The sequence below is a fragment of the Anas platyrhynchos genome, chromosome 2, assembly GCF_047663525.1.
Source record: "Anas platyrhynchos isolate ZD024472 breed Pekin duck chromosome 2, IASCAAS_PekinDuck_T2T, whole genome shotgun sequence".
NCBI classification, from domain to species: Eukaryota; Metazoa; Chordata; class Aves; order Anseriformes; family Anatidae; genus Anas; species Anas platyrhynchos.
Window position 1 is genome coordinate 60,121,739 of NC_092588.1, and position 144,179 is coordinate 60,265,917.

Below are 144,179 nucleotides of genomic sequence, written 5' to 3' on the forward strand. Positions count from 1 at the left end.
ATGAATCATTCTCCACACACTTCTTCACACTTGCCTTTGGATGGAATGATCCACTCTTCAGGGAAGCATATGGCTTTCCACTGACTGCAGGGGTAACTCAGCTAAACAAGATATACATAAACGATAGAAAAGACCAACAGCTCATTCCAGAACAATTCTGAAGGTAGAGGAAAAAAAATAAATCCCACTGCTCACAGATGTATCAAGCCTCCAGCCTTTGCCATGTGAATTGGCAGCTGTAGGACTACTGTCTCCAATTATACAATAATAATGTGCCTCAGCAAAATACAGATTTCTTTTAAAGCTGCAGGTGCTGGAAAATCTAGCAGCTGATTTTCCCAATCTAGTGTATGATTCATGCTCATTCACTCATGATAACAATCCTATCCTGAATGCAATCATATCTGGCTAAATCCAACATACCACCCCCACTACCCCCCCCCAAAAAAAAAAAAAAAAAAAAAAAAAGTAGAAAAAGCTTTTGCTTTTACTTCAGTCTATGTTGAGTTTACTTCAGTCTATGTTGAGTATAAATACCAGAGGTGAAATCCGGTGTGGTTGAGTTCAGTGAGCCTTGTAATATCGACATCAATATTACAGAGGTTTTGCTTCAGAAAAGCCCCTCTTTCTGTGGGCTAAAACCTTAAGCTACTAAAAGTACTTAGTTTAAAAATACCTCACATGAAAACAATTACCTGCAGATCTTAGAATTCTTTTATCAGTATAGGTTTTAGTACAGATTCAGGACAGTGACCATGCGTTTTGCTGACATTGCTATTGTTCAACAGCAACAATATGTAAATCTGCTATAGCAATATAAATATATATATGGAGTAATCAGTGAAACAGAAATTGAAAAGAGCTCGCAGAAGTAAATTCATGCCATTAGCTGATATGATGGAACAATCAGGAGTTGGTGTTTTTCTCATCTTTATGACTTATTATTATAAGCATAAATACTTTTTAAAATCTTATGGTACATTTGCAAACAAATGAAACTTCTGTATATAGAAAAATAATGTAGACTTCCTTTTAATATATACAATGAAGACAGAATCACATTCATTTAATGGACACCCTGCCAACTTCATTTTCAAAAATCAGAAAAAATTATCTCTGAATTTGTAGTCTTAGATTAGTCAAATTCAGAAGCATGTTTGAAATAATATTAATGCGATTTCTGTGTGTCAGTGACCACTAATGTACAAGTCTGTACAATGGTTGCTTAAACTTTAAAATATCCATATTTTTATATTATACATGTTCTCCAGACAATTTTTTTTTGTCAACAGAGAATTTGCAAGCAACACAGTGAAGTTGTTACCTTTGAAGCAAAGTTCAGTTTTGTATAATCTATTCTATAGATTAAAAGTTAACCTATTTCAAAGATAAATCATTTTTGAACCAAAGTTCAGTCAGTTTGCACATGAAATGCAATAATCAATCTGTATTGGTAATGCTATGATGAAAGCGTTACATAAACAAATGTTCTTTTTTTACCTCTGCTTTAATGTAAGAGGAAGACTTTTTTCAGCACAGTACTCTGTAGTACTTGGAAATCATTCACTTAGTTAGGGAAAACCATATTAGCCCTGAGAAAGTTAAAATGAAAGGTGTAAGAGATTGTCAGAAGAATGTTTGGTGTTAAGATAAAGGTTTGCTTATTGGACTGGGAAGCTGTTCCGAAGAATAAAGGAGCAGGTAACCACTCATCACATTAGAGCCACAGACCTCAATCAGAAGTGTTCACTTTTTAGACAAGCTACATGTGGTAGCAATGTAGTACACTGAAATGTGTACCTACTGTATAGAACTGAAGTGTAGAATTACGTCCCTACTGACACCGTATTGTGAAGCTATTAGTCACATCTGAGAGACATTTAAATGCAAATGGATGTGAGTTGTTTGTCAGTGACTAAAAACTCTCTTTCAGGCAACTGCCTCAGTAATTAGAAACCATCTGGTATCATGAAAGAATACAATATTTTCAATATATCCACAGGCTTAAAGGATCTATGCTTTTATGTTAGAGCTGTGACAATTAATATGCAAAATCTGATCCATTTTGGTATTTTTTCTCTGGGTCACTCCTGGAAAAAAAGATATAAATGAGAAGTGTGAAAGAAAGAGTGACATAAACTAAACATTTGGAATTTAAGATGAACACACGCACACTGACAGATGAGACCCTGACAAAATGAAGGAGCCTTGTTGAAACCTTTACCTCCTCATTACCTGGCAAGATTTTGAGAGACTTAAAGCAAAAGATAAGTTTGAATGCTCACCTCTCAAGACTTACAAAAGTATGTCCTGTTTTTTAATGGTATATAGAAGATTCACAGAATATAGAAGTCTATTTTAAGTAAAGTAATTTATCAAAAACATATCTCTTCCCTGTCCAATTTTAAGATTTTAATGATTGCAGAGACTAAAACAAAAATATTCTAGTCTGTTAGTCTAAACCTGAACTACACTTCATCATCTTTGTTTCCAAACTAATATACCCTAACAAATAGATAGGCAGATAATTCTTTATGAAAATAATAATTAAATAAAAAAAATGCAACTTCAGTGCTAGTCAGGGACATTAAGTGGTACTGATATCAAATAATGATATAAATTTAAATTAATAATTGCAGTAGTTGTCTACTTCACAACATATCATCTTCAACACCTTATTTGTATCACATTAATAATTTTCAGCTTCATCTGGCAGTTTGTGACAGTTAGGAACAATATATATATACATCAGTTCCAGAATTTACTAGTGATAATAATTTATTAAGTATGTGGAAAAAATAACATTAAAATATTTATTTTTGATAGTTTCTATGATTAAGAATAATTCAATAATCCAATAATTAAGAATAATAAGGAATATTAGAAAGAAGTTCTTTACTGTGAGGGTGGTGAGGCACTGGAACAGGTTGCCTAGACATGTTACGGATGCTCCATGCCTGGAAGTGTTCAAGGCCAGGTTAGAAGGGGCTGGTCTAACCTGGTCTAGTGGAAGATGCCCATGACAGAGGGGTCGGAACTGTTGGAACTAACTTTAAGGTCCCTTCCAACCCAAACCATACTATGATACTAAGATAATTACAGGAGTAATATGACAGGCCCACTGTAGTGACTTAAATAATACAGTTCTTATGCACAATGAAACCTTTGAAAGATCCAGGTTTCTGTTTTTGTGCATCAAAATAAAGAGGTGATGGTAGATCCACAATTGACCAGGCTGCATGATGTCCTCTCCAGGACAGGGGTTTAACAGAGCCAACAATGCAGGTTACCAGGCTAGGTATATATCTGCTAGGTTATATATATCATGTTGTATCCTGTACCATCATGCAAGTATTTCTAGGGCTATATACTACAGAAACTGTAGTTTAGCTGTTCCTAAATTTATTCTTACATGTACCAAAATCAAATCTCTATCTGCTGTCTGTGTAATTCATGGAAGATCTCCCTTCAAAAAAGTACATCCTCCCTTCTCAAAAAGTACATCAGAAGTACGGAATCTGAATCATCAAAACAGTGAATAGTAAAAGTATCATCCATGTGTGTGGGCAGGGACTGTGTGCCTGTGTTTCTGTGTGTATCACATTTCCACAGCTCAATTAAGAATAACATTTTTTCCCTGCATATTTAAGTGAGCATGGTAACTGAGATTTTCTTTCAGGCTCTCAATATGCAGGATTCTCTACACAGTAGTACCTTGGGATATACCAGCTAGGAGCAATGAAACTAATTTACAATTACATAAATATATTTGAGACTCAACTTTGAATCATAATAATTATTCTGCTCATGTGATGTATGCTCTTAGGTTAAGAGGTCTTGATTTGGTTTCTCTTCTAACTTTTGTTACAAAACAACTTGTACAAAAAGTACACAACATTGTGTACAAAAACAATTTTGACTCTCTAGCACTCATAAAAGACGTCTCTTCACATTAATGGTTTGTTTTATAGTCTTATTTAAATCATTAAATGGCAATATAGAGAAATCAATCATGTTTGCCAAAAACTATGCTTCATTCAATACCCCTGTGTGTAATGGTTATTTAGACAATTAATTTCCATATCAGCACACATTCATTCTCCTTTTATATATAAGAGGTTGAGTTATATTTCTGCATGTATTTGGGTTATTTTCCTAAGTGAACTTTAATCAATGAGATAACAAACCTTTATAGCCATTCAGTTCCTCATAATTTTCAGTTAATTTTCTTTGCCAACTTACCCTTCAGAATGGTTTTCTAATGTTCAGCCATTGCATCTGTATTCTCTGCTAATGAACAAACATTATTTTGATGTGAGAAACTAGCAGGATGGTGTATCCTGTCATCAGTATCCTGATGTATCCAAAACATTGATGGTTTTAAAGATAGCTACATAGTTAACAATTCTTAAAAGATTCTTAAAGACAAGACTGTGACAAGTTTGAGGTGATCTACAAGTAGATATTTTAAAGTTCTAGAGATAACATGTAAAATTTCTGCAGAGCATCCTATCTGAGTAGAAACAATATGTAATACATGTATACCACATAATCAACATCATACTTGAATGAATTCTAGCATTTCATATTTGTATGTCATATTTGTATGTCATATTTGTTTCACAAAGAAGAAAAATGGGGAATAGGAAGGGGAAATAGGAAGAAAAATGGAAGAGGAAAGGGAAAGTGTTTTATTTTAGGTAGACATCAAAAAGGGAGGTTTACTTATAATTCCTTATAATTTTTAAATTATCACATTTTGTAGAAAAATATGTAAACTTTTTCAAGCTGAAGATGTGTCATTATCCATAATATTAAATGTGGTTCTTCTTTTATAACATCACTCACACAGATAGTCCTTCAAATCCCTATTCTTACTTGTACAAGTGGTTTCTCTGAGTAACTTTTCTTGCCAATATTGATGAAAGGTTTCTAGCCTGTAGCTTTCATATTTTAACTCAGCTTTACTGAACTAAAATTCAATAATATAGATGACAAAAGTAACTTACATAACATAAAAGAATAATATTCCAAAACTTTTCAGCAATGTGATCCTAGGTTGTGGGGTTTTTGTCATTGTTATTTTATTTTGTTTTGTTTTGTTGTTGTTTTAAGAATATAGCTTGGCATACCACCAACATTGCAAGATAGGAAAAGAGATTTCTTATGTCAGGCATAATAATAATAGACATAATTTGTGTTCTTGCTTGAAGTCTAAGAACTAGCCATAAGAAAATGATAAACCAAAGTGTTTAACAAAGTCTGTTTAACAAAGAGACTATATAAAATAAAAGAACAAGTGCAATTTTTATTAGAAAACTATAATATAAGAGCAACTTTCAAATATCTAGTAACCCAATGTGAACCTCAGGAATATATTTACAATTTATATATACAGATTTGCAGTTTGGTTGTGTCATAATCTACAGTAACGCCAGTCTGCCCACACAGGATATAACTTTGCAAAACACAATGGTGCAATTTTCCAGTGTTCAGAGAGTCTTGTTGACCTATAAAACACTGTTAACAGCACAAACGGGGTCAATTAGGCTCACATCAATCAAGAGAAATAGGAACTATCACAAGAGTCACCTCGTATGAAACACTTTTTATAAGAGAACACATTAGCAGGCAAAATATCAGTGATGCTAATTAAGATGCATTATTTGACTATAAAGTTTCTGTGAAATTTCTGTGAATTAATGATAAAATTAATGCCTTCCATTTCTAATGGGAAAAGACAAGAATTATTTAGGAATCCCACTGTATTATTCTCTTTCTAAAACAGATTTTTCAAACAGCTCCATTTCCTGTAAAGTCCCATTGTAGTCAGCCAGAGGATTCATGGTTTATGGAAGTATCGTAGAGAACCACCTCAGATGTGCCAAGAATCCACCTTTTACTATTTGTTCACCAGAAATGATTAGTTTTTTTGAAGATTGTGCTAGCTAAAAATTACAGGTTACTCTCTTCAGAGGTGCCAGAAGGAACAAGAGTTTCAGAGTCATTTTATTTCACTCTGTGCATATCTGTATGCCTAGGAGAGGGAGATGAAACACTGATAAAAAGAGACAAATTTTGTTTGACTTTTCTCCAAAGTACCAGAAAGTGATTACTTCAAGTTTTTGGGCAGAAATGGAAGGACATGAGCACCATTATGCAGAAGGAGAAAAAGGAGAAAGTATCAGAAGTGTCTGGACACATCTGGCAGAAATCTTTCAAGCTCCCTCTTCTTGCCTTTGAAAATTACTTGCTTTATAGAGCTATGAGCTCTATAGCTCATAGAGCTATGGAAATTATGATTGGCAGTGTCCAAGCCTTCTCACTGTTACAATAATGACTCCTGGAAGTCCAGAGGCCAAAACCAGAAGTCCAACTACACATCTTTTGAGTACTCTAGCCTTGAGTACAAGAATTTTGTTGGTCCTTGTCACGAGGTTTAAGGATCTCCTTTTATATCAACTGGAGAAGGCAGAAGCAAATCATGTGCTCAAATGCAGACGTATTTTTAAATTGTCATATGTATGCTTTTCATAATCAGTGGAGAGGGGATGTGGTTTAGGGACTTAGTTCATCAGATCTACTTTAAATAACTTCATGAGCATGATAAGATTTCTGCTACAAAAGTGCCCACACAATCTACAAGAGAGATCTTGAGCAACTAGATCAGATGTTGAGACAGTCCTGCAGATGTCTTAATCAGACATGTCAAGAATAAGAAGCTAAAAGCCCTGAATTCATTAGCTCAGTCTGTGCTCCCAGGCATTCAGGATTTCACACATTTACATGACTTGATACATATTTTTTTTGTTCTTTGTTTGTTTGTTTTTCCATTTGAATATAAATGGGTTCAAGAGGTAGGGGAGAATTTAGTTTTACTACTTGCTCTTCACTTTAGCAAAAATTTTTGAAGTTATTCAGAGGAAAAAAAAAAAAAAAAAAAAAAAGGATCTTTTTATCTCCCTAAGATATTTTTTTAAAGAAATCTTTCCTTTAAAAAGTTTTTTCCTTCAATTTGTAACATCTAAATTCCTTTCATATATATAGACATTTTGAAAATGGTCACTTCTCATAAAATATACAACTCTTGGTTGTGCTAGTAGTTTTTATTAAAATGCTTGTGACAGAAAGTCAAGTGTCTAGTGATATTACTAATAGTTTTATATCTGTATGTCAAGTATTCACATACTAATGTGTTGGAAATTTAAAACTTAAATTCTCCCCTGTCCTGTGGGAACTAAGAAATACTTAGATATGTATCTGCATTGTTTCTCATAATTTACAAGTTTATTATATGAACATAAATTTCTGCTTTCTAGATCAAGTATTCTGAATGCGATTCTGATTCATATTCTGAATACGAGCAGTGAGCCATACATATAACCATTTTGCCAATCACATCACAACTATTATATATCTTCAAGATCTTCTAAGGTCTGAGGAAAGGATGCCACTTGCTTAGAGCAGACTTTTGCTAGATGTCTATTCATTTTAGGAAGTAAAGGCCTGATCCAAACCCCGCTGAAGTCAATGGAAAAAGAATCCCATTGACTACAATGGGCTCTGGATCATGCCCTAAGTCCAGTCTCTTCATTAATAATAAGATGACTGTCCAGTAGCCTGGAGTACCTAAGGTCCCATCAATTTCACTTTAGACTGCAGTCCACTGAAATTTGAAAGATGAAGCTGAGGCCTTTTTTTGGTGATAAGAAAACTTAAACTGTGGGCATTTTCATTTCCTAATTATAGACAAACCCACCAGTTCAGTAGAAATCTTTAGGCATCCTAATGAGAAAACACCAAGTGAAGCTAAAGAAATCTATGTTGTCCTGAACATATATGCTTCAGAAACATAGTGTAGGCTCTAATTTGATCAATGAACAAATGCAACACAATTGTTTTGGAGAGGTCAGCATAATGGCTGGCTATACAGGAGAAGCTAAAATGTTATATATAATGCAGTTAAATATTTAAGGGTTTTAGTTTTATTTCTTTTTAAGCTAACAGACAAAGCATGGTACAAAGATTCTCAAAGTGTTTTCTCAGTTTTCACGACAAAGCACAATAAGTTCATAATGAAAATGGCAGAAAGTTATTAACATTACAAACAGTAATAACACCTCTAAGTTTTTTGAACTTGCAGATATAAATTTTGAAATAATGTTATATTAGTATAAGCTTTGATAGTAAATGAATGGAATTATTACAGTGTCAATAAATCAGATACAAATATATATATGTGATCAGTTTTATATAAAATAAAAATCTGAAACAAATATATGTTGTGCTTTTCTTATTTAAAATTTTATTTCTAATAAATCATTGGGCAAATCAGACATTCCAAATGAACTCAAGAACCCCATGTTATCTATTGTTAGTCTTTCATTAAATTGCCATTAGCAATACTTATTATTTTACCTTGTTTATTCATATTGACAACAATAGTTCAAATATATATCTATATCATCCAGGCTGTTGTGCACTATATAATAAAGATCTTTCTAAAGATATATTTTATCTCTTAAAAAAAAAAAAAAAAAAAAAAAAAAAGTAAACTTATTGTAGATTCAACAGGCTTTACTATTAACAGATCAACATATTCAGTGATCAATGAATGGAAAAATAAAACAAGTGACATAATGGTCCTCCCACTAAGCTAGTGGGATAGAAAAATTTAAAGTAAGTTTTGAGCTGAAAAATTTTTTTTGCCTTTGCATTAATATAGATAAACATTTTTACGTCAGGTATCAGATCCATTTCTGTAACACTGTGACACCACTTAGGTTTAACTTTAAGCAACTCAATAACCTCTTGATAATATTTATACTAATTAATTTCAGATATAAAAAAATGAGGTCTTAAATCTCTTCATCAAAATATACCACCTTTCCAGATAAGTATATTAATTTTGCTTAACTGTAATCACAAACTTGCTAATCCAAGAACTCTTATGAAGTATGGGAAAAAAATTATATTTGGATCCATAGTATGAATCATGTCAGACAACAAAACACCTGAATATTATAATTATGAATGTTATTGGATGTTCTGGATTTCTCTCTTTCTTTTTGAATTAAAAAACTTTGCTGATTTTGCTGTAAAATAAAGGTATGTAAAACTTACAAATATTGCAATTTTTTTTGGCAAAGTAAAATTTGCCTTTCTCTAGAGCTCCCAGTAATAGAACACTGGCACAGGTTGCCCAGAGAAGTTATGGAGTCTCCCTCCTTGGTGATCTTCTAAAGCTACTTGGACATGGTCCTGGGCAACCTGCCATGGGTGATGACCTCCAGAGGTCCTTTCTTACTTCAGGCATTCTGTGAGAATGATGAGATTCACTACTTCAGCTTAGAATCTAATACTTACTAACACAAAACAAACCCAAATTGAAAGTTCACTGAACAAATGAAGTACAAGCTCCCTTTTTTTTTTTTTTCCTCCTTTCATTCTTGTGTAATGTCTAGTCAATCCTATTTCATTCAAATCATAGTCTAAAATTTAATGGAAAAAGTGAAAGCCTCCAACCACCTGGATCAGCTGAAAAAAAAAAACAAAACAAACAAAAACAAAACAAAACAAAACAAAAAAAAAAAAACAGCAATTTACATGCTGTTGTAGCCAAAGTAGATCAAAGATTTTTTTCACATCTATTTAAAAAAAAAAAAAAAGCCGTTAATTTGCCTTGATGTATCTTTCAAATTATCTGAGAATATCCATTTATGACTTTTCAGATTATAACTGTGGCTATCATCAGTAAGATTATCAGATATCAAGGCTTTTCAAACAAGTTTTAGCAACTGCTTGCCTGAGGCATGTTGGCTACTACCTAAATAGCTTGGATTATTAGATTATAAATAATATGTTGATTTATAGCCCCCATTTTATTTAACTATATAAATATTAAATTCCTTCACTTAGAATCTTGTAGTGACACTACCCAAAATTCAAATTGTAGAAATTGCCCAAGATGTACAATGTATAGAAAACTTCCCCCATTGGTTTTCAGATAGACAAAGTATTTGTCCAGCACTGCTAGAGAGGATTTCACAGCACAATTCTGCTTTGAAAAAAATTCTTCCTTGTCTGCTTCTTACAGCAAGGAACTTAAAGCACACAGGATGCTTAAACTACCTCATCAGAGGAAAAGTTCAAGTCATGAAGACATCCATTGTATTGTTTAAGCTTGTTTTAAAATCAAAAAATTAGGCAGAGACATTTGTATATTAAATATATATATATATTAGCAGTTCCGTCTTTCAGTGTACATTGGAAATATAAATTTCTGGTAAGTTTGTAACATTCCTTAGATACCTAAAGAAATCAATAAACAAGGCTGGAATTAATTCACAGGCAGTTTTTTCATTGAAAAACCTTGTAAATAATGAACAGTTTCATTCTTATGAGGAGTAGGGCTTGCTATAACACATCTAAAACCTTAGACTTTATAAATCAGGTTTTTAAAGCAGAAGAAGCTACATTTTATGCCATTAGAAGTCCCTCGTTACTTTTGCAAAAAAGTAGATTGGCTTTTGTTTCTCCTTCTTCTCTTCTCTCCCTCTTCAGTTATTAAATGAAAGTAAAAATGCAATTTTTCATTATTTTCAAGAGGCCTACCAAAGTCTTCAACTGTCATCTTCATGTACCAATATGTTGTATGCACTTACACAGAAGAGAGACAAATACTGATCTTTTTGGCCTTGAACAAAACCCAAGTCAGTAATTGTAGTGTAAAATCTTTGCATAGATCAAAGTTATGATTTTCATGTATGTACCTGAAATGAGGGCAATGCACATGAATTAATGTATAAGCCATGCAATAGTACTGATACATACACAGCAACCCAATAAGTTGCTAATACAAACTGGTCACAGTTTAGTCACTAAAACAAATCAAAGTGAACAACATACTTCCTTTTTTTTTTTTTTTTTTTTTTTTTCTCCCCTCTCCACTACTCAGGTAAATATCTGTCTTTTTCATTCCAGATCATACCAGCATAAGAATATGTTTTCAGAAACATTGCTTGGTCCACATTTCCTCCTTCACTCTCTTATCTGAATCCGTAGTCCCTGTTATCACATACTTTTCACTTGTACTGTCAGCCACAGCAAACACTGCCACAAATTGCATAAAAAGGCAATATTTTTAGTTGACAATGATGTAAACTCATAAGAATTGATCTCACAGGTTTACAAAGAAGAATGAATGAATAAGAATGCAACTTCAGAAATAAAGTTGAGTATCAGTAATATTTTGTTTCCATGATAGAAAATAGAATAGGCTTCTATTTCCTCTAGAAAGGCTTGATGATAAACATGATTTTTATTAACCAAATGCATATTTTTTTTTTTAATTAGAGTAAGAGAGAGAAGGCATGCTTGCTTTCAGATCCCCGTTATTTTCCCCATTCATCCTCAGGCAAACACATTTGATAGATTAGGTCTCCACTAGAAAAGTCATGTTCATTATTGTGTTTTTCTGTCTTTAGAAAACCATCAAAACTGAAACATATTCTGAAAAGTTTAAAAATAAAATAACTCTTCTTTACCTACAAACAAAGGAACTCTTAATTAAAATTTAATGAAGAACAGAAAAAGCAATAGCACAATATCAAGGGAGAGGTAGAAGAGAAAGAAGCATTCACTTTGAGATACTCGATATTTTAATTGGTTATCTGCAACAAATAAGAAACTGTGTGTTATGATTCTGATTCTAACCTTAATAATGTCCATGGCAAAAAGCCCAGTGAGTTCAGTGGGGCCAAGATGAAGTTCTAATTGAATGAATAAATGACTTCAGATAAAATAAGTTTCTTTCCTTCACATGTCTATTCTAGCAGAAAGAAACAACAAAGATTTATTGAAATCTGTCAAAGAGACAAGTAATTGAGTTTATTTTGACCTGGATCAAAGGAAATAAGTACTTATGAGGAGAGTAATTTTGAGTATGAATTCATTGAATTAATGGAGTTAGACATTCAGTTTTCCATTTGAAATGTATGTGTCTAAAACCTGCCCTGAACTGAAACCTGAACTGTCTAAACACCTTCCTGAGAAGGAAATTCTATTTTAACACAACAACTGTTGAACCATTCTCAGAAAAATATGCAGAATTAGTTGACAAAAAGGGGTTCATCCTTCTGTGCTTACAGTCCTCTCTACCAGTCTCACTTTAAATTCACAAAAGAAGGAGCTATTTAAAAATCTTCACTCCTCTTTCCTGAATGCAAAAGGACTTAGCTGTTAGTGATGAAAGACATAATAATAGATGAGAGAAAGACCTCCTTTGCCCTCTCCCAACACCACCTCAGGGTCTCCTTCCTCCAGTTGCCACTAGTTGCTGCCACCTCTTTGTCCCAGGTCATCTGTGAGAGAGACTGATCTGGCAGAAGGCTATCTAAGGCCATCTAATTATGTTGGGGAATTTTCTGTAGGGATTTTCTTCCAGGGCTCAGAAGCAGGAGATTTAAATTCAATGCACTAGCAGAACTGAAACATGGAAAGATGGATGCAATATCAGAGTTCCCCTTTAACTGGAAGGTTTCAGATTTGTTACCCAAATCTGTCAATTCAAGCAATTCAAGAAACAGGTGTAATGAATTATCCTAAAACTAATTGCCTGCAAATGCAGCTCTAGCTGTTCTTCCATAGTTCTTTGTCAGATTACTGTTATGAGAGTTATTCTTCTTTCTGTTTAAAAACAACCATTCATTAGAACAAGAGGGAAAATTAAGGTAGAGGAGTAGGGAAGAGCATAAATCCTTAGCCCAGTGGTTATAGACCATTTTATTTCATGTGGGAGACTAAGGTTCAAACCTCATGGATCAGTTTAAGGAGAGACCAATTCTACTTGTGAAAACTAATGCAGACAACAACTTGCTAACAAAACAGAAGACTAACAGAGAGAGAGATTGAATCTGCATCTCATATTCCCTTAGATGTCAGCAAGAGCATCTTTTACAGATGAGGGTCTTTCTTTACAGTGCTTTGGTTTCAAACATACATTGAGATTAAAGATTACAGCAGACATGTAGAATTTTTTGCAGAGAAAACCATTTGTACCCATAATTCCCTCTGGTTCTCCTCATCTCATCCTGGTGGGTATTCCACCCATTGAAGTTCTTCTTGAAGTAAGATTCAGTTTCAAGATATTACATATCCTTGACTAGCAGCTTATAACATTCGTTAAGAGTAATTGAAAGGTATAACAAATTATAGCAAAATACAAATAAAATATTTTAGTCATGATCTGGTAGAGCAGATGTTTTCTAAGCATCATGACATTTTAACTACATATTCTTCTCTCCTTCATCTCCCCCCCCACCTCCCCAAATAAAACATTACAAGCAACTTCAGCAAGTGAACTAATAAATCTTTTAAATTTATGTTCATTATCATAGGAAATGAAATACATTTTGGAATGCCAAGCATGAAATGTTCTGGAAATGGATGAGAGGTTTTCTTTGTATTTCTCAGTCTAACTTCTATGTGTAATATCAGTCCAAATACTTACAGCATTAACTTGGGAACATTTGCCATTTTCAGCAATCTGATGACTGCTTACTGCTGTCTGGGGACACATAAACCCTTGTGTTCATTCTGAAGTATCCACGTACCTGTGAAGTATGCATACTAAATGATGGAAAGCATGCTATATTACAAAACTGATTGCATATGTCTGCGTATGCACCACATTTTACAAATTAGTCTGTGTTAAACTCCTCTTCATGCATGATTTAAGGGGAGATTCATGACCTTTGTTCAAACTCAAGCTTCTTTCAAATTTTTTATCTGGAGTTTCTTTTCTGTTGAAAACAGCAAAGACAAAATGCTGTAATATTCTGATAAAATGTTTATTGGACTTATGAATTTTAAAAACCTTCAATAACAAGGTTAGGGGAGGCTTGTATAAGCATTAGCATTATATGTAACTATCAAAAGCCTGTATCAGCACAGAATTTTCTCCTAACAGCACATCACCCAAGCAGCAGATATAGAGATAAGCAATACTATTATCATGAAAGAAAAAATCTGGATTATGTTTTTGTTCTCCCTTTATCCTTCACAATGCCTCTAATCATTTGAGACATCCGCATATGAAAAAGGACAAACTCAAGCTCTTCAAAAATAACTCTGCACTGACTTTTCACTTAAACATTTCAAGGTTGTATAGATCTTGTAAGTGACTTTGTTTTAGATCATTGTATTTTTCTCCATCAGACAATGTATTATGACTACAGTACTGGCTAGATGCCATATCTATGCAATGTTTTGCAAGGCACAACAATAATTCCATAGCATAGATCCTGTTTCTTTTATAAAGATTTATAAAATATGTAGAGCAGAAAGTGTCTGAGTTTTCTGACTACTTCGGAATGTAGAGATTTCATAATTCTTAGAACTATATGAAATAAACATAATTAAAAAGTTGTCAGCCAATGTCTTGTCCAAGTGTAAAACCAAAACCAATAAACCTAGATGATTTGCAAATTCTCCAGCAGAAACAGAAGTGGTCCCATTTCACAGCATGTTGTACATTATTTGTATGTATAAGTGTACAATAATTGATTTACTTACCACTGCTGTATTTTTCAGTGTTTTTTCTTAGCAGCCACTTGACTTTCCGCTTTCTCCTGTTTCTATTTTGCAAATGAAGATAACTAGGATAACTAGTTTTAATGTGGAAGAAATGAAACTATAGCATAAACCTAGGGGTCTGGAACTTTAGTTTCTTTTTTCCCCTAATATTGGGAAGATCCACATGGAGGATCCAAGTATTCAGGTCATTCTTCACATTGAGAAAATAATTTAGCAATCTTCATAAGCAAAGTTTATTCTTCTCTCTTTTGACCCAGCTGATACTCATCATTAACAAGTCAGCCCCAAACAGTATAGCAGTTCCTGATTGGCTTGGAGGGCCTTAAAATCTCAGGAAAAAAAAATAATAATAATAAATAATAAAAATATGTTAAGAGTTTTGTGCTCAAACAAAGTGTCCTTTGAATCATGGTATTCAACAAGAAATACTTCAGATGTGAATATGTCTCAAAAATGCTGAAGAAGACCCAGACAGGATGATAGAATGTATTTAAAATTTATTTTTAAATATTTAATAATAATTAACTAAAATAAATAATAAATAGTATATGAATAAACAATAATTTGTTTTAAATTTAATTAGTTATTTCTACTTTGACTGCTAAAATATAGAGGCAGATACAGTTGATATGGATGGGTGTATGGTTAAGGCTTAACTGAAACAAGTTCTCCATTACCCACTAACTTCTGTTGTTATCATCATAGCTGGAGTTAGAATTGAAAGTGCCACCAAAGTCAGCAATAAAGTCTGTCACAAAGACAAAGAACATCACATCTGTATCATTAGCCAATTTAGTGTCATCAGCAACAAAGGGCGGTGAGCCCACTGTCACAGACTGGGTGACAAGATTTGATTCAGGAGCTGACCAAGAGCCTCAGTAATCAAAGAGTTTTGTTAGTGGGTTCATTGTATACTACATTCTTAGTGTGTAGCAGCTTTAAACTATAAGGCTTACAGTAAAACTAAAAACAAAGGGAGGTGTCAAGTTTTACAGTATTTTAGGGTAGTATTTAATAGGTTTGAAGTCACACACCATACTTCTCAACAGTCTTTTTTACCATGTTTTTCTTCTCTTGCTTCCTAAATATTGATTTTATACTTATTTAGATATTTTGTTAACCATGGTGTACCAACTATGCAGACAAGAACCTATGCAAATTCTGTTTGACTAGTTCTGAGAGTCAGAAGAACCACACAGTTTCTCAAACCATTAAAAAAGTTCCTGAATGTTTTCTTTCTTTTCTCCATATACTCAAAACAGATGTGTGTTTAAAACATTATGCTATATGAAGTTTATGTCCCTGTAGAGATTTCTATAAAAGTTTATGCTTGTTGAGCTTTCTGTCTTTTGATCAAAGCCAGTTGAATAATAAAACTGAGAGAAGTAAAATCATGCAGAGCTTCCAGAGTAGTTTTCTAATTCTGTTTTTATGCATCTTGGATATAATAATTTTCCAGCAGTACATTAAGTGATTCAGCTAAACTCTAATGACATCTTATAGCACTTAAAAAAAAAAAAAAACAAAAAAAAAAAAACAGCTGTGCATTGTACCACAGTGTAGTTTTATGTTTTTGTTTTGTTTTGTTGATTTTTAATTTTTATTTTGAGTCACCAAATTGACATAAACATGTCTATATTAGGAAAGGGAGAGGAGGACTAAAACTAAGAATCCTAGCTGAATTTAAGGAGAAAAATCACACATATTAAAACACTTATGATGTCACATCATTTTTGCTCCCTTCTGATAAGAACTGAAAGTTCTTGAAATTAATGTCACTCCTCTTTTTCAGTCATCAAAGTGATGATGACACTACCAGTGGAGATCCTATACTTGCATTATTTCTAAAAGTATTTATTATTAATAGCTATCTCAAAATATTCAGTATTTGCCTAGGTTGGTGAAGATTTTCCACCAACACACTAAAAGTTAACAAGATCCATTATGGCACTAAAGTTACTCTCAAATGATGGCACAAGTCTCTGGGCCTCAGTCATGAAAGTAAAGAAATATTACACTTTTGTCTGCAGGAGGAATTTCTTCAACCTTGGTCTAAGTAGGTGCCAGATGCATTTAGAGTATCGAACAAAACCACCCCAAATGCATTTTCTATACCAAAATATCCAGTAAAATGTGGGAGTGAAAAAGTTAGAAAGGCATTTACTTTTCTACCTTAAAGGGGTTAGTTAAGCATAAAACATTACATTTTCTTTGAATCACTGATCTGTTAAACAAAGAGAAAGAGCAGCTCACCTATATCTTCACTGATTTTGAACTCCTTTAACACTAAGGAAAAAATCATGGAATGAAGCTCTCCTTCCCCAATGTAAATTGCATTCTGTTCTTCACTAAAGGCAGTGAAAGCTATTCACTTCCAACAAACTGCTTTTTCCTAATTAAAATTTTCACTGAAGAGAGAAAAGTAAGATCAAGAGGGATGATGTGAATAGGTCATGAATCAGAGCCTGCAGTACTATTAGAAAAATCTCAGATGCAAGGCGTCTTCCTTTACTGATGCAGTTGTTGCAGCTGAATGGTTCATTTAGCCTGTATTGAGGATCTGTGCAAAAACTCCAAATATTTTTGTTTTACAATAGCTTCAGCACACATTGTTGTTGTCTTTCATATATAAATACTGTTAAATGCCAAATGACCACCTTCCAGTGAAGCCACCATTTCAAAAAAAAAGTTGATTTTGTTTACTGTCTCTCACTGAAGCTGAGGAGGATGGATTGAAGAAAGGTAAGCTTAAAAAGATTAAACAAGTAGATATTGCAGAGCTATGTGCTGCATGTGGCATCACAGGAATGCTCCTATACTCCCATTAAATCCTTGTCTGCCTACACTTGTATAAGAAGCTGCTAAGTCCTTTCCAGAGCACTGCACAGAGTCGGTACTCACAGTTGTGGTGTCCTGCTGCCTGGGATAAAGCAGAATTTCACAGCAGTCTTCCATTATCTGAGAATGAAGAGACGCAATGTTTATGCATGGTGTTGGTCAGGCCTGTTACTTTGATAATGAAATCTGAGCAATGTTGTTGCTTCCATCTTTTATCATGAGCATTTGGATAATCTGTACTCTCAGTTGCAGTTTGTATAGGGTTTCCCTTTCTCCTATGGTGACACAGAGCTTGCAGATCAGCATGATTCTCTCCTGGGAAGGAAAATGAAAGGGAAGCAGCAGCTCCCAGTAAATGATGTTCTTACCTTGCTGCTGCTATGTCTGCCATACCACTGGCTGATGTTTGTAAGGCTTTGCAGCAAAAATGTGTTTTATTAGACAAGTAAAAGAAACTAGGATGGTGATTTATGTTGTGTTGAGGGAAATAGGATAAAACATAGAAGTGCCTGAAGCAAAATTTGGTTTAACAGTAGTGCAGGTATCACTGGGAGAAGGGAATAGGTGGAGGTGAGTTCCTCTTTGCAGCACATTGAGGTACGGCTATAGCAGGAGCAAGCATGCCAGTCCAGAGGTGGGCAGCCCAGACAACACTGAGGCCCAGTCATTAAGATACAAACCCAGTATCCTTAATAAACCTTTACTCAAGACCTTCCCAATACATCTTTATGGCTTTTGTTGTGCTATATAAATTAAAGGTAACTATTATAAGGTTAAGATGGCTCTGAAGTGATAGATGGGACAGAGCCAGGTGAATGAAAGGGTACAATAAGGTCAAGGAGCTAATAGGATTTCAGCATTTTCAATTAATTTGATGGAAAGAGTGGAACAAAACTAAATTCACTGTGGACAAAAAAGAAATGTAAAAGTGAGAATGACATAAAATCATCATCAAAGAGTAAAGAGAGATGATGTTGAAGTAATGATAAGGAAGAGGAGCAGAGCCATGAGTCCAGGATTTCATATCAAATGTTGAGTCAAGAGTGAGGAGATAAGAGACTCCAAGTTCAGATACAAACTTCCATGTTTAACAGTTCTGAATGATGCACTTTTCCTTCTTTGTATCAAAAGAGTCTTCATCTATATTCCCTTAACTAGAATATCTCTGTGTGATAGCAGGGAGAGTCCACATAAAGCAGAAGACAAGAAAATATAAAAGACCAACTTGTCTGCAGTATAATGTTTCCATAAAGCAGAGGTAATGCGGTTATCTTGGAGCTGGACATGGATATTTTTTACATGGTAGCTAAATGTGTCCACAAATTTGTGAATGGATGTGAGAAAAAGTCCTTCTTACTATTCTAATTATATTCCTTTCTCTGCTACTTTTCTTTGCTTTTGCCTTATTTTGGTGCTAGCAGGAAACCTTTCCCATTGGTTACAACCTTGCTAGGTTTGAGAGAATATATCAAGTAGAAAAATGGAGAAAAATAGAAGAATATGGTACTAACATTTCTCAGATCCATGTAGGTTTTTTTTTTTTCTTTCTTTTCTTACTTTTTTTTTTTCTTCAATCTGTAAAAAATGAAAAGGTATAATTACAGGAAAAGGAATTCCTGTGATTTTGTAATGACGTTGAAAAGAAGACTTCACAAATGGAAAGACCTTACTCCCTGTATAGGAGAAAAATGGGTGAGGCTGGTTGTTCAGACTATCATCTAAAAATAAAAGTAAATGCATAAAAATATGGCTCTAGGGAAGAAAAAAAAAAAAAAAAAGCAAAACTGTGAGCAATATGGCAATGCATCATGGTGGAAAAACTCATCTTTAAAAAAATATGTAAGGAATAAACATACTGTGAACATGGCTATACATCACACACATTGCACCTACTAATCAAACCAAAGCAGTCTAATAACTACTAGTGTTACTTTTATCTTAAAACAGACCTAAGGTAAAATGCATTAAGCTAACAAGCCCAACTCATCTGATTCAGTTATTTACTAAATTAATATACAAAATACATGTAACTGTGTTAATTCAATAAGCTAAACCTTTTTTTTTTTTTTTTTGCCATTTTTTCCCAATTAATGGAAAAGGTATAATAGAACAAGTAAAAATTTCCTTGTAGAGTGTTCAAATTGCAATTGTGAGCATCCCCTTTATTTGAAACTGAAAAACTTGCTTGAGTTGCTTTCTGTTTTTTAAAAAAGTGGCTTCATGATAATAAAAAATACTCATAGGAAAGGCGAACTTTTTACTTTTAATGACAATCCCTTTTATTTTAATATTATGCGTTTTATAGATTACATTAAGATATCTTACTGTTGCATGATACTGAGAAAAATTTTTCTTTATTTTGTTATAGAATAGACTAGATTATTATTTACACTGACTATATGCAGAATATAATTTCTCAAAATTAAATCTTTCTATTTTATAATTTTAATTTGGCTTGAATTTATAATTGTTTATTTCTTTAAAAATTAATTGTATAATTTGACCCTCTTTCCCTAGTATAAACCTATTTTGTCATTAATAATGACAATTTTGTGTAAGGGTACCTAGCTCTTATTTATTGAGGAGTTTCCAAGAGCAAGTAAGCAAGTAAACGTTCCATCTTAGTTTGAATTGCTATATTTTAGGTTTTAATGTTTTTCTCTTATTTTCCCTGATATAATTATTTTTTCTTTAAGAAAGCAAGGATGTGCGTATTACATAAGTACTAATACCCATGCCGTCTCCAGTTCTCTCAGCCAACACTGTACTAAAAAACAAAAAGCAAACAAACAAACAAACAGCAAAAAAAAAAAATAAAAAATAAAATAAAATGGATTTTCTTGTCTACATGATTAGTAAAGACCAGGCTAGCTGTACATTTCAGTGAGATTTAGGCACTTAAATATCTAGCAGCTTTAAAATTTAGCAGCTTTAGCATTTTTCTAGGTGACCAATGTAATTAGTTCAAAGCTAAATTCACATATTTAGATTTCTCCTTATATATTTATTTATACACTATCTTATCAGCAAATATTTATAAATTACATAAATGTGTGCGAATGTATATACATTTGTTGTCAGCAAGTCTTTCCTACTTCCTTGTTTTTTTAATGGATGCATGGTTGTATCCATTTTAAACATGAATGTGAGAAAAAAAAATCTTAACATAATATATTTAAGAAATGATGATGAAATAGACGTTGGAAAGTTTAGGAAAAAAAATATAAATTACATGAAGTTGGAAATGGATCCATACATCTGGATATAGTACTGGAAATTCATCTGGAATTCTGGAGTACATCTGGAAATATATTATCACATGCAAAAAAATATCCATGTAATTGAGAGATGGCTCTCAATGACTGTAAAGGAGGGAGGATTGTTTTTCAGATTATGCGTTATAACAAATGAATCAAGGTAAAATCCTGTTATGTAAAACTTATTGTATCCTGTACAAAAAAGGAGACAAAATACCTGAACTCCTCCTTCCTTTTATGGAATTCCTAAATTGCTTTTGTAGAAAATGTTTTGTAGAAATTAGCTTTTCTGTATTTGTAATTATGTAAAGGATGTACTCTCTATATATATAAAAACTGATATAGATAACTTTTTGATATATATATATATATATATATATATATATATATATTTATGCTGGCATTCTAAGGCTTCTCTTCTCCCATCTTTTTATATTTTTGGGATATCCATGATATTATTTCTACTTTTTCAGTAAAACTAGCAACACCTATCAGCAATACCAGGGGGAAAAAAAAAAAAAAAAAAAAAAAGCTAAAATGAACAGAAATGACACAATATGTTTAAGAAAGGATTGGGATTTGTTCTGAGACAGAATTTGCAAGGTAACAGTTTAAATAGATAATCGTCCTATGACTTCATGCATGGTTATTGAGTTATCAAACAAAATGATTTTGTTTATTTGTTTGTTTTTCAAATTTATATAACTGTGGCTTTTCAGCCTACACTATTTTCATACTAAATTAACCTTTTGTATTTGATTTCAGTGTTGGTTACTGATGTTTATGGCTTGAATTATGAATGGCATTTTATCTTGCAGGAGGAACTGATGTTTATATGCATCTCTAAAACTGAAGTCCTTCCATAATATTTGCATAACTGGTAAAAAAACAGCTTTTAGGCTGCATTGAAACAAACTTCCTGATAACATATTAATGTAAAAAATACAGTGTGCAGAATTGAAACCAAATGTTTTCACAAAACTTTTCATTGAAATTAAGCAATCATCTTTATGTAATATGAATTCAATTAGATCTCAATAAATTAATGTCTCAATAAGTAAGGGGTGCGAGGCAGCTGATTCTCCAATGTGTCTGACTTTCCAGTTAAACTTATTAATTCTACAAAATTTGTAATATTAGTAAAAGAAAATATTGACATTAAACTCAAGGTAAGAAATTATTATACATTGTTTTATGTATCTTTATATAAAAAGTTACAAGTAGCAAGCATATGACACAGAAATGGAACAGTAACAGCAACAATTGTGAATGCATGCTTTTTTACAATGTGTCTAATAAGGGGATTTTTGCCAACTCAAATATTCAGTAACATACATGCAAATTATTTTCTCAGTGTCAAACTCAGTCATATTGCTAGATGCTTATCCAATAAACATTTCTATTGAAGTGATTATGAATGGCTAAATACCTGATTTCAATAAATTGTTCCTGAAATTGGGAATTTAAATTGCAATGACAAGAAAAGAGAAATAGAAAAAGAGAAATGACTGGTAAGTATAATAATGAAAGTCTTATTGCCTTCTAGTAATTTTACTCAACATTGCTGAATTTTGTCATGATATGAGAATAGCTGGTCAGAGAGTCCATAAAACCTCTAGCTGGTGTTTCCAAGGTCGATAGTTTCACATTTCATTGTAGCATGTTCAAAATCACCCAGGAGCGCACTATTCTCAAGCAGTCTATATAATGAAAACAATGTACATACAACAAAAGTTCAATGTAATCTTCTTCCACATATCACACAACAAACAAGTAGATAACAAACTTAAAACATATCAACTAAAATAAAATGAAGAAAATAAAAAAAAAGAAGAAGAAAAAAAAGTAGGGACAGTCTCAGTCATCTCAGTCAGGAGTTAATTTCTTCAAGTTTGCAGTAAACCTTATAATGTTTTTAAAAACTAAGGAACACTTGGTGGCCAGCAAGCGAATTACAAAATAAACATATTATTGTGCAGTGGGAATCCCTTTCAAAAGAAGTAAGAAATGTCTGTAATTTTTAAGTTTGGATAAAGGCAGTGAAATGAAATTTGAAACATGTCCACTCTGTCTTCCTGATAGCTGAAATAGTTCACTATAGATTTTTCCATTCACAGTTCCCTTGATTGTATAAATAGTGTTTCTCTGAAAGCAAAACAAAGTTAAAATATGTTCTCCCTGTGAAGAGAAATACAGACAAATATTTACCTAAACTATCTGGAAGCAACAGAAACATTAATGGAATCTCTCCCATTAAAAAATTGCTATATACATATGCATGTGTAAACATGTATATACATATATATGCTTAGATATGTATATAAGGAAATTGACAGACTAGCAGCTATTTATAACTTCAATAAAATATGAGATTATGTTTATTAAGTGTTGATAACAAATTATACAAAATGAAAAGTCTAGGAAAAGACTCAAAAAAAAAAAATCAAACATTAACATTAGTGCTACAGAATCTCTAAATTTATCTGTTCTCTTATGTACTCTTCCTATACTCCTATATACTTCACAAGGTTGAATGAGTAAAACAAACTGAATACAAGTTGTTCTATATCTTCATGGCTTGGGCTAGGTTGCCAAATTTTACAGTTTCTCATGCTGGAACTCTAAATTTTATTTTCATAAATTAAAACTCTAGAGCCATGCAAAGCATCTATCTTTATGATATGTTGAGAATACAGATAATATTTGGCTGGGGAATTATATTTAACTGATTCTACAGTCAATAGTAATAATTTAATTAGGATAGGAATTTAATTTTGCATAGTTTACAGTGCTGAAGTGGTCATCTGTCTGATTTTCAATCTTCTCATTATTAAAACATGGCTCTCTCCATGCAAGGACAAGGTGGTATATAGCTTGAGGACTAACAGACATTTTAACAACATAACAAATAAAATGGAATGGAACAGATGGTTCATTTTTTTGTATAGGTATGTTTACTTACCTCAAGTTTGTCTCCTAGACCCTAGTTGTGTTGTACTCAGACTCATGTTTGCTTAGAGACCCAATGAGGCAGAACCTGGAATGTTATGGCTATTTCATTCAAAATAATAATGTTTGCATAGAAAAAAAAGAAATATATGCATATAGATACTTAATAAAATGCACAAATTGATAATCTGATCAATATTCATGAAGAAATTTACATTGGCATGCAGTTAGGTTAAAATAGTCAAATAACTTGTTTTTAAAAGATAGAAGTGCCTTAATGTGCAAAGAAAATATGGAGAGCATGTAAACAGTCACAAGAAGTGCATAAATTATGCATGCAACAGAAAACACAAATATATATAAAAAGTTTCTTTTTGCTTTTCCAAATAAATGTTTCATATCTCTTTCTTCTTTTCTTTTTCTTTTACTTTTAATCATTCATATTTACAGTCATTCAGAATGTAATATACAGTAGAAATATCTCTTTTATTAAAAATATCATGCTCAACTATTTCATTGATTAGAAAGATTCCTTTTAACTACATTCTTCTATGTAAATATAAGATCATTCTCTATTTACTATTCTGTCTCACACTGTAATTAATATATATTTATATGTATAAACATACTGTGATCAATAATGGAACAGGTACATTAACTTTTTGCAAATATTTTCATTTGTTGTATAAAAGATAATGTTTTATGGGAAAAGGGGTTTCCTTACCCCAGGTTAGTGATTCTCATTATTGTGTCATACATCAAAATGATTTTGAAATGTTAGACTAACAGTGGATGATATTCAAGGCCACCTCAGTTTCAAGGAAACCACATGCATGTGGCTCTATCAAAAACTAGACTTGCACAAAATCTTCTTTGGTTTTTTAAAAAACGTACTTGTTCTCTGTTGACCAGTGCATGAATGCATGTGGGCAAGTATAAAAAATAGTAAAAGAAAAAGAAAGATATCACGTAGAAGGGTAAAACAGATACAGAAGCTTCCAGGAAACTGGAGCAGAGGATGAGAGAGAGACAAAGAAAGATAATATAATGGTATATGCTATCAAGAAACAGAAATTTAAATAATAAACAGATAGGAAAGCAAATATGTCTTTACTGAATAAAGAGTGAATATGTTTGGGCAATCAAGTCCTTACACAATAGTCTTCATCAAAAATCTATTGATACTGACCGCTGAACAGCTTTATCATGTCTGGACAGCCTGTGGCTTGTGGTTGGTACCTCTTCAATTTCATCTATCTCACACGCATCTGCAGCATCTTGTGAGTAGCTATGCTTCATGACAAGGATATTTCTCCTGTTCATGGGCTGAATGAGTGGTTTTACAGGTTGGGGTTGTATTTCTGTCAAGACAGAAGCATCTCTTGTGCTGAGGTTACTACGGCTGCCCTTAATGCTAGACACTTGTGATCCACAGTGATGGTCATGAATGCATTTTGAAGATGATCTCCGCAGTTTATGATAATTTTCAAAGTCATCTGCAACATCAGCAAGGTCAGCTGTAGGCCCTGTCCCTCTGAGGGTGCATAATTCATAATGAGGAGGCTCAAACACCTCCTGGAACACCGTTTGATCAAAGTCTGTTTTCCTTTGGACAAATTTTTTACGAGGCTGCTTGATCTGTACTATCACAGAGATAACAATGAGGATGATAACAATACAAGACGTCACCCCAATTATGGTCCCACTGGTATTGGTAAGTTGGTCCAATAGGTTAGCTTTTCTTTTTTCTGTGTTAAAATAAATAAATAAGAAAAAAAAGCACAGAATTAGTTGCAGTTCAAAAATAACCATGGCAATGAAGGGTTCACAGATTACTGTAAAGCCATGCCTAGTCTATGTCTGAGTTCAATTCATCAGTCTTAGTGGGGAAAGAAAAAATAAATCAAGTATTCATGAAAACCAAATGAACAATACATGACTCCACTAAGTGGCTTGGTTAGTGCTTTTTTCAAGCTCTTTTAACTAGATGAAAAATTTATTTATGTATTTTTTGTTGTTGTTATTTTATAAAAAGCAACCACCGTAATAAACGGACGGATTTCATGTCACAGTCTATTCACCTGTTAAAGCCCCTAAGATTTCTGCAGGAGCTTCTTCCATTATTTACTGTCTTCTCTAGTAAATATATGTTGCTAGAATATTAGGATAAATGAAATATCAAGCCTTTACAAGTTTTAAAAATAAATTGGGAACTTTTTTGAACTCCTACAATTTATGAGCTGAATGGGACTGTTGACTGTACTCGGTGAAAAACTAAAACTAAATTGAATAAAATAGAAATGTTATTCAGAAAGGAAAGGAGTTTTCAGAAAGAACAACAACAACAACAAAAAGTGTGCAAGTTATTTATTTTTTTCACAACCTATTAATTACCAGAACATTTTAAAACATACTCAGTAATCCAACAGCTGATTAGACCTACTATCCTTTACTCAGAGGCTGCTAGAAAGTTGGCCAGCAAAATCAGTATTGAGAATGAAGGAAAATAAAAGGTATGCAGTAAAATAATACAGAGACAAAATTTCACTTTCCTGTTCTGCATATTTCTCTGTGATTTGCTTTCAGATGGCTTCAGAGAGATAAAACAGTGACTGAGCCAAGCTGAAAGCATTCACGTCAATCTCTTACAGGCATCTCAAGACTTGACAAGTCTGACTAAGTTTTAACACTCAGTTTAGTGTAATTTTTCTTGGCAACCTAAAACATACCAAAGGACTTGAGGAAAAAAAAATAACATTCACCTCTTTATAATCTTCTAGGTACCAACAATGAACTTTTCAGCACTCCCTATTGCCTACTCTTGTAGACTCATTTGGGGTTTCTCTGACTGACACAGACTCTGCAGAAGGAGCTGGTTTAGAAAAAACAACACAGCAACAAATAGCTTTTTTTTTTTTTTTCTCATGTAATTATCAAACCTCATTTTTCTATTTTTCTAGTCTGAAATACAAGACAGGGTGATTCTATTGGCACATGAGCCAATAAAAAGACACTCAGCAAATAAAATATGAAAATAATTTTGGAAATTACAGAGGGGAAGGTTTTCTGTTTTCTTCTGTGTTAAAGAAACAGAGAACCTATAGTTCTTTACCATGTTCAGTTCATTTGAAGAATATTATTTCACATCACAGTTTTGTTATGTTCATTTGAAATATGATTTCATTTATGTTTTACCCTACTGCATTGCTTGTCAAGATTTGACAGGCTTCAGCAGACTAATGGGATGACTTCTAATCTTCATTCTGAATATTTTCTTGATTAGTTTCTAAATTCATCATTACCCATGTTTTCAGGAACAAATCTGTTGTAATAGAGGAGGAAAAAAAAAACAAAAACAAAAACAAAAACAAAAACAAAAAAAAACTGTGTCCCTGTCTCTCTAGCCTGTAATGAAAGTTAGTTAAGCTTTTTTTCTCTGAAGACAACAAAGATACTGATGATTTTTAATTTCATTTTATTTTTTAAATACAGAGAAATATTTAGAATATTGTCAACATCTGGTAGGGAACATCAGTCCCTACCTATGAAATAGACATTATGTCTAATTTTGTGTGTTGTCTTTGCACTTCATTTTCACTGGAGGATTATATACGGATTTGGCTGCCTTTTTACAATGTTAGTTCTACTTCATCTGGGATTTTTAGCCCACCTGAGCTATTATGGACATGGCATGCAGCTAAAATACACCTGTTATGCATATGCTACTTCACTACAAAAGTAACTACGACAAAGGAACTAAAGTATTACTTTTAATTGCATTGTAGCTTGTACAGAAACAAAGTGATCAGAAAGCCTGCCAGAAAGCTATAACCACCACAAATCAACACTAAGCAAAACGATTGAAAACACTGAAAGAAAAATCCATCTGTATTTTACCCTCTCCATTTTCTCTCTTGCTTCATGCATGCTGACCCTGAATTACTCCTCCTGAGCCCTCTCACAGATATTAACAAGAAACTAAGAATAATATGATGTATCTCATGAAGTCTAATGAGTTGACAGTTTCAGTCCTACACATTACCTTTGCAGTGGTTTTCATCCCAAGGATACACACAATTCTGGAGTCCATTGCAGACCAATGTATTATTAATGCACATATTACTGTGGCAAAAGAATGTGTTGGCTTCACAAGGGGCTAAAAACAAAGAGAAAAAGCTGATATTAAATAGTAAGTCATTCAATTTTCCACAACAGACATATCAAGGAGGAATCGTGTAATCTGTACCAGGGGAAAACTCTACAGCAGAGGATCCTTGTTTATTTCAATATCTGACATATTTAATATCTGACATTCACCATCAAAGGCACTTAAGTCACACACTTATTATTCTTTGAATATATATTTTCACTTTTGTCTAAGTGCATTGACTATGGACTTCTTTCCCATAGTTTGCTTCTAATGGCTGCAGTATGTTGACACCTCACATTTCTGGGAGGTCATTGGTGCGTTATCAACACAGTTTTAGCCACAGATCCCAAACACACCACTGTATGGGCTGCTGTGGAGAATTTTAACTATATCATAGCCAGTACATGGCAAATAATTAGTTTCAAAGTTCCTGAAAGTCCTGTTTTAGAGAAAGCACTGTGTGACTGAATGAAAATATACACTTTACTGCTAATATCAATGGTATCTGAGCATTTATTCCCAGAGAAAATAAAACCATCAAAACAAAACAAACAAAACACCACTCCAGTCATACAAAAGGCTACAGTAAAGTATTCTTTTGGTTACATGAGGAGATTAAAAACAGAAATAGTCATCAATGTCCAAGGAGCCTATGATCTAGAAGAATCATGCAGGATTAAAGATACCAGATGAAGTCTTTACTGAAGGACATTTACCATGATGGCAGTTTGGAGGTCATCAGCAGGAGGTGTACCTGTTGCTAAACTCAAGTGCTAGCGATCCTTAAGTGGATCCTTAAAGTTTGGGTTGTACTCCAAAATTCTGTGCAGTAAAGATAATTTACTCCTCATATTTTATTCATTAAAAATAAACCAGAAGCTCTTCCTCAATATAAGAAAAAATATATACATTTTATCATTAATATACATTTTATCAGTGTGAAATCAACAAAAAATGAACTTATTTTTCCTTTTTTTAAGCTCAACTGAAAAACGATATTATAACTATTTCCTAAGGGAAAGTTAAAGAATAACCTAAGACCCTTACTAATCAGAAAGGAGTTACGATGCTCACATTATTAAATTTTGGTATTTAGAATTTGATGCTTCATGGCAATATTTCTCTTCTACAATTTTAAAAGCAGTTCCTATGACAACATATATCCTTAGCTCAGAGCAGAAGACTGCTTTAGTGGTTTGTTAACTAAGGACAGTACAAAGGATTTAGATTGTAGAATGTAATGACTTCATATATCACATCAAGAAATCCACTTTTAAATAACTGCTTAAGTTCAGATATCCATAACTGACTATAATGGCTTCTTCAGACCAGTTATAGTCTGTTAAAGAAATGATAAACGCCATCAAAACTTGTCCCTAAAAACACTGCCATCCAATCAGATATAACAGTATACACATATACTAAAATAGCATGCACAGAAGTTTACAATTTCAAATAGCATATATTTTCAAATTTACTCACCCATCACTTTTACTCACTTCACCAGAAGCCTAATGTTGTCAGGAGTTTAAACAGTTATTGGTCTAATATATAAATAACACATTTTTAAAGTGCAGATGCTTATGGAGAAAAAAAAAAAAAAAAAGTACATATTTTATTTGTAGGAGGGTTCTCTACTGGCTTTACGTGTTTGTGAACTGTGAGACATAACAGCTCTTTTGTCTCCATCATTTACACTGCTTTCTAAAAGTAGCAGCTAACGTGAAAATTTATATAGTACATTAAAATACCCCTTAGTCACAATAGCTACTCCCACAATAGAAGATCTAATGTAATGCTAAGAGCTTTGTATGTTCTTTCTGCTTGAGTTTCAGCATGAGTTTTGTGGTTATCTGGCCTCAAGGCTCCAGCTGCTGGAAGAGCTGGGGGGAGATTTGGGTGCAATGCTGTGCTACTGCATTTACGTGGCAAGATTTTCATATCAGCGGGCTGCAGGGGTGGTCTCTGTGAGAAGAGCCCAGCAGCTACCCATGTCAGATCAGATCCAGTTTCAGCCAGTTCCAAAGGGACCCACCGCTGCCAAGAGCTGAGCCAATAAGCAATGTTGTTTGCACCTCTGTGAGAGCTAATTTAAGAAAGGGAAAAAACTACTGCACCACAGCAACTGGGGAAGTACACCAATAAGCAGTACAAGGAGGGTTGGGGTGGTGGGGTAAAGTGCAGCATTAGGAAAGAAATAAAGACATAAAGAAAACAAACAAATAAAACAGAGACTGTCATGAATAAAATAAACAAAACAGAGACTGTCATTCTCATTACAAGTTAAGTGGTGAGGAAAAAGTCCTGTCTCAGTGGGCAGAACCTTTTAGATGCATATGACTTTCCCTTCCCACTTTAAATCCAAGCTGATCTTATCCTGAATGTGACAGCAAAGACAGGAATAATTGTGGGAAAACAGCCTCCCCGAAGAACAGAGAACAACTTACGGGAAAGAAGGACAGTTGTGTGGGCAGAAATGTGGGCATTTAGAAGCATAAACTTGTTAAATAGAAAAGGAAGATCTGGATGGAGGAAGTAAGGGAAGAGAAAGAAAAAGGAAGAATGAGAGAACTATGCAAGACAGCAAAATAAATGAAATATTAGGCATTCTGCACTGAAATAAATGACAAGATACTGTATCAAGTGAGAATATTGGGAAATGTTTCAGGAACAAGAGAGAAAAAATACGAGCAATTAATATTTTTTTTTTCTTTTGGATTTTAGAAGACAGAATATTTATGCAAAGCGATGTCAGGGAGATCTGAAGACAGCAGATGAGGAAACAAGGAAGAAAAAAAGCTTCTGCTTCCCTAAATCATGCTGTTGAACTACAGAGGAAAGAAATGCTACGTGAATAGTCATGACTAGATGGACAGACAGCGGAGAAATTTCAAAACAAGTACAGAAGTCTTAGCGTTGGAGAAACCCAAGTGCAGCAGATTTCTAAATCTAAAGATAAACTGTACACTTCTGTTTATGTTTTTAAAATTAAAATAGTCAAATCCTCTCTGTGATCCCTTGAGCCTAGAGTGATTAAGCTGGACAAGAAATCAATATTTTTTCCCCACTCTAATGAGGCTTTTTTGTTAGAGTGAATGAAAGCATAAAGGGAAGCTGAAAACTTGTCAGTCCCAATTTTCATTGAAGGAATTAGCTCTTTGTATTTTATTTTATTCCTCTTGAAGAGGCACAGTAATAGGATCTTAGGACGCAGTACCAAGGATATTCTAGTAATAGCAGAAAGATACATGAACTGGTAGTGAACAGGATTCTTCTGCAGCAAGGTGGAACTGGTCCTAACACTTTCCTGAGGCTGTTACAGAACCCTGCATGGTAGTGGAATCAAGCAGACAAAGTATGTGGCTCCAACACTGGAGAGCTTAACCTAACCTTTGAACATCTGTGGTGTTGCCTCAATACGTGAAAAATAAATAAATAAATAAATAAATAAAAGAAGAAAGGGTATGAATGTTTTCACAAAAGGAATTTACTTCTATCACTACCTTCAATTAGATAAAATAAGACAAACTTCTCCACGAAGCTGTCTCCACTGATCTATCAGTATGCAATCTTCACTATGACTAAGTGTCCTGATATGAGAGAGCAGTGGAAATGAACATATAGGGGCATAGACCAAGCATACAGGGAAACAGCTAAGAAAGCTGAAGTCCATCTGATGTTGAATCTGGCAAGGACTGTGAAAGGCAACAAAAATGATTTTTACAGGTATATTTGCTGCTGAAGGAAGGTGAGGGAAAATGTGTGTGTGATGCTGAATGGGGCATGGTACCTGTTGATAAGAGATATGGAAAAGGATAAGGTACTAAATGTCTTCTTCTACTCCATCTTTTTTGGTGGATTTGCCCTTTGGAGTTCCAGGCACTTGAGATGAAGGAGACAGTCTGGAACAAGCAGGACTTACCCCCAGTGGAGGAGGACCAGGTCAGAGAACATCAAACAAACTGTACAGGCATGAATCCACGGACCCTGGACTTGTGGGATGCCCACAGAAGTTGGCTGACGTTGTTTTCTTGATTATCTCAGAAAGTTCATGGCCATAGAGAGAAATTCCCAGAAACTTGCAGAAAGCAGATGTCTCCATTGTCTTTGAGAAAGGCAAGAAGGAGAATCCTGAGAGCTACAGGTTGTTCAGCTTCAGCTTAATCCCTGGAAACAGGATGGACCTAATTATCCTGGAAACCAATGAAGGTTTCCAAACAAATGAAGAACAAGAAGGGAGTAGTCTGCATAGACTCATGACATAAGTCAACAGTGACATGAGTCGGCAGTGTGTACTTGTAGCCCAGAAGGCCAACTGCATCCTGGGCTGTATCAAAAGATGAGTGGCCAGCAGGTCAAGGAAGATGATTGTCCCCCTCTATTCAGCCCTTGTGAGGCCCCACTTGCATCCAGGTCTGGGTCCCCAGCACAAAAAGGATGTTAACCTGTTAGAGCGGGTCCAGAGAAGGGACACAAAGATTATCAAAGGGCTCGAGAGGGCTCTTCTCCCTTCAGAAGAGAAGGCTCTGGGGTGATCTCATCACAGCCTTTCAATACTTAATGGGGTCTTATAAAAAGGATGGAAAAGGACTCCTTAGTAGCGTAGATAATGATAGGACAAGGGGGAATGATTTTAAGCTAAAAGATGAGAGATTTTTATTAGATATTAGGAGGAAATTCTTCACTCAGAGGGTGGTGAGGCAGTGGAACAAGTTGCCCAAGTTGGATGAGGCCCTGGACACACTGGTCTGGTGGAAGGTGTCCTTGCCTATGGAAGGGGGATTGGAACTAGGTGGTTTTTGAGGTCCCTTCCAACCCAGGCCACTCTGTGATTTTATGATTCTATGACCAAAACTGGGTGAGCAGACAGGCTCAAAAAAGTGATCAACAGAATGAAGTCCAGCTGGAGGCCAACCATTAATGTTTTAGCACAGGGTTCACTTCTACAGCCAGTATTGTTTAACTCCCTTTATTTATATCCTGGATGATGGGGCAGAGTGTACCCTCAGCAGGTTTGCAGACAATGCAAATTATCAATATGAGGACTGGTTAATAGAACAGTTGGTTGGACAGCTGTAGAAATGGACCTTATCAGGCTGGAGAAATATGTCTATAGTAAGCACATGCATTTCAACAGTGAAATACAAAGTTCTGCAACTGGGGAGGAATAACCCCATGAACCACTAAGTCCTGGGGAATGACAGGCTGGAAAGCAAGTTTGCAGAAAAGGTGCTTCTGTACAGTAACATGACCATGAGCCAGCACTGTGCCCCTGTGACAAAGAAAGACACAGTATTGTAGAAAAAAAGAAAGATCGTTGCCAACAGGTGAAGAGAGGTGATCCTTTCCCTCTGCCCAGTACTGGTGAATCACTGTTTGGTCCAGTTCTGGGCTACCCAGCACCAGAAAGACATGGACATACTTTTGTCAGTCTAACAAAAGGCCACGAAGATGATCAAAGATTTGGATAATCTGACATATGAGGAAAGCCTAGGAGAGCTGGGACTGATCAGACTGGAGAAAAGAAGGCTCAGGGGAGATCTTGTCAATTTGTACAAATACCTGACAGGGCAGAGTAAAGACAGAGCTAGGATCTTCTCAGTGCAGCCTAGTGACAAGACAAAAAAAAAAAAATGTAATGAGCACTAAATAAAATGCAGGAAATTTCACTTACATGTCAGAACAAATTTTTTACTTTGTGGCTTGTGATTCACAGGGCAAGATTTGGTTTCTCTGAGAGGCTGTGAAGACTGTGTTGGGGATATTTAAAACCCAACAGAATGCAGACCCACAGCCCTCAACAAAGAAAGTCCAAACCCCAAAGTCTCTTCCAACCTCAGCCATTCTGTCTCTCTCTGAAAAGATGGTTATTTAGTTAGATCAAGAGTTACATATTTCATACATTATAATTTAATTAAAGTGCCAATAAATATATATATAATATCAAAATTGAACTTGAAAATTTAAATATATATTGATATATATATTATATAAAATTGGTATATATAATATAAAATTGAACCATATTTTATTGTATATATAAAGTTATATATAGACATATATATACATATAAACTTTCAAAACCTTTCCCATTATTTTAAATTTCCATATGTTTTTTTTTTTTTTAATATATATATCTGTGTGTAAGGATAACTGGTATCTTAACACACAAGCCAATATTTTAGTTACGGAAAAAAAAAAATGTAGTGTCTTCCGCTTTTCAACAAGTATTTATACTGAACACAAGATGGAGCACTTATCCTAGAACATATATAATCAAATGCGTTAACAGGAATGCAGATGGTAACCCAGTGAATTTTTCAGATTTAGAAAATCTATACTTAAAAAAAATCGTAGACTAATTATATTATTTATGTTTGCTGACTTGTAAATATATTTTTGTTTCTAATGGGGACAAACTAGGAGGTTAGAGGATTGTTACAATAATCATATTTCCAGAAAGTTACTATCCCAGTATTCAAAAAAGCCTGTATCCAGCATTTGAAACTTACTGCTTTTAAAAGTTAAAAAAAAAAAAAAAATGAGTCAATGGAGTTGTCTTATTACTTATATCTGATTACTATTAGAAGGTTCTGGGAATGCATATGGAGACAATAATCCATACTTTTTCATTTACTAATGAAAAATGATCACAATTTCTTTTAATCCTGAATAACCCTAAGGCAAAGGAACATAAAGAGCATTAACAGTTCCTCCATATGCCATGCTTACAAAGTAATATGAAATAAAAATTCATATTTTATATTTTTTCCAATAAAATACTGCTTTCACTGGGGCAGTAAAATAAATAATTGCAAGTAGTATATGGCCATTTATAAAATAAAATAGCAATATTTATATAGCACTATAGCAAACATTATTTGTGCTATTAATAGTTATTATATCATGATGTAGTGGCATTAATAATAAAATACAATGTCTCTGTGTGTGTGCTGTGCATAATTTTGGGGATTGAGGATATTTTGGATATAAAATACAGACATGGTGGTGTAAAAATATTTTTACATGATGAAGTCAAAAGCCGACTTGCTGTGGACCTTTTGTGAAGTTTAGCTGTTCTACTTCAGCCTTCCCCAGTGTATTTACTCTGTTTTTAAGCACCATGTAGAGTTAGCATTAACTCCATACCTTCTGTGTGAGGTGTGCACTAGATCTGAGCAAGCTAGCTTGGGAATCTATGTCTCACTTCACTGAACTTTGTGGGCTTGCCCTTTGAGTCCATTTCAGGGTAGGGATTTCAATCTGGGACTCCTTAATCTTAGATGAATGCCCTATTCTGCTTACTATTTTCAGGCTTCTCTATCTCCACCCCTTCCATTCTTGTCATAACATTTTCTGAGACGTTTTGATTTCTCCTGAGGGTGAATGGGAAAATTCTGAAGTCTGAAAAATGGTTAGATGTGAAAAATAATTTCTGCTGAACTCATTACACATCTCACACCTACTCCTCATGTTCTCAAGATAGCTTATTGCATCATGCTCTGCACATTAATTCTTTAGGCATAGATCATTTGGAATTTCCCGCTGTTCCTTACTGAAAAATAGAGATTTCTTTTCTTCACAAGAGAAAGAAAAATTAAATTCTTCAGACGTTCCTCAAATCATCCTTGAAACAGAAGAAGTTTTCTCTCAGCATCCCCAAAGAAAAGTCCATCAGTCATGCTGACAGACAGTTTCACTTACTTTCTTAAAATAATAAAATTATTAAAATGATTTTAGTAATGCACACTAAATTGTGTTATCTGAAGTAAAATTACTTATCTTTTCATTTGCCACTAATGAAAAAATCTTATTAAAATATAGCTATTAGATACTTGAAAATGGAATGTGTTTAATTCTTAATTTTCCTCCTCAGCCACCTTCAGACAACTCTGTTCAAAATAAATACAGTGTTTTCTGAGTGTTAATACCAGACACATGAGATCAGCAGAAACTGTCAGCTCAGAAGTGTGTGCTCAGAGCTCCATTCAATGTCCAATTTATACACTCTAGGCACCACAGACACCTATTTTGTTCAGGAACAGAGAGGCATAGGGTTGGTTAGCCAGTGAAGGTTTTTGACTACAGATAGCTGTAGATATAACAGAGAGGCAGAAAATCACAGATGAGTATTCACCATTAAGGAGGCAATCACAATAATTTCTTTTATATATATGTGTGTGGAAGCAGGGAACAAAAACAAAAAGGCTGTAATCTATTTACACTCTTAAGTCTTTCCAAGAGGAAACTATCTCTTTGCATGTATTGCACTTATAGCATTGCTGTTCCTTTTCTCATTTGTTCCTTTTGCATTATCACAATAAACACAGCCATTAATATTGAATACCTGCAGAGCCTTTTCCCCATTAGAAAATTGCCCATGCTGGGATGATCATCTTCAGGGATTCTGGCTGTAAATAAGGACTTGGCTGCTGTTACTCTATAAAGCTGTGCACTACTCTTCTAAACACAGCATTAAATTTCTATCTAAATATGGGTTTTGTTAATAAAAAGAAAGCAACTATAATAGAATTTGTGCTCCTTTAAGAAAACACCATGAGATAGGGCTTTAAAAACACCCTTAAAAATCAAAGTGGCAACAAAATAAGAGAATGAATAATATTTTTCTTCTTGATTTTTTTTTTTTTTAAAAAAAAGGAGTTTTGGATATAGAGGCAAGCAGTGCTACCAAACAGCTGTCAGAGCTGAGAGAATAAGCATCTTGTGTGCTCTGCATATAGAGGGATTTTCTCTTATCCCCTATGCCCTGGTTTTATGAAACTGCTTTTTAAAGTGTAGGTGTGCCTGCTCAGGAAAAGCTTTTGAAGAAGCTGTAAGTGTAGCATGTCCATCATTAATCAGGCTGGAGATCACTGTCACAACCATGGAAAGTGAAATTAATAGTTAGTAGGTGAGAAAACAAGGATTCATTTTTCAAGTCTTCTTAACAGATGAACATATGCTTTTTGATGATACCAGATTTCTTTTTTTTTTTCCGTTTTTCAGATTCTAAAATTAATGTATTTGCTATTTGAAATCTATTATAGAAAGTGACTACCATACTACCATACAGAAAAGTATGAAGTAAATGTATATGATTACAGGTTGTATAAAAGATTGAAAAGATAAGGGCATGAACAGAAAAAAATAAATATTTGGAATAGCTGATAATACTGATCATAAAATATCTATCATCGTTGTACCTTATCAGCTATTAAGAATTGTTTGTTTGCTAAATGTTGATTAGAGCTATACTGCTATTTTCATGATTTAAGAATCATTACTGATTTTCTGGAATAGTAAATTTAATGATTTCTTGCATTGTATTCCTGTTCTTTCTTGAGATATACTAACAGCACTTCTGCTTGGCAGATCATCACCACTAGAGGTTTGGAAACTTGTAAGACCACATTTTAGAAGAAAACAAAACAAAACAAAAAAACAACATATATCTACATATATTTCAGATGAAATTGGAGAGCGCTGATCAAACCATATGAAAATAATCATATAAGAAATCTCTTTAAGATTTCTCTGTTCTACATAAATGTCAAGTCCCCAGGAAACAGCTCTGTAACAAGAATTAACACTGAACAGACTTAGACAGAAAGAAAAGATTCCTCAGGTTAAGTAGCCTGTTTCTGTTTCCACAAAACAAACAAACAAACAAACAAACAAACAAACACCTTCCAAACCTTCCAATTCACAGAGCTTTGTGTAACAGAGGACTATAGTCTCACTTAACTCTACAGACAGTACCTCACACTAAGGAGAGGAACTTGAGGAGCTACACATAACCTTCTGGTCCTCCTGGTCATGTGGTCAATGACCTTCTGGCCATTACCACAGCAACAATAAAAAATAACTTTTACTTTGTCACTCTTTCACAGCAAATATATATATATATATATATATATATTTTTTATTATTATTATTATTTTCCTCCACAACTCTAAGTGAACAAACTAGCTTTTTTTCCCTCTTTCTTTGTCCCTGCATTTTTGCAGGGACACAGATGTCTGTTGCTTGATGCTTATCTCCCTGAATTAAGTCTGACATTCCTACTTTTCCACACAGATGATCTAATTATTCCCACACATTACTGAAAGACCTCACAGTTTGCATGCTATATGCTGTGTCTCACTGTGCTCAGACTGGACATCTGCTCTACCTTACTTCATACATTCAACACCAGTTTGCAGTATAGGACAGCTGACTTAGCATAGAAAGTACAGTTGTCATCACCTTTAAACCTTTAACATCAATTTACAGCATTAAAAACACAGATGCAGTTTCCCCTAATATTTATGATCAGGCTGTGTAGATATCTCAAAGTACAATTTCACCCTTTGTAAATTTACAGCTTTTAGTTTGCAACAACTTTGTACAGTAGAATTACAGAAGACACATCATGTTAATATTTTTAAACTCCCAGTCACAGTACATTATAAAACATTAGCTGTTTACAAGAAAAGAGTAGCTCATAAGCTGTAGGATGTCAAATAACCATATTAGGAATGCTATAAGGAAAAACAAACAAACAAACAAAACCATTATCTGTCCTTCTTTTCTTTTAAAATATGAAGCCTTGCAAACATACAATTATGCAAACCCTCATCTCAAGTTAGTCATCATAGTGTTTCACTCTCCAATTCTTTTAATGCTGTGAACCTCCAGTGTCTATGCAGTTGTTTCTAAGGTAACAGATCAGGATGCTTTGTGAAGAAAATTTAAAAAAATAATAAAATATCTTGAATATTCAAGACATCCCCAGTTGCAGAAATGAAAGAAAGACAGTGTCATCTCAATTGAGGGTTCTCAGTATCATTTAGACCCTGGCCTGATTTGCAGACAAGAAAAACATAACCCACCCTAATGCTACAGTGTGAGACTACACTGTAGTGTAGTCTGCATATGCAGTTTTACTGCATATGCAGTTTCAAGCATGCAAAGTGTCAGAATTTTTTTAATCAGAGCCATAATTAAGAAATTATGGAGGCTGTTCTCAACAGAGTCTTATTGCCTCATTGCAGGGTACACACACACAGAATACAGATGAAGACTATGCTTGGTAGGAGTGTGCATTCATTTCAGTAACTCACAGTCACACAGAAATCTTCTTGTGAAACTTGTGACGCACAAGTCAAAAACAAAAACAAAACAAACAAAAAAACACCATGAAACAGCATGTGAAAATAAATGCTTATACTCCTTCCCTAAGGGACCATCTATGCATTGTTTCCATTAAAGAACATAAACCAATAGCTTTCACAGGTGATTAACTGAATTAATAATTTTCAGTGAATGAGATTATTGGGTTTGATGGGGTTTTGTTTGTTTTTCAAATTGGCAATAAGTAGCCTTTTTTTTTTTCCCCAAAGGCTACTTTTCCTATTACCTGAGCTCAAAAATCATATAAATGAATATAAATATTAATGAATACAATCTGCATAGGGAGAATATTAAGTTTGTAAACAGAGATATCATTTAAGCTTTTAGATAGCTTCTGTTACTATATATATGCATATACATATATCAACAACAACAACAAAACCACCACTAAATTATTTGCTTAAAACTGTCTGATATGTTTTTATTGATATATGCATTCCAGCATATGAACAAACATATTAATCATCTATGATAAAATAATCATAAGGTGTTTTTGAAGTGCCCATCATTGTAAGATCTAAAAAAATCAAATTCATAGAAAAAGACTAGGCTTGATAAAATCCTTCAGAGCTGTATTATTTTCCAATTGTGTAAAGGAAAACTGAGACAGGGTGGACTGGTATCTTGGGGATCCGGTAAGTTGTGGTCATTGTTCAGCTATACCCATCTTTCTGTCTCTGAATCCTGTGCTCTACTTACTGTGTTACAAATTATTGCACACTATGCATGGATTAAAACTATTCTAGTGATTTACATAGCTTGTTCAGGAACATCCTTTGATGTTACTTATTTATCCTTACTCTGCATGAAGAAAACATTAGCAGTTTGTGGGATTAGTTTCATTTAACAAACTGAAAGGTGGGCATATTAAGGTCTTACGTTCTTGGAAAGATGTGAAGAGCATCTGGAATCGGCTGCTTCGACTGCCTTCATCTGCCCACATGCGGATCACACCGAGACCCGTCCGCAGCATTACATCATTAGCAACAGTGCTGCAAAACTTTGCTTTTAAATCCTCCACAGAGCTGCTTCCATCATAAACAGCAACAAAATTCCTTTTGCATTCATTGGAATTCTGCATCTCATAGTCCAAGAATCGCAAGTATATCTATGATGCAAACAAACAAAAAAGGCAACATGTAGACACATTTGAAAATGGCTAAACAAATATTAAAAAACATTGCTCAGTGTTGTGAGAGAAAGACCACACAACAACATCAAAATAATTTTTCTGGTGCTGGAGATCCAGAATTTTCATTTCTTGGTCATTTTTCTGGATGGGCATTAATTGAGGAAGTGAGCCCAGTTTATTCTTCCTTGTATTTTGCCTTACTCAAAGTAGAATCTAGTGGAAGATCCAGATTTTTCTTTTCTTTCTCCATGAGAAGTGTGTACAACAGTCCTTCAAGCTGAAGGACAGACAAGCTAGAAATTTCTTCTTTCACTGGCACAATATTGCTCTATTACTTTCCTGACATGGAAAATAATAAGGCAAATAATTGTTGCTCTCTCCTCAGAGTCAATATGTGTCATCTTTGTGATATGTCTCAGCTACACTGCTTCAGGAAGTGAGAAGCTGGGAGCAAGGCAGAACTCAATAATCAATCTTTTTATGTTTCTTCAAGCAATTTGGCTATCATTTCAGCTTTTCTAAACAAAGCCTGTATGGTCTATTTCTTCGTAACTTAACAGGGACAAAATCAAGAATATTTGATGGAAACTGCTAGAAACCTAGAAAGTTTCCTAAGGAAATGTCTCTTGCATACCAGTTAACTTATCTTATAAATGTAGTAGATGTCTTGTCCTTTACAAAGAACTCTTTAAACCTACCTAAAAGGAAGCATGGGTGAGGAGAAAAAGATATTATTTGATACTCAACTATATATGGACTTTAATAGTCCACACTCATTTTAGTCCACACACTCATTTTAAAAACAATTGCTAAGATGAGCAACATCAAATATTCCAGTAACAGAGAAACTAGTACCATTTTCAGTAGACACACAGTACATATTCAAACTGCTAAGAGCACCCAGGAGACCTCATGAGAATGATACAGAAAAGTGGAGGAGGGCAGAAATAGCATGAAAAGTAAATATACTCAGCATCCAGTTGTATGCATCTTGAAACAATGACCAAAAAAAGGACCCAACTGTATTAGAGATCAGATCTACTTCTTTACAAATGGTCTTGTTAACTTCATGTAGCTCTTTACATACACAGAACAGTTGCTGAAAAATCTTCTCTGGATTTGCATAAAGTACACAAACAGCATACCCTAGCAGCATACAGGGCTCAACACTCCATGTTGTTGATATATTAAAACTCACATGTTTTCAGAATTATGTACTATCCAGAAGTCTGATGCTGCTTAAAAACAGCTCAGATTTTTAAATGAATTTTTAAATTTAATATACTAAATTTCATTTTTCCTGCCTGACCTTTCTCTAGCATGTTATTTCTTACAGCAGATCTTAATTTAGTTCCAACATATTCTCGTCTTCCAAAAGAACTGTAAGAAACATATATTAATTAAATTGTAGTTAAGTAAATCCTACTTTCATACTTCTTCCATCCCCATCCTCCCCCCCTTTTTTTTTAAAATACTATAAATTAAGAAAGCTGCTTCTATTGATCACTACAAAATGGAACATTTAACAGCAATACATAAAAAAATAATCTTCAGATAGAAAAAAACATAGGTGAAGAAATACTTTTTATAGTGTTTATTATCATTATTATTTTATTTACCACTTGTTACAACTCTGCAGTGGAATGAAAAATTATGAGTTCTCTCATCCAGCATTGCTGAAATTTTCTCACAGTATCCACCAATTTTATAAATGTATTGTCTTGAAATGTCTTGCCATTTCCTCTCCTACTGGGGGGCATACAGTTCCATTCCTGTTAATACAAGTCACCTTCTGCCTTGGCAAAGTCATACTTAAGAGCTTGTTTTGAATTCTTAAATCTGTTGAGTACATGTATTGTAGTTCTGAAGTTTCTCTGCACTGGCTGTATCCCTTTGAAAATCTCTCCTTCATCCTCTGCTGTCTCCCTCCCTTCAATAGGTGCTCAGGAATTTGAGACTTTCTCCTTCTTGTGCTCCAAATTCTTGTTCTCGCTGTTCTCTAGCTATTTAGAGAATTATGTCCTACTGATGTCTGATGACTTTAACCCCTCAGGTCATCAAAGTCTTCAGCATGTCTGCTGCTCTTTTCCATTTATACAACATCAGCCACTTCCACAGCCAGCAGGCAGATTGCTGAACTTCACTTCCAGCAGAAAAAGTCCGGTGGGAAATGTTCAGACAAGAATTCTGGACCAGTGAGAGATTCAAATGAAGTCATGCAGAACTGGGATGGGCACTATAAGTGCTTTTATTCTTCACTCCAGTGGTTTGACAGGGCCCTCTTGTTTTAGTGGCTCCTAGTATCCAGCTGGTACAGGCACATCACTGTCCTGCAGGGCAAGATTTTGCAAGAGGGAAGGATATATTCCCATACAGGGAAAGCAGCACCATGCATACTGGCCATCAACTGGCCATAACTGGGGCACTCTGGAGAACAGCTTCCTGTGTCATAGAGAGCAGTCAGTCCTGCTCAAACAAGAGCCTAACAGGCACTGTGAAAACCTGGCTTCTAGCCTCTCCTTTAAAGCAGGTGAAATAGTCCAACTCTGAATAATGTTTCACTTAGAATGCAGAGTTAAGTGTGCATCTTAGTTTTCTTTCTTCCACTTCCTGGTTCTGACAGTGGCAATTCAGTGCTTACCAGCTTTGTCACCAATAATGCAATCACAGAATCATAGGGGTTAGAAGGGAACTCTGGAGATCATTGAGTCCAACCCCTCTACTAAAAGCAGGTTCCCTACAGTAGGTTGAACAGAAAAGCATCCAGGCTGGTCTTGAGTATCTCCAGAGAAAGGAGATGCTTCTCCACAACCTCTCTGGGCAGCCTGTTCCAGTGCTCTGTGACCCTTACTGTAAAGTATTTACGCATGCTTGTGTGGAACTTCCTGTGTTCCAGTTTTTGGCCGTTGCCCCTTGTCCTATCACTGCACACCACTGAAAGCAGCCTGTCCTATCCATTGGCCTCTTGCACTTTAGATATTTATAAACATTGATCAGATCACCTCCTTATCTTCTCTTCACCAGGCTGAACAGACATAGATCTGTCAGTCTTTCTTCATACAGGAGATGCTCCAGGCCATTAATCATCTTTGTGGCCCTCCTCTGGACTCTCTCTACAAGATCCATATCTTTTTGGAACTGGGAGGCCCAGAACTGGATACAGTATTCTAGATTTAGCCTCACCAGGGCAGAGTAGAAAGGGAAGATGATCTCCTTGAACCTGCTGGTGACATTTGTTTAATGCACCCCATTGGGCTTCTTGGCCACAGTGGCACAATTCTGTCTCATGGCCAACCCGTTGTCCACCAGGACCGCTAGGTTCTTCTCTGCAAAGCTGGTCTCCAGCAGGTCAGTCCCTAACTTGTACTGATGCATGCAATTATTCCTCCCCAGGTGCAAGACTCTACACTTGTTCTTGTTGAACCTCATCAGGTTCTTCTCTGTCCTGCTCTCCAGCCTGTCCAGGTCTCACTGGATGGCAGGGCAGCACAGCCTTCTGGTGTGTCAGCCACTCTTCCCAGTTTTGCATCATAAGCAAACTTTCTGAGGGTAGACTATCCCTTTGTCTAAGTCATTGAATAAAATTCAATTGAATAAAAACCTTCAGCAGCTGATTATGTGCAATATTGCATACACGACTGTTTTCCGAGTAATGAAGTACACCTGTGTATGTACTCTCAGATGAACGTGTCTTATAGGAAAGGACAGAAGGCTTCTGATACATTATTGTCATGAAAATTTGTTTTTATGCCTTATATGCCTATCATGCATACCATATGTATTATAGACAATATGCATGTTTAATAGACCATACCGGTATAATATAATGTACATAGATCATACTTTATCTTATTCCACTATTCAGGAAAACTCTTAACCTACTCAAGGAAAAAAAAAAAAATAAATGGGGCAAGGATCTCTCACTTTTGTTTGCTTGTTCCCTTTTTTTTTTTTATCCTGCAGTCTTATAAATATACACTAATATGTATTTGTGCATATATACATTTAAGCACATATATATGTCTGTACGTTGTGTACCATTTCAGTATTGAGATGCAATTTATAACAGCTTTCATTCTTACAAGAAATGTGAACAAATCCTCACTATTATTATAAAATACCAGCTCTCACAACAATTTCCAGCATTCATCAATTACTCCTGATCTGTTTCAATAGATTGTTCTTATAACAGTACAGCCAAAGTCTTACTTTGGGCTCATCCTTTGACATTCTTTAGTTTCTGGTGGCATGCTAGCCTTTTAAAATAATAAAGTATTTCTGAGAGTAGGCAGTTATAAATGTTGAGAAGGAATAAAGAGAATGATAGCTTAGCATTTCATTTGATTCTTTCAGTGAAGAAGCCAACATTTTAAGCTCTTCTCAAGACTGAATTCTGTTTTTGGTGACACCAGTTAATTTCTGTGTGTGATAAATTCAGATAAGTTCATTATATATAGATAGATTTGATAGGTACTGGAAATGAATAGTTGGCTTAATAATCTACATCCATTCTTCAGAAGAAAGATGACACCTTCTACAATGGCATGAAGTTTCATAAATTAGAGAAAATAAACTTGTGATATTCTGAGTTGAGCTGGAATTTAATTTCCATATTAACTATGTCCAGAACTTTATAGAAAACAAAGAAGAGTTGATCCAAGGCTACCTGAAATACATTTACTTAAGATTATTTAGATTAGATCTATGAATTAAGGCTGGAGTACATTTTTTAAAACTGGGAACTGATAATACAAACTGACACCATAATATTGAATCAGATTTTGTTTTTAAGAACTCTAAGTAATTTAATTGCATCTGCAAACTTCTGCCAATTTTCATGGTCTTATTACAATATATTTTCCATTGTTGCTGTCACTGGGTATAAGACCCACACTGGCAGAGAAAATTGCTAATAAATTAGGATTCACAAGGAAAGAATAAAACTGATTATATAACAAAATGTTATCAAATACAAAATATTCCTGATGCATGGTTTTCTGAAATCAATGGCAAGATTCTCATTACTTTCACTGGCATGTGGATCTCACTAAAAGGAATTAAATATAAAGTGAGAGAAAATAGTATCCATATGGATATGGATAACCATTATGGTTATTTCATCTTCTATGGACTTAGCCATTACTTCTACCAGCAGTAGATAATCAACTTTGTCCACAAAAAAAGCAAAGAAATGAACAAAAAAGGAGATCACAAATTCAAATATCATCCACTGTCTTCATTAAATCTTCTTCCACTGATGCTAATGAGAGCTTTTGGAATGTTAATATTTCTGTAGGTACTGACACATAAGATTAGCATTACAAGTACTTTCTTGTTGAAGAAAACATCTTATTTGAAAGAAGTATAGGCAGTATCTTCTTTCACATTTTACTTGTAAAGTTTTAATAAGACGCTTTCCTCAAATCATCAAATCCACATTATTTAGAAGAACAGACTGCTAGTGCACAAGTATTAACTTTTACAGAGCTTTGAGATGTCACTACAAATGCCAATGCCACTCACAACAAAGCTTCACTGTACTGTGGCATATATAATTTACACTCAGTCACATTCTATTTTAAATAGTTGTCTTGTCACCTTAACATTTGCATTGTCATCATAATAAAGAAAAAGGAAATGCTGGATAAGTTTTACTATTTTATTTAAATTTGAAAATGACAGAAAACTCTGCATATATTAGAAAAAAAAAAAAAAAGTTTGTAAACTATGAATAATATATCACTTCAGTAAAATAGTCAGATTATAATCTCTTCATAGTGAATCACTTTCCATGAGGTCTGCTTTTTAATCAGTCTCTGAAGGTTAGTGCTGACAACATGATTGATCAGACCAGTCAGGAAAAGCTTCAAACCATATCCTAGCAGATCAGACTTAATATATGTGTACAGACATCCAGTCCCTTATATTACATCAAAACAAAGCAAACAAACAAAAACAAATTAACCAAAAAACATTGTTCAATTGCCAGAAGTATTTAAGATGTGAGACAAAAACCTTTGACAGAGCCTAACTTCTAGATTTTTCATATTAAGCTTCTAGGTTCAGTCAATTCTTTTGCAAGCACAAGACTGGGAAAAATGGGTTTATGTCCTTCCCTACTGCTCAGTGACCAGTTACAGTATTTGCTTTATTTTACATCTTGTTCAGCTCTATATGATTTGCAGATCACAAAATCACAGAATTTCTAGGTTGGAAGAAACTTCAAGATCATCGAGTCCTCCAGTGTGTTGGCCTAGAGAGAAAAAAAAAGAAAAAAAAAGGGGAAAAAAAAAAAAAAGACAACTTTTCTCTTGAAGATCAGCTTTATTTTAGCTGAAAAGTGTTAATGGTACCATGTTCTGGGGGTGGGTTTTTGGTCTTTTGTTTTTTGTTTGTTTATTTTGTTTTGTATTGTATTTTGACTTTTTGGGGTGGCTATTTTTTACCCATCTGGAACCATGTTGTGAAAAGACTCTATGCTTCATATTTTCCTCTCTGCTGAGACTTGGAGAATGCTACCTGTCAGATGACAACTTTATACGGCACTTCTAACACCCTGTGATTCACAGCCAACCTTAGACATCAGAATATTGTCTTCCATTATAAGTGAATCTCTTTAGATTTCTTTATTTTGTTCTATTTGTTTTTTCAGACTTCTCCAAGTTCCCATTAACTGACATTTATTCTAGCCATCAAGATTTCTTCATTTTGTTCTCTTGTTCAGTGGAAAAATGCTGGTAAGTGACAGCTTTTAAGTTCCTTGGTACTCTTCTGCTTTCTAATTCTCAAAACTGTAGATCAGATTCTGATTCTGCTGCTCTCTTTGGTAGTTGTTTTATTACTTTCATTGGTAGCCTTTTTATTGTATTTGCTAACAATTATTTGGATTGAGAGTGCTGAGGTTGGTTATATTTTTATACCTGAACAGGGTAGATTCATGTTAACTTAAGTGTTTTTTTTTGCCAGTTCCACTTGGGCATGCATACTATCACATCTGCTAGATAAGACTCTACACACATGCTGGTCTTCCTATGTCATCTGAAAAAAAAAATGTTTCTGATAAGTAATTTTAATATTTTAACATAGGCAAACAATATTTTATATTTGTTTAAACATAATTTGTCCACCATGTTTCAGGAAGAAAACTTAATATGCTATCAAAATTTACAGGGTTTCTCATTATTTGCAAATATTATTCACATTATCTATATGTTAATAATCTCCAGAGCTTCTTTAGGGATGGATCCCATCTGAAGCTAGTAAACATGACTTTGTCTCTTAAACTTTTCAATCTCTAAATTCCATTTTTTTTTCTGTAACATTTGAGGAATCACCATCCAAATGTCTCCTATTGAATTTTAGTGTCCCGTTTCAAGCTTCTTTTCTACATCTGATAAAGAAGAGTCCAAAAAATAGGTTTATGTTAATTCATTAGAGCTGACAGTTTAAACAGTTTAAACTGGGTCTCATCCCAGAGCATAAATTTCCACTTTGCTTATGAGAACAGAAAATGTTTTGTCAGGCTGGTTTATACAAAATTGTAGCTCTGGAATTTGCTTCTCATCCTGTTTCTTCCTGCTGGTCCAGAAAACACATGGGCAACAACCAAGTCTCTCTCAAAATTTTGCTTAATCTGAAAGTTGTACTCCTGGAATCAAAAGCATATTTGTGTTTGGTCAGGTAAGAGGATACAAGGTCAATTGTGAAAATAGCAATAAATTATTTAGAACCTCTGCCAGGTCAGTAGTAAGAAGTACTTATCCTTTGTAAATAAGTCATTGTCCTGAAACTTCCTTCCTGACTTGAATACAGCAACACTTTACGGGCATGCCTACATGATCAAGCAGTGGTCTCCCACTCTTAATTCCCCTGCCAGTGTCCTGGGTGCAAGTGCAGGCTCCACTTGGCTTGGGTTCCCCCATACACACAATTGGCTGAATATGGTACAGCGGTGTGTCATTCTGTGTGGTGGGTAGCTCAACCCAAGCATGGGCCCTCAGAAGCCTGGATGGGAATTTTTACCCCATGCTTAGCTTCACTGCCCACATCCTTATCTCACCAAGCGGCCACTTTGGCTCAATCTGGGGCCAACTCTGTCAACACCAGCCATAGAATCATACCATAGAATGGCTTGGGTTGGAAGGGACCTTAAAGATCATCCAGTTCCAAACCCCCTGTCTGTGCTTTGGACACTTGTCTTCCTTCCTATGCTGCCCAGAGTTTTTGATTATGAACACTTCTTATAGTTTTGTGTCAGAACCGGAACATCGTATTTGTAAATATTTTATTACTTTTACCATCAAAATCTACTATTTATTGTTTCTTGTTTGGTTGGTTTGTTGGTTGGTTAGGTTTTTCCCCTACAAAACCACTCAAGGACTAAGCACAATATGATGGTAGTTTGCTGGGGAAGTTACCACCAAAAGGAGCACCACATCATCACAAACATACATTTTCTATCTATTTGGGCTTTGTCAAACTCTGCTGATGTATCCAAAATAGAAAAATGTTTCCTGACAATCTTTTCCTCTACCTTTTCACCCCAAACAGAAAGTAAGAAATTCATAGAGTCATAAAGTCATAGAATGGCTTGGGTTAGAAGGGCCCTTGAAGATCATCTAGTTCCAACCTCTCTGCCATGGACAAGAATGCCACCCACTAGATCAGGTTGCCCAGGGCCTCACCCAACCTGGTCTTGAACACTTCCAGGGGTGGGGAATCCACAACCTCTCTGGGAAACCTGTTCCACTGCCTCACCACCCTCTGAGTGAAGAATTTCCTCCTAACATCTAAGAAAAATCTCTCATCTTTTAGCTTAAAACCATTCCCTCTTGTCCTGTCATTATCTGATTGAGCAAAAAGTTGCTCTTCATCTTTTTTATGACCCCTTTAAGAACTGAAAAGTTGAAATAAGGTCACATCAGAGCCTTCTCTTCTTTAGGCTGAAAAGCACCATCTCTCTCAGATGTTCTTTGTAGGAGAGGTGCTCGAGCCCTTTGAGAGCCTTTGTGGTCCTCCTCTGGACCCGCGCTAACAGGTTAACATCCTTCTTGTGCTGGGGGCCTCAGACTTGGATGCAGTACTCCAAGTGGGGCCTCACAAGGGCTGAGTAGAGGGGGACAATCACCTTCCTTGACCTGCTAGCCACTTGCCTTTTGATGCAGCCCAGGATGCGGTTGGCCTTCTGGGCTTCAAGTGCGCACTGCTGGCTCATGTCAAGCTTTTCCAGAACCCCGAAGTCCTTCTCTGCAGAGCTGACATGAGCTCAATGAGTTCTTCTCCCAGTCTGTACTCATGCACCTGATCCAGGTGCAGAACCTTGCACTTAGACTTATTGAACCTCATTAGGTTCATGGGTGCCCACTTCTCAAGCTTCTCTAGTTCCCTTTGGATGGCATCCCTTCCTTCTGTTGTATCAACTGCACCACTCAGTTTGGTGTCATCTGCAAACTTGCTGAGGATGCACTCAATCCCACTGCCTATGTCATTGATAAAGATTTTAAACTGTACCAGTCCCAGGAGAGATGCCTGAAGGACACCACTCATCACCAGCCTCCACGTGGACATAGAGCCATTGACCCCCACTCTCTGGGTGCAATCTTCATGCCAACTCTTTATCCACCCGTCAATCCATGTCTCTTCAATTTGGAGATCAGGATGTCATGTAGGACCATGACAAGGCCTTACAGAAGTCCAGGTAGATGATGTTGGTCGGTCTTCCCTTGTCAACTGATACAGTCACTCCGTCATAGAAGGTCACCAAATCGGTCAGGCACAATCTGCCCTTGGTGAAGCCATTCTGGCTGTCTCAGATCAACTCTTTGTCTTGCATATGCCTTGACATTGCTTCCCATCATTATTTTTTATTTCTAATTTTCTATTCACAAATAAAGGATTCTTTGTTTATCCACAGCTGTAGCCAAAGATGATTCCAAAGTTTTTGAAATCCCAGTGCAATAAACTTACCTAATTTCTCTTTTGGCATTTGTTTTGCAGTGAAGGGCCAAGTATCTTGGAATGGAGAGGTTCTTTTACCTCTTTATTGTTCTGAGTAGGTTGCCACATTCAATCAGCATCTCTCTTCTTTATTTGCCAGTCTTGTTCTTTATTGATTGAAATCTACTTCTACATGTAATACAGAACCCCCAGTATTTCTGAACTCCAGGTTCACAGTTATCTTACTCAGCAGGAATTGACTTCAAATGAATGCATTAATCACACATTTTGCAACCCATCTCTATCAAACATAAGGCTGCAAGTCTGCATAAAAATTGAAGTTCTGTTTAAGCTGCCTTCTGCTTTCTTCTACACTTAGAGAAAGTTTCCATTCTGCATGCATTTTCAGCATTTTAATTTTTGTGCTACAAGGTGATCTGTGATGACTCAGTATTTTAAGCATGTGCAAGAAATGTACCATTCTCTGTCCCATTCTAGCTTGCTAAGAGTAGCAGCAATGTTACACCCAGACCGTCAGGCTGAAGTTCAGGCTTAGAGCTCTCAAATTCCTACACCCAGACTGATCTCATTGCATACATGTTGAGCTCAGACTTGGCTTGAATCTGAAACTGTAAACCATGGAAGGGACTTATATCTTCCTTCTGCAGACAGTTTAGATTGGATGAGCTTAAGCCAAATGAAATTGCAAACAGCTCACACTCTGGCACAGTTTAAGAAACTAAAATGTAAGGATCCAACCCAAATTCTGTCTGAGAAACACTGACCTTTTAGGCATAGTTCCCAGTAACAAACAGTACAGCTCAGAGTACAGGAGCATGTAGATATAAAGACAGTTGATGAGTTCTTACTGTTCTTAGCTGGAAAGCCTGTTTTCATAGGTGGATACTGCTATAAATTAGAATGAAGTCACTGACATTGTACTGAATATGTCATTAATTCAAGGGTAGATAACCACAGAGGAAGCAGACTGTAAAATATGGACAACAGAATTCAGACCTATAAACAATATTAACATAGATCTTACTTCTTACATGATTTTTTCAAAAATTATCCATTCATTTGTTCCCTAATACTTGAATATTTTTCAAACATTCCCAGTGTGGAAATACCATGGACATACATGTGTTTGTGTATATAAACATATATATATATATATATATATATATGTATATGAAAAACAGACTAATAAAGTTCAAATGCTAAATTAGTTGTCCTTCAAATTGAATCAAGGCTTCAAAATTGGCTTTTCCTACCTTACCAAAAAAGCTTTCATTTACATGTTCGGAAAAGCTGATTTATGTGCTGTTATATTGTTTAATGTCTTTACCCAGAGAATTCTGTAAGACGGGAACAAGAAGATTCTTCAGGAGATGACCCAGACCACCCCTCTTTCTAAAGGTAAGATTAGTAATGTTTGTCTACTATTTAGTTATTTATTTATCTTTATTTATTCACTTTATCTCCCCTTTAACAATGTTAGCCATGCTGGCTGAACAAACCTCCTTAACCAATCATTTATAATCCACTCCATAATTTTTTTCCCTAACATTTAACCAGAATCAATCTTTTTCCAATGCAGAACCATGACTTGTCTGAGCCATGGACATCGGAGCAGCCCTTCCTTGTTATTAAAACTTTTTAGATACTGTCTCATAACACTCTCCTTCACTAGAATCTTAATGCGATATTTAAAAACTTTTGATCTCTCCTCATGCCTTTTAGAATTTTCTCATTGCTTTCCCTTCCATATACTCTTTTGCTAGTCTATGCTTTTTGAGATGAAGTACAGCTAAATCCAAGTATAAAAATTCACAGACTAACCTATTCACAAAGAACTAACCCTCTATTGACAGTGGTAGTGTGGCATACTTCTGTTACACACTATGGTTACAGTTACATGGCTACATATATTGTTTTTTTATATCAGGACTAAATTGTGGATAAATCCTACAGATAAATAAATATGACATTTCTAGGAAGACTTTAAATCATGTGGCACTTTAAAGTTAGATCAAATAAGAATGTCATGATGACATTATCTGACCAACTAAGAATACAGTAGAATTAAAACTGTAGGGCAATTTTATTAGCTTATTTAATTGTGCTGAATCTATATTTTAATAGTGTGTTTATCAGTTTTCTTACCAACTAATATCTAAGTATATAATGTGTAATAATGATAAATTAGTCCAGTCATTTCACATGTATATTCTGGAAACTTCATCTACTTAATTGGAAACATTTATGAATATTCAATTTTCCAAAAAGTAAAAAATATGAGACTAAAACATATTCTGGAAATAATTTATCTGTAGTCTTATGAGCCAACTGTTCAACACCTAAACTTTCACAATAGAAAAAATTTTGATACTAATGCATTTTTCTCTACTGGAAACCCTTCATCTTGCTTATTCAATATTCAGTGCTGGAACAGTGTAATGTATTCCATACAGTCTGCTCTAGGATTACACACAAAAACCATACCTGTTTAAAGATCCAGAGATTATTGGATATAAAAATTATACCTTGTAAACCTTTTCTAGTACAATAAAAAACAGATAGTAAAAATATACTGGGGAGTTCTCTTTCGCAGTCTAAATGAAAGTAGGTGGGAGCACAGAGATGTTCCAATTGCAGAGAGGAGAAACAGTAGTATAGCCAGCAACAATTAATCCAAATAATAACTGATAAGAGACGAACTCAAGCAAAATTAAAAATAAAAAATAAAAAATCATTAAATTCATTGCAGCACTGTCCTGTGTGTTACAAAGACCTGTTTTGCTGATTATGGTGAGAGAGAAATGAGAACACTATCTCTTTTTGTCAGTGGTTCTAAAACAAAGGAACTAAAGACCTTGTACATAGTAACTTTAATTTACCTTGACTCCATTTTCACCATTCCAAGATGAGAAACAGTAATGATCTTAGGGACCCAGCAGTTTTCTATTAATAGTCTCTGTGTTAGATAAGATCACCTCCCACTTAACTAAACACACCAATTCTTTAAACATATGAGCAAAATTAAAGATGAATTTAAGAAAATTACTTACGGCACAAAAAGCACATTAATGCTGCCCACATCATTATTTATAGAGAAAGAAGGTTGTTTTGATTGAGGTGAAAAATTACCTTTCAACAGCAGAAGGAAAAAACAGTTTGTAAGTTCAAGCTGTAAAGTTATTAAACAAGAGCTGTCTGTACTAAGAAATGCACAGCATATTAGAAAAGTCAATTTCTTAAATTAAGTGGAAAATCAGCAAGTGGACAAAGGACTGACCTTGGATCTGGGTGGTGCTCTGATGTACCATTTACAGTCTACTGCTTCAGTTTCAGAAGCTTTTCCTTCTTTGACAATTTGTATAGATTCCACAATTCCTTCAGGTCCTCCCATCTCAAACTCACAAACTAAATAACAAAATACCAGAAGAATGAATCCTGAACAGCAAACAAAAATATTTTCTACAGCAGAATGCAAAGGCTTCCAAGTCTTAGGAAGAACCAATATACCAACCTGGCAATGGTTTCAAAACTCCAAGGTCCTTAAAATCGGGATCTTGAAAATTGAGAAAGAGAAAATTAGTTTTGTTCAATATCTTGTGTATAATGTCAATGCATTAAAACTGGACACTTCAGTGATATAATTATACATTTATTTCTTTGGAATGTGACTTGTTTCTTGCAACAGACTTAAAAAGCTATGACAACACACTAATTATTAATGCAGAAAGTGGTGGTAATATCATGCAAAGTTATTATATTTTTCTATTATGGAATCCTGCTTTAAAAATGTTGTCACAATTTTCCCTGTCTCACTCTCTTTCAGAAGAATGAATTAAAAAACAAAATCTGTACACACTAGAAAGCAAGAACATCACACAGCTACCCATGATATTTTAACATCAGTTAAATTAGAAATATCAGTCTAATGAAAAAGATATATTTACAAATCCATTCAGAAACCCTTATTTAACAGCATTATTGGAACACAATTTCATTCTGTGGTTATGAATATCATATCTACCAAAAATAAGGAGTTTCTTTCTTTCTCAGAGGAATCAATTTGGTATTCCAGGAATACATATCATAAGAATTTACCATGGAATTTATTGTGTTAACAAGGTAATAAGTCTAATACATGTGTTATTTTTAATAAGATAAACATGATAATATTTATTGTCTGAGATCCTTTGTATTTTGCTTTTATAGCCAGATATAACACTTATATGAAATGAGTTTGGTCATGGATCTATGGTTCAATAAACAGCTATCCATAGACAAACCAACATTTTGTAAAATTTTGCTGCAGTTTGACTATATTGCCAGAAATGTGAAAGGGGCTAAATTATTTCAATTATCTCCTCAAAATAGACTAGTCTTGTCTGTTTTGTCTGTTTGTTTTTTTGTTTGTTTGTTTGTTTTAATCTCTTGCACTATTATGCTATTTAACATGAAAATTCTGTGTTATTTTTCCCATCTTCATGGGAAAGAGAACAAAAAGGAAACCCACTGTCGTCTGTCTTTTTTTCTTTCTTTCTTTCTTTCTTTCTTTCTTTCTTGAAATTTGGCAGGATCTGGTCTTCTGAAAACAATGTTACACATCTACAAGTAAACACTCTGCATCAAGCTTCTCCTGGGCCACATTCCACCCAGGCCTCAAAAGGACTGCACAAAAAGAAAATCAAGGTTGAATTTGAGCTATACAATATAATCATGGAACTCATCTTATTGTTTCAGGATTGACTCAATGTATCCAAAGGTATAAAAACAATGAGTCTGACAGTTGGAAATCAACTGGAGTAAAACCAAACCAATACAGCAAAACCGGCTGTTCCCCTTTAACCATTGTTTAGTTTGTACAGTAACAATTATAAGCAAATAATATCATGAAAAACAAAGTCTAGTGTCTTATGAGCAAGAACAGCAATTTTAGCCTGAGCAATGAGGATATGCTGTCAAAAGCAGAGTTTTAAAATCACATTTTAAAACTGTCTTGTTATAACCAGGCTGCTGCTTTTTTTTTTTATTTCCCAGTTTTCCTCTTACAGTGGCACAATATAAGTCTTGACTAAATACTCATTAACTTAAGGGACTGCAAATATAATTGAATAGGCAATTAGTATTAATTGTTATTCAGTTTATTCAGTTTTATAGATCAGCAGATAGATACGATAATAAATGTAATTAGATATTTCTGTTAACATACTCATATGTTGTTATCTACTGCTGAAAGCAAGGTGTTTAAACGATGTACACTTTACTGGTTCAAATCATGTCTAGTGTATCCATCACATTTCTTCTAGTCTGAGTTTACAGAGATCTGTCTGATCTACCCAAAACACTCCAGCAAATTTACAAAGTAGAGAGGAGAAAAGAGGTAGAAAAAAGTTCCGACAGGATTTCTCCTATATGAAAGGTTTTTCATAGATAGGAGTGTTGATAGCAAGATTCCTTGCTGATTTACTGGCCTTACTTAACATATTAGAAATAAGGATTGGGGGTGGGGTGATAGGGATGTGGAGGATGTTGAAGGCAGACTGCATGTCAGAAAGAAAACATGAATGACTTTTTGCTCTGAGGTTTCGAAGTCTGAGCATACCTTACAATTAGTGTACAGCTCATTCTTGTTGCTGCTTTAATATTTACAATTAATTTGCAAAATCTCTTTCTTCAAGAAACTTAATGTCTGAAGTGCAATCATGTACTTTGACCCACAAAACATATCTGAATATATGTTCCCATTTTTTTTAACAATACAGTTATAATAAAATCACACAAAAATGTAAAAATCTGTTAACATTCTAGAAATATGGTAGATCTAGAAGTGGACATGCAAGTACTCAGCTGTGTTTACAACCATTCAATATTTGCAGAGGGTTCTGGACAGGCTGGATTAATGGGCAGAGGCCAATGGGATGAGGTTCAACATGGCTAAGTGCCAGGTCTTGCATTTTGGCCACAACAACCCCATACAATGCTACAGACTTGGGGCAGAGTGGCTATGCAGAGGAAAGGGATCTGGAGGTGTTGCTTGATGCTCACCTGAACGTGAGCTGGCAGTGTAACCAGGTGGCCAAGAAGGCCAACGGCATCCTGGCTTGTGTCAGGCATAATGTGGCCAGCAGGACCAGGACCCCCTGTAGTCAGCTCTGGTACCTCAAGTACTGTGTTCAGCTTTGGGCCCCTTGGTACAAGAAAGACATTGAGGCCATGGAGTGTGTCCAGAGAAGGGCTACGAAGCCAGTGAAGGGCCTGGAACAAAAGTCCTATGAGGAGTGGCTGAGGAAACTGGTGTTGTTTAGTCTGGAGAAGAGGAGGCTCAGGGGAAACCTTATTACTCACTACTACTGCCTCAAAGGAAGATGTGGGGAGCTGGGAGTTGGCCTCTTCTCACAGAAAACTAGCGATAGGACTAGAGGAAATAGCCTCAACTTGTGCCAGGGGGGATCCAGTTGGAAATTAGGAGAAATTTCTTCTCAGAAAGAATAGGTAGACATTGGAACAGGTTGCCCAGGAAGGTGGTGGAGTCGCTGTCCCTGTTGGTGTTTAAGGAAAGGTTGTATGTTGTACTTAGGGACATGGTTTAGTGTGTAATATTGGTGGTAGGGGGGCAGTTGAACCATATTATCTCTGAGGTCTTTTTCAACCTTTATGATTCTATGATTACATGATTTTGAGAGTGATAATGTAATAAAGTATATAACATGCTTTATTACACATTAATAACCAGTATTATTATAATAAAAGCAATGATTTGTAAGTAAGGTATTATGAGAAATACTGAGATTTCTACCATGTTTAAGCATATTGCCAAAACAAATGTCTGGTTTTGAAATAATCTACTATTAAATAGATTATACTTTAGCAGCTCTTCTGTATGTAATTCAATCAAATTGTTATTATCAGCTTGGCTGAGTCAGAAACCTTTTAATGATATCTAAATACTGACTGGCTAGATCTTCTGATAGCCAGATACTCTTTTCTTTTGCACCTAATGAAAACTATGTTTCATTAGGGAAGAATCCAAAGTCAGAAAAATTTTGTTGTGAAAAATAAGATTGATCACCTATAATGAGAGAGAAAAATATGAGGTAATAAGTCTTGAGAGGACTGTAGTACATGGATTTATTTATTTATTTTTAATGGGGATCTCTCTCATAAAACAAAATCTGTAAAACAGGGGTTTTATATAAAAAATGTGTAAATGTGTAAAAGTTATGTAAATGGAAGATCTTGAAGCCACAATAAATTCTGGTATTCTTTGCTGCAGCATTGAACATCTCTCTTGAAACAAATAAACAAACAAGAGTATCCAAAAATTTCCTTTGGTGATATATTATAACCCATTCTACAAATAATAGATTCCTGTAATGTTTAGTTAACACAGGTTTTCCTGTAAGGTCTCTGTGAAGCACAGAATTACATTTGAAAAATATTATGAGATGTAAAAATATGTGCCAAATTATTCAGAGTTACTGACAAGCAAGCAGAAAAAGAAAATTCAGAGTGGCCCAAGGCAAAAATTATGAAAATCTATAGATTTCCTTTATTTTTAAAAAATGGGCTGGATGAGGAAACAGAGGTGGATGAACAGCCAGGCCCAGAGGATGGTGATCTGTGTCACAAAGTCTAGTTAGAGAGTAGTAACTATATTATAACACAGGGCACAATATTGGCTGCAATTCTGGTCTGGAAGATGGTGGAGAGCATATACTCAGCAGGTTTGCAGAGGACACAAACCTGGGAGTAGTGGATACACCAGAGGGTCAATGGTGCCATCTAGAGGAACCTTGACAGGCCGGAGAAATGGTCTAGCAGGAATCTCGAAGTTCAACAAGGTGTTCATAGACCTGAGGTAGAACAGCCCCAGGCACTAGTACATACTGGTCCCGGTGGACAAGTGAATATGAGTTAGAAAGGTGCTCTTGCTACCAAGAAAGCTTTACTCAGCATTGGTGAGGCCACGCCTGTGTCCAATATTGAATTTCCCAATACAAACTGCAACAGAGATGCTGAAGAGAGTCCAAAGAAAGGACATAAAGATGGTGAAGGGACTGGAACATCTCTCTTATGAGGAAAGGCAGAGATAATTGTGACTGTTCAGCCTGGAGAAGAAAAGGCTCAGGTAATATCTTCTTCATGTATATAAATAGCTGGAGGGAGTTTGCAAAGAAGAGGGAGCCAGGCTTTTATCAGTGGTAACCAATAGCAGGACAAGAGGAAACAGGCACAACCTGAAATACAGTATGTTCCCTCTGAACATGATCCTGGGAAGTCTGCCCCAGATTGCCCTGGTAAACCGGAGGTTGGACCAAGTGATCCAGAGGTCCTGTTCAAACTCCATCATTCTGTGATACGGTAATAACTAAACACCAAAAGTGGCTGACAGTGATATTCCTAGTCAAAATATAAATCTAAAGTAAAAGCATATGTTAGACAAATCCCAGGCAGACTCAGTCTGGTGGAATTTGTTTTTGTTTCAAGTAATGTGATTATTAACTTGGTATTTCTTAGAATATTTTAGGTCTAGGATCTACTTAATTTCATGGGATTGTTTATATCTGAATAAAGTATACATATTGAAGAATAGGAACAATTAATGTATGGTCAGAAGTCAAGATGAAGGAAATGTGTGCCACAAAATCTTGCTGCAGATATGAACGCTGTTTTGAAATTAAATTGTGAGACGTTTTGATAGAGTTTTTTTTTTGTTGTTGTTGTTTTTTGTTGTTGTTTTTTCAATAAATTAGAGAAGAAGGAATTAATTGATCAAACTATATGGTATAGAGAGTTGATGTCTGAAACATAAGCAAGTTGATGTTATTTTTGAATACAAAACCTACTTTTTTAATGGATATATACCAAGAATATTCAAAGTATGTAGAAACCTTATTTGCTGAATAAGGAAAACGTTCAACTTAATTTATTGAACAGACAGCTATAGATATATCTTTTCATTTTCTTGTATTTGACTAACTAGAAATAGTCATTCAAGCTTCATTCTATTAATATTTAAGGAATTCTAGTGCATACACATTGTTGCCTATCATAGTATTTATCAAAGACCTAATTTTACATTCAAATGCTTGTGAAAGAGTAAGCAGAACTGCAATATTTAGCAAGCCACTAGTTATTTATTTTCAAGTTTATGAAACCAGGTAATTTTTACAATTATTTATGGGAGTTTATGTCAGTCCTGCATTCTTGAGTGGTAATTTTCTGTAAAATCAGAGTTTGCAGAACTCAGAAAAAAAGGCAGGATTGTTCTAAGTTATTGTATGTGGTTGTCTTATAGTATTTGATGATGCAATGCAAAGACTGGATGATGACCAAAAGATTTTAAAAGTATTGAAATAAGCTAAAGAATCACAAAAATAATTATAAAATAGGAAAAAAAAATCTATAAGCAAACATTTTGTGGTGTACAAGCAAGGGGACTTAAATGTTCTGCTGAGAGAGTGAGGGAAAAGTGTTAAGTAGTACAGAAGTATTAAGTGGAGTAGATACATAAAAATAAATAAAAACTGTTGTATTGTTAGCTGAAAATAATATTTGTTCCAATTTTCAGTTCTGTAGTCTTATTGAAACTTCAATTAATATGTCTATATCTGTATTAAAGATACAACAAGATCCTAAAAGAAAACATATAGTTTCCTAGACACCCTGAAAAAACAGTTCTATAAAAATTCTATCTGGCAAGAGTATGTGCTACACTTTCTATTTGTTTTCTATGTATTTTTATGTACTTTTTTTTTTTTTAATATACATATAATCTAAAACAGTGCTTTGTATATTGTTCACTCCTCAGCACAGTTACGAAAGAATTTAAAGGCAATGTAGAAGTGACTATGACTCTTAATATTTCACCTTAAAGTCTTACATCGGCAGGAAGTCATGTGAAACCAAGTAAGTTGAAAGAATACTCTGGAGTATTCGCTCTGTTTTTGAAGATGTAGTTCCATCAGGAGAGACTACTTTGTCTTGTGTTTCTGATTCAATGTAAAGTACACAGCTACTATTTTTCTTAGGAAGAAATTTTATAAACGAATGCTGCAAGCAGTAGGGGATGCAACATCATAATTTAAAAAAATCACAGAAAAATACAATCCACTCACTCTAGCTACTTCAACTTGATTCCTTATAGTACTGTAGTATTGTTGAAATAACACAGACTGCCTCCCAGAGATTTTTGTTTGTTTGTTTGTTTTGTTTTGTTTTGTTTTTTATTTCTTCTAATGTCATATTTACTGATCTTAGTTCATATTGACAAGCAAAGCATCTGTAGGCTGTAACTGGTATATTATACTGACAAACAAACTTCACTACCATGGCGACCTGAGATATACTGCACATGTTAACAAGAGCTAGGCATTTTTATACCAAAAGTTAATACTTGTTTCTTTGACATCGTTTTGGAAATGAAAAAGCAAAATCTGTATCTTTATGTAGCTTCTTGCTAAGATTGGTCAAAATACTTAGACAAGAAATCGCCTGAATGAACTCTACTAGAAAAGAATACATGAATACAGAGATTGAATTTGGATTTCTCTTTTTGGGTACACAATGGCAGGATTGATAAATTGCATGATATTGTGCCTGCTTTCCTCCCCTGTCTGCTCTGTCACCTACTTAGAGCAGGTTCTTTCTCCATTGTAAATTTTGTATGGACAGGAACCAAGGAACTGTTCTGGAAGGTGAGAGGGCTCATAGGTCACGTCCTCAAAAAGTTTTTGGGCTATTCAGTATGTGCAGCTAAATTCCAAAAGTGAGAAGTACTTCTTGATACTGCATTATAGACGTACTCTAAAAAGGAGAGCAGTAATGGGCAGCAACATCATACTCTGAGACTGCTCAATGGAAAGAGGAAGTCTGGGGTCCTTGATGATCTGGGTGGGATTATTTGGCAGATAATTTTTATTATGTTAAGTATCTGTACTTGCTCCTGAATGCCCCAATTAGGAATCAGATTCCCTTCATGCAGCACAGTGGTTGCATATACTTAAGGGGCTGCATATACTGCCAGTTGTCCAGAAATGTCTGAACCAAGAATGAATGAGCTCAGGAGCCCACTCTATCTGAGAATAGCAGCCAAGCAATCTCTGCTGACAAAGTGCAGCCGAACCATGAGGACTGACTCTCAGTCATCAAGGGCAGTACGGTATATGTGTCATCCCAATATAATATCTCAGTGGCTTCCTGTGATTGACTAATTGTGTCTAAACTTCACTAGGAAGAAAGGTACAACATAGAAGTGCCATAGAGCCTTTCATGAGTGATGTTGAATATGGCCCAGTTATGCAATTTCATCATAATAGTATCAAGGCTTAGGGTTTGTATCACTGATTTGTTAAAGATGACTCTTAACAATCCAAGAAAATAATACTGTCAATGCACTCTGCAGTGCATAGGGAAAAATGACTCAGAAGGTTTAGCCACAACTGGTTGCTAAGCGTTATTTTTTCAGACTGAATCAATTTACAAGTTTTTTACTTGCTACCACTACATAACTGTGCATAATCTTTTCAAAGAAGCTGTTCATGTTACAACAGTCTATTTCATAGATTTACCAGGAAAGAGAGAGAACCTAAAGGAATAATTTTTCAATATAAAGTAACCATTGTGAATTTATCATAAGGGAAAGGCCTTCCTTGTATTTATTTTTTTTTTATTTATTTATTTTTTAAACCCAGAACAAATACACTCACTGCAACATTCCCAATTATTTTGAAGAACTACATAGACCACAAAGTAAGATGCATTTCCAATACAGACAGAAACATCAGCATTGTGTTTATACTACCTGACAACCCCTTGCTGTAGCTGTCTATGCTAGCTATGGCATATAGGTTATGTCATTTTTGTGAAGATAACTTCATCTTTCATGAGAACCACAAGTGTCTCCTCTAGTTCTCATGTGTGAACAGTTCATCTTCCACTTTAACAAGAGATCTCTTTCTATTTCCAAATATTTTCTCTTACTGCCTAGCAAAGCAACAGGTGTACTTTTGTTAAAGTGAATAACCTTATGAGAATGGGAATCTAGCTGTGTTTGCAAAAACGACAGATTGTTTAATCATCTGGCCATATAAGATCTAGAAAGAAGAAATAGACACAATACTCTTGAAAATATGATCCTTAGAATGGAAAGTGAAATAGCCATAGTACAGTGCCTTTCATTAGTTCACTGTGCAGCTTCAAGACTTTGGGAAGTTATTGGATGAAATGTATTGTAGAGCTCTCCTATAACAAAATCTCTTTATGATTCCAAAAGCCAATGTCATGGGATGTTTTTTAAAATGGAGTAGAAATCTGTAGACATTTAACACAAAGGGAGAAGTCTAGATTTTCACTGCATTTCACTGGAGCCTGAATGCACTGTTTCTAAAGGAAAAAATATATATATAATTTATTAAACCGAATCATTAACACTAATTGCTATTGTGTATGCCTACCACAGATGGTGGAATATCCACTTTTATCAAATAAGAAGAACTCTAAAAACCCAGCAATTCAAGGAATTGCTGAGGGATGCATATCAGCACCAAGTCCAAGAAACATCTTCAAGGAAAAAAGTCTTCTGTCCTGTCCTTCCAGGACACATAACAGTATAGCTTACAGTAATACCAGTTTTGCTTTTCTTTCACCTGCTTTTTGGAGGTTTATCCTAGAAATCATTTTCCTTCAGGGAGCACTGAGCTATTGACCCCAGCAGTTTTCCCAAATTTACATATCACTCTCTACAGGATGTGAAGATGGGTTTTCATGAGCTTGGAGATATCTTTTCACTGTCTTTTCCTTATTAATATTTTTAACAGCACAGTGTAGAAGTTTTCACTAGGGGGAAGATTTTCAGGATAGTCCAGTTCTCAGAAAAAAAAGCTGAGTGTATTAAATTGTGAATTCCTACTTAAATTACCCAAATAATTATGAATTTTACATTTCATTATACAGGATAAAATCTAGATATTTAAAGGATATAAATAATATATGAGAAGAGAGCAATAACCCTTCCACTCTTCCCAGCATTATGCAATTCAACTTCTCCTGAGATTCCACGAGGAAGACACTTTGATAAGTCTTTCTCTACCTAAAGATTTACAGCTAAGTTTTTGCCTTACATTTCAGCTGCTTTCTGTTGGTTACAGCTTCATGAGTGACATTCTCTTTTGTTTGAATAGATCATTTTGATCCCACTTCAGGCAATTAAAGTGCCAGAGTAAAATCCAAACCACGATTAATTGCTAATAGTGACATAGCAGAGACATAATCTGTTAGAAACAAGACACCAGTGCAGTTGAGACTTCTATTATTTTGATGAGGAGAACCCTACTGTATGCTTTACTATGTATTTGACTAAAACAAACATAATTCATATTAATCCTATCCCTAAATAGTTTTCACTTAAATTAATTAATAAAAAGCTTTGTGCATCAGTAACAGGAAGCTACGTTTTGCCATATATCCACATGAAAAAATTAGCAAGGTGATAAATTCTAAAACAAAATGTCCTCAGCCTTTCAAACTTTTTTCTTTAAACAAGATCCTTGGAATGGATTGTCAGTTCTTCTGAGTATCACTTATGCCACATACTCAATGTTCATTAAATGATTCTAAAACTGGTTTATCATAACCATGAGGGAAAAAAGAAAAAAAAAAAAAAAAAAAAAAAAAAAGGTGTGTGTGTGTGTCTGTAATCTAGAGTTTGAACAGATTTATATTTATGTCTAATAAAAAATAATAATAATTAAAAAAAAAAGTTACCTCTGGTTTTCCTTGTGACAGAAACCCCACTCTTAGTCAGGTTAAAGAATTATTATATTCAACTTATTACATAATTTAAAATTCTGTTTTCATAGCTTGGGAATTTAGATTTAAAAAATTATAGTTTCCATAAAAACAAATATTAAGTTTTTCTTCTTTCTTTAAAAACTACCAATCTGAAGCAATAATTTAATTACCACTGGATTTGCTAACAGTTTTAATATTCATTTTAACATAAACAGGTTTATGTCCACAATCTAATATGAATTTAGCAATTAGTGTATTGAATATTACACTAATTGACTAGCTCAGTATCATGAAAAAAATGAAAACTGGTCTTCTGCGTTGCATTCAATATTAAAAAAACATTGTGATCCACTGCAGTACACAATGTTGTTGCGATTTAACCCAGCAGGCAGCTAAACACCACACAACCATTTGCTCACTCCCCTCTACCCAGTGGCATGGGAGAGAGAATCAGGGGTGGGAGGGCTGGGGGGTGGGGTTAAGGTTAAAACTCTTGGGTTGAGGTAAAGATAGTTTAATAGGATGAAAGAGGAAGGGAAAATAATAACAATAATTGTTAATTATAATGATAAAAGAATCGTAAAATCAAGTGATACACAATTTTCACCACCTGCTGACCAACACTTTGCTTGTTCCTGAGCAGAGGATGTCTGTCCCACCCTAGCCAACTCCCACAAGTTTTATTCATCATGACACCATATAGCAAGGAATATCTCTTTGGCCAGTTTAGGCCAGCTGTCCTGGCTCTGTGTGTCCCCTCTCAGCTCCTGGTGCACCCCCAGCCACCTCACTGGCAGGGCAGCACAATAAGCTGAAAAGTCCTCAATAATTAAATTTCATTTGACCAGATCAAGTTTCTGGCTGCCAAACAGCAGGATTTTTCCTAGCTTGATTTGAAAGAATCATTTAAAGCTTTAGTGATAAAAAAAAAAAAAAAAAAAAAAAAAAAAAAAAAAAAAAAAAAAAAATTTAAAAGCACGGTAGATCATTGATATAACACACATATATTGGAATATCACTGACATGAAATATTCTGGAATACAAATAACTCTATTACTGGTACAAATTGTCATTTTGGGGAGAGCATAAACAATTAAGGAAATTCAAATTATCCAAATATGATTTTTAAACTACTACACTAATATGCATTTTATTAAGTTTTAAAAAAAAAAAAAAAAAAAAAAAAAACTTATTTTGCAGAATTTTAGCATGAACTTTGTAGTTGATAGTAGTTAATAACTATAATCCATAAAATCAGATCACCAATAAAGAATAAAATACTTTTGATAAATTTACTGCATTCTCTTTTAATATTCATTTCAACATCGAGTTTAGAAATGAGCTACAGGAAAGAAAGGAAAGGAAAAAATCAAGAAATAGTATCATATGATCTTTTATTAACCCACATACCGAAGCCAGCAGATTTGATAACATTGTCTCTTGAGCTTCAACTATCAGATAACATCTGGCAAATGATGTTTGTAAGTCCTGTTACACAACATCTTCTGGCTTCTCAGTGTCATCTAGGGGACTGATACGTGACCAGAATAACACATTTCATGCTGTCTGCTTTTGTCATGCTACCACAGGTTTTTAACAATGGATGCGCTAAGGCATCAGTTTTTTTGAATTTGATTCTAAGAAAATATTTGGCATTCCTGTTCTCATCATCTTTCTCATGACTCAAGCAATCTTTCTTAACACAAACCACAGTGTAGTCTTTCAACATCAAAGTATTCAAATAACCTTTCTCTAATGTGTAATGATCTCTGAAGCAATGTTTTAAAGTGTTGTTCAAAAGCATTTACTTATTTTTACAGTTTTGCAATGATTCTCAATGATTCTTAATATTCTCAGTTGTTTGGTAGATGTTACTACCACAAAAGTTACTTTTTTTTTTTAATAGAGTCCCTTTTAGACTATGTAGCCTAGACTGAGACATTTTGTCTCACTGAATTTAAATTCTCATCTGCAAATCTATATGAGGAAACACTGTTGTCATTAATCTAGTGAGTTACAGACTATGCTTTTGTCATGCTAAGTACATTCGACATAACTAAGTAGAGTCTTCAGAGCAAGAATAATTTTGAGGGCACCAGATCTCTTGATTTCAAAATATGTTTGTGTATTTGAGTATTTGTGGTATTTATGATATCATTTTATTTATTTTTTTATGAACTGAAAATGTAAGCAGGTGTAATTTTGCTGCCAGTAGTATCACTTCATTTATTTATGAATTACTAATATATTCCTAGTGAAAAGTTCTCAGTCCTTACAATTGCAAAAGATTTGTTTAGATTGAGAATATCATAGCAGAGCAGAATACCAGACTAAATCTAACACATCTGACTCTGTATCCAACATCAATGATATGATTAAAATCTCATCTTGAAACTGGAAAACAATTTGGTCCATTAAACTGAAAATTTTCTATATTGTATGAAGTTGAAGACAATGCTTTTATGCATGAGATTATAATACTTAAATAGACTGCAATGGAACCACTTTGAAAAAACAAAATTTACATTTTAGGAAGACATGAAGAGTAAAGGAATTCAGTGGTCTTCATTTAGTAATCATAAATGCCAACTTTGAAAATAGTCTTAAGTATCACCTTGCATTAATAAATAAAAATATAGTTTTATAGATAATATGCAATTTCCAGCAAACAAGCTTTTCTTTTTTGTTTGTTTTGTTTTGTTTTGTTCTTGGCAAAAGGGGAAAGCTGCAAATGTATAAAATCTAATTGAAAGATAATGAATTGGCAAGTCAAAATAATCTTTTAAAATTAAAATATTTCTAAATCTAATTTTGCTTAAATTCTGTTTATGTCAGTAAACATCTCAGCCTCTAATGCATTTATATTTGTTCCTAAATGTGCTAAGAAGATAAGTGAACAGAGATTATAGGAATTCCTAGGTGTCTCCAGATTGCTGAATAAATAGATGAGGTTACTAAGAAATAAATTAGTTTAAAATACTGTCAACAACATATAACATGGAAGACAGACACCATTCTCTGGAAGAAGAATGGTGTCTTTTTTTTCAGTTTCTCCATTTTTGGAAGACAACTTCTCAATCCTGACTTCTACTGAATTTCAAATTCAGACAGAGTGAGGATATAAGATTTTGGAGAGACAGAAGATCATCTTGGCTTTTTCTAGGTACATTTTGTTTGTAAAGATTTAGTCTGAGCCTAACTTCCAATTTCAGAGAAAGGAGTACATAATAATACACACACACACACAGAATACTTATTTTTAAAAAGAGACAAAAAGCCTCTTTTCTTATTATTAACAATTAGATAATTGTTCCTTTCAAAAAATTATCTTCAAATACTTCTCCATTTTCATTTTAAAAAGCTCATTTACCAACAGATGCAGTACCAAAAGTTGACATAGTGGGAATGTATCAAATATCTATTTATTTTATATTCAAAATATAAAATCCAAGGAGATTGAAAAACTAGTATCACTGCATTTTATGAGTAGTAAACCTGACTGACAAACAGAGTTGGACTAAAAAACATAGCTATGAACTATTTTTATATACAGAAAAATAGTTGCAGATGATTTAGAGTTGGTATTTGTTTTGTTTTTGTTTTATTTTGTTTTGTTTTGAAGAGCAAGGATGTCTGGAAGAAGAATAGCACAGAAAATGTCATTCTAACACATACAAAAACTCAATTTATTGTCGCAGAATTTAATAAAGGAAATGTAATAAAGGAAAACAGGGAGTTAGTGAATAAACTTAGTCTATCTTAGGTTTACAATATTGGTTAAATAGACAGTCACCAAATTGATATAATTTGAGTAAAAGTAGAAAACTATATTTTGATTCATGAAAAGAGTTGAAGAAATGGTAGTTCAGTTCTCCAGAATAAATAAATATTTCAGTTTGACATAGGTCAGCAGATGGCAAGGTGGAAGACAGTATTTGAACATACCTTTAAGTACCCATGGTGAGATGCCAGAGATCTAGGTATGTGCTTCAAGGTAGACTTGTCCTGAAGTGTTTTACTAAACTGGGACTAGAGTTAGTAGCTTGTCAGTTCAGTATTTGAATATAGCTAGCTTAAGCAACTGTTCTTTGGAATTATTATTTGGAGTGTATAAGAAAATAATTTTGGTGACTTTTGATGGATTACAATGTTAAATTATAGTTGCCTTTATTATTATTTGGCCAAAGGGTCTTAATGAAATGCACATTTTTTGAAGAGAAGAAAAATAATGATACCTAACATTTGGACTTACGACAATATAAATTGTGTGCAAATTGAATTTTTTTTCAACATATATTGAACAAAGATGATTCACTGGCTTTCCCAAGCAAAAGAAAAACATCAGCTGAGCTAGTGGCATTCGGCGTGTAAAGATGATTTCAAAGGTTTACAGGAATGGAAATTATCCTTCCTTCCTTCCTTCCTTCCTCCCTCCCTCCCTCCCTCCCTCCCTCTCTTCCTTCCTTCCTTCCTTCCTTCCTTCCTTCCTTCCTTCCTTCCTTCCTTCCTTCCTTCCTTCCTTCCTTCCTTCTTTCCTTCCTCCCTCCCTCCCTCCCTCCCTCCCTCCCTCCCTCCCTCCCTCTCTTCCTTCCTTCCTTCCTTCCTTCCTTCCTTCCTTCCTTCCTTCCTTCCTTCCTTCCTTCCTCCCTCCCTCCCTCCCTCCCTCCCTCCCTCCCTCCCTCTCTCCTTCCCTCTCTCTCTCTTTCTCTCTCTCTCTTCCTTCCTTCCTTCCTTCCTTCCTTCCTTCCTTCCTTCCTTCCTTCCTTCCTTTCTTTCTTCGTTTCTTTCTCCAATTTCAAAGCTAACTTGTAAGACACCTTCAAGACACAGTGTAAGCTACATTCCTCGACATTGAAGAAATGGATTACTTGAAGCTGGCAAATTCTGGATTCTGATTTTCTCAGCCTTACACTTCTGACCTGAAGAAGGTGCTACTCATGAGTTTGTAAAGGAATATTGTTGCCCAAAGGGAATTAATATCAGAAGGAAAAAAGAAAAAAAAAAAAAAAATCTTTAGTCTACTCAACATTGACAAACATTAAACTGGACTCACAATAATCAGGTGACTTACATGAATCCACTATCATTATCACATACTTCTTAATTATAAATTTTCATTTTAAAGTTTGTATTCTTTTAAGATTTTGCTTTAAATCTTTTTTTTTTTTTTTTTTTTTTTTTTTTTTTTTTAATTTGCTATATACCTCAGCTACAGTTACTGAGATGGACTTTATTCATAAATCCTTAAATGGATATATATGCGGTAAAAGTGTATGTAGTAAAAAGATCTGGTCAATAGCTTGAGTTAGAATATAATTATACAGACAGACTGTGAGAGAGGAAGGGAAAAACAGCTAGAAATAAGTCTGTGCATTTAGAAACTTGATTCAAGCACATGATTTTCCACTACTTTCATGCATAGCCATGCAGTTGCCATCTATCTCACAATAATTTTGTATTTCTATTCCTCATACAGAAAATACTCTTTATTTCTCTACCACTTAAGACCACTATAATAATATATTGAAGATTGTAAGGTCTTTGATATCCCATAAGAAAGAAAGAGAAGACAGATCAAATGCATAGATAAAAGGCGGGACAAAATTTCTACTGAAGTTGAAGTAAGCGCAGTCTTGCTTTTGGATATGGGCATCAAAGAAACTCAAATGTGATATTTAAGATGAAAGAATTGCACAGTCTTCATTAGTTAACAACTAATAAACAAATCAACATTGATTATATCACTCAATATCAGAAAATATATATTAAGATGACAACATATACCCACTGGAGTTGAAAGTATACAAAACAACATTCAGTAAAAAACACCTCAGTACTGGTAAGAAAAAGAGGCCCTCTGGATCAATTTCTTGACAAAAAGTATAAATACTAACCTAAGAAAATAAATGAATGCTAAACATTTTTTTGAGTATACATACTAAAAGCTGACAGATGGTATACTTGAATTTGACACATTTACTAAGCACTGCATATTGTAAAAATATTCAATTCTAGGAACAGAAACATGACTGACTTTTTCAAAGACTACATTATGTAGAATAAGAGCTCCTACTTATTGGGCAAGAACTTTTTCTTTGTTACAACGGACTTACTAAGGTCAATTACTAAGGTCAATTTCTTTAAGGAGAATTAAAGAACTATACAAAGAGTACAAAAACCTGCTACGGAAAGCTGTATATGTCAATAAGGAGGTTTACTTGTTGGTGTTAGATTTGAGAAATACTTCAGTAAAAGAACAGATGATAAAAAATAAAAGATCACAGTTACTTGAACCTATGCAAATGTCAAATTATGAAATATAGATGAAAGAAAACAAGTGATATAAATATGTTTTTGTATCTAACATAAAAAAATAACTTCATATAGGGACAGCTAAAGAATCAGACCACTTACAGGTCTGTGGCTACAACAGAAAATAGCTTCTCTGCCTAACAGAAGGGCCACAGTCATGCTGATTAGACAAAAGTACTGAGATGATTGTCTAGATTTATTGGCCATAAACCCCATAAACCTGTAGATACAATACATAAAGATGAAAATTTAGCTGCTTAAGGAATGGATAAGTAAAGAAGAAAAATTGCTTCAATTCCACATTCACATTGCCAAAGTCACCAACAGACAACAGTGCCAAGATGAGGCCACAACAGAATCACCCAGAAATGCATCCCAGTAGAACTGTTAGAAAATCTGCTGAAACAGCTTTGAAGAGCATTCAAAAACTCAGTACTTGCTACATATGAAGTAAGAAGTTCTTAATTTTTTATCTGAAGAAAATAGGTGTAAAAGTGTTTGAATAATACCAAGTAGGATGTTTTATAAGTTTTGGAAGTGCTATTCTGAATAGCTGAAAATGTTCATAGTAACCACATTGCTTTCCACAACCCCTTGTGGAAAAAGACTACCCAGGCTTTCTGTTCAGTACAAATTCTGTATTACCTTCTTTTCTGTATTATTTCCAAGTGCTTCACAAATGTTACAGACAAATGTTTGAAAAGGAAAATAAATGCCTAGGGCTCACTGGTTAAACACTTTGCAACAGTGTTTAAAGCAAAGGTTAACCACTCCGTACCAAACCTGGGTCTCACCAATTCAGTGTACTAATAATGCAAAGACAAAACTGTATCCTTAGGTGGAAAAAAATATAAGAAAAGTCACAAGTCACTAAGGTGCTCGAGTGAGTCACGAGAAGGGCAACAAAGCTGGTGAGAGGTCTGGAGAACAAGTCTTATGAGGAGCAGCTGAGGGAACTGGGGTTGTTCAGCCTGGAGAAGAGAAGGCTCAGGGGTGACTTTATCACACTCTATAGGTAGACTAGTATAGACTGTAGCAAGGTGGGGATTGGTCTATTCTCCCATGTGTCTGGTGACAGGATGAGGGGGAATGGGCTAAAGTTGCGCCAGGGGAGGTTTAGAGTGGATATTAGGAAGAACTTTACTGAAAACGTTGTTAGGCATTGGAATAGGCTGCCTGGGAAAGTGGTTGAGTCACCATCCCTGGAGGTCTTTAAAAGACATTTAGATGTCGAACTTAGTGGTTTAGTGGAGGACTGGTTAGTGTTAGGTCAGAGGTTGGACTCGGTGATCTTGGATGTCTCTTCCAAACTAGATGATTCTGTGATTATGTGAAAAGGATAATATTTAAGGAAAATTCTCCTTTGCCTCTAACATTTTTCTAGATTTCTGAAATAATTAATATTATAAACTATTTTGAAAATTAGAATCATGTTGTAAAACTGCAGCTTTATATTAAAAATCTTTTTTTTTTCTCTAGTACTATTTCTGAATTCACATCTAAATATCTAAATTTGTTAAAGTTTTAAAGTTTCTTCCCAGGTGCTTCTGAAAAGATAGATTCTTTGTCAGGGAAGTGTGGTTCCTCTGTAAATAGTATTTAACAGTGCAACACCATAATGACCTTTATTGGTGAGCTCACAATACAGCAAGAGAAGCTGTGGAAGTAAAAAATAATTATTTGTACTTATACTACATTGCACTGTCCTAGTAAACTTCCTTCAGAAGTCTGTGTTCAGGTAATTGTGGAAGACACACAGAGAGAGGCTCTTGGAGGGAGGTGGTGTGGTACTGATGGCAAGTGGAACAAAGAGTCCATAACATAAAGAAAGTAGAAGAAATTGGCTTGTGCAGCCAAGCAAATTGACATCTTAAAAAAGATATGACGAACATCTTTATGCTGCAGTGGCAGGTACTCCTGGTGGGAACAAACAAACAAGCAAAAAGCTAAAAAAGTATTTCAAAGCCAACAAGTAATATTGGTGCAAGAAAACAAAGACATAAACTGACCATGAATAATTATAAGTCAGAAATCTTAATAATTTGGATTCTGAGACAGGGCTTCCATAGGAATGTCCATATAGAAAATAACTAGATAAAATAAACAATGAAAGTCTTTGAAGATCCATTAATAAAGGAAAACAAATTCGAATATTTATGCTATGAGTTAGAAACATGTTGCTTACAATCCTAATGTGAGACAATACTACATGACTTAGAAAGCCCCTTAGCTCCAATGTTTATACACAGTCAACACAAATGTAATTCTCATGTCCTCATTGAAAGCAGTTGTTAGAAAACCCTGCAATAGTTCTTCCTCCCTCCCCCTTTCCCCCCCACCACCGCAATATTTGAATACTTAAAACTATGTCCTCTATTTCTATTGTTTTTTGTTTGTTTGTTTGTTTTTACAGCAAGACTAAACAGAGTAGCAATAATATGGTAATATGATACTTTCAGCATACAAGGATTTCTAAAACAGGAAGTTCAGTAATTGTCTTTTGGGTATTGTAGAAAATAAAATAAAAAAAAATAAAATAAAATAAAATAAAATAAAATAAAATAAAATAAAATAAAATAAAATAAAATAAAATAAAATAAAATAAAATAAAGTAAAATAAAATAAAATAAAATTAAAGTAAAATAAGGATGTGATAAAAAGATAATATGGAATATGAGAATCCTGTAAGATCTTATATACACTCATTTGCTCTATGAAATAAATCCTTTTTAGCTTGACATTTAAAATAAACATATTACTCCATTACCTTCTGATACGCATGGTACTGAAATACTCTGGATGTAAGCCTACAGTTCATAGAAGTTAATGGTGTCTGTAGCACAGAGCAAAGCAAATTCCCTTGAAAAGACAACATTTACGTAGCCAATCATGATTGTAATTGTAACAAGAAAATTCATCATCCTAAATGCTACAGTGAAATTCGTTCTTATTCACAAGACCAGAAGTCCTAATACATTTATTATGAACAGCAATGTAGTGCCTGATTGTTGCACACTTGTATGGACACATTAAAAATTCATAACTCAAAGAAGCTGCTTGTAGCAGTTTGAAGTGCTGAGGACTAGAAACCTGAGTAAATAAAAAACTCAAACAAAATAAACAAACAAATAAAAAATATTGTTCCAGCTCAAAAGCTTAAAGAAAAGGTTATAACGAGTCATTTCACTGATTTCAAACCAACTCTTATCCCAAAGGATAAGACTGACACATTCAGAGTCACATATACGACTGGTTAATTGTTCAGAAAACAAGTGTATTACAAATTGGCTAATAATTTTTGTCACAGAATTTAACTTGAAAGCAATGAGACCATTTTTCTTCAAAAGCAAAGAGACCATTTCATCACTCTGAAGAGAAATGGAAAAAAAAAATAAAACAAATAAAATAAAATTAAAATAAAATAAAATAAAATAAAATAATAAAATAAAATAAATAAAACAAAACAAAACAACAAAACCAAACAATACAAAATAAAACAAAACAAGTAAAATAAAATAAAATAAAAGCAGGTGAGCAAGCCCTTACAAATATTTTTCACCTGTCCCAGATGGCTGGGAGGCTTAAATATGCAAGTCCAAGACAGGACTTGGACATTAGGTGCCAAAACGACTTGACAATATCTTATCTAACTTCTTTCAAACTGCAGTTGAATTCAGTACACCCATAATACTGATTTTTCATCAGTCCTAAAATATGGACCTTCCCCAGTCAGGGTGAATTTCAGTGAGGGTGAATTTTGCTTGTTTTTTGTTTGGTTGGTTGGTTTTTGTTTGATTGGTTTTTTGCTGTCCATGATGATGTTATTATTGTAATATTCTGACTTTCTACAGTTACTTGTACCAGTACAATGTTAAAGTAAAAGTACTATTGTTCTGCTTAGACAGTTTTATGCCCCACTTTTCAGTGCATAAGAGTATAAAGTTTGTTGTTTTGTTTTTTTTTTTTTACTTTTCCATTATCAGGCAGTTGAACAGAAAGCATTACTGACTGAGCTTTATATTAATGAGGCTAAATAAAAACACAGATGGTTTCTATTAAATGATGGAACTGCAAGTAATGATGTGCTATCTTAAGCCACTGTCCTGCAAAATCAGGGACTGGGATAAACAAAAATCTGATTATTCAAGCTGAGTAACACAGCCCAAATAAATGTCCTCTCTCTGTCTGAATCCTTGTCTACACTAAAAAAAAAAATGAACCATGAAGAATTGTTTTCAAGAATAAGTCCCATTGAAGTAGTATTCGAAACAGAAAGACTGGACTAGACAAAACAGTGATTCAACATAATTTCAGAAAATGCTCTTGATACTAACTTTTTAGGAGAAATGAGGATAACAGATGGAATACAAGGACACAGAAATGTGAAATGAAATTTGTGCTATAGGCCTTACAATGATCCTGAAAGTGATGAAACAAGAGCAAGGGACATTTAACATGTGATTCATTTTGTGTTGTCTTTCCCTAGCCAATCTGATTTTTATTCAGAATGAACCAAGGAACAACCTGAAAATATTGTAGTCTGAGATGTTCTTTCTATCATATCTGAGACTTTTAAACTTTCACATATACAAAATATTGGAAACTTTATTTTACTTCCAAATTACATGTTGTTATTACTGGTATTTACCTAGAATAACATAAAAGAAAAAGACAAGTACTTCCCTTACATTAAAAATATTCAAGCAAGATTCCATACATACAGCTTTATTCAAACATGTTTTGCTTAACCCTAAGACTTATAAAAATGAAAACATAAATAGAATCTTTTCTCTATTTCTGTCTCTATTTCTCTTATTTAGAGGGTTTGTTTTGTTTTTGTGTGGAGTTCTGGAATTATTTGTCATTGAAGTCATTTGTTCTGCTAGATTTCATCTTTCAGAGTGCTGAAAGTGCTTTGAGAAAAATAAGTACTGTTCTATTTAAACAGAATAGAGCTTATGACAAGACAGTGATGCTTGTCCCAAGATGCCTGAGATCCCAACCTGTTGAGAGACTTGTGAAATTCCAATGGTGTTTTGCTTTGGTTGATGAAGCTCAATCTTTGCACAGTCTAGGACTCTGACAATTTAAACTCCAAGAGGTCAAAGAAATTATGAAACAGAAAAGGCTTAGTAAATGCAAAATAATGCTCTATTCCTTAGAATTCTTCTATATAATTTATTTTTTAGGACTTAATGCTAACTAGTTTTAAAAAGCCCCAGGTGACAGGGCTCTTTCCTTATGCACAGACTAATAGGTCTTCATTGGAACATTTGTCCAGTTACACTAATTGATCTTTTTCTTTTAATTTCATCTAGTTAGCTGTTTTTGTACACCCTGAAGACATAGTAAATAATTTCTTTTTCTGTTTCTCTGTGTACCAGTCAAATAGTAATAAATGGTTGCAGCTTCAATTTAGTCAAATTTACTGACTTATTTTTTAAATTGTCATACTTACACACACAACCACACTCAACATTGTCATTTCTTTTTATCAACAAGCAAAAGCCTTGGTCAAGATACCACTGGCAAAGGTAGCAGTTGAGGAACTTTTCAGCAGTGTGTCAGGACCACTCCAGTGGAGACCATCAAAGACTGATGGTACTAAACAGACACCTCTATTGTTTTCACTACCAGGATGGAGAAAGCTTCCTACACAAGACTGCAGTTAGATGGAGTTTGTTGTTGTACTCAGTGAGATGGAGGCAACAAACTGCATCTGCCTGAGCATCAGCTGCTCTAGACAGAAAAGTTCCAGAATTCTTTTTTTTTTTTTTTTGGTCATATTATTGAATATTTTTTTTTAAAGAGAGGTTAGCTGAAAATTTTCTTCTGATTTTTTCTATGCAAATAGTTTAATTTCAGAAGTAGTCACTACCAAAATGGATCCAGATGGTTTAAGTGATAATATCTGGATCCAATGCCTCTCTGCTACCCTGTTACACATTTTTGAAAGCTGTCACTCTTTGATGAGTTGACAGTCATCCTTTTCACTGCAAACCTTTGGACAGTGGATCTCAAAATGTCAGGCCTAATCCATTCCACCTAATAAACAGCTGGTCAAGCAATTCATCTAGAAAGATAGCTTCATCCTATTATTGGTGATTAAGGAGGCATAAATGCTGCTTTGCACTTGTAAAATTAATCATATCCTCATTCTGGCAAATATTCATAGAAGCCTTTTACCATTTACATAGCTTTCAAGCTATCAGGAAGAAGAAAGGAGGAAGAGGAAGTGCTGAGGAGGAAGAAGAAAGGAAGTGGAAGGAAGGGAGGAAAAAGGGAGGAAGGGATAAAATAATAATAATAAAAGAGATAGCTATTGCATCTGAAGTTGGGAATAATTGATACTGCTACAGTAATATAGATATAAAAAAAAAAAATTGATCTCAGTGTAGAAAACCACCTTACTTCAGGAGAAAAGGAATGCTGATAAAACATGGTGCATTAAGTTGTTTTTCACCTGGGAGTTTTTTTAGTTGGAAGAAACTTTATGTGCTGCTATGAACATCTTTTCACTCATAATGCTTATCTCTTTGAAACAAGGGCATGAAATCTAAAGCAAAGAATTTGGGGGGAAGATGGTGAGGAAAATGACAAACACCCACTGACAAATGTGTGGAAAAAATACAATTTCATCTATTGTCTTTGCATTTACAATAGATATTTCTATTCAGATATATATCTGGCTATCACATCATTCTCTAAAGAAATTCTGTGTTTTGTTGCTCTTTAAATCTTCTAAATATGTTTTCCTTCTGGAATACAGTATATTTTACTAAAAAGAACATTGAACTACTCTGTGTAATTTTATAAGAATTTTTCTTGTGTCAGAGAAGGCCACAGAAAGGAACACTCAAGTAGTCCTGGTATCTTCTATAGTGCTAGTGGAATAATTTAGAAAGCAGAATGTTGAGCCAGTTAATTTTAGTAGATATTCTAAAAAATATTCCACCTAACACAACAGTTGAAACAATAGTGACATAATTGACAAAATTACATAATAATTATAGTGCTCTGGAGTAGGCTATATTAAGGTATGACTCATCACTCAAAACAAGAAAGTACAGAACTACGTCAAATACAGCAGTGCAGTGCAATATATTGTAGCTTCAGCCAAAAATGAAAACTAAGATCAGCAATCTTTTGTTAATAAGTGGAGGAAAAAAAGAACTGAAAATTTGCCTAAGAATATTACCTTACTTTAATGAATTGAGTTTAAAAATTGACAAAAAGGGAATAATTGTACAATCTTAGACAAAACTGTATTGAAATTTTCTTCCTTGAATTAGCCTTACTAGTTATGCAAAAGATATATACCTTATACCATTTTCCTATCTATGAATACTTTCTTTGATATTAAATATAGTCCTCATTAATATTAATTACAATGGCACAATTATACATCATTAACAAAGTTACTACACTAAGATTTTTCTATTAAAAAGTATGATGTTTTGTACTCACCAGGTGTAAAATTATATCGAGCAGAAAACCCCATAGATTCCAGCTCACCATCAGCAAAAAATTTAATCCACAGAAATCTGCCACTGGATTTTATCATAGGTGGATTTTGCTGTCCACAGAAACGTCCAATGATTGGGGAAAAGCCAAAAGGTCCATCTCGTACTTCAATGTGGTCAAATTTACACTCCCAAGAAGGTTCTATGGAATATTTTTCATCAAAGTGTAGTTCAATGCATTGTCTAGGGGCAGCTAGAAATTAAAAGAAAATGAAATAATTTACTGAACCAAAATCCTTAAAATCTGAAACAAAATTAAGAGTATCAAATATATATTTTTATGAATCTTAACATATGCATCAACTTTTTCCTTAAAAAAATATATTCTGTTTTTGAAAATTAGTACAATTTTTTTTTTTTTTTTTTTTTTTTTTTAGATTTTGCATCATATGCTTACTCATCTGTTCTTCTTTTAGAAGTGCTTATGACAGTAGTTTTTAGTGAAACTAAAAGAGATATGTATGATGTAAAACAACATACAGCTTTGGAAGAATTGGTTCAAGCACAAAATCTTTCAAAGGATCTTATGTATGTGGAAAAGCACATACATACATTGTTTTGAGGGGAAAAGTTAATCAGAATACTTTTTAACCTAATGAAATAAAGTCTGGTGGGAACTGTGCTATAGGACTAAGCACTCTGTTCTTATATGTACAGCAGTCAGTGACTAGCTTGAGTATAATCATCTCATTTATAACCTAGGAAGAGTGAAGTGAAATTTCATTTAAGAATGAGAATGAAGCAAAATTAACTAAGAGTAAAGAATACTCTTAAAAAAAAAAAAAACTTCAAGAAACTTATAATAGTCACCTCAGAAAACAACAACAACAACAATAATAATTAATATCACTCATAGCTTAGTATCAGTATTCATAGGCTAGTAGCAGTCACAATGACCTCAAAAACAAGATTTGCCGGTCATTCTGTGTAAAAAGCAAAACTCTTATTGTTTGAACTACAGCATTTTGTTAAAAGGATAAAATCATAGTTTTGTCTAGAAATTTTAAGATGCAGAATCCCTGGGGTATGTACTCCTGCATTGAATCCTGTCCATAGCTAAAAATATAGTATGTGTACAGATCTTGGTGTAATATCCTTTTTTCTTCTAATAATGTTTTCTGCTAAGACAAAGGTTTGTTGTGTCACTGCATCCTCCACCTCTCATGGGATCATGTTCTACACCTTCCAAATATTAGAAGAGACTGAAATTGCTATGAGCTTTGCCCAAGTTATCAGTTTTTTCACATTAAAATATACAAGATCAAACTCCAAGCTTAACATGGCAACTACTGCCACTCTGGCAGCCAAATATCCTTTTATTTCTTACTTCAGGAACAGTGAGAAAATGATCAACATGGCCTGAAAATATAAATTTTTAAATGGTTGAAAATGAATCTTTTGGGATGAGTTCCTTAGCCACATAAGAATTGAGAACAATTAAAATGAACAAAACAAGTGGATACAAGGTAAACCTTATACTCTTACATAAGATCTGATACATCCCTCTTGCAACTATCTTATATAAATTGACAGGCTCATTTTATAAGATTCTGAAGAGTTAACTCTGAAATTAATTACACAGGTTGCTTGAAAAGAAAAAATATTTTTAATAGTTTTACTTCTAATTTTAATATGTTTGTATGATTTCTATTTATTGAAATATTTAACATAGAAAAAAAACAAACAATCAAACTCCTTACCTACTGTTATAAAATTGAACAAGTTCACAATTAGGAAAGTACTTACTACTGGCCCACTGTTATTTACATGACATTGTAGGTAATTGAGTTATATATATTTCTCTGTAATACTTTCATCCTGTGATCTTTGTGTCCATACAAGTTTAATAGAAAAATAAAAACTTAAAACTTTATATGGAATTATATGAAAGTCAGAATTCTCTGGAAATAAAACTATTTTGAAAGTGAAAGAAAAATAAAGTCAGACAATAAAGTTTGTAAAGACAATTTATGCTACCTTGGGTGAGGTTTAAATACAGAAATACATCTTTTAGATTATAGTAATAGTCTGAATAACTGGAAGATATCACTAATTATTTTTTTCAGATGTTTCTACTCTTGGTGTCATATATTTACAATAAATATTATTTTAAACTTAACTAAAAAATACTAGGGGAGAAGAAAGCAATCATCACCTTTCAGTCTGTGATCACATTTTTTATGCCCCTATTCATGTAAAGAGATTTGTTGAGAGCTATTCATCATTCATCTAGGGACTGTAGAATTAAGTATCAGAAACTCCAACAGAGTAACACTTTGGGTAAACTTGAGAATTCTTATTAAGACTTGTAAGATTTATATACTCACTATACAAAATACAATGTTACTATCCTACATAAAGATTTATTTAAATTTGTTAATGTTGCAAACTAGATATGAATATTAATTCCACTAGTGTTGTTAGTGTCAAACAGCATCTTAACACAGCATATAACTCCTCTGCTTTCCATGGCAACAAGAAGATACCTGCTTCGAAAATGACCTTTCCCATTGTTCTTGTGTATATGCCATTAACATAACACATTTGTCCTCATTAAACTATCAGTGTTAGGTCTCACTATTCCATTTTATACTAAGGCTTACCAGGGCAATCCTAGCTAAAGCAAGCAAGTTAAATACTTAGCAAGCCTTGCTTGAACCCAAAACTCAACATATGGTAAGAATGGGCGTAAGGCCCCCTCTGAGTTATACATATCATACAGATTTTGTTGTTGTTGTTGTTGAAAAGGACACTTAAAGTCCATTATAATCTCACTATAATATAAAAGAAGTTCTTGTAAAAGGACTTGTAAATAGGTAAATGAAACTCAGTTGTACAAACTTAAGCATAAAATCAACTGACTCAGTAGAAGTATGGCCTGGTAAAGACTACACAATTTTTGTAGTATCCATACAGAACTCTGAATCTCACATTGCAAACTAGTTTTAGGATCAACTTGTTGCCATAGCATACTCTCTTCTATTTTTATTTATTTTTCAACAAAGTCAAGATAAGGCTTATTCTAGTCAAGCTCAGTTCTTGTTAAAGGATCACAGAAAATCACATCCGTTCAAGGAAAATTTGAGGAAGTTTTACTTTTCGCCAGGTCTCCCATGGATTCAGGCTGCAACACTGGAACAATGGAGTATTGATAGTTCATCAGCACTGCTTCTCCACTGCTAAATAAAAAGGCTGGGGGCTGAGCCACTGACTGTCCTTATTCCTTCAACCATTAAAAACACCTCCTGGCATGATTTTGTCCCATGCCAGTCAGAACTGCCAAAAACTGTCTTAGGCATGATGTAGTGGTACTCATTGGTCAAGGACTATTCACAACTAGTTTGGATATGTAGTATTCACTAGGAAGGTGAAAGGATGTTGGATTGTGCCAATCAGTCTTAGGCCTGACTTAAGTTTTATTATTAGCACAGGTACAGCCCATGTCCCAGCCTGCTCTGCACACTAGCCCAAATGGTTCTAGGTTCTTTCTCGTAACTCATCTGGGGAATGTAATATTTTGTGTTTCTGTATCTTCAGTGACTGTGGTCATTACAGAGTATTGGGCAAAGATAGGATGGAATACTGTGCAAGCATCCATGCTACCTTTCCACTATGTGCTTTCAAATACACTTCCATGCTTCATCTTAGAGTAAAAAATTAAATGTTTTGGTTGCAATAATCTACCTAAGTGATTCAGATCCTCCTGAAAATGACAGTAAGGGAAGAAAACATGATTAAGATTCCAACTTTAGCTGCCATTTAGCCAAAAAGGTGTCTTTTTAGAGTTATACTCTGACTTTTACAAAGGGTTTCTTTGCTATAAGTGAGTTGAAGCAAGCAGGCATTGTATGAACCCATCTCATGCCACCGTTTTGCCTTCCACAACAAAGTGTGTACAATTTTAAAACTTACGGAAATAAAGCAATAAAAAGTACAGAATGATGACTAAGAATAATGTATAACTACAAAAAATAAAATAAAATAAAATAAAATAAAATAAAATAAAATAAAATAAAATAAAATAAAATAAAATAAAATAAAATAAAATAAAATAAAATAAAATAAAATAATAAAATAAAATATAAAATAAAATAAAATAATAAAAGAGTAAACAACCAGCAGCCATCACAACAGTAAAAAGAGAATATATATCTCTTCCACACTGGAGCAGTATCTGGACATCTAATCAGAAAAGAAGGGATAAAGTGGTAACTTCTGACATCCTCATTAACAGGTAAATCATATTCACATCTTCAAAAGTTTTTTGGTGGTTACAATGTCAGAAAAAAAGATGTTATAAAGTCCAAATTAAATATGTTGAAGCTATCTCATAAAGTGATTGTACTTCAAATATTAAAATTTTCCATATTTAGCTTCTAATTATCTTTCTTCAAAGATGCTTAATACCATGGAAAGACTTCTTAATGCTTACATGTCTTGTCATCTTCTTCATCTAATTATCTTACACAAGTGCTATCTTGAGATTTTATATTCAATGAAAATAAAAGACATTAGGTTCCAACTTGCAGAAGAACATTTTCAGCAACAAACATGCAATTAAGGTTTTAGTTCTGATCAGCCTCTAGGTCTGCATAACTGACAGCTGAAGTTAAGCAAAAATATCTGTTTCAATTTATGCAACTGCATGGAAATGAGACACTGAACTCAACCCCTGCCCACATCTATCTGGGCTGTACAGAACTGATAGTCCTTGATATTTCTGGTTGTTTGGCTATTATTGGCAAGTAAATCACTTATAACCTCCTTTTAAAAGAAGATTCTTTCCTCATTTTAATGAACACTATTTGGACACAAAAATCACCATGAAATACCAGAGGACTTTGACATGAGATTTTTCATACAGTGAAATGTCTAGAAATAAGGTGTTTAATGATCTTAAGTCAAAAATATGGAAGACCTTCAAGAGAGCTAACTTTAAAAATCCAAAAGTATATACAGTGAACGATTTACTTTATATCTCCATAAATCAATTCAAGTCTATACCTATAAATAAGCTCTTAGCTATTAAAATAAATAAATAAATAATAAAAACATATAAGATTCCAGATTTTCAAACCAGTTCTTAAAATATATTCTGTAAACTACGTCTATCCCACTCCCCACATATTTTTAGCACCAACAAAAACTGTTCCTACAGAAACTCCTGTGCATATATCTCTTTGAAGCACACATGCCAAATTTTCTGCAGTCTGGCAAAGGCTGCTGCTGCTGCTGCTGCAGTTGTTCTGAGCAGCTGTGAATTTTGCCAGGTAAGAGTCATGAATATGCAAAACAAGGGTAAAATTGGGGCCAACAGGGAACATAATGTGTACACTCAGCTATTTCCTACATTCTCTATATGCCCAATAAGACTGAACCAAAATAAATAAATAAATAAATAGATAAATAAATAAATGAATGAATAAATAAATAAATAAATAAATAATGCATTTTGAAAGGCAGATGGGACTCACCAGAAGTTCCTCTATAGCATAATAATTTTTGTACTGAGTCCATGACTTCTGGATGACCTAAAGGACTTATTTTAGAAAGGCATCCAACCTGGACTTCAAAATTCCTAGCTGTTCCAACAGCTAATTGTCATTACTACCAAAATAGAAGAAAAAAAAAAAAAGGGGGGGGGGGGGGGGGAGAAAGAAAAAGAAAAAGAAAGTTCTAGCTGTTTGATCTTCTTATGCTGATCTTCTTTGACTGCTAGTATAGGCTCCACTGCAATCAAAAATGCTTTTCCATTTTAGAAACTCACAGTGTATGATCATGGCAATTTTTGCCAGCTCTTTTACTTTACCAAAGTAATTTTGAAATGATAAAAGGTTTGCATACATTTAAGATGAGCTAAAATACAGGGGAAAAAAATGTATCTTGAGATTAAATTCAATTTTATTACAACAGACTACATGCTGCAGTCCTCACTCAAGTCCTTTATAGTCAGTAGGAATGGTGTTTGAGAGAAGCCACCAGAATTTGCTGTAGATTGTGTATGATAGCAAAAAATAAAATGAAGGAAAGAAAGCAAGCAGACAGGAAAGAACCTGTTGATCCATATATGTATTTAAATTCAGGTCACACAGCTGTCAGAACCTGCCACACTGAGCTATCTAAGACATACAAAGAGGAGATAGGAATGTGGGGATGCTATGCTGGATCACATTAACAGTCCCCCAAGTATGCTACTAGATATTCAACAGCAGAGAGAAGCTATTCCAAGTTTTTTGAAATATTAATATTAATTACAGGAATCATAGGTATATAGAGATGTTTCTGGTTTATGCTCAGGTTTAACAGATGTTTAGGTTCTGGATTAGCAAAGATTATCCACTCCATATAGGAAAAGTTTTTCACTTCGTTATATTTTTCAGTCATATCTATATGTTGTAAAAAGAATGAATTTGAACAAATAAGTTATTCTAACTACTATATATGTATATTGTGTATATATATGTATATATGTTTGCCCTTTGGTGTGTCTCTTTTTGCCTTTTTCCAAAACAGTCACTTTTTAAAGTATGGTTACTAAGACATTTCTATTTATTTTGGTGACTTTTTTCAGACATATCTATTCCTGATATTTTTAGAAGACAGAAACAGGTAGAGCTGAATAAGTTGTGCAGTATACATGGTTTTCACCAAATTACATATTGATGCAGCTGATATTATCACAGATTTTAAGCTATGCAGTTAGAATCCAAACTTTAGCACACGGTTGGACACACAGTAGTAGAAAGCAAGTGTGTTGTAAGAAATTATGTGTTGTTTTCTTTTTTGTTGTTGTTTTTGTTTATATATATATATATAATATATATATATTATATATATTGTATATATATATATTTATATATATATAATATATATATTATATATTATATATATATATATATATATATAATTTTGTTTATATATGTATATAATAAGAGGTCTATTGAATTCAGGCTATTTCTTGTACTGCTCATTACTCCAGACTTGTCAACATGGAATTTCATCTTCATCATAGATGTTTGACTAAATATTTCCTTTAATTGTTCTTAGACATTTCTAATTTATTTTAAAACAGTCTATTTCAATAGTGTATTAAGCTTATTACCTATATTTTCATAAGCAAATAATTAATATGATAAAGACATGTCTTTACTATAAAGAACATTCAAACACCTTCTTACTAATGAGAGGAACAACTCATGGTTTAAGATACTGGATTAGGGTTTACAAAAGTGGTCATATTTTGTTTCCATAGCTCTTCTCTTTGATTATAAATATCTCCATGCCTCAGTTTTCTGAAGATGAGATAGGCTTACTTTCTCCCAGCCTCATGGGCTGGGAAAATAATTTGACTACTATATACAAAAGACATGGATTTAGCTTTTTTTTTGCTGTTGTTGTTGTTTGTTTGTTTGTTTTTCCTCATTCCTTTTATTCATTTCTAAATATTCTGTCTTCTGCCATGTTACAGCATTTTAGATTCTATACATTCTCTGAAAATACTGAAATAATTATACTGTTTATCACTAAGGAACTCCTGCATACTTACATGAGATAATTTATTAGTAGTATCAGAAAACAAATCTAGTATTTGCAAGTATTTCTTGGTATGTAATGCAACTTATTTAAAGGAAAGGGAAAGGCAAGGCAGGGCAAGGCACAGCAAGGCAAGGCAAGGCAAGGCAAGGCAAGGCAAGGCAAGGTAAGGCAAGGCAAGGAAAGGTTTTTATAAAACTTGCTTCTTGAAAAGATTGATCATGATCTTACAGGCTTTACCTACTGTTTACATATAGCAAAGTAAAATACATTTTTGAATCAGTTGAAGATAGAATACAAAGATTATTTTGTTGGTCACCTTCAATAATGTAGACACACTCTCTGTCAGGAGGATATTTGTTGGGATAATTGGGAGAAGTGAAGATGCCTCCTTCTGCATATTTTGTCCAAGTTCCGCACTGCACTGGTTTCTGTCCTTCGGCAGTAGTCTGCTTTTCTGTGAAATGATCACATTAAATATTATACAGTTAACTCAACTATTGTTATGTCCCTATGAAGCTTTGAACTCTCTTAGAGAATAAAAGAGTTTCTTCTCTTGGTGGTCTCTTCTCAGCTTTTTTCTTTTTCGACTGTGTATGATCATTGATCTGGAGGGGAATGAGTCAGTGCTTTAAGGATATGAACGTATAATTCTCATTGAAAACATAGCTTTTTTTTAAACAAAGAAGAGGCTTGGATGTCTAGGGGAAGTCATACTTATATTGCCTTTTAAATAACAACCTTGTAAGAAAAACATGTGCTCAAGAATGGGAAACATGAGTTTCCCACTCACATATCTCAAAAGACTCAAACATGTGCCTTGTCAGCAAGATACAAGCTGTTAACACCAAAATACGTCAGTCACAAAATCAAGAAAAAAATAAATAAATCACATCATACTGATAGAATGTAAGAACTGTTTTTATTTTACTGTGGCTTGACTCTAGATTCACCTGACAGAGATGGATGGAGGAAATCCTGGATTCTGATTCAAAAATATTCCTTATTTTTATTTTGCTGTTTGCTGTAGAATTAATAATTAGCTCTGGGGTCACAAATCACAACCCAGAACTTTCCTCTTCCTAGGTGAGTCATCAGAAAAGAGAATCAGTCCTTCTCATTTGCTTTCTTCCTAGCCCTGAAACTCTTGCATTCCTTTCAGCACACCCTCTGAGAGACTGGACATAAAGCTTTGAATCTTTTCAGGTTGAAGGAGATGAAGAATTGCTTCTGGATAGTAGATTCTAGGAAGGGTAGAAATTTCTAGACCTTACCCAGGCCTCCTGGGCAAGGCCTCCTAAGTGTTGCTCCAAATCAGGTGCCTCTATCTAACTGTTCTAGCTAACTTTAGCCTCTCGTGTTCAGAGATGAGTTGTTTGCTCTTATGATCAATGCAAATGGATACAGGATAATTCTTCCTGTCCTGAAACTTCTAAGGATGATTTTAACCACAAGAGATTTGCCTTGTACTCTGCATGCATTTCTCTTTCTTCATGGTCTGTATCCAAACTAAGGATGGTGTGGATCTTAATTTCCTAAAATGAATTCAAGCCTTCAGGGACTGAGCATGCAGACACAAATTCAGACACACACTGTGCTTATCATCTCTCCCTGCATGGCTGTCACCACACTTAACATCCAGGGTTTTCAAGAACCTTTTTCTATACTCAAAACTGCACAAGGAGCCAGGATACCTAATTTCAGATTTTGAATTCTACTTCAACAATCAAAAAGACTTTAAGATTAGACAGCTCAGTACCCAATCTGAACATGTCAATCTGGAAGGATGGGGGGGGGGGGGGGGTGGGGAGAGAGAACTTTACAGCCTTTGCAAGAGTCAGGCTAAGCCTTTAATTAGATATAGCCATGGATCAGGTCACTAACTCACTTCGGGCTTTAATATGATGTCTGAAAAAATGTCTGAAATTTACATACCTGTTCCTTTTTTGGTTGCCCCAGACAAATGTAGGATGATTAGACTTGCTACAACTGAAAGAGAAATATACATTAGATGATATAACAGTGTGATATGGCCAGCAAACAAATCAACTGTAAACACCTATCTGAAAAGGATATAAATTAAATTACTGTACAAAACCAATGTTTCATTTACTTGGATTTTTTTTTTTTATCATTTTTTTTTGATCTGCCTATGTATTTATCTCTGTGAATGTATCCAAATTAAGAGAAGTTTTTGGCTTAAAACAAAATTTTCAAGCATTGATGTTTCCCTCTTTAAAAAAAAAAATAATATTAGAAGAAAACATTTTACCAATATTTATATTTATATAATCATCAGTTGGTTCAGTAATAATAAAAAAAAAGGCTGTATTTATAGACAGAGACCTACTCAGGTTCAGTGTCACTGGTCTCACTTAGGCCCCTTGCCATGGCATAATAATATTTGAAAATAAGTACTTTCATAAGCTATGAAAAAAGTGAGGGGTTGTCTTTTTCCATTGAGGCATATGCAAACCTTTGGTGAAATAAATTATTGTGTGTGCTTAACAGTCTCATTACTCTAGTTTGTTTGACTAGACAAGGGTATGTTGCTTTATGCTGCAGTGAATTTGCAGTCTATTTTTCAAACAAAAATCTCCTATTTCCAACCATACCAAGACAGCTGGGGCTTGGGAGCAAATGTGGATTTTAACTGCAGATAATTCTTGAATTTCTGGGTGTTAAGGCTAAGAGGGAAAAGTTCAGATCAATAGCAATGAGGCTGGTTTGGAAGACCAAAGTGACTGGATAGCTACCTGATGAAGCAGACATGCACTGGTGGTAATCATATCTTTCTCCCATCTCCTATGTCCAATAGCCAGTTTGGCTATTGGAGAAAGTGGGATAGCAAGAGCATGAAAGAACAGGTACATGAGTTCCTGGAATGCTCAGAATTTTGACCCCAGATAGTTTGGCATAAAGCCCAGACATAGCACTCAGACTGCACTAAAGTTAGAGTGGAGATGAAGTTCCTTATTTATCCTGAGTATTTTGAATTGATCTGCTGCCATTTGTATTGTTGACTATGACAAGGAATTGATGGACCTGTAATCTTTAATAAATGTAATTGAAAGACATATTTTCTTCTTCTTATCTCCAAAATCAAATCAAATGCCAAAAATCATCAAGAGCTAGTAAGAAGGTACCCAAATGGTCCTTTTGAAGATGGTTCTTGCATACTTTCCAGCTTTTTTTACTGCGATTGTGTGCAATTTTTACCTTGAAGGAAGCAAGTCTCTTTGTATTTCCCATATTCTGATAACATGGAGATCTCTATTTCTATGCCTCTTCCTGTATGACAGAGGGCTTTAGCTCTACATGATGGCAAACTTATTAAAGAGGTAAAGGTCGTAGTGCTGGGAAAATGAAGGCTTGGCAGCATATTCACTATTTCTTGGTCAGGCTCACAGTCCCCGTGTCTTTTTGAATCCCCCAGCTAACAGAGACGGATATTGGCAGAGCTGGTGGCTAAAAACTCTTCTGTGTCATGGGCATTCAGTGAGAACATTACATCTTCTGCTCAGATCTGGATGCTGCCCAACCATTCATGCCTTTACTCTCCTCAGGGATAGATTCTGGAAATACATCCTAGCTGGGACTCTGTCCATCAGCTATGTCAGAATCTGAAGGCAATGAAGGACTCACGCATTCACTAAGTTGCTCATTTACTTAGCTGGGTTTCATGCAGTGAACATACTGCATCTATGCCTATAATACTCACTAGTCAAAATCTAATTTCTTAATATTTAAGGTGGTTTGTTGTTGGAATATGTAGCCAGCTGCCAACATTCTTTCTTCTCACAAATTTATAAAAGCTCTAATGGAAGGTACAGCAGCTAAACAAACCCTACATGAGAAATGTTTCTTCTTGGGCAATTAATTCATATATTATTCTAACAGCTTCCTTTCAAGTATTTTTATCTATTAACACTTCCCTGTTTTTCTGCATGTTAAAAATTGAAGTTCAGAGAATTAAAGAGATTCAGTCCAAGTTAACGGGACATTATTACACATATGAGAGCAAAAACACAGGTCTTTTCAATTCCAGCTGTTACCACTAGAAAGAGTGCTTCCAAGTTGCAGAGCCATGTTATTCCAAAGCAGGGAGCTACACTTACACATTAGCAAGCTAGTATTTATTATTAATAAGGAGTCAAAATGGTATTGATAATAGAATGTAAAATGTAATAGATAAGAAGAGACTAAGAGACTCTAAGCTTATTTTCAGCACATATCATATCCAGCATTTGGAGTGAAATACTTCTCCCATATTAAAATAAATAAATAAATAAATAAGAAAAAAAAATCTTCTTGATTTAGTAGCATTAACACCACCATTACAAAAATATGTATGATGCCAGAAAGTAATTAAAATTATGAGCTTTATGGGAAAAGATAACAAAATATTTTTCACTCAAGCAGTCAAGATAGTCCATTTTATTCTATAACCCCTTGAATTTTTCTTTCCCAAACAATGGGAAAAGAACAGTGTTTCTCACAGACGTATAAAATGAAAAATAAAGAAGAAGAAGAAGGTGATGATGATGACTCCAAAAAGATTAGTCACAGTCTTTTTTTCATTCAAAGCTGTCACTTGGGAAGCTTTGACAGTACTGTAACAATATTGGCATTATCCGGGTTTGGGAATTATTTCAAAGAAGTTTCCACTACATTTTTGTTGCATTCTCTGTCTTCCTCATCCACTTTTCTCTCCTAATCAAGAGTGTAATTATAATCACGCTTTCTATTTCCACTGATTACGCATCTTTGCATCTTCATGGATCCATGCATTTTTTTTTCATCACAAGTTGTATATTAAGAGATTTATCACTCTTCCAGGCAGCTTTTCAGAGGATATGATTTGGCATGGACACGGTTTAGCCTAGCAAAGAGTTTTGGGAAAAGCAATACCTGCCCATAGCACTGCTGTTTTACAGGTATGGGCGTAGGGTGATGAGCTGAAATAAAGGGGCCAGACAAGCCCCTTCAGCAGAGGGGACCCTCTGCAAAACTGTGGCAGGGGAGAGGGTCCTATCCACGCAGCCCGAGGTTTCCGACGAATAATTAACGCATTTGGCATCCGCTCCGAGAGGATTTATCCCGAGGGGGCCGCCAGCCTGGGACCCCGGCCCGCCCTGGCTTTCCCCGGCGCGGCGCTCAGTGCTGCCCCGTGGATGAGGGTTCGAGTCCCGGCCAGGGCATCACAGGAGCGCAACCGGCACGAGGGTCGCCTCTCTCCATTTACCCCCACCATACCAAAAAAGACCAGACGCGTCGCGCCTGGGTGACAGCCACCAGCCCACACGAGCGTGACCGTGGGGCTGACAGATACCTACCTCCCTCTGCTGTACCGCAGAGTGATGGGGAAGGAGGTGGTGCGGTTGTTTGTTTGTTTGTTTTTTTTTGGGGGGGGGGCTAGGGGAAGATTGCCCCCAGGGCGCGGAGTCTGGGCGTCCCGTTAGGCGAGTTGGGGAGGCAGCGGAGGGTACGAGCCCGTGAGCGGCGGCTGAGCTCAGGAGGGGAGGGGGCAGGCAGGAAGAGGGACATACTCACTGTGAAAGAAGCTGCGCCCATGGGTCATGTCTGTGCCTTACACAAGGGGCTTCGGTCTCCACTAATTCCATTTAGATACGGGAGGACTTCCAGTGACGGGGAGAGGATGGAAGTAGGAAAAGAAGAAGAAAAAAATCCTGAAGCCCACACACACAGCAGAGCAGAGCAGCCCTTCCTCTCGCTCTCTCTCCCTCGCCGCCCTCCACTAATCACCGCCGGCTCGCTCCCATCGCACCCGAGCTACCGGCAGCACCACCAGAAGCGTTGCATCGCGGCGGCGGGCAAGGCGGCGGCGGCGGCGGCGACCCGCGCATCCAGGTGCCGGCGGGCGGCGGCGGGGCGAGCCGAGCCCCTAGTCACCAGTTTCATACAAAACCAAAAGCAGATCGAAGCATTTCCTGCAGGACTCCGAGCCCAGCGACTTCCAGCCCTTCGGCTTCTTTTGATGCATTGAAGAAGGGATTAATGGGTCCGTCATCAGCTCCCTGTGCTTGCTCCTCTGAAGGGGTGGGGGTGGGCGGGAGGGAACCCAAAGAGGAGGGGTGGGGGGAAGAAAGATTTACCAAATAGGGGATTTAGTCATATTTGTGTGCAATGCGATTCTTATTAGAGAAGAAATCCTTTAAAATCGAACAAATCCATTTTGCAAAGCCCTCTCCCTATGCGTTGCATAGTATCAAGTGGTTGCAGTGTCAAGAGGATGAAAACACATTGCAGCGTCTCAAATCCTTTCTGGTAGGGATGGACTGAGATAGAGATGGATGAGGATAGAGAGATGTCCCCTCACTTCTCCAGTCCAGGGCGAGAAGCAGAAGAAAACCCTGGAGACTCTTCCATTTACTCAGTGCAGAGAAGGGGAGGGGAGGGGAAGGACGTGAGGGTGGCGGTGGTGGGGAAAGAATGATTTCAAAACTGGGAGAGGAAGAGTGACAGGAGAGGGATCGTTTCCTCTCACCTGGTCACTTTATGGATCAGACAAACCGCTCCTGAGTTCCTCCTTGAACTGCACCCTCCACAGGGAGCCTGAAAGGATTTTCCCCTCTGAGAAAAGACTTCTCCATTTGCACACACACGCACGCACAGACACAAGCACAAAAGGGAGCAATAAAAGTTTAGCTGTTAATCCTCCGGCCGCAGATACAATGATTGCCTCTTCCAATCAGCCCAGAGACGGCAGAAAAGTCTCTCCTTTTCTCTCCCCTCCTTCCCTTCCTCAGGCTTATCTTCCTCCCCAGCTACATCTCACCCCAGACACCTATCCCTTTGAGGTTGCAGAGGGCTAATGGCTAGCATGGGAGCACAGTAGGGAAAACATGTTCATTATAAGAGTAGTGAGAGGAACTGAAAGGATTTCAAAGGGATATAGAGAGAGAGGAGAAGGAGGAATGGAGGGACAGCAAGGGCAGCATCCCCTCCCGGACGAGGCAGCCAGGATGCACCCCTGGCTGGGCAACGGGATGAAGGGGGCGGCGGGGGGGGAGTGCTGTGGGGGGGAGGGCGGCGGGGAGGGTCAAGGATTTATGCCACCGAAGTGCGAGGGGATAGGATGTAGGATGGGAGCCCCTCGCCTGTCCACAACACTGCTGCGGGCGGGGGGCGACCTCCCCGGCCCCCACAGGCCGCGGCCAGCAAGGACTCCCCGCTCCTCTTCGGCCGCACCTGCAACGAGAAAAGTCTGGGAGCGCACCCCTTCCGGGGGGCCTCTGAGGGGACGAAGCTTTAAAAGGAGCAGGAATAAAATAGATCCGGGATCCGGCTGTGCACGGATGAGGAAAGGCAAAGGGGAGGCGAGTGCGGGTCAAGAGGCGCAGGGCGCGTTTGCAGGCGATCCCCGCGGCTGGACAGGAAGGGGCGGTGGGGAGGGACAGAGAGAGAGCAGTGGGGAGACCTGTTGTTCTTAGGGCGGCTTTTTAACCAGCTCTTTATTATTATTATTATTATTATTATTATTATTATTATTATTATTATTATTATTATGAAGAATTTGCTCCCTTAGGGACAGGGCTAAACTGCAAATCTGAGAGGTGAACGATGAGAAAGCCTAAGGATGACATTTTTTTGTTGCTTGTTTGTTTTCAGCAAATCTCTGTGCTCTAAGAAAGAGCATCATTTTTTATTTTCAGCCTGTGGATTCCCTGCTCTGTATTCTGAAATCAAGAATATATCTGCCATCGATTCTTACGAATGCAGCCAGTCAGCAATAGCAGCATGTGCTTTTTTAGTCTGAGGTGATCTTGGCTGGCACAATCCACCCAGCCAGCCATCACCTGAGCCAGCCAGGGTGATGCTCTGAGCATTTAAAAGCCCTGTTGGGTGAGAAGGCCACAAGATTCAGCTACGGGGCTCTGCAATACTCTCCCTATCATAAAGAATCTAGAAAAATAGGAGTCCATTAGAACATTCACCTATGTTTTGTGTAATCTTTCTCACCATTAGCAACATTGTCTACAACTGTTAATCTTAATAAACTATCTACTCTGCTTTCTAGCCATCTCAGCTCTTTCTCCGACCTTCTCTATTCTCTCCCACCTCAAGTTAAAGTATTTTATTTGTGCGGTAATTGAAAGTCATCTGATTTATCCATAAGATAAACTTCTAAACTACAGATGTGTAGAGGCTGCCTTAGCCAAGCAACAGTAGGCTAACTGAAGCAAGATAGTGTTGGAAACAGCCAGAGTGTTTATAGACAGTCAGATATTTCTTCTGCAGGATGATGCAGCCATCCATATGGCTAAGTTTCAAGTTATAGTTACTTTAAAAAAAGGTAATAGAACAAGTAGGCACAAAACAGCTGATTTTGCTCTCCTGGGAAAATGTGCTGCATCATATCATATAAGAGTGAGCTTCAACATTTCCCCTTTTCCGAGTTAGTGGGTTTTCTTTAAAGGTCTTAGATTTCTTTTGATTGGCACTCTTCATTTGAAGGACACCACTGCAATAATATTGACAAATAGCATGTACTACATAGCAGATATGTTTAAATTATGCCAAAATGTAATTGGTAATTGTTGCTGCGGAGTAAGACATCCACAAAATAGCTGAGGAATGGCCACAGTGACCATTGTCTGTTCTGCTAATGAGACCTTAAGGGGATATGTTAGGATTTGCATAGCTGGATGCCAAAAACCTTGTTCAAATGTGTTTGTAAGCAAGAACACAGGGGCTGCAAGTTACAGACCAGTCAAAACCACTTTCTACCTAAATAGATCTCCTCCTGTAGAGAGTCTGAAATGTTGAACTTCATACAGTCTTCACCACTACCCTTTTTGGCTTTATGTTCTATTTTGTTACAGAATCTGTTTGGTATGTTTTCCAAAACAAGAGTTTTGGTAAATACTCTTTCTGAAAAGGTACCAGCTCAACAGCCAGTGTACACCTTTTATTACACTGGTTTTACATTGGTAAATATTTTATAAGTAGTGAGTATTTTTTTTACATCTTTAATGAGCCAATATCATACCCTCACATTTTTGCTAAGTAGTAAACTAAAAGGGGAGAAAAGGATTCACATTTAATAGAGCATGAAATGCTTAAAGACTTTTTTTTTTTTTAATAGGAAAGATTATTGATGATAAACAATTTTCTCAAATGACATCTAAGTATTGTTTGGAATCTTTTGGTTTTCCTTGCTAAAATTCCCATTATTATTACTTTTTGATGCTTTTAAGGTTGCTGTGTTTGCTTTATTTGTTTTGTTTGTTTGTTTGTTTTAGGTTTGAAGCTAAATTTTGCATTTTCATTAGAGTACGAAATGTGTTCTTTGATTCAGTACATATAGCACAACGTTATTCTTTGCAGTTTTAACCATCAGTTACATAGCAATCTCTCTGTATTCTGCCAGCCCTCTTTCACTTTCACAGCTGAGTTTTTCTACTGATTTTTATGAGAATTTGCTTGGATCCAGAAGATTTTATTCAGTAGGACATGGAGCACTTCCTTCCTGTAGTCAGTCCTTAGGCACTGATCATCCTGAGGATGGTTAGTGTGGTAGAAAAGAGAACAACCATTTGAAGATAGAAGCAGTATGGAGGACCTTTTTGGCTGAGAACTACAAAATGGAAAAAAAAAAAAAAAAAAAAAAGACAAAAAAGTATGAAAATATTTCTGACAGTTCTGTCAGAAACAGTAGTGTACAATCTCTCATTTGGAGCTAAGTGAGGGTCTGGACACTTTAGCAGACAGAAGAAAAGCTTTTGCCTCTGGAACTCTGTTTTAGTGGTGTCTTGCTTTCTCTCTTCTGTATTTAGTCTCCATGTTTATACAATAAATAGAAGAAGAAAGCACTGGGGGAAGAAGAAGCATAAGGAAAGAGATTAAAAGTACTTTCTCCTTTTTATGATAAGGGAGAAAAATTAGAGATGAGAATTGAAGTATCTTGCTTTCATTTGTAACAAGTAATAGAATTAGACGAAATATAAGAATTATTTTCTCCTTGAACCAAATGGTATCTTTTGGACAATTACTCGGTCTCAGTTAATAATTTTGTAACATGAAGGTATCCTAGGTAGGATATTATCCCAGTAGCTTTTTCTGTTAAAATATTTTTTTATTAAGACAGAACTAAACCAGCATTTATACTTTTTCTTGGTCATTTCAGCTTGTTTCATCCTAGTCATATTCTGCCATTGAATACTGTTCTATGTCACTTAATAACTACATGAATTAATTCTTCTTGGTGTAGATAAAAGACTGAAAAGATTCAAAGTAGCCATGAGTTACTCCCACACTCAGAAAGAACACCTTGAACTGCAATAAACAGATAAGTTCTGAAATGGAGGAGACTTTGGCTTACTGCTTTATGAATAGCAATCTACCCTGCTGAGGATGGGAAAGAAGAAATAAGAGAATGATATTTCACTTCTCTACATTTAAAAAAAATAAATGGTGTGAATTCTATGCTGACGTATGTAATCACAGATGTACTTTTTGTCACGATCTTGTTGTGAATGGTTGTTGTTGCTAGAACGTAGCAAATCCAAATGAGATGCTCATAATAATACAGCTATACACGGTGTGACATTTGGAAATGCTAAAATGAATCACCAAGCCAATCAGCACATCTACATTCTTGCTTTGGTTAAGATTAGGAGTGTGGTTTTGAAGTTATTTTCCCAATTGCCCCCACTTACTGCATTTTGGATTGCAAATTGGAGCAGTCTATTTCATTACTTATGGATGAAACTAAACTGAAAGATGAATTCCAAGATCAGAATCTGTTTTCCAGATCCTAAAGGGCATGCAGTCCACAGGAACCGAGTTATGTTAGTGCATAATAAATTCCCCCAAAACAGATACAGACAAGGTGTGGAGACAGACCATTTCACCTTAAGATAAGCTCTCTTTTCACTGACTTATTCATAAGTGTGGACTTGCCCACTATTTCTTTCAGCTGGGATCAAAGCTAAAACAATGGAAACCACAATATACTCTTTTCTTTTTGTGATGAAACACATACCGAGAGGCAGAATTTATATATCAGATGGGTCGCTGTTTGATATTAGGATAATGGCATCTTCTGGTCACTTCAAATAAAATTTATTTTCTTGTTATCCATTTCCTGGACATTTGTAGACCTCTCTACTGTAAGTGACTCTGGGGCTACACACTTTCAACTGAATATCCTGAACACAGCAGGGATAGAGCACCTCTTCTCACTACCTTTTCTTGGAAATGTAAGAGTTTCCCTTCTTCAATCCAGCTTGGGTGATAATACTTAAATATCAGAAGGAAACAGTTACATCTAGACAGAGAAAGAAGAAAGATCTGCTTTTTAACTAGAGTTACTCATAATTAGCCTAGGATTTACTAGGTGCCACTTGGACTATGCATGTTATATACATGATACCTCATAATTCAAAGAGATAATAGACTTTTCTTTCTACAGGATGCTTTATTATTATTGTTGTTGTTGTTATTATTTATTACTATCTGATTTAGCCTCACTCTGAAATTGAATTAATTAAAAGGTTGTGTGATACAGGAATTGACAAGCCTGCTTATTGCACACAGTTTTATTAGGTTTTTCAAGAACAGTGGTCTCAAAACAGGGTGCGCACACTCCAAAGGGTTCACAAGACAATCCATTGGGGTGGAAGAAAAAACATTTTTTGTACCATTAACAATAAAATAAATAAACACAACAAAACAAAATAAAACAAATATTGGTTTAAAAATAATGTTTAATTCATCTTTACCTCATTTTTTTATTTCTGTTTTTAATATATTTTATAATGTTCACAATACATTAGTATAGTATATAATTTATGAATAAATAAATGTGCATATATTGGGGTTGCATGCATGTGAATTTTAAGAATTCACAATCTAATGCCTTTGGAGATCACTGACCTGGAAGTCAACCTATCATCTCTGGAGTAAATGATACTTGCAAAAGTGCTAGTCAGGATTCCATTTCTGAGTCTGAGATACATTTTGCACATGGGTTTCAAGGACTTTTGATTTTACCATTGAAGAATAAGGGTGATTCCTAGCAGAATTCATGAGTACAGCATATGTGGTGGGTTTTCTTCTTTTGTTATTGTGTTTGTTGTGGTTGTTTGGTTGGTAATTCACATGTTGGTGAATTGGTTTATGAGTTAAACATAGACATTTCAACATGAAAGAATGTTTGAAATTCTATTATTATTGGAAAAATATGGAAGTTGTTAAGCAGAAATATTGAACAGTTCTCTTTTCCAATTCATTTAGTAGGGATTTTTGTAATTTCTACTGTTGCCAATATAAAGATAAAAAAAAAAAAAAAAAAAAAAAAAAAAAAAAGGACTAGAAAAAACTTCTAAATAATCAGTTTTCAAAGAAGCCACAAGAATCTCATGGCAAAACTGAAATGGCAGCAGCTAAAATTAATTTTTAAATCTGTATTTTCCTTCTTACAAAACTTTTTTTTAACCTTACAACATAAAGAAAAAAAATTTGAAACTGCTACTTACATTTTTCCTAAAAAATTTCTAGCTCGTTGCCACACAATAAGCATATTAAGAGAATGTCAACATTTCTTTTACATAGGTCAGTCTAATTCAAATCATAAATATTACTGTAAAAAATATTTACTAAAAATTGAGATCACATAACATTAATTTGCCTATGGAAAATTTGGATCTTTATATCACAGTTAAGGTTGACTCTTTAAAACTAAAGACCACCATATAAATGATAATTGGTATAATTAATTAAGACCTATTGCAAAATCAAATGCAACAGTATATATTTTATGCATTCCTAGAAAAAAAAATAAAAGGAGTTAAGTAAATGTTAGGTAAATTCATTAGGTAAAGAATTACAACTATCTGATATTTATTATGAATTAATAAATTAAAAATATATCACTATAATTAATTACAAATATTTTATCAGTCCTTCTATAATTACTTTATTATTAAACCTGCTATTAATACTAAGAAAGACTATGTGTTAGATTCAAGAACAATATGAGGTATTAAATGATTCAGGATCTAATACTATGGAATCATTCAGGCTAGTTCAAAAGGTTAATATATATACCTATTTTTACATCCTGAAAATAATCCCTTGGGTGCAAAAATATGTTCCTGTTGATTCATATTTAAACAAATAAAAGTTTGGGAATTTTTCAAGACTGCAAAATATGTAGGTCATCTTTTACTTTTATATCCTAAACTGTATTTCAAATTTCTAAATCTTTCTAAAATCAAACACTACATATATGCATAAACACAGTCATATGCATTGCAGAATTCTGGAATTAGATATTCATAGTGGCAATGCTTTATATTGTATAAGAAAGATTAGAAATAAGTCAACTTTAAGCTTTCTAACTTCACCTTTTTTGAACTATGCCAATTCAAGTATGAACATTCGTACAAAGCAGAACATATTTAAAATTTTAATTTCCATATTTACATGAATTAAAATAAGGTCTTGCAGAAATCTTGCTTAACCTTAAAAAATAGGGGGGATGGGAGGGTGGGGGATGAATTTTTTCCATATGATACCAGCTGTAGAAAATAATCCAAATTAAAGCATCTGATAAAGCCATGACACTTCCAAATGCAGGAATAAAATATAAACTGTAGGATGGATTTCTCAATATAATCATGTGACTGCATACTTAAGAAAACTCCAGTGCCCACAGCAGAGTAGAAGCTGCCAATGAGGAGCTTTTTGAGAGTGCAAGTAGGACAGTTCTGGGCCTCACTCCTGTTGCTCTTCTAAAATATAATCTTCCCTTTCAAGTCATAAGGTAATAGAACATTTCTCCTATATCATCCCTAACTGGTTACATGCAAATGTTATAACAGACCATTCATTTGCCTATATCAGTCTGCCATGTGTAAATGGAAAATGTCTGGAAATAACTATTGTGGTAATGAAGCTTAATGATTGATGACATTGGGACCTTGGCACAATATACAGGTAAGGTAGATTATACATCCCTGTATAGCTATGTTCCAGTGGCTTATTAGCTATTAGCTGATTCATCTGCACTTAACTCTGAGACATTTCATTACACCTTTGCCTTCTTCCTATAACTGTATTTAGGAAAAAGATATACAAATAGCAAATGGGGTTCCCACCTGAAAACTGTATTTAAAAATAGTGATATGCATAGGGACTGTGAAGATACATTAAAAAGTATATGCTCTTTAATGTATGTTATAGTAAAGTTGAATTTATTTATAAAGAAACTTGCAAAATTTCCTGAAGCTCACTAAATATTCTCTTTGCCATTAACAAAAGAAATTACTCCTTTTTTAAGACTGAACAGCACTGTTTCTACTACCTAATACTGTGGAATCTTAAAAGAGTTAATTTGGAAAGTTCAACTATTTTTTATTTCATTAATGTTCCATTGCAACAATGTGATTGAATGCATTTTTCCAGGGGATAGTTAATAGGACTCAATTTACATTTTAAGGCAAATACTCTTTTACACTAGGGAGGCAGGATAGGTGTTCTTTATTATTTAAGTGGAATGTTTGTAATATGTAGAAAGAAGAGCATGAATCTAGCTGTCTTGTCAAACATTTTGTCTTTTTGAGAGAGTAAGAAAGGCAGTTTCTGGTCACATATTTTGGACTGAAGTTCTTTATTGTTACATACAATGAAAATACTGTAAACCTCATCAAAGGATACTCATTTATAATGTCTTAGAGAAAAAGAATTTGAATGTTGCATGTTATTTTTTAACTGCCAAATCAGCACCTTTGTTATACCTGAGTTATATATGAGTTATATATATATGAGCACATGAGTTATATATGCAGTATATAATTCAAAGCTACAAATAAATAAATGATGTATCAATAACTAGATTGAGATGACAGTAAAAGTAGAAGAGTTACACAGCAACACTGAATTAGATGTAGATACCTAGCTTGGTCAGCAGTCATAAATCAACAGAATTTCATTGAGGCTGTTGGATGCACATTTATCAGTCTAGCTGAAGTTCTGTATTAACTATTAGTTTCTAGATTAGCACTAGCATTGCATTGTTCTTCTCTTAACCTTGGGGTGGAGAGAAGGGGGAAGGCTGGCAGGCTGTGGAAAGGTGACAAGTGAGACATACTTCTAATAGATACTTGAATACCATTGTAGACAACTCTTCTCAGGTAAAAAAATAGATCATTATTAATTTTTCAAAATACAGGAAGCTCCACTATTAAATATCAAATCAACATCTGGCAGTGAACATTAAATACTTCAGTGGATCTGAATTCATATAACAGAAGTACTTGGCAATGACCTTTGACTGATTCATTCAGGATCATGCCAGCCAGTTACACCCTCCAGCAGGTGTCTCACCTTTAAACACAGTGACCATGAGTGAAAACAGAATCACATGGAGGTTCTAAGAAATACAAGTAAATCCAAGCCATAGCGTCCCCAAAATGGGGACAAAGCTGTTGATTTGGGAATATAAAAAGCACTCCAAAGAGTCACTGCCCCAGCAGCACTTACACAAGTATATCTGGCAACTGCTACTTCATGGATGGTTCATTACCTTCCCAAATATCAAGAACGGACTGTTGCTTATGTATCGCACATGGTTCACACAATCAGTCCTTGTCTGTAATGGACACGCTAATACCATTACTTGAATATTTTTGCTGCTTCCAGAAGTTAGTTGACTTATGTGGAAGCCTGCTTTATTAACGCCTGAAGTTATCTGGGGTGTTGCTCTTGTTCTGTACACATGGAGGTTTTGGTTTTAGGACACTAGCTCCAAAATATTCTAAATGGGGGATAATATTAGTTGGTATTCAGGCAATCATTTCTGGAAGAAAAAAAAAAAAAAAAAAAAAGTCATTATAAATACAGAATCTTTCCTTGACTACTGTTTGCATCAGTACATTGTTACCAGATTAAATTTTTACTCAATTTCCAGTTTAAAATAAATATCTTGTCTTTTAAATTCTAAAATATTTTTCCATAGTTAAATAAATATGCTAAAACCCAGCATTTTTACTACATATCTCCTTCAAAATGTACTGTTTCTTTCCAAGGGCTAGGTTCACAGAAAAGTAATCATCTATATTGGAAGTCCTCACTAGGGCAAAATTTAGTATCATTAGGTCAGTAATGCTAAGATTGGTTTGGATTTCCATTTCTTGAATGGCCTTTCATTCACAGTTCACATATGCAAATTTTCACAGAGGTCTTCATAGTTAAATTAGTAGTATGCAGCTATACATGACATTTTTTTTAAATTATAGTTCTGCTTATTCAATGTTTTCTGAATCAGCTTTCTAAAATGAATAGCCTCAAGTTTTGCTACCCTATTTTAAAACTGCCAAACATTATTAGCAAAGCAGAGAAGCAGTTCAAAAAGTAATTAATTCCAGGGCTTAGAGTAAACTGCTATTTTAATTAAAAGAGCACTAAATACTAATGTTCTGCTTCTTTGTACTTACAACATGAAGAACATTCTAAATCAGTTATGTTTAATACATTTTAAATGTAAATTGAAATATATTAAAGGCATATGTTGAGTTCCTGATATTTATAAACTTTATATTTATATATATATATATATATATATATATATTTGTGTTAGATTATACACCATATTTCTTGCTTATATTGGGACATTTTTTCTTTTTGATTCTCTTCCAACTTGCACTGTATAGGAAAATCCTTTTTAAATTTACAGCTTTACCAGGTTATCCAAAATTTAGGTTTACATTAAGAAGTTACTCTATGTGTGAAGAAGTTTTAGGCAGTTTGGTTTATACTACAATTTTACATTATCCTGTTTGGTGATTCTGTCTCTTTGTGCAAAGCTTTGAAATTCTCAGTAGGTTGCCTTCAGTGTGCCAAGAACCACAGAATAGCAGCTCCCAGTCCAGCTTCGATCCCACTTGCTGCTAAACCCTGCTCCATCAGGATAATTGCCATGGCCTGAAGGAGCTTGAGCTAAAAGGCACCCATGGGAAACATGGTTTATTTTCTGGTGCTATCTCAGGTATCATGTACCAAGCTCCTTTGCATGACACAACATAGGTCTGCCTGTTTATTTATATTTGTCATGTTTATTTCATCTCTTAGTTGAACCACAGTAATGCACTTCATGTCAGCATGGAAATTCCTATGTGGAGAAATTCTAGCTTGTGCAATAAGATATTAAAGGCACATAATTTGGCATGAACAAGAGACTAGGCCTGTCCTTTCCTGTCCATGATACTTGGCTTTGCCTTACATTTCCAGCTGAGTTGTTTCTCTGTGGCTAGAGCCTAGGGAAACTAAAATATTAATTCAAATTACTTTGAATTAAAATCATAGAATATCCCAAGTTGGAAGGCACCCACAAAGATCATCAAGTCCAACTCCGGGCACTACACATGTCTACCCAAAAATTCAGACCATATGACTGAAACCATAGTCCAAACACTGATAGGTTTCGTGCCATGACTACATCCCTGGGAGGCCTGTTCCAGTGTGTAACCACACTCTCAGTGAAGAACCTTTTCCTTATACCCAGCATGAACTTCCTCTGTTGCAGCTTGACTCCATTCCCTCGAGTTTTATCACTGGTCACTAAAGAGAATAGATTAGCATCTGCCCCTTCACTCCCAGTCATGAGGAAGCTGTAGACCACAATGAGGTCTTCCCTCAGACTCCTCTTTTCCAGGCTGAACAGATTAAGTGAATTGTGACAACACTCATTCTTTTAGTTAAAAATACAAAAATAATAAAAAAATATATATTGCACTTTATAGACTAAGTCCGTAAGAGTGGATAAAGCTGTGGGATTTATGTTTTTAAGGAACTGGTACAAAGTTTTCAGATCACCATTAAGTAAAAGAGAAGCAAAATATTCCCCTTTCTTCCCAGATCCAACATTCATTCCTTTGATCCTATCTTCAATAATACACTTTTAAAGAGTTGGAAAGGAAACATGTATCTTGAATATGAGAAATCTCTGCAATCTCTGCATGTTGCATTCTAAGCAATTATCCAAATGTTGACCACAGTCATTTACTTCACTTTTTTACTTTTTTCTGGAAAATACAATGCTGGATGGAAGATACTTTTCCTAAAAGATTTTTTTTTTTCCTGAAACTAACATGTTGTCAGAAGATGTTTCACTTCAACAAGTCATTATGTTTTAATGAAAAATAATAATGATAATAATAATAGTTTCCATGAAATTTCTCCCCGAAAAAATCCTAGACCTTCCAGATTAAGATAGTACATTTACTATATATATATATATATATATATATATATATATATATATATATACATATATATACATGTACATGTATATGCATATGTATGTATATAGAAAGCAAAAAATAGCAAACCATTCCACTTCATACTCCAGACAGCAAGACAGAAAGTTGTCAAACACTTGAGTGGTATTAGTCACACTAACCGGTATGCTTATTTACTAAAACTTTGTGGCTTAGGTGTCAGGTTAGGTCAGCTGCAGAATTTGAGAGAAGAAAACTCCAAATCTAAAGCATAAATATCCATACCGTGAACATTATTGAACTTGGCTTCTGAATTTACATTACCAGCAGAGATACACAGAGAGGGATGTTTAATAATTCATTCTCTGGAGTTTAACCATTCATTTCTTTGACCATTCAGTGATCCAGGATCAGTGAAATTTGTTTTTGATGTACTACACATGGAATAACTGTTCTTTACCTACAGATAAAATTTTGTCATTCTTGTGCTGGGAGAAAAATTTGTCAGGGTTACCATGGGCAGGCTACCATAAGACAGAATTTTTACAAGCTACATTATTGTCATATGACATGTTAGTATTGGTCTAATGTTACTGATATGAACACATACCTTGTATGGTGTATAAAGGCTTATCAAGAGCTTTTCTGCATTTTCAATTTTAAGGTCCATTCTCAGTTTCTTATATTTTTCTAAGCTTTATTCATCTGTGTAGACTTTTTCTGCCAAGTACCCGGTTCTATCTCTATACTTTTGAAATATGTCAAAAATGGTTCTGCCATTTCTCAGTCTGAAGTAAAGTAAAAATATTCTCTTCAATAATTATTTTCTATAATTATTTCACTGATAATTTTTATAGAGACCTTATTTTAAATAGAGAAACATGAATTTCTTTTAATTTTCCAGTGACTTGTGCAAATTAATAAAAGTGTACCAAACTTCCCAAAATTAGGAAACTTTGAGAGTATTCACTTTGGAAGCTTATTAAGGCTATCCTCCATCCATTATCAGAAAAGGAGGGAAATGATAGGTTCAAAGAAGCTAACACATAACTGAAACTATACTTCTAGATGGTGCTATTGCTTAGCTCTTGTGGAAGAATATATATATATATCTTTTTAGAAAAGAATTAGGTTATGATAAATTAATTACGTTGTATACTATTTATACAAAAAAAAAAAAAAGCTCATGTTAAAATAACAAAAAATAATCTTTCATATTGTACTTGAATTTTGAATTTGAATTCAACTTTTGAATGTATACATGATATTTTCATGTACTTTTTAAGGTAATTTTCATTGTATTTAAATGCTGTCATATCTACAGTACATTGCAGTATTCAACACTATTGTTTTGATCTTTAAAATTAATACTAAAATGAGTCACTGAGCATGGAAAGACCTGTCAATTTCCATTGGCAATATTAAAGGAAAAAAAAAAAAGACAGAAAAACAACCAACCAACCAAAAAAATAATGATACAATCCTCTGAGATTTGCATGTACGTATAATAAATCAGTTGACATATAATGACGTATAATAAATCAGAGATTAGAGGTCAAAGAGATCTCCACAGGTCAAAGTGGAAATAAACTACATCAGAGAAATGTCCTCTATAGGGTTATTTACATTTATTACCACTTACAGCATACTAATCAATTCCTAACAATCAGAATGTGTTCCCTTCCGTTCAGATGCCTAATTTATTTATATGGATTTAAGAAGAAAGGCTTCACTAGAAATAAATTGAGGAATTCAGTAGTGTAAGTATTCAGAAAAGCTGTAGTTCAAAACCCTTTACCTGGCAAAAGTCCCAGGAAGGGAGCACTTGTGTCATCTATTCAAAACATTATACAGCTCCATTACTGCTGTCTCTGAGTATCTCAGAGCTTTTATTATATTTACTTTCAAATCTTCACAGAATCATAGGAAATAAAGCTAAGAGGGACTTCAAGAGGTCACTGAGTTCTCTGGCACAAGACAGGATCAACTACTATATCTTTGTCATTCCAGATGCATGCTTGTGTAGCCAATCTTTAAAAATCTTTAGTGAAGGAGATAGCAAAGTCTAGATGGGCAATTTATTTCCATGCTTCAGTAAATTTATTATTGGAAATAGTTATGCTAACATGTAACCTGAATATTTCTGGATGCAAATTCACAATACATTGACAAAATACCACCAACCAATAGAGCATATCTAAGCATCACAAGTGGGCTTACACTGTTCTGAGTACAGCAGTATTGCTGAGCTGAAACTTACTCCTCCATTAAGGCAACTAGATTTTGCACTTAAACTGTATTATTAGTTTAGTATTCTCTGGCTCAGAGGTCACAAACGATATCAAAAACAGTTATGATAAAGCATAAACAAAGCAAAAGATTTAAGTCATAGTACCTCCCTCCAAAGAGCCTGGAGAGGAGCTCTTTGCCAAAATTTTACTGCCCCTGTAAGCTATATATGGGATACTTTAAGTGATTTCTCAGTGGTTTATGGAAAGCATTGCAGCTTTAGTTCAGTTACACCATTTAAGTTGTTTGTGGAATGGGATATAACATGAGACTGCATGACTGAGACATTCAGGATGCCAAGTATTCCTCCATTTCTTTCCCAACAGTTTAGTGCAGCATATGAAACAATGCCCTTCACTACTGCTTGCCTTGCCATGTCGGCTGATACTTCAAATCAGAGTTTGGTTATCACAAGCCATTTCTGCATAAGTCTTTCATAAGCAAGGAAAGAGACAAATTACAAAGTAACCACAAAATTCCTTATGCTTTACCTATAGCATATAATGTGAAGGCAGAGTCCAGCACAAGGCTATGCTTACTAGAATCTAGGTAATTCCTAGATAATCCCTAAAACTTCTAATAAATCTTAAGGACAGGCATTTGATTTCATTTGTGAAAATAATAAAGCATTAATCCTCATAAACCATATCAATCCACTTTGAAATATTCAGAATTCAGCTGCCATACAGAAAGTGAGAAATTGCAGGTGAAAACATTTATGAAATCATTCAAAAGTTAATTCAGAAATGTTCTGAGAGTTACATACAATCTGCTCATTCTTTTGTGGGATGAAAGTGTTACAAAAGTTGTACTGTCCTTAACTTTATTTTGAAATGCAGTTTTAAAAATTGGACTCAAATTCATCACTACTGAACCCTTGCACTATATTATAAGGGTCTTTATCTTTGCAAAATAAATTCTTTCAATTAAAAAACAAAACAAAACAAAACAAAAAAACACTATTAATCATGTTTTATGAGTGTATTTCCATAATAGATCTGAACCAAATAAACATATCACTTTTGTTTGATTTAATGAAATGCTCTATTTGCTAAAGTCTACCACAAGCCACATTCATATTCAAAGATGAAAACATTTATAGAGTTAGCATTGGATTTCATGCTACTTTTCAGAATCAGAAATACATGATACAGCAGAAAATCAAATGCATTTGTTTGGTATCCATTGCTTCATATTTTAATGAAAACCTTTCAGGACAGATGCACAACGTAGATATATAAGGCAGATGCAGACAAGATACAGATGATATGCAAGAAATATCAAGTTTAATAATAATAAATAATAATAGGTAAGCTCTGTGTATTGTTTTTCGTCACAGAGGTAAGGATGTTTCCTCTCTGGAACTATTTTTTAAGGATAGTGTTTTAAACACTTTAAAGTGTTGCTTAAACTGTAATTGTTGCAAGAGTAATAAAAGGTGACACTAGCAATGTCAGTAATCCAGGTGATGATCTGAATAACCACAGATCAATCTGAGCTCTATCATGGACAAAATGGTAGAAATGAGAGTAAGGGGTCACCTAAGGATAAACCCTAAGGATAAATTCTGTATGGTACAATGTATTAATACAGCGTTTGTAGAGGAAAGTCATATCTGATATATCTATTAAAGTTCTCTGATACAGGAATAAACATTGGAAAGGGAGAGGTGATTTGGTTAATAGGCCAATCTTGATTTTTCAGTATATTCTACACAAAAACTCCTGTACAAATTAATATGTCAGTGATACCAGTTAAGATTTTACCTAGGCAAGAAAAAAAAGGATTAAATAGTCAGTTTTCACAATTGTAGGGACTTTTAAAATAAATCTTTTCAGGTCAATGTTATTTTATTTTACTTTTATTTTTTTTTTGCAATAAATCTGAAAATTATATGAGTAATGATGTGACATATCTTGCTGAGAATAAAAAAAAAATATGCAGAAGAGTCAAAGCTGAATGTGAAATATTAATGAAGTGAAGTATTAATGAAGCATTAATGAAGTATTATAATATTTGGATTATGCCTCAAAAAAAAAAAAAAAAAAAAAAAAAGATAAAGTGGCAGATTAACTCAAAGGGTGTAACATAGGTAACTGATTTTATAAAGAAATCAGCCAGTGGCATACTAACAATAACCGACTGCCCTTTAGTATGATGTATAAAAGAGCTCTTGAAGTTTATGTGGATAGCTCCTTGAAAATATCACATAGCATTTGCAGCAGGCAAAAAAGCAAAATGAGTGTTAGCAATGATTAAGAATGGGAAAAAAAAAAAATAGACAACTTGATTAGAACTCACACTTTTACTTGCTGCCAGAAGTTCTGTTCACTCCATGTCAAAACAAACAAACATATAAAACCCACACCAAGATATATTAAAATTTAAAGGCATGGAACAATAGGTTCTATAAAATAAAATTATTTGGATCTCCTGGAAAGAGTTCAGCGGAGGGCCACAAAGATGATACAGCGCCTGGAGCATCTTCACTATGAAGAAAGGCTGAGAGACCTGGGTCTGTTCAGCCTGGAGAAGAGAAGACTTAGAGGGGATCTCCTCAGTGTATATAAATATCTGAGGGGTGGGGGACAGAAGGTTGTAGCCAACCTCTTCTTGGTGTTTTGTGAGGATAGGACAAGGGGCAATGGCTACAAGTTAGAGCACAGGAAGTTCCGCACTGACATGCAAAAGAACTTCGTCATGGTGAAGGTGACGGAGCATTGGAACAGGCTGCCTAGGGTGGTTGTGGAGTTTCCTTCTCTGGAGATATTCAAGGCCTGTCTGGATGCCTACCTGGGCAGCCTGCTCTGAGGAATCTGCATTGGCAGGAGGGTTGGACCCGATGATCTTTTGAGGTCCCTTCCAACCCCTACAGTTCTGTGATTCTGTGATTCTGTGAAGACTACTGGTAACAAGTAGGGTAGGGGCCCACAAAGTTATCAGTGACATGAAAAGGGTGAATTGGGAAAGCTGGAGTATAAATATTCACCTTATTTCTTATTTTCCTTTATATATCTGCTCTTGCCAGCCATGAGGGACAGGACACTGGTTCGATGAAACTGGTCTGATGAAGTGAAGAATTGCTGAAACACTCTTGTCTGCATGGATTTTTGTCTCTTTTCCAAAAAGAAAAAAATAATAATAATGTCAAAGTCAGCATAATTTGCATATAATCAGTATGATAATCTAAAAAGGACGATTTTTTAGCTTGTCTTGCTCTTATCATATGAATTGCTGATCAGGTATTGTCATGTGTTGGTACGGACTTCCATTGAGTGGTACCGGTTCTTTCAAAGGTAGCTGTTTCCTAGTTTTACCTAGTTAAAACAGCTTCTACAAAGGACCTGGAAGCTTCTTCGGTTTTTATTTTATTTTATTTTATTTTATTTTATTTTATTTTATTTTATTTTATTTTATTTTATTTTATTTTATTTTATTTTTAGTTATTCTCAAGTAGGTCACAAAAACTTAATCAGATACTTTAAGTCCAGGAGAGTCCTGCCAAAAAACCTTCCTCTGTTTTGGTGACCACAAAGCTCTTGCAATATTTAAAGCTCCCTGAAGTGCTTGGAAATCACAAAGGTCTGATAATCTTCCCAGCTGTACTTGAAAAAGGTTAAGGTTCTGGATTTTCAGGTTCCTACTAGGGTGTGTGTAGAAAGGTTCTTTCTTGTTTTAGCAATCCCTGGGTTTTCTGGAGTGCCTAATTTAATTCAAAGCAGCTACAGAGTCTGGAAAGCCTGGCTTCCAGGTTCACTGTCAGTAATTCAGTAGTGTCTCACAACCCATGCTGTTTCTGCAATTTAAGCAAAAATCTGTAGCCAGTTAAAAATTTTTAGTGCTTGAAATATATACGCAATTATTTGATCTAATTCATTTACATTACCAGAGGCAAAAACCTTTGCTTAAACTTAATCAATATCAGAATTAAACTGTTAAGTCTACAACTCAGGTCTGTTACAGACTGCTATGAGAGTGCAGAGAAAGCTTACCCAACCAAATAGGAAAAAAATAATAAAATGCTAACAGATCAACATTCTTTCTGCAGAATTTTACAGAAAAGTTAGCAGTTTGTTTATAATAAAAGCTGCATTTGGAGTAAAATTTTCTTTTATATATTTCCCAATCATGAGTAAAATAGTGTGCTTAACTTAACTCTTTTTGTAATGCCACATAAAGATGCCATATCTAAAAGAAGAAAAAATGAAATTCACTTCCATTGTATGAATTAAAGTGTAAATGAAGAAAAAAAAAATAAAAAGTTTTGCTGCTTCTCAATATACTGTGTTTACAGGTGTTTTCTATATTCTGAATGAATGACATGCTGAAAATCTTGCTATATCCAAAACATATATTGCATATAATGAAATACCTAAACATTAGCAAATATCTGTTTATAATTTTGGTTTCAAAGTTAGTCTTGTAAAATAAACCCTTTTAGAAAGAATATATGTCTCTTCATTGCAATTGTATCTCATTAATTACAGGAGTACAGAGAGAATGTTTTATAATTATTAAAATGTAATTTTTTTACCTGAGCGATATCTACAGCTAGACAAATATTGAATGGAGCAAAATGTGACTTACAGGGTGCTTTAAAAATAATTGTGACTGGAAAAAACTTATTTTGGATGAAATTTTAAAAAGCTGTGAAAGATATCCCAGATATCACAGTATATTAGAAATTATCAACTTATTTTCAGCATTAATGTAGTATTAAGTGATTTCAAAGACATTATAAGACGAAAGCTTGAATGAGGGTGGACAATCATTTACCACACATGCACATTAAACACATAAGAGTACAAGATGGTTTTAGCCTTCAAACTCGCAGAATCCTGGTATGCATCAAAAAGATCCAAAACACATGACAATGCATATGAAGTTAAACAGACTTCAATGTCAGATTACCCAGTTACTGAAGTACAGCCAAGATGATGGCATGATCAGTTGACTCCATGGGGAAATAAATTATTATACAAAGACTTGGTAATTAACAAAGCACTTTGCAAAAATAGGACTTGAATACTGGAGGCTTTTCCTCCTGGTTGCCCATGCTGAAGGTACAGGGAAATTAAAAATGGAGAGAGGGACACTGACCAGAATGGTTCATAAGAAAGTGTAGATGATCACTTTATGCAAGCTTAAAAAAAAAAAAAAAAAAGTTTCTCTGACCTTGAGATAGTGGATTTTGACTAATTAGTCTTCTCTGTTTTGACACCTACAGTTCACTGTCCTTGGGGCAAGCAATGTGTGGCCATTTATCTCTGCATTTTATAGTAGCTTGAAAAATGAGGTGATAAGACATATCTAGGTTCGCAACTAACGTTGATGTGCTTGCAAGACTGTCTTACATTGTCAGCTATATTAACATAATGTTAGAGTTTCAAAATCATCAGGGTATTCCAGGATGTAAAAACACTCTGTGCAGCAAATGCCTATCTGCAAAATGCCCTTGAGCAGTATAGTCTATTATTCCTACAGAATAACCACTGCAAAAAGAGAACATAGTTCTTCCAGAAGGTAACAAAAAGTCAGACGAGATTTCATTTAGCAATTTCACCTGCATACACTTATTTTGAAATCTTTCACATGGTGTCAAGAATAATAAGACAGTTCTAAATATATTGAGAAAGGTCATGCAGGAAAACAGACACTGCTAATGATATAGTCACTTGTCTGGGGATATGAAAGTTTTGATAGTGATTTATTTTTGAAAGAGGCAAATATTATACAAGCTGTTCAAGTACCAGTTCGAGGGTAAATACCACTTAAAAGGTTGCTAAAGGCAGTCTCATGATGGTGACATGAATGACATAGTGATATTAATAGCAGGTCCTTGGGCCTTTTTTTATTACAAGTTGAAAATAAGCAACCACTTGAATTTCCGGTGTCTTATGAACAACCAAGTGACTGCTGTAATCTTCTGTAAAGCTGAAATAGATCATTGCCTTAAGCTGTGGGATCTATTAATAGAACATAGCATAAGATAATAATTTCATTCTTCTTTGGATTTCTTTCTTATTTTTTAATCCAAAAATAAAATAAAAACCTTTGAGTATAAGGAAGGTGTGTGCCCTTTAAGTATAAAGGTTAGTGTATTCACTTGGATGACTGGATTCTAAAAAGTTTTCAGTCTACACTGAAAAATCTCAATCAAAATCTCTTTTATCTGCAGGTCGGGACCTTGAGCAATCAGCCTGAGATAACATTTTCACCAACATGGTGAAGCAATGCAATACTACAAAAAATGTTCTGACATGAAATGAGGTCAAAATTACTTCTTTCTGAGCATATTTTTGTGTTTCAACTCTATTTTTTTTTAATCTATTTTTATCAAGACACTTTTAGAAGACCTGTAAAGTTTCAGATAATATGTTTCCTGGCAATAACTATTTTTTTTTTCTTTAAAATGCAGAAAAGCAAGTGTTCTCTACCACATAGCCTTATAGTCCAGATAGAAAAAAAAGTCTGGTCATATTTACTGTCAGTATGGGGTTATACTTCCATTCCTTTCAATTTTGTTTAATCAGAACACTGAAATGTATGGTACATAAATACAATTTCAGGGGAGCCAAGAAACAGAGTTAGGTAATTTTCTTCTGCTTGTGCTCTCAAAATTATTTCTGAAGTATTTCTGATCATACATGCTTATGATTAGTAAATTATCCTGTATGTGCAGATGATGGCATAGCAACTTTTTTTCTCAAAACCTCTCCTCAGAAAGCTCAAGCTACCAGAGAACATCAACATACCCAGCTTCCATTGTTCCATTCACCATAACTTGTATTTCGTTCATATGTAAATTATTATCTGTGGATGCAGTTCTAGTCTGAAAAACACTTAGAAAATAACAGGTCAAAAAGTTAAGAGCCATCTTTTCCTTTATCTTCCAAAGTAGCTACACATTTCATTTGGTAGATTCAGTTTGGATGAATAGCTGTATATTTAAGCTGGGAAATAACTAAGGAGACCATTCTGTGTTTGCCAGCTGGATAATTGCAGTCTTAAAGGAAAATCAGCATTAAATAAAAGCAAATGAAGATGCTATCCTATTAAAGAAACATAGCCATAGAAATTATTTGAAACTTTAGGGCAGTTTTCACTAGTTTGCTATGGTGACAATGTTGTACAGGTACTTTCCTTAAAGCATTTATATAAACTATTGAGACATCTTATTTTCTCTGTCCAAGGACAATCAAGAAGAATGAATGGGGATTACAGCTAAGACAGTGCCCAGGAATTTTTCACTGACATATAAAGAAGGTATCAGAATTTACCAACAGGATTTCAAACAATACAAGTAAAAAACTATGAATGAATCAAGTGCTTAAAAGAAGAGAAGATAAATTAAAATGCATTGACCAAAAAAAAAAAAAAAAAGTCTTATCTTCACGTCATTATCCTAACTTTTACAGCTTATAAGTTGTAAGCATCCATTTCTTCAAAATTAAAAATATTTTACAACATTACTGTCTTGTAGATAGTGATGACCAGCTTATTCATTAATGGTTTTACAAAAACAGATGTACCATCTTCAAATTAACAAATCCCTGTAGATTAGCAAGCTGATGTCACAATGTGTTGCTATGATTCTATGAGACATAGGTTTCAAATATATATAGAAAAATCATCTGCCATGCACATTCAGTGTTCAATAACCAACACATGGATTGAATTTATCACTATTTCACTGCTTTTTCAATGCATTTGGTTTCATTAGATTTTCAGTCTATAAAAATTCAGTACATTATTTCCAACTGCATTGCAGTAGTTACAAAAATTTTCTTTATATTGTACACCAGAACACCTTTAACTTCAATTGTTTATGAACTAGTGCATACTAGTTTTACCATCTCTTGTCTTCTTCTTTCCATGACTAACATAATAGTTCAGTTCATACTAACAATGAATGGGCTGTCACAAGGATTCTATGTCCATTGGCTTTTACATTATTAGGATTACTTCAGTGCAAAATTCACTTCTGGCTGCAACAATATCACCACCATAAGTGTCTGCCATAATCTGATCTCAGGAAAAGGATTTATCAAACCAGTCTAACAAAGAGAAATACTGGCAGACTATGTCACAGTTGCTGCCAATCTTATTTCTTGTTAGGCCTTTGGCAATATATAAACTTACAGTGGCATTTCTGTGCCTTGATATTACAAGCAAAACAGACTAAAATTATAATATCTCTGGTTCATACTAAAAACAAAAACAAACCAAAACAAAATGATTTTTTTTTCCCAATAGTATATTGTTAATTATATTGAGCTGGGGGTCTGTCTCTTCATGCAGATATCTAGTGATAGGACTAGAGGGAATGTGCTCAAGTTGTGCCAAGGGTAGTCCAGGTTGGAAATTAAGAGACTTTTCTTCTCAGAAAGAGTGGTCAGGCATTGGAACAGGTTGCCCAGGTGGCATCACCGTCCCTGGGGGTATTCAAGGAAATGTTGAACCTGGTGCTTAGGGACATGGTTTAGTGGGTGACAGTGGTAGTACGGTGATGGTCTTCAAGGTCTTTTCCGACTTTAATTATCCCATGATTCTATGATTGTTGTACATTAAAAAGAAAGATATTTTTGTATTATAATCACAGGATATTCAATGTAAATTCTCCACGGTATCAAACAGTAAATTGCACTTTTTAGTAATACACCTTTTCCTCTTTCAGGTTTTCCTTCTCTTAGATGAGTTTCAATAGTACTTTGTGAGAGTTACAGAAGACGTACAGGGTGTGAGAGAGTCACTATTTTTCAATCAGATAAAAAAGAAACTTGGAAGCTTAAGAAAAAGGCAACATACAAATAAAAAGGTGAGTGAAAAGGTAACCAGGTAATCTTTAAACTACAATCTTTATTATTATTATTATTATTATTATTATTATTATTATTATTATTATTATTATTAAAAATTATATTATTTATTTTATTTTATTAATTAAATCATTTTATTTCTTATTAAATATTTATTAAAAAATAATAATTATTAATAGTGATATTATTAATGATTAATGACAATGATAATCAATAATAATTAATAATAATAATAACCTAGCAGTGATTAGATTCTTCTTGATTTATTCTCTCAAGTTACTTTATTTACTATTTTTCTAGAATCCTAGAATTCTTCAGTCTTTGCAATCTTTCCTATAATTTTGAACATTTTATTATTTGATCATTTCTTAGCCTGAGACAATTACTCTGTTGTGTAACACAGAAGATCCCTGGAAGCTCCTTTGTCTAGTGAGGACTATTGTAGACACATAGTGTGACAAACATTATGATGAATCTGCATGGCTTGATTAAAATCTTGATTGTACTGGAACAATAAGAAAAACCTCATTTCCCTGTTTACCTGTTATTCCAATCAACTATTGTACAAAAATATTTTAAAGGTTAATGTTTACTTTGTCATGCAAATCATGCTCTTTTATAGTTGATAATCAATCATAATTATTCTTTCAATCTGGGATTTATATTTAATGACAAGTTATATAAATATATGTATGTGTGTGTGCGTCTTCATAAATACACAAAATTTGTCATTGTCATCAGCATTTTTGCTTTCCTATTGCACAGGAACACTTACAGTACAACAGCTTAAGCCACAAATAGATGCAGATTCCAAGAGGAAAAAATATTTAACTGCAAGTGATTTTCTTCGACTCGTATTGTCTCTCTATATCCAAATTCTGAATTGCTGCACCTGCAACTGCAATGTTGTAGGGAAATATAGCATGTTCAGTAGAAAAAAAAAAAAAAAAAAAAAAAGATGCACTGAATATACAATGGAACTCTTAGTTCAGTGGGAGATGAAAAGAATATGACAAGATGATTTTAAGGATACTCTTAGTTCCTGATAACTAGACATGTTTTAGAGGAGACTAAAATTATAGAGAAGATGAAAAAGAGATGTTAGTATGTTAAACTTTAAAAGGTTTTCATTGTGGCTAAATTGTCTGTTCTGACTGTTAGCATCTCACATAAGAATTGTGAATGATTTAATGTGCCTTTTGCTAAATATATACAAAAGCTAGTTCTTGCTTTCTTCTCGGGGGTGCTCTCATAGGAACTGGGGATTAAATACATAGTTGCCCTGAGAGTTTAAGGAATTTGAGAGCTCATATTCACATCATAAATGGCATCAATCTTAAACATCTAGACATGTTAGTCAAAAAGTGTACCTTATAATTCAACAAGAGCAAGTAACAAGATAGCTATCTGCAATAAAAGTCCTTGTTTTATTATTCAAAAATAACACATCTGTGAAAATACTGAGATCTGATTTTTTTTTTCATGATATAAAGACTTAATTAAATATAATCAATCATACCATACCTTAAAATAGTGATCCTTCAGAATTAGTGAAAATAAGAAGATGATTTTGGAAAATAATGTATTTTGTCATTCATTTTGTAAGAAATTATACCCAAAATGCATTGTGTATGTATTCATTTTCATCAAAACTACAAGCTTTTCACCTCTATGATCATGTTTGAACCTTCAAAGCCTTTAATGCAATACAATAAATATAGTTTCACAGTAGTGAAGTAGGATAAGTGCAATCTGAAACTGGACTTAGATTTGTGTCCTCTGCTAACATTGCACAGAGACATAATTCATTGTTTAAAGGAATTACCTACTGCCTTAAATCAAAATCCAGCCTGGCTGTACTTGGCAATAATAAATGTTACTGCCAGTGTATCATATGACAAGCTGATCCTATGATAGCTACATATAAAGAAATCATGTTATAGAAAAGAAAAATAAAATGCCGTCAACTCCAATAATTATGTGTCCCTTCTCTTTTTCTTCATCCATGTCATACATGTTTGGGACAGAAAAGAAGTTACTGATTTTAGTTTATTCTATATAAAGGTACGATCAAATATTAAAAACTGCAGCATAAATATTCATGAGGTGGTTGGAAGCACCAACAAAAGTTATGAACAGTTCTTTAAAAGTGGGACAAGATCCTCAAAAGGCTGAGACTGGTCAGTTGTTTTCTCAAAGAAGCACAATACATGTACAATAAGTCTTTTAAGGAGACGAATCTCAAAGTCCTTATTGCTAATGTACTTCATTTGCAAAGATATATCTACTTTGCAGTTGAATTCTGTTGTAAATAAGATAAATTATTTTCCACAAGGTGGTGTGCTCCAAACTAGCCACTATCTGTTCCTTATGTCCTATCACGTTTGTCTTCTAAAGTGGTATCAGACAACAGTTTTATTGTGATTTCTCTAATTTCATGGGTCGCAGACCATTTGTGTTCTGGACTGGAAAAAGTAGAAGTACTTAGTTACACTTAGACATTTCAACGACTAGATAAACTTTGGATATTCAGATGAGTTGTTGCCCAGCAAAACCACAGACTTTTATTATGTTTCCCCAGTAAAAGACTCATGGATGAAAGAAATGGAAGGAAGGAAGGAAGGAAGGAAGGAAGGAAGGAAGGAAGGAAGGAAGGAAGGAAGGAAGGAAGGAAGGAAGGAAGGAAGGAAGGAAGGAAGGAAGGAAGGAAGGAAGGAAGGAAGGAAGGAAGGAAGGAAGGAAGGAAGGAAGGAAGGAAGGAAGGAAGGAAGGAAGGAAGGAAGGAAGGAAGGAGGGAGGAAGAGAGAGAGAGAGAGAGAGAGAGAGAGAGAGAGAGAGAGAGAGAGAGAAAGAAAGAAAGAAAGAAAGAAAGAAAGAAAGAAAGAAAGAAAGAAAGAAAGAAAGAAAGAAAGAAAGAAAGAAAGAAAGAAAGAAAGAAAGAAAGAAAGAAAGAAAGAAAGAAAGAAAGAAAGAAAGAAAGAAAGAAAGAAAGAAAGAAAGAAAGAAAGAAAGAAAGAAAGAAAGAAAGAAAGAAAGAAAGAAAGAAAGAAAGAAAGAAAAAGAAAGAAAGAAAGAAAGAAAGAAAGAAAGAAAGAAAGAAAGAAAGAAAGAAAGAAAGAAAGAAAGAAAGAAAGAAAGAAAGAAAGAAAGAAAGAAAGAAAGAAAGAAAGAAAGAAAGAAAGAAAGAAAGAAATCTAAAAAAAAAAAAAAGAGAGAGAGAGAGATTCAGATGAATGAATGTTCTTAACAGGGCCAGGATCTTGCTGTGCTCCAAAATGACAAAGTGCAACACTTAAAGTCTACCGTCCCAAAAAAAATACAGCTTTCTGATTTCAGTCAGCCATAAATGGCCAGCAACTGCTTTTAAAATCAGGGAATACAAATTTGGAAAACAAAAGAGCATAGAAAGAGGAGGAAGGGTAGGAAAGTGAAAGGAAGTATAAGAAAGGAAAAGAAAAGATCTCTCATGTTCCAAGTGTATCTAGGTGTACTCTAGGTTGTAAGAAAAGTAATGCAACCTCTCAAAATCTGGATCTCTGTAAAATAGAGGGGTAGTTCTGGCACTTTTTTTACTAGAAAACACAAATAAATTGCCACCCTGTGAATATCACTGGACTCTCAGTGTAAACTAAGCAACAAATAGTGGTAAAATTTAGTCAGACTTGAATTATTCCCCACTTCAGAAATTTTGGTGTGTAAGATTCCTTCTGAAAAAAAAAAAAAAAAAAAAAAAAAAAAAACTTGGGAAATTCTGGAACCTCTGAAGCTGAGATAAGATTCTAAGGATGTAAACTTTGGATTTACATATCTAAAATGGTAATTATCAGTGAAAACCTTTGCCTCAGTAACCTTATCTCTGTCCTAATTTAAGACATCAGAAATGTTCAAGATAAATAAATTCTAACACTCTCCTTTAGAGTGTTGTGATCTTTGAAAATATGGTTACATATTCATTTGCATTGGTTTTACCATCTGTTCAGATATGAGTGGATTCTAAATGATGATCTGCATAATGACACTTAAGGTTTCCATCACATGTTGGAAGTTTTCCTTTCAAACCTCTTTTTGCCTGCTGCCCTAAAAATTCACAGTCACGTTTTGAGAAGAGCAGAAAAACTTTTTAAAACTGGATTTGTAAATGTCCTTAAAAGCTGTGAACAAAAAAAAAAAAAAAAAGAAAGGGTATATAGTTAATCTAGCTTCTATTATATTAAATGCGCTTGCATGCTGTGCTGTCAAAAATATGCTTAAGAACACTTTTTCTTTCATTTCAAAACAAAAATGCAAGTTTTGTGAGCTATTATAGAAATATACATATTAAAAAAAAAAAAAAAAAAAAAAAAAAAGTTGTGTTGCATGATTTTTTTCAACCAAAAGACAGTAAGTTATTGACCTGTCATGTTGTAGAACATTTGTCAAATGATGACATCATGATGACTTAAAGCAAGTTTTTCTGTCATTTCATTCAGATATTCTGTGACTGTGTAGTGGGTTTATGCGGCAAGGTTTTGGCAGCAGGGGGCCATAGGGCTGGTTTCTGTGAGAAGGATCTAGAAGCTGCCTCATGTTTGGTAAGTGCCCCACTGCTGACCAGAGCCGAGCCAATAAGCAATGTTGTTTTGCACCTCTGTGAGAGCATATTTAAGATAGGAAAAAAACGCTGCGCCACACAGCAGCTGGGAGAGTGAGAGGAGTGAGGAACAGCCTTGCAGGTGCCAAGGTCAGTGTAGAAGGAGGGGGAGAGGTGCTCCAGGCGCTGGAGCAGAAGTCCCCTGCGGCCTGTGGTAAGGACCATGGTGAAGCAGGATATCCCCCTGCAGCCCATGGAGCACCACAGTGGAGCAGGGTTCCACGCTGCAGCCTGTGGAGGAGACCATGGTGAAGCAGGTGGACCTGCACCGATGGAGGCTGCCGCCTGTGGAAGACCCCTGCCGGAGCAGATTCTGGGCCAGACTTGGAGCCTGTGGAGAGGAGACAACACAGGAGCAGGTGACCTGGCAGGAGCTGCTGCCCGTGGGGGACCCAGGTTGGAGCAGTTTTCTCCTGAGGGATGGACCCCGTGGTACGGACCCATATCTGGAGCAGTTCTGGAAGAGCTGCTACCTGTGGGAAGCCCATGCCGGATCAGTTCATCAGGGACCGTATCCCGTGGGTGGGACCCCACAGCACAGGGGACGAGAGTGACTGAGAAGGAGCGGCAGAGAAGAAGTGCTGTAGACTGACCACAACCCCCATTCCGTGTTCCCCTGCACTGCTCGGGGAGAGGAGGTGGAAGAGGGTGGATGGGGGGGAAGGTGCTTTTGATTTCTTTCCTTTGTTTCTCACTTTTCTAGCTTGTTATTAATAAGCAATAAATCTTACTATTTCCTTATGCTGAGTTTGTTTTGCCCATTACAATAATTGCTGCGTGATCTCCTTGTCCTTATCTAAACCTTTGAGCCCTTTTCATCATATTTTCTCCCCATTCCTCTTTGAGGAGGGGGATTGTGGTGGAACTCGGCTGCCCACTTGAGTGGAACCACCACAGACTGGTGGACCAAAATTTAATTTTATAATGTTAAGCCTTTTGATATTAAAACATTATTTTTAGGTGATTTAAAGATGAGAAGCCAAAAAAAAAAAAAAAAAAAAGGAAAAAAAAAGGCATCTATCTATCTAAATCTATCTATCTAACTATCTAAAAATGGCTTCTGTCTATCTGTCTACATACAAGCACTACCAGTCAGTTTTAAGTGTTTTAGTGGTTAGTCGTAATTTTGCATTCAGTCACATATAACTTATCTCCACTTCTGAGGTTTTGAATTAAGCTGAAACCCTTTGGACATACTCTTTTAAATGCATTTTTTTTCTCCTTTTGCTTCACCTATGGCCTGCTCTAGATTCACAATCAGATTTGCAGAGGGATCTGGATAGGTTGGAGAGCTGGGCGATCGCCAACCGCATGAAGTTCAATAAGAGCAAGTGCCGCGTCCTGCACCTGGGACGGGGAAACCCTGGCTGCACGTACAGACTGGGCGATGAGACGCTGGAGAGCAGCCTAGAAGAGAGGGATCTGGGGGTCGTGGTAGACAGCAAGTTGAATATGAGCCAGCAGTGTGCCCTGGCAGCCAGGAGGGCCAACCGTGTCCTGGGGTGCATCAAGCACGGCATCGCTAGCAGGTCGAGGGAGGTGATTGTCCCGCTCTACTCTGCGCTGGTGCGGCCTCACCTCGAGTACTGTGTGCAGTTCTGGGCACCACAGTATAAAAAGGACATGAAACTGTTGGAGAGTGTCCAGAGGAGGGCTACGAAGATGGTGAAAGGCCTGGAGGGGAAGACGTACGAGGAACGGCTGAGGGCACTGGGCCTGTTCAGCCTGGAGAAGAGGAGGCTGAGGGGAGACCTCATCGCAGTCTACAACTTCCTCGTAAGGGGGTGTCGAGAGGCAGGAGACCTTTTCTCCATTAACACCAGCGACAGGACCCGCGGGAACGGAGTTAAGCTGAGGCAGGGGAAGTTTAGGCTGGACATCAGGAAGGGGTTCTTCACAGAGAGAGTGGTTGCACACTGGAACAGGCTCCCCAGGGAAGTGGTCACTGCACCGAGCCTGACTGAATTTAAGAAGAGATTGGACTGTGCACTTAGTCACATGGTCTGAACTTGGGTAGACCTGTGCGGTGTCAAGAGTTGGACTTGATGATCCTTAAGGGTCCCTTCCAACTCAGGATATTCTATGATTCTATGATTCTATGATTTTATTACCAGAGCTATTGTTTCCAAGTTCTTGACTTGTGACAAAATATTCTGGTATTGGTGATGGGTAGATAGGAAAGGCATAAATTTCATAATGAAAATATCAAGCTAAAAAGTTTCCTCCTGCACTATGTGTGCTTCTTTGAAGAGCCTAACAGAGCTTCAAGTGATTGTTGGTAATGCAATAGCAACAACAAATAATGAAAATGTGCAATGGAGCAGCAGGAAGATTTAGCCCAAAATACCATGAAAACATCAGTCAATATGGGTTATCACTGTCTCCATAAGAAGTCTAGCACTTTCTTCAGCCTAGCAACTCATTTATGCCTTTGTGCCACACTGAACCTGGAGGAACTGATAGGCTATATATTTTTTTTATTTTTTTCTTCCTTACTTAGTTTACCAGTTACCTATCAACAGATGGTGAAAGCCTCATGTGAAGAATTCCAGACCTCTCAGGAAATGTTTGTTGTTTTGGTTTAGGTAGGGACTGCCAAGGTCTAAGTGAAACTCAAACTTGAAAAAATAAAAATAAAAAAATATATAAATCTGAATTGATTTCTGAATTGAAATTTATGAACATCTCACTTTTGACAGCTTGAGTTTTCTGAGTTGATAAAATGTTTGCAATCAAACATCTCAAACTTGGTGATGTCTTCATTATTTGTCTATACAGCAGGAGACATTTCTGTGTCCCTTTGGAAATACCAACCTGCCAGTAGCCAAGAAAGTTTTGTCTGGATGAAGACTATAAAAAATGGTCAACAGGTTATTAAGTTGGTCATTGACAGAAGAATAGCTTCAGGCATACAAGGGTGCAGAATAATAACACTAGGAAATCTGTCATTTACAACACATGCCTTTTGGATCTCTAAAGGTCTTTCACAGGAAAAGTCTTGACAAGTTTATTGCCTGAACCTGACCAAATAAGAAATTTTGGAGCCCATTACCATATTGGGTGTAACTGGCAGGGTTTTTGTAGTGGTAGAGGGGTGGGAGGGATGTGTAGGAGTGGGGTCAGGGGCTGACTTGTGCTGGGTTTCCAGGTGGCCAGCTGCTTCCAGCTGGCTTCACAACAGAAAGCACAGATACACTGTGTGCCAAAACTGAAATAATGAGATGAATTTATGGTGCCTCCATGAAGACATTTAAGAAATTACATTAAATGCTGAGAAAACAATGCCAGAGCAGAAGAGACACTACACAACAGGAACAAGAGACAATATCAAAGCAGGAGCAAGAAAGAAGCAAGAAATATGTCAGTGCAGGAGGGACTGTAGAGAAGGAAAAACACCAAAACAAAGCTAACTGCCCTGAGCGGAACAGGAACAAAAAAGACAATCAAGCAGGGACAGAGAGGACACACAGGAAGAGGAACCACATTGGAGCAGCTGAGTAGGAGCCACAACATACTGTTCCTTAAGTGCTCACTTGTTTGTTTTTAATTTTCAGTATAAGAATCAGTAACATTAATTGGCAATTGTGTTTCCCTGACTCAGAACCGTTTTTGGCTATGAGAGAATCACTCAGAGAGAAGTCTCTGCACTTAACTTTACTGTGAAGAAAATAGAAACTATTAAGAAGGGCTTTTTCCTTGACTATTAAGTTAGGTGAATATCACTTGCTAAGTATTTATTTTTAGTTATTTTAAGATCAAGTGCCTAAGAGATAATTACTGTAATACTTAATTTGTGAAACATGCTCAATAACTCTTATCTGATTTAATCTAGAGGTCAGAGGGAGACAAGTAATTCTCTCTAGTTATTCTCAAATGTTGGCCTGAAAAAAAAAAAAAAAGAGAGAGAGAAAAAAGGGGGGGGAAGGGGGTTAAATTTCATTGTGTTTGTATCAACACTGAAATTAACCTAGAGACCATGAAATTGACCATCATACATTGGTATGGGAGAAGAGTTAATTAAGTTAACTAAAGGTGTGAGTTTAAAGTAGATTGCTTAAACCCATCTACTACTGATATGAGCATGTTCATTCAGAATTTAAATGGCATAATTGATCTGGTGCAATTCACTTCAAAATACATTAAAACAAACTGAACTGAAACCCTGCAGTTCTGACTAAGCATTCCCACACAGTGCTTCAATGTAATTTAATTAATCCTCTTTGAAACATTAAACCATGGTAATTTTGGAATGTCTTTGGATACCCTTTTTGAAGACACTGGATGGTTCACAATATAACAACAGTTTGTTAGCTTTTTCAGGAACCCAATTCAAAACCTATCCAGACTGATTATAAATAAAAGTTGTCCTGTGAAAATATTGTTCATCAATGTGAGTATTGTTCATCAATGTGTATAACTAATCTAGCTAGAGGGTAAATCAAGGCTGAAAATATTATTACCATGGATGCTATTAGGAAGTATCTTGTAAGCACGCTTAGCAATGGACAACAGTATAGCTAACAGAAGAATAAATTTTTCTTTCATGTAATTATAGGACAGAATTATGAAAGCCAACAAGTTAAGACTCATAAGAGGTATATTTTTGATTTATTAAACTGAATAAATTTGATTGAGACATGTGACTTTTTGTTAGGACAAATAATTTACAGATAATGAACCACAGTGCCCCCAAACTAAGTCAGAGCACTTGCTGGAATTTGGGAGAACAAATCTGATGTTCTGTGTGTGGATAAAGAAGAATGGAAATTTGAGCCTGGGACAGCATACTGAATCCCCTTGTCTTTCCATGTGGAAAAATAAATAAAAACAAATAAATAAATAAAAAGAACTTTCTGAAATCTCAAAAACACCCATAAAACACCAAAAAAAAAAAAAAAAACATGCAAAAGAAACACACTTAGTCATCCTTGTATATTGGTCTGTCTGTGGTAATTAATGAGATTTCTCTCTTCTGTATACTTGTTCAGGTCCCTTGATAACCTTGATAAATGCTTAACAAACAATTCAACAAGTAGATAAGTCTTTTTGTTTGTGTGTGTTGCACTTCCAGAAATCTCACTGAATCATTAGAAATGGAGCAGCGGTAGTGATTATTCAGATCAATCACTATAACTCAACAGAGAACTGTGATCCACACTTTTGTTTTTCTTTAACTGCAGTTTAGTTTGCTGAGGAAAAAGAAAAAGAAACAAACAAATAAACAAACAAAACCTCTTGAATTAAACTGTAAAGCATGGTCATTTTTCTGAAGTTGTATTTGTCATCCAGAACAAAACTTGGCAGCATCAAGCTTCCCATATGAACAGATGGCAACTAGCTAACCTCTGCTTGAATTCCAGGCACAAGTTAATCACTTGTACTTCTAAGTACTAGTACTTCTCTGATCTTAGCCCAAAGATCAAACTCAATTCTTTAGGAAGGGTTTGGTTGTGTTTCAGGACATGTCAGCTTTTCTCTTGTCAAAACACACTGAGTACTATTCGTTTATTAGGGTATTGTTCTGTTAATACTCAATATTGCACTTTTTCTCCTGTGGAACTCACTAGAGTTCAGTAGTGAATATCATATCACAAAACAGACTATATGTTCATAAAATTGTAATATATATATATGTATTTCTTCATATTTGTAATATATTTTTTTTTAATTCCACTGCACTTCCCATTTTATAAGGGTTCCTGTTTTGGATCTTGATTAATCCTCATCTAAAAATCCAAAATGTGGCTGAAAAAAAATAATTAAAAAAAAAGTGTTGACAAATGTCAGTAATATTACTTGTCTTAATATTCTACATTTCCTTCTTTCCATTTGCATGGGAAGTGGTGAATGAAAATGACAGGAAGCAGGAAGACACCTCAATAGGGAAAGAAGTTAAATACTTTTACTAGTTCATAGATTCCAATGCCACAGAAATCAGTCCAGCTATATTCACACCCACAGTTATAACTACACAAAAACTTGAAATTCAGAAAAGTCTGAATATAGTTTTAGTTCAGTGCCCTCTAAATATAAATCCACTTATATCTTTACTTAGTTAGATTTTATGTCATCCAAAGCACAAAACAATCACCTTAACTTATAGATGGGATGTTGCAGCAAAGATTTTATTTGGGTTCATTTCTAAAATTTAATATGAATAGTCAGGGAGTCAACAATAAAGATTTACATAGGTATCTCAATTCAGCGCCATCAGTAAATCTCTGCATTAATCTGCATGTGCTCCACCAGAATCCTATTTCAAATTTGCATTAACAAAGGTTTTTGATTTTAATTTTGTATAACTTCCTTAGTGATTTCTGCAGCTAACTAAAGGCTGAAGGCAGAAGTGTAATTTCAGGAACCAGCAACTCCATGGATTTCCTACATAGATATTTTGCAGAAAACCTTTACAGAAATCAATTGTATGAGCCTATAAAAAGGATGTAAAGTACTACTAGATTAACATGGAGTGTTGGAATGTTAGCACTGAAGAAAGTGACAAGAAAAGATTTATTTATTTGGACTGTAAAGAAAAAAAAAAAAAGTATCCAGGTTTATGAGATTGTAAATTAACTAAGAGTTAGAAATATAAAGATTTTAGAAATTCTTTCAAAATCTAGAAGTGATTTTTCTATTTCTCTTTGCTCAGGTTGCTCTCCTGAAACTGTGGGGGACAAAAGCAAATTAAGATGACACTTTAAACCAAGATTTTCACTTCTATACCTAATGAGGTTCAATCTTGATTCAAGAAAGCCCTTCAAACATGGTCTTAAACATTATGTGGAACACCATCTCCTCCTATTCATTAACACTCATTCTTCTTTTTCTGTCAAGAATCCCTTCATTTTAGGTGATTCATATTTGTTCTGCTTCCTCTCCAGCAGACTTTCTACCACTAGGAGATCATTTCATATTTGCAAAGAATTTGGGGATATTGTCTCTGTCTAATAGAGTGGACAGGAAAGAATGAGGTATATCAACTCAAGGCCAAGAGGTTCTTTAAGTGATAACCAGTAAGGGAACTAATTTGTAAAATTCCTCCAAATGTAATAGCCCATGACTAGCTCTAAGAAAAAGAATGCTTCCTTTCAATACTGCATTTAAAACTAGTATAAAAATTCATAAACACTGATCTATAATTGAGGACTTTACAGAGACCATCTGAAATAAAGACAATTTTGTGTATCTGTTTAAGCACAAAGAAAATCAAATTTTAGCAGCAAGTGAATCTCATGACAGACAGCTATGTTTAAATTATTTAAGGAAGGACAACATTTACTTTTTTGAGACAAGGTTTTGGACTTTATACTGATCAAAATTTTCAAATAAAATGTTTTGGCACCTTTTCACGGCCTCCAATGTTTATGGTCTGTTAGGACTCACTCCTGATTCAGTGTAAGTGAATCTAAACTTTCCTCCTCTACAGGTGTCTGAGCCTTATGGTAACTGAAAAATGAAAAAGAACATTACTCAATTTTATACCATACTGGTCTGATAAAATGTTTGTATTCTCTTTGTCACACTTAAATTACAAGAGGAGCAAAGGAACTGAAAAGCTTCAGCTAGTTCTGCCGACCCTATATTCACAATATTGTGGTGCTTTTAACACTACTATGCTTCATATAAGTTGCATGTGAGTGTGTCTATGCAACACAGATAGGAAAATTTTGGTTCATTTTTGAATATTTTTTTTTCTTTGAATGACAAGACTAGTAAATAAAGGAATCGGAAAAAAAAATATTATATGAAAGACTTGGGCTGTTCTGAAGCAAAAGAATATGTCTACTGCCACAAATTCATAAGGGACAAGTATTTTTTTAACATCACTTGTTATGCTTTGCAGTTTGAAAGGACTTAGGCATATGACCAAATTTCTCCAGGAATAAAACAACACAATACATCAGCTGTTCTCTACTACAATTAGCATCTTTCACCCCATCTAACTCAGCAAAGTTAGCAGAGCTGAATAAAATATATTTGAATGTTTCCATAGTTCATGTGATTTGGTCAGAGATATTATTTAGGAAATAAAAGTGTTATAAACACACATCAAAGAAAATTCGGACTCAGAAAGGAATAGCCATGTTAACTAGCAGAGAAGGCTTTTCAGACTACCACAAATGGGAGATATTTTCTATTTTGACAGCTGTGATCTAGTAGGGAAAAAAAAAGAGAGAGAGACAGAGACTTAATAGTTCAAGAAATATATGTTCTACACTTTGCAAATCCACAGTGATACAGTCACGTTTTTTGCTTATTACTCTGACTCTAGCACTGACTAGTTACTCATTCTAGGGGTGACAGATAAGAAAACAGGTAGTTACTTGTACAACTTGTATAAAGTATGCAGTCATTCAAACCCATGTTTTTGTTTTACAAGTTATGTAGGCAGGTTTGCCAATGAATGTAATGAGACCCTACAGGGGCCAACAAATGCAATGAGACCCTAGAAGGGCTTCACCGCAAAGTGAGTGAGTAGCATCACTACTTTTTCCCAGTTCCTGTGCTTCCCCTAGTATAGGCATTTTCAAAGGAATGCCAAATTAGAGGGAGGGGTCACACTGCTCATTGTCTTTATCTCTATTAACATTTGAAAATAAATGTGCTAAATGTAGTTTATGTGGAAACAAAGAGAGGGTCTGAGTTTTGTTTTTTCTGTGTTCCAAAGCCTTTCTGTAATCAAGCTGTGAGTTCAATGTGTAAAAGTCTCACAGGAGATGATAGGTACCTTGTAGACTCACCATCCCCAACAACAAAAATTGCTGAAATATTGTTGCTCTGGACTTTGCTTTCAAACCTTTTCCCAAGTGAGCTGGCAAGCAGGGGCTCGCAAACGACTGCTTATTGTGCCTGACAACAGCTGTTGTGTCTGGACTAGCTCTGAACAAGACTTAGGAGTTTTGACTCATAAGGTCGGTCACATCTCAGACCCGTAAGAGAGTTTCTCACTTTATAGTAAATGCAATCCAGTGGTATAGTGAAAGTTTAGTAAGAAAAGAGATTTGTAATGTCATCGTTACACCATAAATAAAGCAAGGCATTTCATCCATTGCTTATAAAAATACACAAAATTGAAAGGCGTATGCACCATACAGACAAGACTGATTTGACTAAAATTATGTAGTTCTTACAATAGCTACAAGCACTCTCCTTACCTTCTGCTGTGATCCTTCAGGTGTGGCTATGTTCACTCAGCAATGATTGCAATGACACAGTAATTCAGTTTGTTATATAGCCTACAAAATAAAATATTTAAGGAAATCAAGTCAAAAGCTAAAATTTCAACAGGAAATTATACAAGACCAGTTACACGCTGGAAATACTCTTCAGCAAAATAAGGAATGTTATGCACAGGCCATTTTTCTGAAAGAACCTTTTAAATGAGTATTTTTGCTGCATTTGTCTAATCAAAGCCAGCTTGACAGGCCAAGAAAAACAATTGCTTTTCCTGTGCAGTATTAATACTCATTAGCAGCTGCTACATCCCAGATTGCATCATATCTGTCATTATTTGAGGGTTGTGGTTTAACACTGAAGCATCTGCAGCATACTAAATGCATCCCAAATAGTGACAGTCTTGTACAGTATCATTGAATACTCTATGAGTAAATTGTGTCAAACAGTTGAAATTATCTAGTCTTCTGTCTGTATCTTGTCTTACATAACCTGCATTAGGCTTCTGAGTTTGGAAAGTCACACTGGCAGCTTGCCAAGCCACAAGAATTCATTGGGATTTTAAAGCTTCTAATGATCCTAGCTGATATTACTGCCAAATATTTTTACAAGTGACTTTGGTTTGTTGCTCCTCAAATGAAAAGATAATCAGATGAGAGATTCTCCTAGGCTTTTTAAAGTGCTTTTTCCTAAAATTAACTGGCAAGTGTGACTATCTTACTCTTTAGAACCATTATTTCTCAAGGAGAACATACTGATGTCATAAAAAAAAATTTGGTTCAATACTTGCAAATTTGTAAAAATATAATAAATTCTTATCCTCATTCAACCTTTGTATCCTCAGAACTACATTGGAAAACAGTAGTTCTCCAGAGGTCCTGATGCTACAGGCAGCAACCCTAATCCACTATTTCATATTAACATAAATGACATTCCCTGTTAAGTAATCTACTCTAACCCCAGTACAACATTGGCATGTAATGGCAAAAATTTCAAGGGTGAAAGAAAGGTCTGTCATTGACTAATGTGAAGATTACATTCCAAAAGATTTGTGCTTTTTTTTTTTTTTTTTTTTTTTTTTTTTTACACTTTTTAGTAGGAAGAAGTAAATATAAAAACTTAATTGACACTCTAATCAAAGTACAGTTCAGGTTCTTGCCCACTGCATACTATATGATTACTCATATATATATATAAAACAAGAGTGGAATAATAGAGCTGCAATACTTAAGACGCATGCATATTTGTAGTCACTGGTTCATTTCACTCCAAATGGATGGCTCGTCCTTAACATACATGGTAAGACTCCAATACAGAATCACAGATTCAATCACTGAATCACAGAATGGCTGAGGTTGGAAGGGACCTCTGAAGATCATCTAGTCCAACCGCCCTGCCAAGAAGGATCACCTAGAGCACATTGCGCCAGATGGCATCCAGGCAGGTTTTGAGTATCTCTAAAGAAAGAGACTCCACAACCTCTCTGGGCAACCTGTTCTCAGTTCTCTGGCACCCTCACTGTGCTTCAGTTTGTGCCCATTGCCTGTTGTCCTGTCACTAAGAGACTGGCTCTTAACATGCTCCCCTCATATATTTATATACATTAATGAGGTCTCCTCTCAGTCATCTCTTTTCCAGGCTAAACAGGCCCAGCTCTCTCAGTCTGTCCTTGTACGACAGGTGCTCAAGTTCTCTCATCATCTTCGTAGACCTCTTCTGAACTCACTCCAGTAGTTCTGTGTCCCTTTTGTACTGGCGAGCTCAGAACTGAACACAATACTCCAGGTGTGGCCTCACCATGGCTGAGTAGAGGGGGAGGATCGCCTCTCCTGTCCTGCTGGCAACACTCTTCTGAATGCAACCCAGCATTCCCTTGGCTTTCTTGGCCACAAGGGCACATTGCTGACTCATGGTCAGCCTTGCAAAGATCTTCTTTAAGTTGACTCTTCCATCTATGTGGGCATTTTACATATTTTAATGGTTACATTTAAATATTTCCATGGCTTTTCAGCTCACTTTGAGCAACAGTGTCTCAATGAGATATTTAAACCTTTGTGCACTCTACTCACAAAGAGTTGTTCCTCCTCTGAGTTCGACATCCACTGCAAAGTATGGGACTAGCCACAGTTATATGGGTTGTTTGTCTCAGCTGGGCTTGTAGCGTTAAGCTTTCAAAGGAGTGAGACAAGGTGCTGAGGACAGTTGTAATCTTATATTTCTTGTCCTTATGCATGAGCTCCTTTATACTCGCAGTAAACAAAAAGTTGTGAGGCTAGCTCAGCTAATGTAATGTATACCTTTACAGTTGAATACAGTTTTATGATAGCAACCTCACAGCTTTGTATATCAGTGTTGATTATGGGGGTTATCCTCGACTTTTCCTACTCTCACTAAATTCAGGGCATGATTTCCTGGACTGTTTTTTATTGAGTATTCACACCCTGCAATTAAAACACTTACTGTAGCCTCCTTTCCCATAAATAATTGTATTGGGTTTACATGGTAAGGATTTGGTAGCAGGAAGGCTGCAGAGGTGGCATCTGGGAGTAAAGCCCAGCAGTAGCCACATGTCAAATCAGAGCCAGCTCCAGCCTGCTCCAAAAGGGACATGCCACTGGCCAGAGCTGAGCCAGTGAGCGACATTGGTTGCGTCTCTGTGAGCGCAGATTTAAGAAAGGAAAAAAAATGCTGTGCAACAGCAGCTGGAAGAGTGAGGAGTCAGAAAATGAGAGAGAGCCCAGCAGACCCTAAGGTCAGTGCAGAAGGAGGGCATGAGGTACTCCAGGTGCTAGAACAGAAGTTCCCCTGTGGCCTGTGGAGAAGCCCCTAGTGGAGCAGGCTGTCCCCCTGCAGCCCATGGGTCCCACATGGAGCATATCTCTAGAAGAGGGTGGATGGGGGAAAGGTGTTTTTATTTTGTTTTTAGTTTCTCATTGTTCTAGCTTATTAGTAATAGGTAATAAATTACATTAATATCCCTATGATGAGTCTATTTTGCCTGTAATGATAATTGTTGAGTGATTTCTGTCCTTATTTCAACCTTTGAACTCCTTTGATCCTATTTTCCCCTGCTTTCCCTCTGAGGAGGGGGAGTGAGAGAGCAGTTGTGGTGGGGTTCAGCTGCCCAGCGCAGTAAAACCACCACAGTAACCAAATGGAATGATTTGGTTCACAGAATCACAGAATCTCTAGGTTGGAAGAGACCTCAAGATCATCGAGTCCAACCTCTGACCTAACGCTAACAGTACCCACTAAACCATATCCCTAAGCTCTACATCTAAACGTCTTTTGAAGACTTCCAGGGATGGTGACTCCACCACCTCCCTGGGCAGCCCGTTCCAGTGCCTCACAACCCTTTCAGTAAAGAAATTCTTCCTAACATCTAACCTAAAACTCCCCTGGCGTAACTTTAGCCCATTCCCCCTCGTCCTGTCACCAGGCACATGGGAGAACAGGCCAACCCCCACCTCGCTACAGCCTCCTTTAATGTACTTATACAGAGCAATAAGGTCACCCCTGAGCCTCCTCTTCTCTAGGCTGAACAAGCCCAGCTCCTTCAGCCGCTCCTCATAGGACATGTTCTCCAGGCCCCTCACCAGCTTCATCACCCTTCTTTGGACCCACTCTAGCACCTCAATGTCCTTCTTGTAGCGAGGGGCCCAAAACTGAACACAGTACTCGAGGTGTGGCCTCACCAGAGCCAAGTACAGGGGGACGATCACCTCCCTAGCCCTGCTGGCCACACTGTTTCTGATACAAGCCAGGATGCCGTTGGCCTTCTTGGCCACCTGAGCACACTGCTGGCTCATATTCAACCGACTGTCCACCATCACTCCCAGGTCCTTCTCCGCCAGGCAGCTCTCCAACCACTCATCTCCCAGCCTGTAGCTCTGCTTGGGGTTATTGTACCCCAGGTTCAGGACCCAGCACTTGGCCTTGTTGAACTTCATGCAGTTGACCTCAGCCCATCGGTGCAGCCTATCCAGATCCTCCTGCAGAGCCTTCCTACCCTCGAGCAGATCGACACATGCACCTAGCTTGGTGTCATCTGCAAACTTACTGAGGGTGCACTCAATGCCCTCATCCAGATCATTGATGAAGATGTTAAAGAGGACCGGCCCCAGCACCGAGCCCTGGGGGACGCCACTAGTGACTGGCCTCCAACTGGACTTGGCTCCATTTACCACAACTCTTTGGGCCCGGCTATCCAGCCAGTTTCTAACCCAACAAAGCGTGCGCCAGTCCAAGCCAAGAGCAGCCAGTTTCTTGAGGAGAATGCTGTGGGAGACGGTGTCAAAAGCCTTGCTGAAGTCAAGGTAGACCACATCCACAGCCTTTCCCTCATCCACCCAGCGCGTCACTTTGTCGTAGAAGGAGATCAGGTTCGTCAAGCAGGACCTGCCTTCCATAAACCCATGCTGACTGGGCCTGATCGCCTGCTTGCCCTTCAAGTGCCGCATGATGACTCCCAAGAGGATCTGCTCCATGAGCTTCCCTGGTACTGAGGTCAAACTGACCGGCCTGTAGTTCCCCGGGTCTGCCCTCCGGCCCTTCTTGTAGATGGGCGTCACGTTTGCTAGCCGCCAGTCAGCTGGGACCTCCCCCGACAGCCAGGACTGCTGATAAATGATGGATAGGGGCTTGGCCAGCTCCTCTGCCAGTTCTCTCAGTACCCTTGGGTGGATCCCATCCGGCCCCATCGATTTGTGCACATCCAAGTGCCGTAGCAGGTCACCAACCAGTTCTTCGTGGATGGTGAGGGCCACATCCTGCTCCCCGTCCCCTTCCACCAGTTCTGGGTACTGGGTATCCAGAGAGCAACCGGTTTTGCCACTAAAAACTGAGGCAAAGAAGGTTCCTAAGTAGCTCTTTTCATACTCATGGAAGTCAAAGGTCTTTTACCAAGTATGGGTTAAATACTGATGGGACACCAACTGTATGGAAAAATAGAGCAGTCATTATGCTTTCAGGAAAGGCTTGGACAACATCCAAAGACAGGCTGATTTTAGTCAAAGGGGATTTTGGCTAGAATCCGGCATTTGCTTGGTGGCCTGATAAGGAAAAAGAGCAAATTCAGAAATCAAAACAGATTCTCTCAGGCAGACAGTGAAGAATATTACTCATAACACTTCACTGGCTTTGACTTTCTGTAGATTTGCCATTTATTATATTTCAGCTCCTCAGTTCATTGGGATTTTTTTGTTTTGTTTGTTTGTTATTTTAACAGTCCTTCAGCACTTTCACTGGCATGAGTGAATGAATTCTTATTTACCGATACAAAATGTTCCCTACACACTCTTTTATTTCATATGGTAATTCCTTCTATGAATAAAATCTTTTCCATTTTACAAATTTGATATCTGCATTCATTTAGATATTCATATTTGCAGATTTCATTAACTGTTTACTATACTATATATTTTCAAGGATTGTGTTAATCTAGGCCAAAGGGTTGTTTATGGCTTATGACTAGAATAAACTAAATGTGTTTAACGTTCTATATGCTTTTTTTTTAATAAATTATTAGTCCTTTTATTTTAACACATTAGATCATTATGTTGAAAGAGTATAAAGTGCTAACATTCAGGATCAGTGTTAGGATAGCAAAAATTTAGTTCAAATTTTAATTGGGTTTGAATTTTTAATTTTAGCTACAACAGAGGTCATACTTCATTGTAGTCATTCAAACATAATAAAATAATGCCAAGCAGTACAGAATAGTACAAAATGTATCTGGCATGACCAAGACACACTGTATGAATGTTATTGTCAGTTTAATGAGCTTCAATAACTGTAGCTAGGTCATATAGGTCATATTGTGCAAAGAAAAAAAAACATAATTAAATGCTATTTCTATGTAATTACACTATCCATTATTCATTACTAAAATTAAGACACTTTAAAAAGCTTTCTATCACCATAAAGTATTAGAGAAAAATAAAGATCATTTGAGATGAAATATGTTTCTTACACTTTCTTATATTATGTAACTCTGCAATCTATCTTGGAAAAGAAATTCAATAACTTCCTAAGAGTAGGGAGGAACTAAGGCACAAGAACACACCAAACTGTCATTATCCAATGCTGTCTCTGGGAGATGGAAAGTGGATGCAGACCAGTCATTAAAAAAAAAAAAAAAAAAATCAAATAAGAAAGAGAAGGGAAGGGAAGGGAAGGGAAGGGAAGGGAAGGGAAGGGAAGGGAAGGGAAGGGAAGGGAAGGGAAGGGAAGGGAAGGGAAGGGAAGGGAAGGGAAGGGAAGGGAAGGGAAGGGAAGGGAAGGGAAGGGAAGGGAAGGGAAGGGAAGGGAAGGGAAGGGAAGGGAAGGGAAGGGAAGGGAAGGGAAGGGAAGGGAAGGGAAGGGAAGGGAAGGGAAGGGAAGGGAAGGGAAGGGAAGGGAAGGGAAGGGAAGGGAAGGGAAGGGAAGGGAAGGGAAGGGAAGAAAAGAAAAGAAAAGAAAAGAAAAGAAAAGAAAAGAAAAGAAAAGAAAAGAAAAGAAAAGAAAAGAAAAGAAAAGAAAAGAAAAGAAAAGAAAAGAAAAGAAAAGAAAAGAAAAGAAAAGAAAAAGAAAAGAGAAAAGAGAAAAGAAAAGAAAAGAAAAGAAAAGAAAAGAAAAGAAAAGAAAAGAAAAGAAAAGAAAAGAAAAGAAAAGAAAAGAAAAGAAAAGAAAAGAAAAGAAAAGAAAAGAAAAGAAAAGAAAAGAAAAGAAAAGAAAAGAAAAGAAAAGAAAAGAGAAAAGAAAAAAGAAAAAAAGCCACCCACAAACCAAAAAAACAACGTTGAAGTGCCACAGAAAAGCCAGAGAATTTGCAGAGAATTTCTCTCAAACATTAAACTTCAGGACAGGCTACTTGCTTTTTACAACACCGTTTTAAATGCTGTTTCTCTGTAGTTCTAGTATCCCCAAACTAAATTCTAAAGTATAATTTTACATAAGGTCAATGGTATCCACAGGACAAATTAGTTGGGAAAAAAAAAAAAAAAAAGCCCTCTTATAATGTTTGCCAGCAAATCAAATCATCTATATTTATAAGAACACACCTTGATCACTGAAATCTAGTGAGAGAAACTTAAATACATGTATTCATATTGGAAATGGTCAGAGATTCCAGTTCAACATTTAGGCATAAACCTCCAAGTGAAGACCAGAAAATGTGTGGTACTGAGATCCAAGTTCCTTTTATATTTTATGTTTCAGCTATCTAATTACTTAGATGGTAAAGACAGAAGTAATGATGCCCTCTGCCATCCTAGGCACTGGCCAGCAGAGAAGGAATAAATTAATCAAGCTGATCAAGGTATTCTTCAGAGAAAAAGAAAAAAAATTATAATAAAAAAGTACTCCCTTGTTCATTGATCTACTGTGTTTGTTCCAGAAGGGGAAACAAGAGATTCTCAAGACAAGACACAGAGAACAAGAGCAGTGCAAAGACAGTGGCAAATTTATTTCCACAGTGTATGTACAGCTTAACAGAAAAGATAATTTTAACTCTTAGAATTACAAGAATATAAAAGATAATGGAATTTGAATACCAAAGCATTTTTCAGCAAGTGCCAGCAAAGAAAAATGCAGCCAATTATACAGTGATTCTAGAAGAATAAGAAATGGGCATTTGTAACAATGAAGAATGTGGAAAAGATTATGTTAGAGAACCATGTCTAATAGGTTACGTATGGGAAGATAGATTAGATCTAGGGAGAAATAAAATGAGCTACAGTCATAAAATGAAGAGAATGCAATGGCATGTATGAATTCTGTGATCAGACTTGTTTCACAAGGTAGGTATTAAATTGACTAGAAAATATGTAAACTCCTGACAAAATAAGCTGGACAAATAGTCATTGAAAGGGATGTTTTCCAGTTTGATAAATAAAAAAAACTCTCCAACATTTAAAGTGAATATAAGGGATCAATAATTTCCACAAAGGAAACATTAAAAAAAAATGTAAGAAGCAATACTAAAACATTTTAGATGATAAAAATAGAAGACATTCTAAAGACATGAGAGGCAACAGAGACATGTTTTTCCTAATGTCATAGAGTAAATGGTCTGAGCTCTCGGTATTACACTGAGGCCAAAGAGCCAGAAGTTTGAGTAGCATAGAAACTGATTCACTGTGACATTACATGGAACTGTGATTTCTATAAAGCATGACTGATTCATAACATTAACCCGGGTTTTAGATTAAATATTTTTAAATTTCCAGGTTATACAAATGGTTTGTAAACATACTATTCTAGAATTGAATTTCTACCAAAAACAACAAAAAAAAAATGACTGCACCTTGCAAAACTGTTAACAACTGAGAATTTAAATAACCATATATTTATGAAACACATTTCAATCCATTGTTGAGGTATCTGCTACTGAATTGTCTTTTTTACTCTTTGTTTTTAATATATATAGGTCACCAAAAAATTGCAATATTTGAATTCAGAAAAAAAATCCATGGTCAGCATTGCCATACCAAAATATACTATTTTACTGACTAATAAAAAATAATAAAAAATGCTAAATAGCAAAAAGAAATGGCACATAGTGACACAGAGTGGCACCTTTGAAATCTATTGTCTAGATGAGTCTTACATTAAAAGTCCAAAAAATTATGCAGGAAGAATATTTAGGAAAATAAAGCACAAACTTTAGTAAACTTCCAACTTATAGTTCACAAATGAAAATAAAATCAAAGAAGTATATCAGCTGCAGTCATGGTCAGGCAAGCTCTGTGCCTATTAATAAGAACCCCAAACCGTGCCTGGGACATTGCAATATGGGGAAGAGATCCTACCCCCTGGCCTTACATACAACAGTATGTATTGCTGAGTAACATCAACGTGCCACCATCTGGCCTTACATAAACCTCGTACTATAAAAGCAGCTTCATTTTCAGTGGAAGTGAAGATATAATATTGATCCTAACTGTGTGGCAAATACCAACTTTAGAGTTCCCGCAAACTAAGACTTGCCTGAACACTTCCAAAATGTGATACAAATGTTCTGTATAAACTCTTGAAAAGCTGCAGTGCACTACAGGAGGTGAAAAGCAGTAAAAGAAAAGGGGAAAAGTGGAAAAACAAACAAACAAACAAACAAACAAAAAATACTTCCAAACTTCAATTTTTGAAGCTCCAGTGGTTTAAAGAAAAAGTTGCTGTTGCTACAAGAATACAAATCTAAAGACCTTGATAGTCATAATGATAAGTCATTCTATGGGTAATCTCAATTAAATCACTTCTAGAAGTGTTCGGCAAATTCTTCTTAAATGTATTTTCCTTTACAGAAGTGGACAACTAGCAATGTAACATTGTTTTAACCTTGTAGGAAAATGTCAGGCTTCATTAGTAGTTTTATGAAGATTTACATCTCCAGTTAATGATGCCATCTGTTTAAGTACATTTTTTCACAAATCATCCTTAGAAAAGCACTGGTTAAAGTGTTAGGTAGTTAAGGGTGGCTTAAACCAGTTTCATTCCAGCCTGCTCATGTCTGTCTTTTAATACTTACACATTTTGTATAAATGTGTCTAGGTTTCCCCATTTGACTCAAATGTCAACCTTTTAAAGGACTATCAGAAAACATGTCAGATGTATTTATAGGAGAAAGAGTAAAACCCAACTACTTTCTTTATATTTTTGCTCTTCTACAAATATTGCAGTCCACTTCCATTTTAAAACACTATTTTAATTTCTTGATTTGGGTTTGGAAAATTAGCTAGATGATATAAAATTGCTACTTTAAATTACACTAAAACCAAAATTTTTATTCTGAACAAAATTATACAAATTTGATATATGTTGCCAGTAATTTAAAGTATTACTAAAGTTTGAAAGGTCTGGTTTAGGTTATAATGTTTTGTCTAATTTTAGGCCCTAACTGGCTGGTTCTCAGGTAATACAACAATGAAAAATGTGGAGAAGGGAGAACAAACTACTTTTTCTGGTCCAGATCTTTTCTTTATGAGCAAGAGGAGGTTCAGATTGGAAATTAGGAGACATTTCTTCTCAGAGTAATTAGGCATTGGAACTGTTTGCCCAGGGAGGTGGTCAAGTCACCATCCCTAGGGGCATTTAAGGAAAGGTTGGATGAGATACTTAGGGACATGGTCTAGTGTGTAATATTGGTGGTAGGGGAACAGTTAGACCAGATGATCTCGGAGGTCTTTTCCAACATTTATGATTCTATGATTCTAAGAGATATCAAATAGCAGAAATCAAAGAAACTGAAAAAAAAATGTGTTAGTACATCAGGCATAGGAGAACTGTGCAAATCCTTGCCACAAAAACTTTTCCAATACTGAAGGAATTAAAAAGAGATCAGACAGTTTCACAGAAGCACACCACTGGAGGACTCATGTACACCAATGAATATCCTGTTTCTGTCACCAGGACCAGGAGTTTCAGCTTGCTGGTTATTGATGTTTTCAGGGAGCATCACTGCAAACTTATACTGATTTGTATTTTTTTCCTTGGGGTATAATGCACTGACAGAGACAGGGTGATGAGCTGTTACTTTGGTATAAGCTGAAGTGGACATCTTCCATTCTTAGAAAATAAGCTTCACATCACAAAAACTGCAGTTTGTTTATAATTAACTCTATCCCAGCCAGAGCCATGGCAAAAGGCTAGCTAGTTCTATAAAAGACAAAATGTTGTTGAGGTTCTGAAGCTTACTGAAAGACAATCTTTGATATCTTTGATGACTTCTGTTTGTCCCAAATATTTCAAAATTATACAAAGTATGAAATATTTTTTATGAAAATACATTATATGTCATTCCTTTTCAAGAAAATATATATATATATATATTCATATATATATATATTATATATATATATCCTTACTTTATTTTTTAATGGGAACTAGCTTTCTTTGAAAAGGAACAGATTCTACAAAGCAGTTGCAAATAGTACAGAAGGAAATATTACTTGTTCAGACTTGAAGAAGTAATTGGCAGAATAAGACTCAATTTATGACTGAACACACATAGGGAAATACCTACTGTGTATAATTTTGTACCATTTTCTTCCACATTGACCTAATCAGTATTTTATCTTCAGAGCATATATATGGAGACAGTTCGTGAAAAGCATGCCAGTGAGAAAGATACTGCAAAAGGAAAATATACTATGAGAAAACAGTCTTGTTTTATATTTAAATATTTATTTTTTTCTCAGTACATAATCAGATACTTGGAATACTTAATAAGCTTTATAAGTGCTGAGAAAAGAGAAAAAAGAAAATGAGTCAAATGAGTCAGACTCTAGTATTAATTGTGCTTAATATATATATACTTTTTGTTTGTTTGTTTGTTTTGAAAAATTGTGGATACAACAGGTCAGTGATTCACACATATTATCTATCAGCCAGTAAGAGAGGAGTGGTAACATAATCAGCTTCAAAAAATGCCAGGCACACACAGGAATTTTTTTGAAGTGTGCTTCAGATATCTCTCACAGACTTTATGTAACTGCAAAGGCAATGCAAATTGAGCACTGTTACAAGCAGCAACCATTCCTTAAGGAAAATAATCATTATTTCTGAAGATAAGTACTACTATATTTAAAAATAAATAAATAAATAAATAAATAAAAATTAAAAAAAAAAAAATGCAGCTAATGTCTGTAAAACAACTCCAGGAGAATGCAATCACTATACTTCCTATTCAGTGATCAAGCAAATTTATCATCCTCAGTTTTCCTGAACTCCATTAGAAGATTCTGAAAATCTACTGTCTGTGCTAGCTAGGTCTAGGTGATCCAGAGAAAGAGAGAGAAGGAAAGAAAGAGAATGAGAGTGAGAGAATGGGAGAATGAGAAAGAGAGAAGAAAGAGAAAGAGAGAAAGAGAGAGAGAGAGAGGAAAGGAAGAAAGGAAGGAAGGAAGGAAGGAAGGAAGGAAGGAAGGAAGGAAGGAAGGAAGGAAGGAAGGAAGGAAGGAAGGAAGGAAGGAAGGAAAAGAAAGAAAAAGAAAGAAAGCTATCAAAAACTTTTTTTCTATATATAGTATAGAAAATAATTTTATTATTGTTTTACATAATAAAATATGTTTTACATATTGTTTTACATAATGGAAAATAAAACTTTTTTTTTTTAAAAAAAAGCAAATGAAAACAATCGACTTACATGGTACAGGTACTCGCAAGAGCTAGGTATTTTTACTACTCATGACCATTCATTCTATTATTTTAATTATTGGATGCTCAGAAGAACTTAGAGGTATTGAGTGCATAGATAGCTTCAGCACTTGTAAGAGAGAAAGAGAATGAGGATAGCTATAGAGAAAGGAATTGGACAAATTTTGTATAGCTTTGATAATTCAAAATAAGTATATTTCTTGTCCAGCATTTCCATTTTTAAGAAAATAAGTCACCAGCCCTAGAGGTCTTCAAGAAACATTGAGTTGTAGACCTTAGTGGTGGTTTAGTGGTGAACTTGTCAGTACTACGTTAAAGGTTGGACTAGATGATCTTAGAGGTCTTTTCCAATCTGAATGATTCTATGATTCTATAAAAATATCTTGATTTATTCAAAGAATCTTGTATCAAACTGATTTTGTAAACACTGTCAATAATAAGTAGCATTTGCTCATACTATATAATCATCAGTCCTCTGAGTCTCAGTGTGCCGATGATAGGCAAACAAGAGCAATAAAAATATACAGAAGGAACTGGAAAGGATAATATTTATAAAACAAACAAACAGATAAAAGCAGATGTGGAAAAGGGGAGCCCAAACAAGTGTGGGAAGATTGTTGAAATAAACACAGCGGTAACAAAGGAGGAAAGGAACAAAGAGATTATGATGAGGAATGAAGGTGAAGAGCCAGTGCATGTATTAATAAAGTGAATATTTAATAAATTTTTAATAAATTAAAAAGTGCATATATATGCAAAACCATGTATTGCAAGGTATCCTGAGAAATAAAGTTCATTTGTTTAGTAAAAGCAGAAGGAGCTTGGATGAACATCACTACTCTTAATTCATGCTTGTGATTCCTTTTTAAATTCCAACCTCAATTTTATTAACAGAATCAGAAGCAATGAAGCCAAACTGACTCATCAGCTTTATGGGAAATGTGTAAATGCTTGGAAGATGGCCAAAAGACAGCCAATGCAAAAATATAATTTTCTTTCCATTTGTTAAATAAAGAACTCCCTTTCAAGAATTTTGTTAAAGAAATTATTTTTACCCATCTATGCTGGTTAGAAGAAAAGTTATACCATAGCTGCAATACAGTGTTGCTTTCATACTAGATCTTTCCAAAATATATTTCTTGTTTCTTGTTTTTGCTTATATGTGTCTTGTTTTTGCTTTCATCTCATTTTCATTCCAAGTTGCAGTATATTTCACTTGGACTGGTGTAGTTGCAGTTACTAGTATTACAGTAATATAAAAAATGCACCTGAACAAACACTAATACTGTCCCTCAGTACACAAACCAGACTGCCTCATGTGTTACTTTAAAAATTACTTTTACAGGAATTACAGTGGGTTTCTCAGTACAATGCAAAGCTACACTGTTCAGAAATGTCATTCTCTTCTCTTCTCTTCTCTTCTCTTCTCTTCTCTTCTCTTCTCTTCTCTTCTCTTCTCTTCTCTTCTCTTCTCTTCTCTTCTCTTCTCTTCTCTTCTCTTCTCTTCTCTTCTCTTCTCTTCTCTTCTCTTCTCTTCTCTTCTTTAAAATATCTTTAAAATATGTTTGAGGAGGAAATAGCAGTGCCACTTTATGACACAAATTAGAACAATCCACTTAGGATATTGGAATCTGTTTCTTTTCTCTCCTGTTTCCCTGGAGAATGATTGAATCACATGGCAGTAGAACACCATTGCATATTTCTGTTGTCATTTTGCAAAGGAGAACTGCAATTTTATCAGATTTTAAAAATAAATAAGTAAACAAACAGAGAAAGAACTTAAAAGAATTATCTTGTTTCATTGTAGTTAATGTACTCACCTGAGAGGAAGGAAACCTGGTTTTCAATCCCTGCTCAAATTTCTTAGTATTTTTATTTCACAGTTAATAAATGAAGACTTATTAAACCGTCTTCATGCTCATGGATTTAGATCTAATATCTTTTTTCTCTCCATGATATTCATTTGAGAAGGTAATGTTTCAAGCACCACGAGGGTTAGGCTGTAGGCAAGGGAAGAACTGAAGTCCTATGTTTTTTATTTGGACTACCTAAAATTCCATTTAAGTCTTACACTAGGCATGGACAGCATTTTATGGATTGATACTTTAGACTTTTAAATCTCAAGTCCTAAAACACAGATACAAAATTTCAGTAACACTGCTGAAAGGCTTAATTCATTGAGATTTGGAAACTGCTTGAAGAACCTTGAATGAAAATGAAAATGTAGTTATCTTTGCAGAACTGTGGATAGGATTTCTCTCAAGCAGATTTGTCAAGTTTGACCAAATCAACCTCACTGCTTGCTGTGGATGTCTATTTAGTTGATGACTGAAAAATTCACCTAATTTTTCTTCTTTTTTTTTTTTTCTCTTTTCCTAATGAGCATGAGGGCATTGTTTCATTTCACAGTGATGACAGATAGCTTTTATTTTCTTTGACAGAGAAAATACCCTATAAGTTGTTCTTTTTCTTTTTCCCTTCTTATGGAAATAATCTTTTCTGGATGAAGGAAGAATGAGACATAGTCAAACCTTTGCATCCACATTTAGGAAAAAGAACACTCAAAACAGAATCATATGTTCTTCTGAGCATTAACAGTCAAGTGAAGAGAAAACAGTCTTCTACATGTATAACCAAGATTTTATCCATAAAAAAGAGTTCATACACTACCCAGGTAATACCAGGTTATACACTCTATCCAGGTAATAAAGGCACGGAACATCTAGGTTACCAGGAAAGTTTATTCTCAATTCCACACAGAAATGTAGTAATAAATAAATAAATAGATCTATTCAGTGACAGCAATGTACCACAAAAATAATGCACTATAATGTTTGTCTTGTAAAGGTGTGGGGGGAAATGTTTCAGTGAACATATGGTTAAACATCTATCGTTAAAATGAAATGCTAATAGAATGTTTAAAACTGCCTTAAGACAAATGAAAATGTAGATATGTTTGAATGCTTGTATGAATGATTCTAGATGGAAATAGCACAAGCAATTTTTATAATCTTGATAGCATATCCTAAAAGATTGATAGTAGATCCTATCCATATGTGAAATGAAGTCACATGTTATCCTTGTTGCAAAAATTTACATTTAAATAAGCAATGAAATTAGCAAAGTCAGTTCAGTAGCTTTATAAGTAACTTCTCTTAACACATATAATCCATACTAAACTACTTTTATCATTATTATCTTATGCTCCTTTGCATCTATCTTTCTCAGAGAATGACATTTTAAAATATTCAAAACATTTTAAATTTTAAAAGACACAGTATCTATAATGTAATGTGATTTATTATATTAATTGTTCCTTTAAGTTCCTTAGTATACATTCTCTAATGTATTTTATTGCCTTTGAAAGACTTAATAGCAAAAGAAGCTCCCAGGTGTCACTAGCTACAAATTTGTTCATATAACATGGGTTCTTTGAACTGGTTAAGAGTTTTATTGCTTTTTGTTTGTTTGTTTTTGTGTTTTGTTGTTGTTGTTTGTTTGTTTTGTGGGTTTGTTATAATTATGTTGACTTTAAGTGATCAAGAATTCTATGACAGCAGCCAGACTTATGGGTGAAATTAATCAGAGAGATTCAATACAAACCAAACAAATATTTCGTTGTAAGAGCTTTTGAAAATATAAGCATTTTCTTCATAATTTACTTCACACTCCATTTTCTAAGAGGCA

General features: G+C 35.1%; 1 protein-coding gene across 12 annotated transcripts; it reads right to left on the reverse strand.

Moving 5' to 3' along the window:
* Positions 1 to 15,080: 15,080 nt before the first annotated feature.
* NETO1 (neuropilin and tolloid like 1) lies at positions 15,081 to 92,233 on the reverse strand. 12 transcript variants are annotated; one of them, XR_011807606.1, is made up of 11 exons: positions 90,757 to 92,233; positions 87,139 to 87,192; positions 85,523 to 85,660; positions 77,615 to 77,863; positions 53,562 to 53,603; positions 53,328 to 53,455; positions 39,841 to 40,069; positions 27,682 to 27,795; positions 24,829 to 25,387; positions 23,653 to 23,741; positions 15,081 to 17,553 (listed from the first exon to the last, which is right to left on the reverse strand). XR_011807606.1 is itself a non-coding variant. In XM_038175332.2 (11 exons), exons 1-10 carry the CDS (start codon positions 90,782 to 90,784, stop codon positions 23,667 to 23,669), a joined length of 1,578 nt encoding a protein of 525 aa, XP_038031260.1. In that variant the 5' UTR covers positions 90,785 to 92,233; the 3' UTR covers positions 15,081 to 17,553; positions 23,653 to 23,666. The 12 variants fall into 12 exon arrangements, 8 of the variants coding, with proteins under 8 accessions (XP_038031260.1, XP_038031255.1, XP_038031258.1 ...); XM_038175332.2 differs by having other exon boundaries at positions 23,653 to 23,703; XM_038175327.2 differs by having other exon boundaries at positions 15,082 to 17,553; positions 23,653 to 23,727; positions 90,757 to 92,232.
* Between the last annotated feature and the right edge of the window lie 51,946 nt (positions 92,234 to 144,179).

Excerpts from the sequence above, each read along its gene's own strand:
- NETO1 (XM_038175327.2), bottom strand. The coding sequence starts at position 90,784 with ATGACCCATGGGCGCAGCTTCTTTCACA. Across the intron at positions 53,604-77,614 it reads TCGATATAATTTTACACCTG|ATCCCGATTTTAAGGACCTT; the intron begins GTGAGTACAAAA and ends TCAATTTTCAAG. Across the intron at positions 40,070-53,327 it reads GAGCACCACCCAGATCCAAG|ATATACTTGCGATTCTTGGA; the intron begins GTCAGTCCTTTG and ends TTTGCATCATAG.